Source organism: Oncorhynchus clarkii, chromosome 25 (assembly GCF_045791955.1).
Source record: "Oncorhynchus clarkii lewisi isolate Uvic-CL-2024 chromosome 25, UVic_Ocla_1.0, whole genome shotgun sequence".
Classification (NCBI taxonomy): domain Eukaryota; kingdom Metazoa; phylum Chordata; class Actinopteri; order Salmoniformes; family Salmonidae; genus Oncorhynchus; species Oncorhynchus clarkii.
In genome coordinates, this window is record NC_092171.1 from 36456233 (window position 1) to 36569644 (window position 113412).

The 113412-nt window shown below is 44.1% G+C and overlaps 4 protein-coding genes across 8 annotated transcripts; 2 read left to right on the forward strand and 2 right to left on the reverse strand.

Moving 5' to 3' along the window:
* Positions 1-1933: 1933 nt before the first annotated feature.
* LOC139383417 (forkhead box O3A) lies at positions 1934-20754 on the reverse strand. 2 transcript variants are annotated; one of them, XM_071127956.1, is made up of 3 exons: positions 20103-20754; positions 19404-19984; positions 1934-5369 (listed from the first exon to the last, which is right to left on the reverse strand). In XM_071127956.1, the coding sequence occupies exons 2-3, from the start codon at positions 19944-19946 to the stop codon at positions 3933-3935; spliced, it is 1980 nt and encodes a 659-aa protein (XP_070984057.1). In that variant the 5' UTR covers positions 19947-19984; positions 20103-20754; the 3' UTR covers positions 1934-3932. The 2 variants fall into 2 exon arrangements, 1 of the variants encoding a protein (XP_070984057.1); XR_011628734.1 differs by having other exon boundaries at positions 1942-3676; positions 3776-5369; positions 19404-20744.
* A 14073-nt stretch (positions 20755-34827) lies between these two features.
* LOC139383889 (sex comb on midleg-like protein 4) lies at positions 34828-70086 on the forward strand. 2 transcript variants are annotated; one of them, XM_071128493.1, is made up of 9 exons: positions 34828-35087; positions 43828-44046; positions 44219-44442; positions 46260-46389; positions 64657-64857; positions 65787-65948; positions 66690-66908; positions 67139-67284; positions 68491-70086. In XM_071128493.1, exons 3-9 carry the CDS (start codon positions 44224-44226, stop codon positions 68614-68616), a joined length of 1203 nt encoding a protein of 400 aa, XP_070984594.1. In that variant the 5' UTR covers positions 34828-35087; positions 43828-44046; positions 44219-44223; the 3' UTR covers positions 68617-70086. The 2 variants fall into 2 exon arrangements, with proteins under 2 accessions (XP_070984594.1, XP_070984595.1); XM_071128494.1 differs by lacking the exon at positions 43828-44046 and having other exon boundaries at positions 34841-35087.
* Positions 70087-70797: 711 nt separating this feature from the next.
* Positions 70798-79128, forward strand: LOC139384177 (visinin-like protein 1). Its single transcript, XM_071128883.1, has 4 exons — positions 70798-71003; positions 73430-73596; positions 73880-74095; positions 78411-79128. The coding sequence occupies exons 2-4, from the start codon at positions 73435-73437 to the stop codon at positions 78606-78608; spliced, it is 576 nt and encodes a 191-aa protein (XP_070984984.1). The 5' UTR covers positions 70798-71003; positions 73430-73434; the 3' UTR covers positions 78609-79128.
* A 1740-nt stretch (positions 79129-80868) lies between these two features.
* Positions 80869-113073, reverse strand: LOC139384175 (structural maintenance of chromosomes 6). 3 transcript variants are annotated; one of them, XM_071128881.1, is made up of 27 exons: positions 113032-113073; positions 111729-111882; positions 111521-111638; positions 111147-111252; positions 110862-110998; positions 107706-107767; positions 106575-106655; positions 106291-106392; positions 105331-105450; positions 105104-105199; positions 103072-103218; positions 102701-102789; positions 101868-102038; positions 100588-100766; positions 99605-99806; positions 99161-99275; positions 92938-93098; positions 91470-91605; positions 91081-91161; positions 90770-90940; positions 90433-90570; positions 89105-89250; positions 87174-87299; positions 86785-86890; positions 86305-86457; positions 82335-82432; positions 80869-82145 (listed from the first exon to the last, which is right to left on the reverse strand). In XM_071128881.1, exons 2-27 carry the CDS (start codon positions 111858-111860, stop codon positions 82055-82057), a joined length of 3264 nt encoding a protein of 1087 aa, XP_070984982.1. In that variant the 5' UTR covers positions 111861-111882; positions 113032-113073; the 3' UTR covers positions 80869-82054. The 3 variants fall into 3 exon arrangements, 2 of the variants coding, with proteins under 2 accessions (XP_070984982.1, XP_070984983.1); XM_071128882.1 differs by having other exon boundaries at positions 80915-82145; positions 112573-113052; XR_011628817.1 differs by lacking the exons at positions 80869-82145; positions 82335-82432 and adding an exon at positions 83104-84251 and having other exon boundaries at positions 84314-86457.
* Positions 113074-113412: the final 339 nt, after the last annotated feature.

A 113412-nucleotide genomic window follows, 5' to 3' on the forward strand; every position in this document is an offset into this window, starting at 1 on the left:
AGAGATGTCTCACTGCCTCAATCAATGAGCGTGTCTCTACTGCTGTAATCCAACCAAAACATCTCTGGGGAGAGATATTGTAGTGTATAGTAGTTACATTTCTCAATAAATCTTACAAAACAGAAATAAACTAATTTAAGTGAATCATTGGCTCCTGAAAGCAACTTCAAACTGGTTCCTCTCCCAAGCTTGTTGTTCAGAGTATCCATGAAGAGTCTGATTTGCTTGCGAAGGGAACCTATACATACCTTTGACCTCTCGAGGGCACTATAACTCCAATAACACTGTGATCCAACTGGATTGTTATGCAAATCAGAATTTTCTGATAGACAATCACCATATGCCCCCCCCATCAATCAATTAGTGGTAATATTTGTATGTTCTTTCATTGGTGAATACACTTCATTATCTTTGAATGACTTCAAGGGAACGTCAAGGGAGATAAATGCACTATGCTCTTGTAAAATATTGTAATTGATAATATACACCGAGTGTACAAAACATCAGGATCCCCCCCCCCCTTTGTCCTCAGAACAACCTCAATAGTCGGGACATGGACTCTACACGGTGGTGAAAGCGTTCCACAGGGATGCTGGCCCATGTTGACTCCAATGCTTCCCACAGTTGTGTCAAGTTGGCTGGATATCCTTTGGGTGGTGGACCAGGGGGCGACAGGGTAGCCTAGTGGTTAGAGCGTTGGACTAGTAACCGGAAGGTTGCGAGTTCAAACCCCCGAGCTGACAAGGTACAAATCTGTCGTTCTGCCCCTGAACAGGCAGTTAACCCACTGTTCCCAGGCCGTCATTGAAAATAAGAATTTGTTCTTAACTGACTTGCCTGGTTAAATAAAGGTAAAATAAAAAAAAAAAAAAAAAAAAAATTCTTGATACACACGGGAAACTGTTGAGTGTGAAAAACCCAGCAGCATTTCAGTTCTTGATACAAACCGGTGCACCTGGCACCTACTACCATACCCTGTTCAAAGGCACTTAAATCTTTTGTCTTGCCCATTCACCCTCTGAATGACACACATACACAATCCATGTCTCAAGGCTTAAACATCCTTCTTTCACCTGTCTCCCCTTCATCTACACTGATTGAAGTGGATTTAACAAGTGGCATCAATAAGGAATCATAGCTTTCACCTGGTCAGTAGGTTATGGAAAGAGCAGTGTTCCTAATGTTTTGTATACTCAGTTTATTTAGCAGATCTTATCTTTAAAAAGTTATAATTACAAGTATAAACTTCCGCCGTACAAATCCAAAACCATTATCAGTAATTTTGATAAGTCAGGTGCATTGTGATCTCTCACCTGTAGATATTTACCCTACTGTACCTTTCAAATATTGAATTATTATATCAACTACCCTAGCTGGATTGAAATAGCTCAACATGTTCACTTCTCTTGGATACAGGGAAACTGATTGGCTCCAACAAAGGATGGGCACATCCAATAAGAAATGGTCACAAGGTGCACTTCCACCAATAAGTGCACAAGGACAAGGGATTGTTCTAATTCCTTTGTCACAAGGAGAGGAGACGGCTGTGATCGCCTGGACTGAACTGCACAATGAATCAATGACTGTGGATAGATGATTAACAATAATGAAATATGGTTTGTTGTTGAATTTATGAATCAAGTTGGTCTCCACACACCATTGTATTCCTATCCCAACAAAACAGAACTATAGAAATGCACAGAATCTGGATGCAACCCCCCCCCCCCCATTTTATAGCAGCATGTCTCCTTAGCAACCATTTCCTATAGCAGGATGTCTGAGGACAAATGACATATAGGAAATCTAATAATGATCTAGTGAAAGACTTCCCTTTGTCTCAGAACAGAGCCCTTCAGAGTAAACATTTTTAAATACACATTGAGATTGATATAAATATTCAATACAATAGAAGAATAACATCCATTTAAGACAATTATAGTGCTTCACAAAGCTTTTAATGACATGCACCATTTCTCAGACATACATAACATAATGCAAAGTGGAAAAATACATGAGGAAAAGCCAACCGAAATCAAATATGGTTGTGGTCAATCAATCAAATGTATTTGTAAAGCTCTTTTTACATCAGCAGATGTCACAACTCAAACAGCAAGCAATGTAGATGTAGAAGCAATTGATGGAGGACCAGTGAGGTAAATAAGAACAGGCAGGCAGTGTGTTGATCTACAGTACGTGTAGTACTGTTAATTACTTTAAAGACGCAATCTGCAGTTTGAACAACAACAAAGCGGACACCCCCGCCACTGATTTGGTTTCAACCATGTTGAGGCTATATACTGTTTGTTTACATGTTGGGTTTAATGGGTTACGACAGTTGAGGTAAGCATCTCTTGTTACGTTCAAGAATCAAGGGGTATGCATCATTCATTTAAAAGTCTATAAACAGACATAGCAAGATGCTCCTTCAATCTGCAGATTGCTCCTTTAATGATACAAACAACTTGCTTCAGCATAAAAACAGCCTGTCAAATGGTTAACCACATCCCAAAACCAATCACTGTATTCTAAATATGTTGTATTAGGAGTTTAAATCCATCAAAATTAATTACCAAGACCTCCTTTGGTGTTACTATGAAGTTAGTTAACATCGCTTCACGTAATCCTACTCTGTGGGAAATCTACTCAAAATATTGACTTCATATTTTTTGGGCAATAATTCAGAACATTGAGAGTTTATTGCTTCTGATTCTACATGTAATGTTATTTTCCATATTCATATTTTAGGCCTAGCCTATATGTCAATATTTAGCATGAGTAAATGCTTATTCAATGTAAATGTTTAAAAAAAATAGATTTTTGTAAGCTGTAAAAAAATGTCAGATTTGGAGTGCTGATCTAGGATCAGGTCCCCCCCTTTACAAGCAGAAACTTGTCATCCTTCTGAGGGTTTATCACAGGAGTATTGAATACTAAAATCACTGAAGAAAATTAAACACAAGTTACATACAGTACAATTAACACAATGTGGATTACCTTGGACTTGATATTACTCATTATTATATAGGTGTATGGAATTGTGCACTGATGCAAGGCTTTTTAAAAACAATTGTTTATTTTGTCCTCTTTTCTGCTGAGAACACACCAGTAAAAGCACAAAAAGCTGAATCGAGTATCTACAACAAAAAAAGGTCACATTCGCTGGAGCTTGTTAGATGTAAACAGGCAGTCAACCACTGGACTGACAAATGGTTTGGTAAAAATAGCGTTGGTTCATGTATGGTTAAGAAATATGACATGGGAAAGCAGGGTAAAAAGTGTTTACAATCCACCACATAAGGACAAATCCCTGAGACTTAAAAGCAGTGTCTTTCACATTTACATCTAAAATCCCACTGATAACACTGGTGTTAAAAAGGTTGTTTTTTTATTTAAAAAAATAAAAACTAATTGTCACTGTCCTAACTTCCAACAGACTAGACACAGCTCTACAGTCCAGGTTCTGTATTCACAAAGCACGAGTGCTAATGTAAGATCCGTTTTTGCCTTTCAGATCATTATGAATAAGAGTGAGGACCTGGTCCTAGATCATCCCTTCTACTGGCAGACGGTTTGTGAATACATGCCCTGAAATCAGAATCAAGCCTCCTTGTTTTTGGAACATGATTTAGGGTACAAAGAAGCTCCTCGCCATCTTGTCTTCCAGACACTTGCAGTTCTAGATATGATAATAAAAACAAGAAAATCATTGAATACTTGACACTTAGCCCTGCTATACAATCAAGTTGCACAATATGCATGAGTTATGAAAGCTCACCTGCAATGATCACTCTCTATACTGATCAGGGTTGGGTTCAATTCCATGTCAATTCAGCAAGTACACAAATTCCATTGAATTACCTTAACTGAAATTCAAACTGTCCCCAACCCTGACACTGTTCTGAAACCGGGCACTGGGTAGGACAGTACCTCAGCTAGCTTGGAATCCAGCTTGGGGAAGAAGAGGTTTGTTTGGAGCTGGAGAATCCCCCTGCTGTACTTAAGTTATTAGTGGTCTGAGTGCCAGAGCGCAGGGGAGAGCGGTCAAAACATAAGCCAAGGCAGTCAGCGTCCATCAGCTCATTACGTATGTCACAGTCCAGTCTGCCGTTGAACACCTCCAGATCAGGGTCTGAAGGTATTGGGAAGTGGTCCTGAGCATTCAACTGCAAAAGGCTTCCAGATCTGCCGTTGGTACCAGAGCCACCAAGCTGCATACAATCATTTCTACTGGGAGATGGGAGGTGCTGGAGAATCTGGTTGGCCTGCTGGGCCAATTCATTGCTTGAGCACAAGACTTCATTGTCAGGTGTTGACAAGCCAGCCTGAGCCCACCAACCGGGCACTGGGGGAGTCTGTGAATTTGGACCTGCAGCACAGTCCCGGATTGATGATGACATAGGGTCCTTGAGGAGTAGCATAGCATTCCGCTGGTAATTCAGGGACAAAGTCACAGAGGCGCTGGCTTGTGACATCATCGGGTCAGAGTGTGTGAGCATGACGTCACTGACATGGCTGCCATGGGTCTCCAGGTTCATTTGGTCTTGCAGAGTGTGGTGGTTGTTGAAACGAGAGGACAGGCAGGAGAAGGAAGCTTGGTGGTTCTCCTGGATGGTCTGCATGGGGGACTGACGTAGGGAGGCCACTGAGGGTGGAGGGCTGAGCAGGAAGATGGTGCCGGGAGGGCCGAAGCTGCCGGAGGACGGGACGACCAGACTACTGCTGCTTCCTGGACACGTGTAGGTAAACACTGAGCTCCCCGTCTGATTGGTTCTGCTCTCCACTTCCTGCCCCTGGGGCTGCTGGGACGCCGTCAGGCTGATGTTGTCAAGAAAGTCGCCCATCAGATGGTCAGGGAGCCCGTCGTTGAGGTTCATAGTAAGGGCCATGTCGCCCAGACCGAGGGTGGCGGTGGAGGGGGACAATCTGCTGGGACTGGAGTAGAGGGGCGCGATCGAGTCGTCATCCAGAGGCTCGTCCAGTTCCGGGTTGGCCAGGATAGGGGAGAGGCGGCCACTGACCGTGCTGGCGTTGGAGTTGGTACGTGACCTGAAGTCTGTCCAGGTGTCCAGTTCGTCGCTGCTGCGAGACGTGGGACTTCCTGTCCACTTGGACAGGCTAGAGGACAAAGATAAACTCTCGGAGCTGCCATCTTGGAAGGTCTGTAGGCCTAGAGATGCCTTCTTCGCGGCTCGGCCTCGAGCACCTTTGATCAGCTTGTTGCCGTTGTCCATGGATACGGCCCGTCGTCGTGGAGCTTTGCCACTTTTCCCAACCTCTGGGTTGACCATCCACCAGGAACTCTTCCCCGTTCCTTCATTATGCACCCGCATGAATCGACTGTGGAGAGACAGGTTGTGTCGGATGGAGTTCTGGAGACAGAGGAAAGGGTTGGTTAGAATTAGGTCACTTCAGTTGTGTAATTAGTGTTACTACACAGGTTTAAGAGCAACACTATAACGTGATCATTTTTTTAAATGGAGTGAGCCCAATACACGTGGATTTAGCAGTATTGATTTAATTGCTGATGCAAATTTGTGAATTATCTTTGATGTTAAAGATTATTGGCGGTAAGTGGTAACTTCGCTCCAAAAAGTTGTTATTCATATGGAGACTTATGATATTTTCCACAACCTCTGTACTCAAACAAACTGGGCACTAAGCAGAAAAGCTAAATAAAAGGAGGAAACACTAATATACACTGGTTATTACAGTATTACAATATATGGATACAGTATTCCACTGCAGTTAGTTACACAATGTGTTTGTCTTCTGGGAGATACAGTATTCTACTGCAGCTGTGACCTATTTTCTGTCTTCTGGAAAAGGTCTAATGGCGTTCCCTGGAGATATTCTCAACCATGTAGCGTTTAAATGAAAGTCTGTATTCAGGCTACACTAACAGAGTGCTGCAGAGGAACCAGCGCAGTAAGTCATCTCCAGCACTGCAGCACCGGGGCTCAGAGGGCTGGGCTAATGAGATGTATGGATGGGAGTGGTTCTAGTCTCCCATTTAGGCTAGCGTTAGCTGACCGCTTGATTGGTGGTATACAAATTAGATATGTCCCATATGGTTTTAGGTTTAATTTTTTTCTGCATAATAGCCTATGTAAGCATTCCGCTAGAATCACAATAGTCCACAAAGCTGGGAAGTTCTGTGATGTGAGAGATATGACTGACCAAGTCTCTCCACGATGTACTGTGTGTCATTGGGTCTGACCAAGCCGGTCTAGATTTTACTTTGGGTCAATGGGTTGGTCTTGTGAAATCAAACTTTTAGCAAAGCCCTCGCTTACTCCAAGCCAATTAATTACAGGGTTACACCAACCCGTGAACCTTTTCATCACCCAGTCAGTAAGGAGTTAAACATGCTTCTCTTCTTCTTAACTCTTAATAACTCCGCCTGTCTTTCTTTTATGGACTAGCCTGGCAAGGTGGTCATGACTAAGGTTAGCGGATCAGGGTAACAAACCTACCTCATTAAGATCCAAATGTATTCTTTGTTACATCATTTCGATTATACATTAAGGAAAATACAACCAAACTACAAAGGCTCATTCTTCAGGACCCATGTAGCCCAATCCAGAACTTTTCCTTGTAGGCCAAGTCATAGCATAAACATTTGATTGTTGTGATGCCTCAAAAAAAAAAAAACTATACAAAGCCTTTAGGTGTTTTTTGTTTTAGCTCAGCTGGGACTGACGTCAAAAGGAAGGTAATTATTTGTGGCCGAGACAAAAGCCTAAGCCCCTTTCCACTCCCACATTCTAGGCTTTTCCAAGATCTTGGAACTTCACGTTGACTATTCAGTTAAATGAATGGCTTTGTTGCCAAGCTATGTAGTTGGAACTCAAGCCCGCTATGGAAGAGTAGGAATAACATTTCCCACAACCCTCAGGCAGCGACAAGTCCCAGCCCATGTATATGAAAACCTCCTCAAAGTATTGTGCAGCGTGCAGACTTCGCATTTCTCTCCCAAGTGCTCTTCCGTGTCGAGAAAGAAACAGGGGTACGCATGTTGGCTTTCTCTTCAAACCTGTCACACCAGTAGGCTAGCTGGCTGGCCAGCGTGGCCATATCTATAAAATAAAAAAAAGATGTTGACTGACATGGGGATGGACATGTGCAACACTACCACGAGGCCTGTGAACTGAATACCTTGTAATTAATTCTGCTTTCGTCACTGATATGACATTAAACAAACACATGGTAAACAACCCTCTTCCAGTTGTGGAAAATCTATCAAAATCAAATCAACTAAGCAAGATCCTATGGATCCTCTGATGGAATTGCAGAGTGAAAAGATATGACATCTAAAATGTGATCTCTATACTGTACGTGCTTCCTGTAGAAAGACTGTGCCAAAAGCACCCAGTGTAGTTAGTGCTCCCTTCCCCCACCCTGTCAGCGCACAGCAGCAGCCGGCAGCAGCCTTTAAGCAAAGCCTTGTGAACAGACCGGGCCTCTCCCTCACACTTCTCGCTCTTCCTCCATCCCACATATCTGTCACCCTCTACACCCCCCCCCCCCCTACTTCTCTCAGGCTCTCCTGCTATCTCTCACTGCTGACCAACAGTTTCCAGTCAGCTGATTGATTGTGCTCAGGCCCAGCCAATGAAAAAAAGGAGGTATGGAGCACAACTGCCAATGGCAAGCCTTCTATTGATTTAAAGCTAATCGTAGTAGGTAGGCCCATAACACTGCATCAGAGCATTAGCTAGGGCTGGCACAATTAGCTAGGGCTGGCACAATTAGCTAGGGCTGGCACAATTAGCTAGGGCTGGCACAATTAGCTAGGGCTGGCACAATTAGCTAGGGCTGGCACAATTATGGTATTATCGTGTAAGTAACCAACAATTACAGACAATAAGGTGAACAAAAACGCATAACGGTCTTAAGTAGACAGTTACCCTAATAGCAGTTTATACTTTCTACATGGAGGGTAAAGTTGTTCATTTTTGGACGAGCGCAGTACAATGGTACAGTCGGGAGTAAAAATCTTCGTTTCCAAAAGTTTCAAGTGGTCAAAACCATTTGTTTTTGAGAAGTGGGTTTCACCAAAAATGTGTTGTATTAATTAAGGATTTCATAGCTCATTGTCAAAGACGCATTATGATGGATTACAAGCTCAACATCTCTCAACCAAAATGATTACGGTCAATTGCAAGACAATTCATCGTTACCCAAAACTCCAGAACCGTCACATGCCTACAATAGCTACAGCAAAAGGGTTGGTGATCCATCTAGCAAGCTTCACAATGCATAGAATCAATACTCTAAAAATAAGGTTAGTTACATGTTGAACGAGTTGGGTTGACTGCAAGGTTAAATAAAAACTACATTCAAGGTTGAATACAAGAACTGGTGTATGACAAAACAGCGATATCACAGTGTGAGCTGGATTAACTACTGTACATCAGAGATAATATGTACATGTATTTGTACATGAATTTCACCCCTTATTTGTTTCTAAGTCTCTATATACAGAGCATTCGGAAAGTATTCATCTCCCTTCACTTTCTCAACATTGTTATGTTACAGCCTTATTCTAAAATTGATTTACATTTTTTTTCTCAAACACAAAACCTCATAATAACGAAGTCAATAGGTTAACATTTTTTGCAAATGTACTCAAAAAATAAAACAGAAATACCTTATTTACATAAGTATTCAGACCCTTTGCTATGAATTTTGAAATATAGCTCAGATGCATCCTGTTTCCATTTATCATCCTTGATATGTTCCTACAACGTGATTGGAGTCCACCTGTGGTAAATTCAATTGATTGGACATGGTTTGGAAAGGCACACACTTGTCTATGACGGATGATAAATGTCCCACAGTTTAGTCTTAAATGAAGAAGTTTGTAACCACCAAGACTAGAGCAGGCCGCCCGGCCAAACTGAGCAATTGGGGGAGAAGGACCTTGGTCAGGGAGGTGCCAAATAACATGGTCACTGACAGAGCTCCAGAGTTCCTTTGTGGAGATGGGAGAACCTTCCAGAAGGACAACCATCTCTGCAGCACTCCACCAATCAGGCCTTTACAGTAGTGGCCAGGCTCCACCTGACAGCCTCCTTGGAGTTTGCCAAAAGGCACCTAAAGACTCTCAGACCATGAGAAACAAGAGTCTCTGGCCTGAATGCCATGCGTCACATCTGGAGGAAACCAGGCAGCACTTAGCACCTAGCCAATACCATCCCTATGGTGAAGCATGGTGGCAGCATCATGCTATGGGGAAGTTTTTCAGCGGCAGGGAGACCAGCCAGGATTGAGGGAAAAATGAACGGAGCAAAGTAGAGAGATCCTTGATGAAGTCCTGAGCGCCCTGGAGCAGGTTTTCAGACTGGGGTGAAGATTTACCTTCCAACAGGACTACGACCCTAAGCACACAGCCAAGACAACACAGGAGTGGCTTCGGGACAAGTCTCTGAATGTCTTTGAGTGGTCCAGCCAGAGCCCGGACTTGAACCCGGTCGAACATCCCTGTAGAGACCTGAAAATAGCTGTGCAGTTATGCTCCCCATCCAACCTGACAGAATTTGAGGGGAACTACAGAAGAATGGGAGAAACTTCCCAGATGCCATGATTCTGAAACAGGTCTTTGAAAACCTCTTTAGGAATTGGTTTTTATTGAGGGAAGGGTCTGAATACTTGTGTAAATGTGATATTTTTGCAAATGTATATAAAAACAAATACATTTTTTATTATGGGGTATTGTGTGTAGATTGATGAGGAAAAAAACAATTAAATACATATTTGAAAAAGGCTGTAACGTGACAAAATGTGGAAAAGGTGAAGGGGTCTGAATACCTTCATTAACCAAACGGTACCGGGGGACCTTAAGACAGATGTTGTGAAGCCTGTGTATAACCACCATGAGAGTCTCACCTTTACACAGAGGGGTTATATTATTGTGTAACCCAAACTGTTCAGACGATCGTGAGAAGACCCGTTTTCGGGATGTCTCATGGTCTGACAAACACCGCTCTAGCTCAGTCACATTTCAACGCAGATGCGGAAGTGTTATATAGGCAGATATTGGTTGTGTTCCAATCCACCACAACCTATAAAAAAAACAGATCTCTAGCTTAAAGTGATGGATTTTTAATGGTGATTTTTGTATTATGCTAAATTAGATTTCCACCTGGGTGCAGACAAGGACCTTATTAAAAGCTTTGTTGTACAATAAAAAAAAAGTTAAAGGTCAATACACTATTTAAAACAGTCAGCAATAAATGAATTCAGGGCTTATACCTGGGCTAAAAATAAACCTTCCACAATGATAATTTCATCCAAACGGTTTAACTTTTTTGCAATAATTACTGATGTGGCTTTGAAGTCTTAAGAAAATGCCCTTTCATTCCTCTTGTAAGATTAAAATAAAACAAACTGCGTCGTTGGGAATGCCTCGTAAGCATGCATGTCACGGTAAAGGCTACATCAATTGTATTCGGCGCATGTGACAAATACAATTTGATTGTCAATTTGATTTTACTAACGTGTAGCAGGGCATTACAGAAAATGAACATACGTCTCGTAAACGATCACTCAAGCACACATGCTAGTGAGTAGCCAGCTAATCTTCATATTTAAAGTTGAGCCAAATTGGATCCATTTGCTATCTAACTGGGTTATGAACACACCCTTCTGTCCATCTCAACTTATTGAACAGCATGCTAACCTGTCCACCTTGTTCAGATGTTGAAATCAATTGGCCTACCTTATTTCTCAGATTGAGAACGAGTTGCCAATTCCTTATATAAATTGTGTTTATGCTTATTGCACAGACTAGACTGCTAGTATAACAGTCTTCGGCTAAAATGCTGTTAGTGGTGTGTGGTACCGCAATAAACACGACACACTGAGCAAACGTTTTCTAGAATGAATAAAGGTTCATAGATACTCCTATTTGAGTAGTGTCTGCTCCGCATGTAATTTGAGACATAAGGGTGTCATTAAAAAGTCATCTATTACAGTCAAATCATGTCTTCGTGTGTTTAAGCCCAAATGACCGATCTGGTCGGACCAAATCTCAAATGGCGAGTTCAAACCGCTCGTCAGAGAGGAAGAAGTGATCTCTCATCTTTGTTGTAGTGTGTGGCAGGGGGAGAGGATTGGTGTGTGTAAACAGGAAGAGGTGAAGCGAGAGGTTTCACTCTCGCCTTAATAAGCCCAATGTGTTTCTATGGGCTTATTTTGGACCTAAACTTGTCACCTGCCTTCAGCACAACTCCTATTGTTAGGACGGAGACATGAGCATCTCCTCATTATATCCATCTCTGGTGTAAATGGGAAGGTGCACACAGCACAGGAGTTAAATAGATGAGACCAAAAAGACAACATGAACGAACCAGCAGACAAATGCTCATTAAAAAAATACAAATAATAAAAAAATACACGCATTAGGAATATCGTGCAAAACAAATACAAATTAATTTAATGAGTTTGACATATGACCCAGCCCTGTTATTACTATGATCATTATTTCTTTCCATGGTCTTCTGGAAAACAAGCGTTTCACTACACCCGCAATAACATCTGCTAAATATGTGTATGTAACCAATAAAATTTGATTTAAATGGAGACAAACCTCTATTCCCCATCCAACAGTTGTAACGGATTACAAACCTAGGTTATTTCTATTTCCAGACCCCCCCCCCCCCCCCACCCCCACCCCCCCCTTCAATCCAGCAAAGCTGAAGCTTTCATTAGACTTGATTCCATGACGGATGGATTGGTTTTCCAGGCCAAACTAATCCCTGGAATGAAACCGAGGCAAGAGACGAGAGAGAGCAGAGAGCCTTGCAGACCAACATAGACTAGACTGCGTTTAACCACATAAGGGCACTAGGAGAGGCCTGGGGTGTACTCACTTCGAACCAAGCGGAAGCAAACGGGCCAAAACAGAGACCTACTACCTGAACTAAGGCAGCCTAATCATACCTGGGAAGGGAGTCCCACTAGTCTAAACATACCTGGGAAGGGAGTCCCACTAGTCTAAACATACCTGGGAAGGGAGTCCCACTAGTCCTCAGCAGCCTAATCATACCTGGGAAGGGAGTCCCACTAGTCCTCAGCAGCCTAATCATACAGTGCATTGCGAAAGTATTCGGCCCCCTTGAACTTTGCGACCTTTTGCCATATTTCAGGCTTCAAACATAAATATATAAAACTGTATTTTTTTGTGAAGAATCAACAGCAAGTGGGACACAATCATGAAGTGGAACGACATTTATTGGATATTTCAAACTTTTTTAACAAATCAAAAACTGAAAAATTGGGCGTGCAAAATTATTCAGCCCCTTTACTTTCAGTGCAGCAAACTCTCTCCAGAAGTTCAGTGAGGATCTCTGAATGATCCAATGTTGACCTAAATGACTAATGATGATAAATACAATCCACCTGTGTGTAATCAAGTCTCTGTATAAATGCACCTGCACTGTGATAGTCTCAGAGGTCCGTTAAAAGCGCAGAGAGCATCATGAAGAACAAGGAACACACCAGGCAGGTCCGAGATACTGTTGTGAAGAAGTTTAAAGCCGGATTTGGATACAAAAATATTTCCCAAGCTTTAAACATCCCAAGGAGCACTGTGCAAGCGATATTGAAATGGAAGGAGTATCAGACCACTGCAAATCTACCAAGACCTGGCCGTCCCTCTAAACTTTCAGCTCATACAAGGAGAAGACTGATCAGAGATGCAGCCAAGAGGCCCATGATCACTCTGGATGAACTGCAGAGATCTACAGCTGAGGTGGGAGACTCTGTCCATAGGACAACAATCAGTCGTATATTGCACAAATCTGGCCTTTATGGAAGAGTGGCAAGAAGAAAGCCATTTCTTAAAGATATCCATAAAAAGTGTTGTTTAAAGTTTGCCACAAGCCACCTGGGAGACACACCAAACATGTGGAAGAAGGTGCTCTGGTCAGAAGAAACCAAAATTGAACTTTTTGGCAACAATGCAAAACGTTATGTTTGGTGTAAAAGCAACACAGCTCATCACCCTGAACACACCATACCCACTGTCAAACATGGTGGTGGCAGCATCATGGTTTGGGCCTGCTTTTCTTCAGCAGGGACAGGGAAGATGGTTAAAATTGATGGGAAGATGGATGGAGCCAAATACAGGACCATTCTGGAAGAAAACCTGATGGAGTCTGCAAAAGACCTGAGACTGGGATGGAGATTTGTCTTCCAACAAGACAATGATCCAAAACATAAAGCAAAATCTACAATGGAATGGTTCAAAAATAAAACATATCCAGGTGTTAGAATGGCCAAGTCAAAGTCCAGACCTGAATCCAATCGAGAATCTGTGGAAAGAACTGAAAACTGCTGTTCACAAATGCTCTCCATCCAACCTCACTGAGCTCGAGCTGTTTTGCAAGGAGGAATGGGAAAAAATTTCAGTGTCTCTATGTGCAAAACTGATAGACATACCCCAAGCGACTTACAGCTGTAATCGCAGCAGAAGGTGGCGCTACAAAGTATTAACTTAAGGGGGCTGAATAATTTTGCACGCCCAATTTTTCAGTTTTTGATTTGTTAAAAAAGTGTCGTTCCACTTCATGATTGTGTCCCACTTGTTGTTGATTCTTCACAAAAAAATACAGTTTTATATCTTTATGTTTGAAGCCTGTAATGTGGCAAAAGGTCGCAAAGTTCAAGGGGGCCGAATACTTTCGCAAGGCACTGTACCTGGGAAGGGAGTCCCACTAGTCCTCAGCAGTCTAATCAAACCTGGGAAGGGGGTCCCACTAGTCTAATCATACCTGGGAAGGGAGTCCCACTAGTCTAATCAAACCTGGGAAGGGAGTCCCACTAGTCTAATCAAACCTGGGAAGGTAGTCCCACTAGTCCTCAGCAGCCTAATCATACCTGGGAAGGGAGTCCCACTAGTCCTCAGCAGCCTAATCAAACCTGGGAAGGGAGTCCCACTAGTCCTCAGCAGCCTAATCATACCTGGGAAGGGAGTCCCACTAGTCCTCAGCAGCCTAATCAAACCTGGGAAGGGAGTCCCACTAGTCCTCAGCAGCCTAATCATACCTGGGAAGGGAGTCCCACTAGTCCTCAGCAGCCTAATCATACCTGGGAAGGGGGTCCCACTAGTCCTCAGCAGCCTAATCAAACCTGGGAAGGGAGTCCCACTAGTCCTCAGCAGCCTAATCATACCTGGGAAGGGGGTCCCACTAGTCCTCAGTAGCCTAATCAAACGTAGATCGCTATAAAAGGGACTCATTTGGAACACACTTGTGTTTAACTGCCCCTTGGTTATGATTTTGTAACTGTCAACTGTTCTAATAAATCCACTTAAATCACTAGCAGTTTTGTATTTATTTAAAAAATATATATAAAAAAAAAAGGCAAGTCAGTTAAGGACAAATTCTTATTTACAATGACGGTCTACCCCGACCAAACCCTAACCTGGACGACGCTGGGCCAATTGTACTCCGCCCTAATGGACTCCCAAATATGGCCGGTTGTGATACAGCCTGAAATTGAACCAGGGTCTGTAATGACGCCTCTAGCGCTGTAATGCAGTGCCTTAGACCGCTTCTCCTCTTGGGAGCCCAAAACAATTGGTTAGCCTAAAGTGTTTTAAAAGTTGCAACTAATGACAAAGATTCCGTTACAAGAAGAGTTTGTTGTGATTAGAGATTTGCATGGAGGCCTGCAGGCCTGAAGTCCTTTACTACACGGTTTCCCCGGACTCAGTCCTCGGCACGCCAAGGGGAGCAAGTTTGGGTTTTTGCCCTAGCACTACTCAGTGGATTCAAAATAATCAACAAGCTTTGGTAATTTGAACCAGCCGTGTAGTACTACGGCCAAAAACGTGTAGCCCTTGGGGTCCTGAGGACCGAGTTGGTTTTTTCCCCCCTTTCTCTCAACACTGCTCTACTGCATGCAAATACCCTTAGTCTCAGGTTGACACTAGTTACCACAGCCAAAACGGCTAGATCGTTTTCAGTTCATTTTTACAATGTTATGAATTTAAAGGTTAGGCTACCCCATTCATAGACGCAAACTGTTTTAGCGCCTATTGACAAAAGTATCTTCTGACTGGGAGAGTTTTGTTAAGCACCCTGATGCTTGATGTAAACATTAACACACGTCGCTTGCAGCACTGTTTTGGAAATAAAGAACATATTTGGGATATCAGCAGGAAATACGTTTTTTAAAAAAGAGGTTCAATTACTACACAACTCTTTATAGGGTTAGCGTTCCCACACGGCCAAATCTCCATGTTACAGACCTTATATACAGATTATCGATGTTTCTAAACGTTCAACACACAGCGTCGGGATTGTAGTTCACAAAACAGTCGTGGGCGAAGCTAATGGCTGAAAACTTAGAAGGCAGAATGCCGCCGAAAGTTTAAGAGCTAGGGTTAGACATAAGGTTAGCAGTGTGGTTAGGGTGAAGGTTAAAAATCAAATTAAACGATATCAGGGGTCGTTACCTCAACCAAAACTTCATAAACCCTGCCTATAACTGTGTCAGTCAGAGGAACTCCAGAATCCTAGTAGCCTAGCCTGGATCTAAAATTAAGTAGATCTATTAAGTGGATCTAACAATTAACCTATAACCCAACTCAACCAAACCAGAGAAATAATGTAAAGTATTCAGAACCCTTGACATTTTATTACAGCCTTAATCTAAAACTGATTTTTTTTAAATCCCTCAATCTACACACAATACCTCATAATGAAAACGCAAAAACAGGTTTTACAAATGTATTAAGATTTTTTTTTAACCTTATTTACATTAGAATTCAGACCCTTTGCTATGAAACTCAAAATTGAGTTCAGGTGCATCCTGTTTCCATTGATCATCCTTGAGATGTTTCCACAACTTGATTGGAGTCCGCCTGTGGTAAATTCAATTGATTAGACATGATTTGGAAAGGCACACACCTGTCTATATAAGGTCCCACAGTTGACAGTGCATGTCAGAGCAAAAACCAAGCCAAGGAAAAGGAATTGTCCATAGAGCTCCGAGACAGGATTGTATCGAGGCAAAGATCTGGGGAAGGGTAGCAAAACAATTCAGCAGCATTGAAGTTTCCCCCAAGAACACAGTGGCCTGAATCATTCTTAAATGGCAGTTTGGAATCATCAAGACTGTTCCTAGAGCTGGCTGCCCGGCCAATCGGGGGAGAAGGGCCTTGGTCAGGGACCAAGAACCTGATGGTCACTGACAGAGCTCCAGAGGTCCTCTGTGGAGATGGGAGAACCTTCCAGAAGGACAACCATCTCCGCAGCACTTGCAACACATTTGGCGTTTGTCAAAAGGCACCTAAAGACTCTCAGACTATGAGAAACTATTTTCTCTGGTCTGATGAAACCAAGATACACAGTTGAAGTCAGAAGTTTACATAAACTAGTATTAATGACTCCAACCCAAGTTTTACAACCACTCCACAAATTTCTTGTTAACAAACTATAGTTTTGGCAAGTCGGTTCAGATATCTACTTTGTGCATGACACAAGTATTTTTTCCAACAATTGTTAACAGACGGATGATTTCACTTATAATTCACTGTACCACAATTCCAGTGGGTCAGAAGTTCACATACACTAAGGTGACTGTGCCTTTAAACAGCTTGGAAAATTACATGGCTATAGAAACTTCAGATAAATTATGTCAATTAGCCTGAGTCAATTGGAGGTGTACCTGTGGATATATTTCAAGGTCTACTTTCAAACTCAGTGCCTCTTTGCTTGACATCAAGGGAAAATCTAAAGAAATCAGCCAAGACCTCAGAAAAAAAATTGTAGACCTCCAGAAGACTGGTTCATCCTTGGGAGCAATTTCCAAATGCCTGAAGGTACCACGTTCATCTGTACAAACAATAGTAAGCAAGTATAAACAATATGGGACCATGCAGCCGTCATACCGCTCAGGAAGGAGACGCGTTCTGTTTCCTAGAGATCAACTTACTTTGGTGCGAAAAGTGCAAATCAATCCCAGAACAGCAAAGGACCTTGTGAAGATGCTGGATGAAACAGGTACAAAAGTATAAATACGCACAGTAAAACTAATCCTATATCGACAACCTGAAAGACCGCTCAGCAAGAAAGAAGCCACTGCTCCAAAACCGCCACAAAAAGCCAGACTACGGTTCACAACTGCACATGGAGACAAAGATCACTTCCTAGATAAATGGTCTGGTCTGATGAAACAAAAACAGAACTGTTTGGCCATAATGACCATCGTTATGTTTGGAGGAAAAAGGGGAAGGCTTGCAAGCCGAAGAACACCCATCCCAACTGTGAAGCACGGGGTGGCAGCATCATGTTATGGGGTTGCTTTGCTGCAGGAGGGACTGGTGCACTTCACAAAATAGATGGCTTCATGAGGATGGAAAATTGTGTGGATATATTGAAGCAACATCTCAAGGCATCAGTTAAAGCTTGGTCACAAATGGGTCTTCCAAACGGACAATGACCCCAAGCATACTTCCAAAGTTGTGGCAAAATTGCTTAAGGACAACAAAGTCAAGGTATTGGAGTTGCCATCACAAAGCCCTGACCTCAAGCCTATAGAAATCTTGTAGGCAGAAACGAAAAGGCGTGTGCGAGCAAGGAGGCCTACAAACCTGACTCAGTTACTTCAGCTCTGTCAGGAGGAATGGGCCAAAATTCACCCAACTTACTATGGGAAGCATGTGGAAGGCTACCCAAAATGTTGGACCCAAGTTAAACAATTTAAAGGCAATGCTACCAAATACTAATTGAGTGTATGTAAACTTCTGACCCACTGGGAACGTGATGAAAGAAATAAAAGCTGGGGGGAGGCAGAAGTGGCTTCTGTGCAAGTCTTGATGTCCTTGAGTGGCACAGCCAGAGCCCGGGCTTGAACCCGATCAAACATCTCTGGAGAGACCTGAAAATAGCTGTGCAGCGACACTCCCCATCAAACCCGACAGAGCGTAAAAGCCCCATATACTACCCACTACTGCGACCTGTATGCTCTCGTTGGCGACGAATATGTAGTGAGGGCCAGCCAAACCCACTGGCAAAGGTAAAGCCCCACCTTGTCTCAGCTCACCATAGCAGCACCCACCCGTAGCACGCACTCCAGCAGGTATATTTCACTGGTCATCTCCAAAGCCAACACCTCCTTTGGCCAGCTTTCCTTCCAGTTCTCTGGTGCCAATGACTAGAATGAATTGCAAAAATCACTGAAGTTGGAGACATATCTCCCTCACTAAATTTAAGCATCAGCTGTCAGAGCAGCTTACCGTTCATTACACCTGTACACAGCCCATCTGTAAATAAAACACCCAACTACCTAATCCCCATATTTATTTATTTGCACCCCAGTATCTCTACATCTATCACTCCAGTGTTGCTAAATTGTAATTATTTTGCCACTATGGCCTATTTCTTGCCTTCCCTCCCTAAACGTACTTAATTTTCTCACACTGTATATAGATTTTTCTATTGTGTTATTGACTGTACGTTTGTTTATCCCATGTGTAACTGTGTCGCACTACTTTTCTTTATCTTGGCCAGGTCGCAGTTGTAAATGAGAACTTGTTCTCAACTAGCCTACCCGGTTAAATAGAAGGGGAAATAAAATAACAATTAAAAATAATCTATTTTCTATTTAACAAACTAGCGAAAACGTCCAAAACCTGTTTTTTCTTTGTTATTATGGGGTATTGTGCAGATTGATGAGGAATTTGTTTTTAAATACATTTTAGAATAAGGCTGTAACGTCACAAAACATGGAAAAAGTCCAGGGGTCTGAAAACTTTCCCAATGCACTGTATGTGTCTCTGTGCTAAACGCGAGACAACACCTGATTGTCCTCAATTTCTCCAAATGGTCTTTATCAAGAGGGCTGAATGACAACTGGTGCATCTTTTTCTGCGGGGGGACCGGGCAGTCCCTGGGCAGTGCTTCATGATTGGGTACATTCTGGGATCCCCCCGTTCTTAAATCAGGCAGCCATACACTGTCCAATCTTAGTTGGTTGTCATTAAAAAGAACAGCATCACCTCATGCCATTTAGGGCCTAACCATCTCATCTAATACACGCCGAGAGACATGGTCTAACATACCATACTGTGGTCCGCATGTGATTGAATGCGTCGAATGCACCTTTAAAATGTTGGAATACTTCTTGATGTAATGTGATTCAAATGAAGTATTTAATGTGTGTGTGTGTGTGTGTGTGTGTGTGTACCTGTCCACTACAATATGTATATTATGTACCTAAAAGGTGGATTTTCTCCAAGTGAAAGCAATGTATTTCTTTATCCATTCAGACGCCACCTTCAGATGACAGTGTACCTTAAAAACACATGGGCTCAGTCACACAGCGCTCTGTTAGTGTTCTGACTGAACGCATAATTCCCATATCAGTGATGTCACCCCACTACCACTGCTTACCTTCCAGCCTGCAGAGCTGTTGCTGTCCCCTTTGTCCTTGAAGTAAGTGACAGATCTCACCATCCAATCATAGATCTGGGCTAACGTCAGCCTCTGGTCCGGGGAGCTCTCTATGGCCTGGGCGATGAGGTCCGCATAGGAGTAGTTCCCCCAGGCATTCCTTCGAGTTGAGGACTTCCTAGGTTGGGAGGCCAGGCCATTGAGAGCTGTGATAGCATGCGTCTGTGAAGACCCGGCCTCCTCTTTTGAAGTTGGGGTTAGTACTTCTTTCTTAGTGGTGATGGGGGGGGTTTGGTGTTCAGATAAGTTATTTGTGTTCTGAGGTATAGTTATGCCACCATTCAAATTGTTGACAGGAGTGGAGCTAGAGATGCTGGGCGCTGTGACATAATCCTCCTCGTCCTCCGGGATGATGCCATCGTTCGATTCGGGCTTCCCTGTGTTGGACTCCGGTCGAGGCAGAGGCCAGGTACAAGACCTCGGTCGTTTCTGGGGCTCGAAGTCCGGATCGATGTCAATATCATTGTGCGGTACTTCAGCCATATTCCTCTCCTTGGTTTGTCGCTTGTATTCGGTATACACTGATTAACAAAATTGCATTCCATTAATAAAATGTTATTTGTTTGGTTATCATGCATAATATCAGCATGACATTACCAGACTCATATTAAAACAATGAGTACAATAACTAGTACCCACATTCCACACCTCCAGCTGATGGAACCCCACGTGCGTCCAGTCGACTGTCTTCTCTCTGCTGATCGCAGCAAAATTGATGGCGCGACTTAAAAGCCCCTTTTTTACGTGCATTGAGCTAGTACTGCAGCGTCTGTTTGTACTTTGTAAAAAGAAAAAAATATATCAAATGTGTTAATACATACGTTAGGTGGTGGAATTATATTGAATCCCTTATCTTGGGAATGGCGTGTAGCGCGTCCTCAATGAATAGATAACGTTAGCTACTCAATCAACAGCGTTCCGTTTGCCCGTGTTTCTTTACCATTTCCAATATGCGGGTTACATCAAAATGTAAAACTAGCACCTTCACATTCCGAATGCAGCTGCCATCTTGACCATTTCCTTTCGAAGTCCTTTATTGTTCGTTTAGCTAGGAGCAGAGCACCACCGAGAGCTTTCTTTCCCTGCCTCCAGTGAGCTAGCTACTGGTTACCATCGAGACATTTTCAGCATTTGCACCGAGTCCAATTGTAGAGTTAAGCTACTTACAAAATGTTGCATGTCGAAATTCAAATAAATAAAACATTCGACTCTGTGCTTCCTCTCCTCATCTCGAGTAGTCGTGCACACCACACACTCAACCTCTAACTGGCTACTAGCACTGTAGTACAATACAATTAGCCTAGCAACTAGTAGTCCCAGAGGACAGAACAGACCTGCGCTAAAGAAATCGGCTTTTAAAGAGACACGCTGTATCACATCACATTGACAGGTTGGAACATTTCAAGTGACGTTAAGTGAACGCAACATACTAATGCCGCGTTCATGTGCTAGTCGGAACTCGACAATTTCCGACTTGGTACTGGTTGTAGTTAATCAAGTACTGCGTTCAATGAATTAGCTAATTTGACATTTCCGAGTTTCCTAGTTCAGACTAGCACGTGAATGCAGCACAATAGTATTATTTAAAGGCGCAATATGCAGGACTCTAATTTCCGTTTATGTGACAAAACAAGCACTCAGAATGTAGAGAATCATTGTACCATCTAAACCGCTGTGAAATATATTTTTAATAACCAAAAATGTTGTATTTTCAGCAGGTGGAAGCTAGTGTACAAAACTTTAAGTACAAAAACCAAAAACGAAATGTAAGAACTGAAAGCATAGAAATAGCACACATAGAACATATCTACAGCTTCGTAGACTTGCTTTCAATGGGAATTACAGATCTATAACTCAATTTCTATGCGAAAAAGTTATTGCAGCTTTAATACAGCGACGTGTCATCATAATTCTACAGAATTACAGAGGTATTTACTTGGAATTTAAAATAATAATTATAATACTATTATGATCATGAAATTGCTTCGGAGGGCAAAATTACACAAGGTACTGCACAGTCAAGATATGTCATCTTGTCTAAAATTACAAGGCTATGCCCAGTAATCTATGTTTCCTAGCCTGCTCCCAGATCTGTTGTCTCCTTCTATAGCCTTGGCCCAGATCTGTTGTCTCCATCTGTACCCTGGGCCCAGATCTGTTGTCTCCTTCTATAGCCTGGTCCCAGATCTGTTTGTGTGCTTGCCAACTGCATTGCTTATTGTCAAGCCAATTGTTTGGCATGACAATTAGTGACAAAGCGGTGACATGAAAGCACATCACAACTTCTTGACACAATGCCTGCTTAACCCGGAAGCGTGTCGGAGAAAGCACCGTACACCTGGCGACCATGTCAGCGTGCCCGGACCACCACAGGAGCTGCAATGGGACAGGAACATCCCTGCCAGCCAAACCCTCCACTAACCCGGACGACGCTGGGCCAATTGTGCGCCGCCCCATGGGTCTCCCGGTCACAGCCAGCTGCGACAGAGCAGGACTAGAACCAAGTCCTCTAGTGGCACAGCTAGCACTGCCTTAGACCACTGCACCACTCAGGAGGCCCATATGGTCAATTTGTAAAGTACAATGGCAAAGTAAAATCAAAGGCTTGAATTCATACGGTCTTACCTTCTGATCAAACCAGCTCAGAGCTTGCATCTGCGTGCGACATCGTGCGCATGTTGATTTTTTCTATCCCCACCCGACACGTTCATGACACGCAGGTTAATATACCAAAAACCACTGTGAACCAACTATATTAATTTGGGGACAGGTCGAAACACACATGAAACATTCATGGACATTTAGCTAGCTTGCTGTTGATAGCTAATTTGTCCTGGGAGATAAACGTTTGGTTGTTATTTTATCTGTCTTTTCTTTGTAGAATTTTGGGCCATTCTTTACTCTGGCAATTAATCCACATAGAAAAAGGGGAAACCTAGTCAGTTTTTAGTACATTTTCTTTGATTAATCTCTCCTCATTCATCTTTTTTTCTTCTGTGGATTTTATATGGTGGTTTGCAACCAACTTTAAGGTGCATTACTGCCACCAACTGGACTGGAGTGTAGACCTCATTCATTGTTCTATCACTAATTTGGGTATATGCTCATAAAAAAACATTGAGAAGATAGGAGAGGCGGGACTTGCAGCGAATCAAGCGTCTAAAATAGAACAGATTTCTATTTTAGCGCCTGGCTATGTAGACGCCCATGAGCAGTTGGGAAGAAATTATTGAATGGCAGATATGTGTAAATGTAAACTCAACGTCCCTTTTTCAGGACCATGTCTTTCAAAGATAATTCATTAAAAATCCAAATAACTTCACAGATCTTCATTGTAAAGGGTTTAAACACTGTTTCTCGTGCTTGTTCAATGAACCATAAACAATTAATGAACATGCACCTGTGAAACGGTCTTTAAGACACTAACAGCTTACAGACTGTAGGCAATTAATGTCACAGTTAGGAAAACATAGGACACTAAAGAGGCCTTTCTACTGACTCTGAAAACACCAAAAGAAAGATGCCCAGGGTCCCTGCTCATCTGCGTGAACGTGCCTTAGGCATGCTGCAAGGAGGCATGAGGACTGCTGATGTGGCCAGGGTAATAAATTGCAATGTCCGTACTGTGAGAAGCCTAAGACAGCACTACAGGTAGACAGGACGGACAGCTGATCATCCTCGCAGTGGCAGACCAAGTGTAACAACACCTGCACAGGATCGGTACATCCGAACATCACATCTGCGGGACAGGTACAGGATGACAACAACAACTGCCAGAGTTACACCAGGAACGCATAATCCCTCCATCAGTGCACAGACTGTCCGCAATAGACTGAGAGAGGCTGGACTGAGAGCTTGTAGGCCTGTTGTAAAGGCAGGTCCTCATCAGACATCACCGGCAACAACGTCGACTATGGGCACAAACCCACCGTCACTGGACCAGACAGGAGTGGCAAAAATTACTGTTCACTGACGAGTTCGCGGTTTTGTCTCACAAGGGGTGATGGCCGGATTCGTATTTATCGTTGAAGGAATGAGCATTACACCGAGCCCTGTACTCTGGTGCGGGATCGATTTGGATGTGGAGGGTCCGTCATGGTCTGGGGCAGTGTGTCACAGCATCATCGGACTGAGCTTGTCGTCATTGCAGGCAATCTCAACGCTGTGCGTTACAGGGAAGACATCCTCCTCCCTCATGTGGTACCCTTCCTGCAGGCTCATCCTGACATGAACCTCCAGCATGATAATGCCACCAGCCATACTGCTAGTTCTGTGCGTGATTTCCTGCAAGACAGGAATGTCAGTGTTCTGCCATGGCCAGCGAAGAGCCCGGATCTCAATCCCAATGAGCACGTCGGAGACCTGTTGAATCGGAGGTTGATGGCTAGGACCATTCCCCCCAGAAATGTCCGGGAACTTGCAGGTGCCTTGGTGGAAGAGTGGGGTAACATCTCACAGCAAGAACTGGCAAATCTGGTGCAGTTCATGAGGAGGAGACCCACTGAGGTACTTAATGCAGCTGGTGGCCACACCAGATACTGACTGTTACTTTTGATTTTGACCCCCCCCCCCCCTTTGTTCAGGGACACATTTCTGTTAGTCAAATGTCTGTGGAACTTGTTCAGTTAATGTCTCAGTTGTTGAATCTTGTTATGTTCATACAAATATTTACACATGTAGAAAGAGGAGGAAGGGAAGCGCGACTAAGGTACACAATAGTACATTTTGGTAGATAGAAGGTGCTCTTTGGTAAAAGGGGTAAATTGGTCATCAAAAAGAAAGAAGGACCAAGGCACTCTTCATATAATTGATTAAAATGCCTTTATTAGTATGGCATGTTCAATAGAAACAACTTTTTTTTTTTAAACCTAAGCGTTTATTATTATTATTATTATTTTATAACACTCCTTCCGTGGCCTCCAACTGCTCTTAATTGCTAGTAAAACTAAATGCATGCTCTTCAACCGATTGCTGCCCGCACCCGCCCGCCCGACTAGCATCACTACTCTGGACGGTTCTGACTTAGAATATGTGGACAACTATAAATACCTAGGTGTCTGGCTAGGCTGTAAACTCTCCTTCCAGACTCATATTAAGCATCTGCAATCCAAAATTAAATCTAGAATCGGCTTCCTATTTTGCAACAAAGCCTCCTTCACTCATGCTGCCAAATTTACCCTTGTAAAACTGACTATCCTACCGATCCTTGACTTCAGCGATGTCATTTACAAAATAGCCTCCAACACTCTACTCAGCAATCTGGATGTAGTCTATCACAGTGCCATCTGTTTTGTCACCAAAGCCCCATATATTACCCACCACTCTGACCTGTATGCTCTCATTGGCTGTCCCTCACTACATATTCGTCACCAAACCCACTGGCTCCAGGTCATCTATAAGTCTTTGCTAGGTAAAGCCCTGCCCTTATCTTATCTCACTGGTCACCATAGCAACACCCACCCGTAGCACTCGCTCCAGCAGGTATATTTCACTGGTCATTCCCCAAAGCCAACACTTCCTTTGGCCACGTTTCCTTCCAGTTCTCCGCTGCCAATGACTGGAACGAATTGCAAAAATCACTGAAGCTGGAGTTTTATATCTCCCTCTCTAACTTTAAGCATCAGCTGTCAGAGCGGCTTACCAATCACTGTACCTGTACACAGCCAATCTCTAAATAGCACACCCAACTACCTCATCCCCATTTTGTTATTTATCCTCTTCCTCTTTTGCACCCCAGTATCTCTACTTGCACATCATCATCTGCACATCTATCACTCCAGTGTTAATGCTAAATTGTCATTATTTTGCCTCTATGGCCTATTTATTGCCTTACCTCCCTACTCTTATACATTTGCATACACTGTATATATAATTTTCTATTGTGTTATTGACTGGAAGTTTGTTTATATGTAACTCTGTGTTGTTGTTTTTGTCGCACTGTTTTGCTTTATCTTGGCCAGGTCACAGTTGTAAATGAGAACTTGTTCTCAACTAACCTACCTGGTTAAATAAAGGTGAAATAAATAAAATACAAAAGATCTGTGTACGCAACCAATAAACTTTGATTTCATTTTGATTTGGGAAGAAGTGCTCAACCAACACGAGTCGAGGTGCCACCAGAAAATGTGACAATTTAAAAGGCGAAACACTCGCTCATCATTAAAAACTCATTGTTTTATTTAAGCAAAAATTAAAAGATTTAGATTGAACTTTGCTTAAAGAAAACACTGAGTTTGTAATGGTAAGCGAAAATTGCGCCTTTTCCTTTTCAATGGTTTAGTTAAATGACAAATAATAAAACTCTACATGATGATCACGATGAGTCTCATGGTATTTTTAAGTAAACCATCAATACAGAATTTTATGTTCATATCATAAATCAATAATGTATGGATAGCTCAAACCAATCCCTCTTCATCCACACTCAAGGACAAAATTAGCCTCTTACTGTCGTTCTGTTTGAAGGCCAGTTTGTCAAAAATCTTGTCCAATGTCGCCTTCACACCAGGTTCACTTGAGATGTGTCAAAAAAGGGTCACGTCACAAAATATGATTAACCATATTATTTGAAACAACACAAAACTATACTGATTAAACACAATAGGCTTGAAAGAAAGATGTCCATGTTAAAATAAATACTACCTTACTAAACCCCAATACAGTGAGCGGGGCATTGAAATGCTTCATGATTGTATCCATGGTTTGCACCATGCAGTCATTACAGGAAGTACAGTTATCCATCCGGCGATCTGTTTCTCCTGCGGTAGATTATCCCATAGCAACGATTAAAACATTCCCAAACCAGAAACCGTGGATTGATGGCAGCATTCGTGTGAAACTGAAAGAGCGAACCACTGCTTTTAATCAGGGCAAGGTGACCGGAAACATGACCAAATACAAACAGTGTAGCTATTCCCTCCGCAAGGCAATCAAACAAGCTAACTGTCAGTATAGAGACAAAGTAGAATCTCAATTCAACGGCTCAGACACAAGAGGTATGTGGCAGGGTCTACAGTCAATCACGGATTACAAAAAGAAAACCAGCCCCGTCACGGACCAGGATGTCTTGCTCCCAGGCAGACTAAATAACTTTTTTGACCAGGATGTCTTGCTCCCAGGCAGACTAAATAACTTTTTTGCCCGCTTTGAGGACAATACAGTGCCACTGACACGCCTGCAAACAAAACATGCGGACTCTCCTTCACTGCAGCCGACATGAGGAAAACATTTAAACGTGTTAACCCTCGCAAGGCTGCAGGCCCAGACGGAATCCCCAGCCGCGCCCTCAGAGCATGCGCAGATCAGCTGGCTGGTGTGTTTACGGACATATTCAATCAATCCCTATCCCAGTCTGTTGTTCCCACATGCTTCAAGAGGGCCACCATTGTTCCTGTTCCCAAGAAAGCTAAGGTGAGTGAGCACTCACTTCCGTCATCATGAAGTGCTTTGAGAGACTAGTCAAGGACCATATCACCTCCACCCTACCTGACACCCTAGACCCACTCCAATTTGCTTAACGCTCAAATAGGTCCACAGACGATGCAATTTCAACCACACTGCACACTGCCCTAACCCATTTGGACAAGAGGAATACCTATGTGAGAATGCTGTTCATCGACTACAGCTCGGCATTTAACACCATAGTGCCCTCCAAGCTCGTCATCAAGCTTGAGACCCTGGGTCTCGACCCCGCCCTGTGCAACTGGGTACTGGACTTCCTGACGGGCCACCCCCAGGTGGTGAGGGTAGGCAACAACATCTCCACCCCGCTGATCCTCAACACTGGGGCCCCACAAGGATGCGTTCTGAGCCCTCTCCTGTACTCCCTGTTCACCCACGACTGCGTGGCCACGCACGCCTCCAACTCAATCATCAAGTTTGCGGACGACACAACAGTGGTAGGCTTGATTACAACGACGAGACGGCCTACAGGGAGGAGGTGAGGGCCCTCGGAGTGTGGTGTCAGGAAAATAACCTCACACTCAACGTCAACAAAACTAAGGAGATGATTGTGGACTTCAGGAAACAGCAGAGGGAACACCCCCCTATCCACATCGATGGAACAGTAGTGGAGAGGGTAGTAAGTTTTAAGTTCCTCGGCGTACACATCACAGACAAACTGAATTGGTCCACTCACACAGACAGCATTGTGAAGAAGGCGCAGCAGCGCCTCTTCAACCTCAGGAGGCTGAAGAAATTTGGCTTGTCACCAAAAGCACTCACAAACTTTTACAGATGCACAATCGAGAGCATCCTGTCGGGCTGTATCACTGCCTGGTACGGCAACTGCTCCGCACACAACCGTAAGGCTCTCCAGAGGGTAGTGAGGTCTGCACAACGCATCACCGGGGGCAAACTACCTGCCCTCCAGGACACCTACACCACCCGATGTCACAGGAAGGCCATAAAGATCATCAAGGACAACAACCACCCGAGCCACTGCCTGTTCACCCCGCTATCATCCAGAAGGCGAGGTCAGTACAGGTGCATCAAAGCTGGGACCGAGAGACTGAAAAACAGCTTCTATCTCAAGGCCATCAGACTGTTAAACAGCCACCACTAACATTGAGTGGCTGCTGCCAACACACTGACTCAACTCCAGCCACTTTAATAATGGGAATTGATGGGAAATGATGTAAAATATATCACTAGCCACTTTAAACAATGCTACCTAATATAATGTTTACATACCCTACATTATTCATCTCATATGTATACGTATATACTGTACTCGATACCATCTACTGCATCTTGCCTATGCTGCTCTGTACCATCACTCATTCATATATCTTTATCTACATATATGTACTTTATCCCCTTACACTTGTGTGTAAGGTAGTAAGGTAGTAGTTTTGGAATTGTTAGCTAGATTACTTGTTGGTTATTACTGCATTGTCGGAACTAGAAGCACAAGCATTTCGCCACACTCGCATTAACATCTGCTAACCATGTGTATGTGACAAATATCATTTGATTTGATTTGATTTGAGTCTAGCCGAAGCTCATGGCAATAGTTCTGCATGAGAGAAGAGCGGCAGACTACTATAAGATAACCCTTGTCTGCTGTTTGCTTTGTCTAATATACCAAATAAACAAATCAGAAAATTATTGATTTACCTTCAACACAGTAATGAATGGCACAAAGTTGACACTCTGTATTCCATTCTTGTACAAATCTAGAAAATAGGACTAGACCTGTCTAGATCAGTAAAGAGGAATAGACCTGTCTAGAAAAGTAGAGAGGAATATACCTGTCTAGATCACTAGAGAGGAATAGACCTGTCTAGATCAGTAAAGAGGAATAGACCTGTCTAGATCACTAGAGAGGAATAGACCTGTCTAGATCAGTAAAGAGGAATAGACCTGTCTAGAAAAGTAGAGAGGAATAGACCTGTCTAGATCAGTAAAGAGGAATAGACCTGTCTAGATCACTAGAGAGGAATAGACCTGTCTAGATCACTAGAGAGGAATAGACCTGTCTAGATCACTAGAGAGGAATAGACCTGTCTAGATCACTAGAGAGGAATAGACCTGTCTAGATCAGTAAAGAGGAATAGACCTGTCTAGATCACTAGAGAGGAATAGACCTGTCTAGATCACTAGAGAGGAATAGACCTGTCTAGATCACTAGAGAGGAATAGACCTGTCTAGATCAGTAAAGAGGAATAGACCTGTCTAGATCACTAGAGAGGAATAGACCTGTCTAGATCACTAAAGAGGAATAGACCTGTCTAGATCAGTAAAGAGGAATAGACCTGTCTAGATCACTAGAGAGGAATAGACCTGTCTAGATCACTAGAGAGGAATAGACCTGTCTAGATCAGTAAAGAGGAATAGACCTGTCTAGATCACTAGAGAGGAATAGACCTGTCTAGATCACTAGAGAGGACTAGACCTGTCTAGATCAGTAAAGAGGAATAGACCTGTCTAGATCACTAGAGAGGAATAGACCTGTCTAGATCAGTAAAGAGGAATAGACCTGTCTAGAAAAGTAGAGAGGAATAGACCTGTCTAGATCAGTAAAGAGGAATAGACCTGTCTAGATCACTAGAGAGGAATAGACCTGTCTAGATCACTAGAGAGGAATAGACCTGTCTAGATCACTAGAGAGGAATAGACCTGTCTAGATCAGTAAAGAGGAATAGACCTGTCTAGATCACTAGAGAGGAATAGACCTGTCTAGATCACTAAAGAGGAATAGACCTGTCTAGATCAGTAAAGAGGAATAGACCTGTCTAGATCACTAGAGAGGAATAGACCTGTCTAGATCACTAGAGAGGAATAGACCTGTCTAGATCAGTAAAGAGGAATAGACCTGTCTAGATCACTAGAGAGGAATAGACCTGTCTAGATCACTAGAGAGAACTAGACCTGTCTAGATCAGTAAAGAGGAATATACCTGTCTAGATCACTAGAGAGGAATAGACCTGTCTAGATCAGTAAAGAGGAATAGACCTGTCTAGATCACTAGAGAGGAATAGACCTGTCTAGATCAGTAAAGAGGAATAGACCTATCTAGATCACTAGAGAGGAATAGACCTGTCTAGATCAGTAAAGAGGAATAGACCTGTCTAGATCACTAGAGAGGAATAGACCTGTCTAGATCACTAGAGAGGACTAGACCTGTCTAGATCAGTAAAGAGGAATATACCTGTCTAGATCACTAGAGAGGAATAGACCTGTCTAGATCAGTAAAGAGGAATAGACCTGTCGAGATCACTAGAGAGGAATAGACCTGTCTAGATCACTAGAGAGGAATAGACCTGTCTAGATCACTAGAGAGGAATAGACCTGTCGAGATCACTAGAGAGGAATACACCTGTCTAGATCACTAGAGAGGAATACACCTGGTTGTATCAGTGTAGATTGTCTTCTATGGATTGTACTGAACCCAGCTCAATAAAGCTATTCTACTTACCCTCTGGGGGCCGGTTGGACGTGTCCACTACAACAACCCCATTCCTAAAGAGGTTTTCAAAGACCTGTTTCAGAATCATGGCATCTGGGATATCCGTCACCTGTGAAGTGAAGTAACAACCAATACACTTAGATATTGCTCTATCCTGTGTAGGGCTGTCAAATGATTTAAATAATATAAAATAATAATAATTCAGTTAATGGCATGAGTTAATTGCGATTAATTACAATTTTAGAATTAGCAAAAATGTGCCCCTAAATAAACAATTCTACATTTAAAAAGCTGTGCTTTGAGTTATATTTATTTTACTTCACCTTCTATTTAACCAGGTAGACCAGATGAGAACAAGTTCTCATTTACCACTGCGACCTGGACAAGATAAAGCATAGCAGTGCGACAAAAACAACAACACAGAGTTACACATGGGATAAACAAACGTACAGTCAATAACACAATAGAAAAATCTGTATACAGTGTGTGCAAATGAAGTAAGGAGGTAAGACAATAAATTGGCCAATAGTGGCGAAGTAATTACAATTTAGCAATTTACACCGGAGTGATATATGTGCAGATGAGGATGTGCAAGAAGAAATACTGGTGTGCAAAAGAGCAGAACAACAAAAACAAATAGGGGGATGAGGTAGGTAGTTGGTTGGATGGGCTATTTACAGATGGACTGTGTACAGCTGCAGTGATCGGTAAGCTGCTCTGACAGCAGACGCTTTAAGTTAGTGAGGGAGATACAAGTCTCCAACTTCAGTGATTTTTGCAATTTGTTCCAGTCATTGGCAGCAGAGAACTGGAAGGAAAGGTGGCCAAAGGAGGTGTTGGCTTTGGGGATGATCAGTGAAATATACCTGCTGGAGCGCGTGCTATGGGTGGGTATTGCTATGGTGACCAGTGAGCTGAGATAAGGCGGAGCTTTACCTAGCAAAGACTTATAGATGACCTGGAGCCATTGGTTTTGGCGACGAATATGTAGCGAGGACCAGTCAACGAGAGCATACAGGTCGCAGTGGTGGGTAGTATATGGGGCTTTTCTGACAAAACAGATGGCACTGTGATAGATTGCATCCAATTTTCTGAGTAGAGTGTTGGAGGCTATTTTGTAAATGACATCGCTGAAGTCAAGGATCGGTAGGATAGTCAGTTTTACAAAGGTAAGTTTGGCAGCATGAGTGAAGGAGGCTTTGTTGCAAAATAGGAAGCCGATTCTAGATTTAATTTTGGATTGGAGATGTTTAATGTGAGTCTGGAAGGAGAGTTTACAGCCTAGCCAGACACCTAGGTATTTATAGTTGTCCACATATTCTAAGTCAGAACTGTCCAGAGTAGGGATGCTAGTCGGGTGGGCAGGTGCGAGCAGTGATCGGTTGAAGAGCATGCATTTAGTTTTACTTGCATTTAAGAGCAGTTGGAGGCCACGGAAGGAGAGTTGTTTGGCATTGAAGCTCGTCTGGAGGCTTGATGATTGGTTGACAAGTTGACAATCAGGTGTGCTTGTCCGGGACTACAAAGCTTGAAGAATTTTGAAAAGAGTAACAGGCAAATTTAGCTCAATACAGGTGTGTAAAGCTCTTATGAGACTTACCCAAGAAGACTCACACTTGTAATCGCTGCCAAAGGTGTTTCTAACATGGATTGACTCAGAGGGATGAATACTTATCTAATCAAGGTATATTCGTTTTTTAATTTTCATTAATATTAAAAAAAATAAAATTAAAATATTTCACATTAGAGTATTGTGTGTAGATCATAGACAACAAATGATAATTCATTCCATTTTAATCCCACTTTATAACAAAGTGTGAAGAAATCCAGGGGGGTGTTGACTTTGTATAGGTGCTGTATTTGATGCTGTCAAAAACATTATGGGATGTTATACTATTTTTGTCCAGACAGTATCAGATACATGGTGTACACATAGAAAAGACAGAGGGGCGCTGTTTCGCTTTCTCTGATGCTTTCTTCTGTGAGATAGTTTCAGCCACTTGTGAATTGAAGGACAGTTGGCGGTTGCACAGTGCACTGTTCATATGCTGGAATTATTTTGGATGAACCTGCGAAGCTAAGGACCTTGGGACTAAACACCTCCCTCTGCAACTGGATCCTGGACTTCCTGATGGGCCACCCCCAGGTGGTAAGGGCAGGCAACAACACATCTGCTACGCTGATCCTCAACACTGGGGCCACTCAGGGGTATGTGCTTAGACCCCTCCTGTACTCTCTGTTCACTCACAACTGCATGGACAAACGACTCCAACACCCTCATTAAGTTTGCTGACGACAAAACAGTGGTAGGCCTGATCACCGACAATGATGAGACATCCTATAGGGAGGTCAAAGAACTGGCAGTGTGGTGCCAGGGTAACCTTTCCCTCAATGGGAGCAAGACAAAGGTGCTGATCGTGGACTACAAGAAAAGGATGGCCAAACAGGCCCCCATTAACATCAACAAACTATCATGGTCCAAATACACCAAGACAGTCGTGAAGAGGGCACGACAACACCTTTTCCCACTCAGGAGACTGAGAATACCTGGCATGGTACCCCAGATCCTCAAAAGGTTCTACAGCTGTACCATCGAGAGCATCCTGACCGGTTGCATCACCGCCTGGTGTGGTAACTGCTCGGCATCTGACCATAAGGCGCTTGAGGGTAACGCGTACCGCCCAGTACATCACTGGGGACAAGCTTCCTGCCATCCAGGACCTATATACTATGCGGAGTCAGAGAAAAGCCCCAAAAATTGTCAAAGACTCCAGTCACCCAAGTCATAGACTGTTTTCTCTGCTACCGCACGGCAAGCGGTCTGGGACCAAAATGCTCCTTAACAGCCTCTACCCCCAAGCCATAAGACTGCTGAACAATTAATCAAATGGCCACCAGATTATTTACATTGACACCCCCACTCACTGTTTATTATCTATGTAGTTACTTCACCCCTACCTACATGTACAAATTACCTCGACTAACCTGTACCCCCGCACATTGACTCGGTACCCACTGTATATAGCCTCGTTATTTTACTTTCTATAATTTTTTACTTCATTTGGTAAATATTTTCTTCAACTGCACTGTTGGTTAAGGGCTTGTAAGTAAGCATTTCACAGTAAGGTCTACTACACCTGTTGTATTTGGCACATGTGACTAATAATGATCTGAAGGTGACCTACTTTTTGAACTGATTCGTTTCAAAATCTAGTGAAAACAGCATGGTTGTGTTCATGGCACATTAAAAGGCAATACAATTTTACAGTTAAATTACATATCTTTACAGTAAATCCCATACATTTGTTAAGACATGCCTCTGCCTGGCGCCACTGTACATTATTGAATGTGTTTCGTTAGTGTGCACACCCGTTTCTAAAATCAAAGTGCATGCATAGAAATCCGATTACCTTCTAAAAAGATGGACGTAGGCTGGTTGCTGTATTTATAATTTGATTAAACAGTAACATGCGAAACAGAACAGCCAGAGGAATTACACAAAAGACAGAAGAAAACCAAATACAAATCCACATATCAAATACCGACATGTAGCGAATACATTTTTGTTGACATTTTGTATACGTTTGAATGATTCCAAATAGTTATCCAAATCAGATACAAAAATTAAAACGGGCTTTTTCTTCATAAAATTATTTGTGTATGAAAATAAAGATATTTAAGATATTTATAACATACCGACATGCAATTGCGGAAACACTGTAGTAAAACAATGTCAAACTTAGATATTTCAATGGTTGAATGCATTATGTTTCCAAGACATAGTTTTTCATCAGTCCAGAACACCTCACTATGAAACAATGACAGAATAAGTGTTCAACAGATTCCGTTTCTAGCTCACAAAAACTTTATTCACTGGTAACATCAGGTATATATTTAGAAATCAAGCTATTACACGGGTATAACCTATGGATAATCTGAAAGGAGATCTCCTTTACTTTATTGGTCACCATACCTTTGCGGGAGTGAGCCAAGCACGGTGCCAGTTTACATCAAACGATGAAGTCCAACAAAACATAGCAGAGGGGATATAATTCCTGTAGAAAATATCCCTTAATAAACAATTGTTGAAGTTCTTATCTAGTAACCCTATGCTATTCATCTGGATATCGCTTACAAAAGATGTTCCAAAATATGCATTATTCTGAAGTAAATATTTTATCCCACAAGGTATAGATTTTATAACAGTGTCATATTCCTTGCTTGAAACCTCAAAGTTGTATCTTTCCATTAATTCTCTCAGGGTAAATAGATTCCCACTAATACTAAGTAATTGGTTGACAAGGACAATGTTTTTCGAGAACCGAAGCTGGTTGCTGTAACCTCGTAGGGTTTTGTGCATTTTATCCAAGGTCTGAACCACGGCTTTCTGATGCGGGTCCTCTCGCAGCGCCCAGTCCATGACCAGACTGGTGTAGTGCTCCAGCGGTCCGCTGTACGCTGCGGCGGCATTGCTGTCTTCTGCAGCAGTCTGGAGAGCATCTCCATCTGTCGAGTAGCCTGACCAGTAGACAAGACCACGGAATTAACGTTAACATCCTGATCCTGTGGAAGTAAGATATATAGCTAGACCCCTGTGGAGGTTTAACGTTACGTGTTTAGAGGAGCAAAAACTGTTATCCAGTTAACGTTACGAAGTTAGCAAGAAAGCTGTCCAAAGATTTGTCAGCGATTCGTTATTCCCTCGTCTCAAAAAGGTACGTTTGTCAGCACCGTAACAATGCAGCTAGCTAGCTAGCTATTGATGTCATTATAATAATGGCTGATTTATGTGCTTGTTGCCAGTTAATTAGTTAGCCAGCCTGACTGGACAAGTCTGGAATGAAATGAAGTTTGACAGGTTAAGGTAACTAGCTAACTTGAGCTATACTAACTATTAACTGTCAGTTGATACTCATTTGAAACGACACACCAAAATAATAACAAATTGATACTAAAATAATATTCTCACCTCACCTGGAAATTTCTGTCACACCGTTACATATCGTTGTCGAGGAACAGGACTGCTCTTTCAGTAGAAGTCTAATGATGGGCGACATTTTTGACGACAACATGCACGTCGCCATTTTGGCTTCAAATGCAACTTTATTGAATCAGGAAAAAATTAACAAAATTATTCTTAAGTGAGCCAGGAGAGGGCTGTATTTCTCATTTAGTTAAGGACTGCAGTTCACATTATGCTTATTTTTTTCATGAATAAAGAATAAAGTAGCTTACTAAATATGCAAAACATTTTGCAGTGTTGGTCTATTTGATTTCAATTGGCAATGAATGGCATTGGCAGTAATAGTCTATGGACCCCTAAATTCGTGAAGATGCCTCATAGTGATTTTCTTGGTCTATTATGTCCCTAGTTGGAACATGTGTGATAGCAGTGCAGCAATGGCAGCTTTCTCTGTGTTATCACTCTTTATTTTATCCCTCCATCTCATTAATTTTTCCCATAGGGATGTTACTATGACAAAACAATGTCAGTATACAAGTTATTTCCCACATATACCCATGAATCAGATATAATTGAAAAGCTAAGATTAACAGCTATCCATCAGATACAATTTCGGGAATGTTCACGTCAACAGAACTTTGACATTTGACCTCTAGTGTACATATCAGAATGACCTGTATAAATTGCTTTAAAAAGGAAACCCTGGTTTTGAAAGTTCATGAAATTATGTTTCAACGGATGTACAGTGCCTTCAGAAGGTATTCGTACCCATTGACTTATTTTGCCTGTGCCTAGTTCCATTCCGCTTATTTTTTATCCTGAATAACCATATGTCAGTCATAAGTCCCAAAGAGGGTGTTTTGTCCTGTTGGTGCATTCATCCCAGTCATCAGTCCCAGTCTCCCGAGTGGCACAGCAGTCTAAGGCATTACATCTCAGTGCTTGAGGCGTCACTACAGACACCCTTGTTCGAATCCAGGCTGTATCACAACCGGACGTGATTGGAAGTCCCATAGGGCGGCACACAATTGTCCCGGCGTCGTCCGGGTTTAGCCAGTGTAGGACATCATTGTAAATAAGAATTTGTTCTTAACTGACTTGCCTAGTTAAATAAAGGTTAAATAAAAACATATGCGATATAGTATTGGGTTAGGTACATATTTGTCATCAATGTGTGTACATTTACAATGGTAATGAAATGGTCAATTTTAGGAAATGTTACTTAACATACTATTTATAAGTAGAATGGAATGGTCTGCCTTGTGTGTTAGGATTGTGGGCTTTGACAGTCTTATGTAGGTAGGTGTCATAACCAACCATAAAATATTGCAATATAGTTGTATGTCACAACATATGTGTCATTACAGTGTTATGACAATGCTATGACATGGTTATGACCGTGTTATGACGCTAGGTGTCCAATAAAGTGTTACCAAAAGGGTCAATGCAGATAGTCCTGGTCGCTACAGTATTTGGTTAACTATTAAACTAACTACAGTATTTAGCAGTCTTATGGCTTGGGGGAAGAAGCTGTTCAGGACTCTGTTGGTTCCAGATTTGGTACATCGGTACCGCTTGCGGTGACTTGGGTGGCTGGAGTCTTTGATAATTTTTAGAGCCTTTCTCTGACACCACCTGGTATAGAGGTCCTGGATGGCAGAGAGCTCGATCCTAGTGATGTACTGTGCTGTACGCACTACTCTCTGTAGCACTTTGCGGACGGATGCCAAGCAGTTGCTATACCAAGCGGTGCTATACCAAGCGGTGATACAGCCAGTCAAGATGCTCTCAATGGTGCGTGTCACATTTTTTCAGCCTTCTGAGGGCGAAGAGGCGTTGTTGTGCCCTCTTCACGACTGTGTTGGTGTGTGTGGACCATGATAGATCCTTAGTGATGTGGACACAGAGGAACTTGAAGCTCTCGACACACTCCACTACAGCTCCGTCGATGTGAATAGTGACGTGCTTGGCCCTCCGTTTCCTGTAGTCCACGATCAGCTAATTGTCTTGCTGACGCTGAGCGAGAGGTTGTTATTCTGCCAACACACTACCAGGTCTCTGACCTCCTCCCTATAGGCTGTCTCATCGTCATTGGTGATCAGGCCTACCACCGTTGTGTCATCTGCAAACTTAATGATGGTGTTGGAATTGTTTGTGGCCACGCAGTCGTGGGTGAACAGGGAGTACAGGTTGGAGACGAAGCACGCCCCCTGAGGGGCCCCCGTGTCGAGGGTCAGCGTGGCAGATGCGTTGTTGCCTACCCTCACCACCTGGGGGTGGCCCGTCAGGAAGTTCAGGATCCAGTTGCAGAGGGAGGGGTTCAGTCACAGGGTCCTTAGCTTAGTGATGACCTTGGAGGCCACTATGGTGTTGAATTCTGAGCTGAAGTCAATGAACTGCATTCTCACGTAGGTGTTCTTCTTGTCCAGGTGGGAAAGGGCAGTGTGGAGTGGGAATAGGAGTGGGTCCAGGGTGTCTGGGATGATGGTGTTGATGTGAGCCATGACCAGCCTTTCAAAGCATTTCATAGTTACAGATATGAGTGCTACGTGGTGATAGTCATTTAGACAGGTTACCTTGGAGTTCTTGGGCACAGGGACTATAGTGGTCTGCTTGAAACATGTAGGTATTATAGACTGGATAAGGGAGAGGTTTAAAATGTCAGTGAAGACCCTCGCCAGCTGATCAGCACATGCTCTGATTACACATCCTGGTTATTTGTCTGGTGAATGTTAACCTGTTTCAAGGTCTTACTCACATTGGCTACAGAGAGCGTGATTACACAGTCGTCCGGAACCGCTGGTGCTCTCATGCATGGTTCAGTGTTGCTTGCCTTGAAGTGAGAATAGAAAGCATTTAGCTCATCTGGTAGGCTCGCATCACTGGGTAGCTCGCGGCTGGGTTTCTCTTTGTAAACCGTGATAGTGTGCAAGCCCTGCCATATCTAACGAGCGTCAAAGCCGGTGTAGTAGGAGTTGATCTTAGTCCTGTATTGACACTTTGCCTGTTTGATGGTTTGTCAGAGGGCGTAGCAGGATTTCTTATAAGCGTCCGGATTAGTGTCCCGCTCCTTGAACGGGACAGCTCTAGCCTCTAGCTCTCAGTGCGGATGTCGCCTGTAATCTGTGGCTTCTGGTTGGGATACGTACAGTGTACATACGGTCACTGTGGGGACAACGTTGCCAATGACTGATGTGGTAAACTCCTCAATACCATTGATCGGATGAATCCCGGAACATATTCCAGTCTGTGCTAGTGAAACCGTTCTGTAGCTTAGTATCCACTTCATCAGACCACTTCCATATTGAGCGCGTTAGAATGGTCAGGATGGAATGGTCAGGCAGGCGGGTATGGACTCCAGAAAATAGGCAAGGGTCAAAACCGGGAGGACTAGCAAAAAACGAATAGAAGCAAGTACGGGAAAACACGTTGGTTGACTTGAAAAACATACAAGACGAACTGGCACAAAGAGACAGGAAACACAGGGATAGATACAACAGGGAAAATAAGTGACACCTGGAGGGGGTGGAGACAATCACTAGGACAGATGAAACAGATCAGGGTGTGACACCTCTAGTTGCACACGTGACATGCTGGTAGAAATAAGGTAAGACGGATTTTAGTTTTCCTATAAAATGTAGTGGGAAAGCTACAGTGCATTGCGAAAGTATTCGGCCCCCTTGAACTTTGCGACCTTTCGCCACATTTCAGGCTTCAAACATAAAGATATAAAACTGTATTTTTTTGTGAAGAATCAACAACAAGTGGGACACAAGCATGAAGTGGAACGACATTTATTGGATATTTCAAACTTTTTTAACAAATCAAAAACTGAAAAATTGGGCGTGCAAAATTATTCAGCCCCTTTACTTTCAGTGCAGCAAACTCTCTCCAGAAGTTCAGTGAGGATCTCTGAATGATCCAATGTTGACCTAAATGACTAATGATGATAAATACAATCCACCTGTGTGTAATCAAGTCTCTGTATAAATGCACCTGCACTGTGATAGTCTCAGAGGTCCGTTAAAAGCGCAGAGAGCATCATGAAGAACAAGGAACACACCAGGCAGGTCCGAGATACTGTTGTGAAGAAGTTTAAAGCCGGATTTGGATACAAAAATATTTCCCAAGCTTTAAACATCCCAAGGAGCACTGTGCAAGCGATAATATTGAAATGGAAGGAGTATCAGACCACTGCAAATCTACCAAGACCTGGCCGTCCCTCTACACTTTCAGCTCATACAAGGAGAAGACTGATCAGAGATGCAGCCAAGAGGCCCATGATCACTCTGGATGAACTGCAGAGATCTACAGCTGAGGTGGGAGACTCTGTCCATAGGACAACAATCAGTCGTATATTGCACAAATCTGGCCTTTATGGAAGAGTGGCAAGAAGAAAGCCATTTCTTAATGATATCCATAAAAAGTGTTGTTTAAAGTTTGCCACAAGCCACCTGGGAGACACACCAAACATGTGGAAGAAGGTGCTCTGGTCAGATGAAACCAAAATTGAACTTTTTGGCAACAATGCAAAACATTATGTTTGGCGTAAAAGCAACACAGCTGAACACACCATCCCCACTGTCAAACATGGTGGTGGCAGCATCATGGTTTGGGCCTGCTTTTCTTCAGCAGGGACAGGGAAGATGGTTAAAATTGATGGGAAGATGGATGGAGCCAAATACAGGACCATTCTGGAAGAAAACCTGATGGAGTCTGCAAAAGACCTGAGACTGGGACGGAGATTTGTCTTCCAACAAGACAATGATCCAAAACATAAAGCAAAATCTACAATGGAATGGTTCAAAAATAAACATATCCAGGTGTTAGAATGGCCAAGTCAAAGTCCAGACCTGAATCCAATCGAGAATCTGTGGAAAGAACTGAAAACTGCTGTTCACAAATGCTCTCCATCCAACCTCACTGAGCTCGAGCTGTTTTGCAAGGAGGAATGGGAAAAAAATGTCAGTCTCTCGATGTGCAAAACTGATAGAGACATACCCCAAGCGACTTACAGCTGTAATCGCAGCAAAAGGTGGCGCTACAAAGTATTAACTTAAGGGGGCTGAATAATTTTGCACGCCCAATTTTTCAGTTTTTGATTTGTTAAAAAAGTTTGAAATATCCAATAAATGTTGTTCCACTTCATGATTGTGTCCCACTTGTTGTTGATTCTTCACAAAAAAATACAGTTTTATATCTTTATGTTTGAAGCCTGAAATGTGGCAAAAGGTCGCAAAGTTCAAGGGGGCCGAATACTTTCGCAAGGCACTGTATGTTTTTGGATTGTATGTTTAGTGATAGAAGCACCAAATTGCACACACATAGCTAGAACAGGGTTTTAAAAAGATTTGTGGATACAAGGCCAATATGGCCGCCAAACAACTCAATGGGGTCGTATTGGATCAATTTCACATGACCATACCTGTATGAAATATAATGGTGGTATGCCCAATAATATCTTAAAATGTTCATAGGGATGTAGAATACACAACCAGGTGTGCTAGCTATATTAAGATGTTAAATTATTCACATAATTGTGGTAAGACTGTGCTCAAAAAACTGGACAAATCACTGATTTCTGAAGCCTACCACTCTAGAAATGGACACAAGCAATAGATTGACAATGACTTTAAACACGGGATGGGATGATATTATGTTCCTGGGATGATATCACCTCAGTGACTGCATTCTGAAACACACTCACACCAACACACACTAGTGCTGAGCGATTAACCAGAAAGTATGTTCTTTTTCATTTTTTAAACAACTAATTGACCAATGTCGGTTAAATTATTTGAATTAAAGCCTCCGGATTGCCACAGCGGTCTAAGGCACTGTATCGCAATGCTAGAGGCGTCACTACAGACCCGAGTTCGATCCTGGGCTGTGTCACAGCCGGCCGCTACAGGGAGACCCATGAGGCGTCGTCCGGGTTAGGGGAGGGTTTGGGCGACTCCTTGTGGAGGTCTGGCGCATGCACACTGACTTCAGTCTGCAGCTGTGCGGTGTTTCCTCCAACACATTGGTGCGGCTGGCTTCCGGGTTAAGTGTGCAGTGTGTTAAGAAGCCGTGTGGGTTGTCTACCTTTGCCTCTCTCGAGTCCGTAAGGGAGATGCAGCGATGGGACAAGACTGTAACTACCAATTGTATGTCACAAATTGTAAAAAAAAATGTATGAAAAAATATTTTTCATCTATTTTTTTACATTTGAATTACATTTCGTTCTGTATTTTCCATGAGCTCAATGCAGTTTCTTTACAGATAGGCTAAATCAGATCAAGCCCGAACTGTGCGATGTAGTTGTAGTTTACAACAGGCCAATAGTCTACATAGTTTAGCGCAGAAAAAGTGGAAATGAACTACATTGACCGTAATCCATAGCGCACCTATTGTCCGGTCTGTGTGTTTATTTTATGCCTGCTATGTTAGAGAGAGAGAGAGAGCGACTGAACAATGCGCGATCAAGGGGGATTTAGAGCAGTTGCTCAAGGTACTGTACATGTATCTTTAACAGAAAATACATCTAAGTGATTGATCATTGGTATTCAGCAGTCATAAAAGTAGGCCTTATTTAATTTGAACAACTACTAAAATAGTGATTTTGTCAGACAGCAGCTTTAGAGATGAGATGATGACTTGGAATTAAATAATAAAGTAATCAAATAAAACAAATGTAATATACACAAGTATACCAGACATTAAGGTTAATATTAATTACCTTCCGAATATTGAGTTGCAGCACCCCCTCTTTTGCCCTCAGAACAGCCTCAATTCGTGGGGACATGAACTCGACAAAGTGTTGAAAGCGTTCCACAGGGATGCTGGCCCATGTTGACTCTACAAGGTGTTGAAAGCGTTCCACAGGGATGCTGGCCCATGTTGACTCTACAAGGTGTTGAAAGCGTTCCACAGGGATGCTGGCCCATGTTGACTCTACAAGGTGTTGAAAGCGTTCCACAGGGATGCTGGCCCATGTTGACTCTACAAGGTGTTGAAAGTGTTCACAGGGATGCTGGCCCATGTTGACTCTACAAGGTGTCGAAAGCGTTCCACAGGGATGCTGGTCTATGTTGACTCTACAAGGTGTTGAAAGTGTTCCACAGGGATGCTGGCCCATGTTGACTCCAATGCTTCCCACAGTTGTGTCAAGTTGGCTGGATGTCCTTTGGGTGGTGGACCATTCTTGATGCACACGGGAAACTGTTGAGAGGGAAAAACGCAGCAGGATTGCAGTTCTTGACACAAACCGGTGCGCCTGGTACCTACTATCATACCCCGTTCAAAGGGGCTTAAATATTTTGTCTTGCCCATTCATCCTCTGAATGACACACACACAATCCATGTCTCAGTTGTCTCAAGGCTTAAAAATCCTTATTTAACCTGTCTCCTCCCCTTCATCTACACTGATTGAAGTGCATTTAACAAGTGACCTCAATAAGGGATCATAGCTTTCACCTGGATTCACCTGGTCAGTCTATGTCATGGAAAGAGCAGGTGTTCCTAATGTTTTGTCCACTCAGTATACACAACAACTGAAATATTTGATTAAAGTAATGTGAATAACTGATGGTTAAGAAGTAATAAGCAGTAATGGACAGTCCCTACCATCATGGGACTTTATTCATTATATTATTCTGTGTTGTTACAGCATTCAACCCACATAATGGATAGTGCTTTAAAATTGAAACTGAACCGACCTAAAAAAGCACTAATCGTGGGACACACACACACACACACACACACACACACACACACACACACACACACACACACACACACACACATCTATGTACACTCTCAACACTTTCAAATTAATTCCTATTGTAATTAGCGGTTGGTTTGAGGGTGTCTTCTATACTAATTATACATCCACCCAGTTTTGGGCCTGAGTATCAAGCAGCAAGACATGGGAGATACAGCCGGCAGGGTGTTACAGGCTTGTTGCCATGACAACAGGAGAATGTTTCCCAGCATTGGCAGACACACACACACACACACACACACACCATTACAGTGGAATCCGCCTTGCTTGGAGATTCCGCTCTGCGGTGCAATTGAAGACATTTAGAAGCAGGCAAAGACACATACAGGACAGAGGGTGATTCAATAGGAGAACAACTGAAAAGGGACATACTCTCCAATCCTCATTCATTCTGATGGTGTGTGCATACCGCCTCTGTTTCGTCCCTATATTTTCTGTTGTCTTTGTCTGCACAAAGAAAGGATGAAGCATGCTGCATGCTAATGCTATGTTTTAACCACTGTAATGATTCAGCTTTGCCTGTGTGTCTAGTCTTCTGCGCTCTACATATGAGACATGCATGTTGATGTTGTTTTCATCAGTAGGCTAGGCTGGCTCTTGAGGCTGCTGCTTTTCTAAGATTATGGTGAGCGCTGTCATCGTAATGCTAATTCATAGCTGTGTAGCCATGGTGAAGTCAATCCCCCCCCCCCCCCCCCCCTTCCTCTGCCACTGCTGAATGCATTAGTGTAATGAGGAGTCTGAAGCCAGCCAGCCTGTGTGCCGTGCAGCAGAGACGAGAGGAGCAGAGAGAAAACACAGCACAGCAGCTAAAGGCAAGATGGCTTCAACAGCCTGCTGAGGCAGTGTGCAGGGTTTAGAACCTTCTTCTGCTATTCTGGAATCTAACCGGGATCTAAGAAGGGAAGCGCTTGGTTCTCAAGCGTTCTAGATCAAAGGAGATCAGGTAATGGAAGCTCTGGGAGACAAGCAGACAGAATGTTGGGGTTCATGCACATTGAGGATAGGATGGACTGGATGGTGGAACTGCCACTGTTTTTTATTATGTGCCATGCAGTCTTCAATTAATATAATTATTTCTCGCTTTGTGTTTCCCTCCTTCCTGTGTCTCCCTCCAGCTCCAATGAGTGTACCTGCAGCAGCACAGAAAGCAGACAGCAACAGTGAAATGCAGTCGCCTGCAGTGTCTCCCTCCTTCCTCCCCAGCCAGCCAGGAAAGATTCCAGGCAGGAAGAGGGGGAGACCCCCACTACATCGCAAGATGGATTTTCCAACCCGCTACCCTGAATCCCTCCCTCCCCTCAAAGTGCCCAAGAAGAGGGGAAGAAAACCTGGCTTCAAGGTCAGTGTCAGGGATGGGAGGAGAGAGAAAGAAGAGGGTATTAGAGGAGGGGATGGAAGGAGAGAGAGAGGGGAGGGGATGGGTGGAGAGAGAAAGGGGAGGGGATGGGTGGAGAGAGAAAGGGGAGGGGATGGGATTGGAGGAGAGGGAAAGGGGAGGGGATGGGATTGGAGGAGAGTGAAAGGGGAGGGGATGGGATTGGAGGAGAGGGGAAAGGGGAAAGGGGAGGGGGTGGGATTGGAGGAGAGGGAAGGGGATGGGATTGGAGGAGAGGGAACGGGGAGGGGATGGGATTGGAGGAGAGGGAAAGGGGAGGGGATGGGATTGGAGGAGAGGGAAAGGGGAGGGGATGGGAAGAGAGGGAAAGGGGAGGGGATGGGAAGAGAGGGAAAGGGGAGGGGATGGGATTGGAGGAGAGGGAAAGGGGAGGGGATGGGATTGGAGGAGAGGGGAGGGGATGGGATTGGAGGAGAGGGGAGGGGATGGGAATGGAGGAGAGGGAAAGGGGGGAGAAAAAGGGGCTAGGATGGGATGGGAGAGAAAAAGAGGGGGGGAGGGGATGGGATTGGATTGGAGGAGAGAGAAGGGGGAGGGGATGGGATTGGAGGAGAGGGAACGGGGAGGGGATGGGATTGGAGGAGAGGGAAAGGGGAGGGGATGGGATTGGAGGAGAGGGAATGTGGAGGGGATGGGATTGGAGGAGAGGGAACTGGGAGGGGATGGGATTGGAGGAGAGGGAAAGGGGAGGGGATGGGATTGGAGGAGAGGGAACGGGGAGGGGATGGGATTGGAGGAGAGGGAAGGGGGAGGGGATGGGATTGGAGGAGAGGGAATGGGGAGGGGATGGGATTGGAGGAGAGGGAACGGGGAGGGGATGGGATTGGAGGAGAGGGAAAGGGGAGGTGATGGGAAGAGAGAGAAAGAGGAGGGGATGGGATTGGAGGAGAGGGAAAGAGGAAGGGATGGGATTGGAGGAGAGGGAAAGGGGAGGGGATGAGATTGGAGGATAGGGAAAGGAGAGAGGATGGGTTTGGAGGAGAGGGAAAGGAGAGGGGTGGGATTGGAGGAGAGGGAAAGGAGAGAGGATGGGATTGGACGAGAGGGAAAGGAGAGGGGATGGGATTGGACGAGAGGGAAAGGAGAGGGGATGGGATTGGAAGAGAGGATAGGATTGGAGGAGAGGGAAAGGAGAGAGGATGGGATTGGACGAGAGGGAAAGGAGAGGGGATGGGATTGGACGAGAGGGAAAGGAGAGCGGATGGGATTGGAGGAGAGGGAAAGGAGAGGGGATGGGATTGGAGGAGAGGGGATGGGATTGGAGGAGAGAGAAAGGGGAGGGGCCAGTGGGGATGCAGGATGTTAATAAAATACATATGATGATGTAGCTTGACAGACTTAACTTCATTTATATTTAGTGGGAGTAATATATAACATGAGGTAGCCTTTGTTTGTTTAATTGAAAACAGTTTTAATTGATATTCTGATTGGTCCTGTATATGCCTAGCAAAATGAAATGCTTGGTAAATATTGCAATACGAAGAGGGGAGAAGTTTCTGAGTAAAAATATCAATGTGTAGATTTCTGTTGAGTGTTTATGAATTCCAATTGAGAACCGTCATTTTTTAGTCTATTGTTGCTATCTCAGACTATATGGCATGGCGCTTGCAACAAGAGGGTTGTGGGTTCGATTCCCGTGGGCCACCCATATGTAAAAATGTATGCACGCGTGACTCATTCGCTTTGGACAAACGCGTATGCTAAATTGCATGTATTATTTACAATTAGATACTGAGATCCAACCCCCTGTCTTCCTGCAGCTGAAGCCCAGGATGGTGCTGAATCCCCTGGCCATCTCTCCTCCCAGCAGCACCCCAGAACCAGACATGAGCTCCATCCCCCAGGATGCTGCTACCATCCCCCACTCTGCCACGCCCCAGGTGCTCACAGGTAACTATACCCACTCTGCCACACCCCAGGTGCTCACAGTTAACTATACCCACTCTGCCACGCCCCAGGTGCTCACAGTTAACTATACCCACTCTGCCACGCCCCAGGTGCTCACAGGTAGGCCCCACCCCCACTCTGCCACGCCCCTGGGGCCTCATTTTTCAACCGTGTGTAAATGTTGTACAAATGTCTGGCGTATGTGGAGATTGTAGGATTTGCATGCACAACAAATTATTGGGATTTATCAAACTGTCGTACGCAACATATACACATGTTTTCATTGATAAATCAGAGCCATACTATATTTGTACTACAAACCCGCCTGGAAAACGCCCTCCATTCACCTTTTATGGGAACAAAAACACCCTCTATTCACCTTTTATGGGAACAAAAACACCCTCATTTGCTGTATGATTTGGGAATGTTGGAACTGGGCCATGACAGTTTCTAAAAGAAAGCACAATAGCAAATGTTATCACATTTCTATCCAGTTGTGGGCAGACTGTTTTCATCTTTTGCAGTAACCTTTTTTCAAACTAAGAATGCATGCCGTCAATAGCAAGTGCCCAACACTGACCTCACATTCTGGATGATTGTGTTGTTCAAACAATAAATAAATAAATGCTACACTTCTTTTGTTTGTCAATAGATAATTGTGTTAATATCACCTGTCTTGGTATAGTCTCTGAGATTAAATAGACAATGATGTTGCGTTCCTACGAAGGATGTGATCTTACCGTTAGGCTACGTTTGAATGTTTTTCCTAGCAACGCTTGATTATAATTCCCTTGTGGCAAACACTCAAAACAACAGTATTGACTTGTAATACAATTCTTCAACCACTAGAAGTTGACACTTTCCCGTCAAATTCTAATTTGATAAATACCAACCTTTGCGGGAAAAGTGGTGCACGAAGGTTGTCTTTTTTGTGCTTATCTGATAAACAAGGCCCTAGGCGCCCACAGAGTTTGCCTCACTTTTCCAATGTCTCCCTCCATAATGCTTTGTCTGGTGAAACATCTTGGGTGTTATGAAAAGTCATGTTGGTAATCACATTTCAAATGTAATTTGTATTCTGTTAGTTATAAGCATGTTGTACTCGTTAGTTTAAGGAAAGCAACGTCACCAAAGTAGCCGACCTAAGTATCTTTGTCTCCTCTGTCCCTCCTGCTGTGTGTCCTGCAGTATGTATCTATGTACATCAAACAGGTGGACATGGTTACTAACCTTCGCTCCTACATCATCAAACAGGTGGACATGGTTACTAACCTTCGCTCCTACATCATCAAACAGGTGGACATGGTTACTAACCCTCGCTCCTACATCATCAAACAGGTGGACATGGTTACTAACCCTCGCTCCTACATCATCAAACAGGTGGACATGGTTACTAACCCTCGCTCCTACATCATCAAACAGGTGGACATGGTTACTAACCCTCGCTCCTACATCATCAAACAGGTGGACATGGTTACTAACCCTCGCTCCTACATCATCAAACAGGTGGACATGGTTACTAACCTTCGCTCCTACATCATCAAACAGGTGGACATGGTTACTAACCCTCGCTCCTACATCATCAAACAGGTGGACATGGTTACTAACCCTCGCTCCTACATCATCAAACAGGTGGACATGGTTACTAACCCTCGCTCGTACATCATCAAACAGGGGGACATGGTTACTAACCCTCGCTCCTACATCATCAAACAGGTGGACATGGTTACTAACCCTCGCTCCTACATCATCAAACAGGTGGACATGGTTACTAACCCTCGCTCCTACATCATCAAACAGGTGGACATGGTTACTAACCCTCGCTCCTACATCATCAAACAGGGGGACATGGTTACTAACCCTCGCTCCTACATCATCAAACAGGTGGACATGGTTACTAACCCTCGCTCCTACATCATCAAACAGGTTGACATGGTTACTAACCCTCGCTCCTACATCATCAAACAGGTGGACATGGTTACTAACCCTCGCTCCTACATCATCAAACAGGTTGACATGGTTACTAACCCTCGCTCCTACATCATCAAACAGGTGGACATGGTTACTAACCCTCGCTCCTACATCATCAAACAGGTGGACATGGTTACTAACCCTCGCTCCTACATCATCAAACAGGTGGACATGGTTACTAACCCTCGCTCCTACATCATCAAACAGGTGGACATGGTTACTAACCCTCGCTCCTACATCATCAAACAGGTGGACATGGTTACTAACCCTCGCTCCTACATCATCAAGCAGGTGGACATGGTTACTAACCCTCGCTCCTACATCATCAAACAGGTGGACATGGTTACTAACCCTCGCTCCTACATCATCAAACAGGTTGACATGGTTACTAACCCTCGCTCCTACATCATCAAACAGGTTGACATGGATACTAACCCTCGCTCCTACATCATCAAACAGGTTGACATGGTTACTAACCCTCGCTCCTACATCATCAAACAGGTGGACATGGTTACTAACCCTCGCTCCTACATCATCAAACAGGTGGACATGGTTACTAACCCTCGCTCCTACATCATCAAACAGGTGGACATGGTTACTAACCCTCGCTCCTACATCATCAAACAGGTGGACATGGTTACTAACCCTCGCTCCTACATCATCAAACAGGTGGACATGGTTACTAACCCTCGCTCCTACATCATCAAACAGGTGGACATGGTTACTAACCCTCGCTCCTACATCATCAAACAGGTTGACATGGTTACTAACCCTCGCTCCTACATCATCAAACAGGTGGACATGGTTACTAACCCTCGCTCCTACATCATCAAACAGGTGGACATGGTTACTAACCCTCGCTCCTACATCATCAAACAGGTGGACATGGTTACTAACCCTCGCTCCTACATCATCAAACAGGTGGACATGGTTACTAACCCTCGCTCCTACATCATCAAACAGGTGGACATGGTTACTAACCCTCGCTCCTACATCATGGACATGGTTACTAACCCTCGCTCCTACATCATCAAACAGGTTGACATGGTTACTAACCCTCGCTCCTACATCATCAAACAGGTGGACATGGTTACTAACCCTCGCTCGTACATCATCAAACAGGTGGTTACTAACCCTCGACATGGTTACTAACCCTCGCTCCTACATCATCAAACAGGTGGACATGGTTACTAACCCTCGCTCCTACATCATCAAACAGGTGGACATGGTTACTAACCCTCGCTCCTACATCATCAAGCAGGTGGACATGGTTACTAACCCTCGCTCCTACATCATCAAGCAGGTGGACATGGTTACTAACCCTCGCTCCTACATCATCAAACAGGTGGACATGGTTACTAACCCTCGCTCCTACATCATCAAACAGGTGGACATGGTTACTAACCCTCGCTCCTACATCATCAAACAGGTGGACATGGTTACTAACCCTCGCTCCTACATCATCAAACAGGTGGACATGGTTACTAACCCTCGCTCCTACATCATCAAACAGGTGGACATGGTTACTAACCCTCGCTCCTACATCATCAAACAGGTGGACATGGTTACTAACCCTCGCTCCTACATTATCAAACAGGTGGACATGGTTACTAACCCTCGCTCCTACATCATCAAACAGGTGGACATGGTTACTAACCCTCGCTCGTACATCATCAAACAGGTGGACATGGTTACTAACCCTCGCTCCTACATCATCAAACAGGTGGACATGGTTACTAACCCTCGCTCCTACATCATCAAACAGGTTGACCTGGTTACTAACCCTCGCTCCTACATCATCAAACAGGTGGACATGGTTACTAACCCTCGCTCCTACATCATCAAACAGGTGGACATGGTTACTAACCCTCGCTCCTACATCATCAAACAGGTGGACATGGTTACTAACCCTCGCTCCTACATCATCAAACAGGTGGACATGGTTACTAACCCTCGCTCCTACATCATCAAACAGGTGGACATGGTTACTAACCCTCGCTCCTACATCATCAAGCAGGTGGACATGGTTACTAACCCTCGCTCCTACATCATCAAACAGGTGGACATGGTTACTAACCCTCGCTCCTACATCATCAAACAGGTTGACATGGTTACTAACCCTCGCTCCTACATCATCAAACAGGTTGACATGGTTACTAACCCTCGCTCCTACATCATCAAACAGGTTGACATGGTTACTAACCCTCGCTCCTACATCATCAAACAGGTGGACATGGTTACTAACCCTCGCTCCTACATCATCAAACAGGTGGACATGGTTACTAACCCTCGCTCCTACATCATCAAACAGGTGGACATGGTTACTAACCCTCGCTCCTACATCATCAAACAGGTGGACATGGTTACTAACCCTCGCTCCTACATCATCAAACAGGTGGACATGGTTACTAACCCTCGCTCCTACATCATCAAACAGGTGGACATGGTTACTAACCCTCGCTCCTACATCATCAAACAGGTTGACATGGTTACTAACCCTCGCTCCTACATCATCAAACAGGTGGACATGGTTACTAACCCTCGCTCCTACATCATCAAACAGGTGGACATGGTTACTAACCCTCGCTCCTACATCATCAAACAGGTGGACATGGTTACTAACCCTCGCTCCTACATCATCAAACAGGTGGACATGGTTACTAACCCTCGCTCCTACATCATCAAACAGGTGGACATGGTTACTAACCCTCGCTCCTACATCATCAAACAGGTTGACATGGTTACTAACCCTCGCTCCTACATCATCAAACAGGTGGACATGGTTACTAACCCTCGCTCGTACATCATCAAACAGGTGGACATGGTTACTAACCCTCGCTCCTACATCATCAAACAGGTTGACATGGTTACTAACCCTCGCTCCTACATCATCAAACAGGTGGACATGGTTACTAACCCTCGCTCCTACATCATCAAACAGGTGGACATGGTTACTAACCCTCGCTCCTACATCATCAAGCAGGTGGACATGGTTACTAACCCTCGCTCCTACATCATCAAGCAGGTGGACATGGTTACTAACCCTCGCTCCTACATCATCAAACAGGTGGACATGGTTACTAACCCTCGCTCCTACATCATCAAACAGGTGGACATGGTTACTAACCCTCGCTCCTACATCATCAAACAGGTGGACATGGTTACTAACCCTCGCTCCTACATCATCAAACAGGTGGACATGGTTACTAACCCTCGCTCCTACATCATCAAACAGGTGGACATGGTTACTAACCCTCGCTCCTACATCATCAAACAGGTGGACATGGTTACTAACCCTCGCTCCTACATTATCAAACAGGTGGACATGGTTACTAACCCTCGCTCCTACATCATCAAACAGGTGGACATGGTTACTAACCCTCGCTCGTACATCATCAAACAGGTGGACATGGTTACTAACCCTCGCTCCTACATCATCAAACAGGTGGACATGGTTACTAACCCTCGCTCGTACATCATCAAACAGGTGGACATGGTTACTAACCCTCGCTCCTACATCATCAAACAGGTGGACATGGTTACTAACCCTCGCTCCTACATCATCAAACAGGTGGACATGGTTACTAACCCTCGCTCCTACATCATCAAACAGGTGGACATGGTTACTAACCCTCGCTCGTACATCATCAAACAGGTGGACATGGTTACTAACCCTCGCTCCTACATCATCAAACAGGTGGACATGGTTACTAACCTTCGCTCCTACATCATCAAACAGGTGGACATGGTTACTAACCCTCGCTCGTACATCATCAAACAGGTGGACATGGTTACTAACCCTCGCTCTTACATCATCAAGCAGGTGGACATGGTTACTAACCCTCGCTCGTACATCATCAAACAGGTGGACATGGTTACTAACCCTCGCTCGTACATCATCAAACAGGTGGACATGGTTACTAACCCTCGCTCGTAAATCATCAAACAGGTGGACATGGTTACTAACCCTCGCTCGTACATCATCAAACAGGTGGACATGGTTACTAACCTTCGCTCCTACATCATCAAACAGGTGGACATGGTTACTAACCCTCGCTCGTACATCATCAAACAGGTGGACATGGTTACTAACCCTCGCTCCTACATCATCAAACAGGTGGACATGGTTACTAACCTTCGCTCGTACATCATCAAACAGGGGGACATAGTTACTAACCCTCGCTCCTACATCATTAAACAGGTGGACATGGTTACTAACCCTCGCTCGTACATCATCAAACAGGTGGACATGGTTACTAACCCTTGCTCGTACATCATCAAGCAGGTGGACATGGTTACTAACCCTCGCTCGTACATCATCAAACAGGTGGACATGGTTACTAACCCTCGCTCGTACATCATCAAACAGGTGGACATGGTTACTAACCCTCGCTCGTACATCATCAAGCAGGCGGACATGGTTACTAACCCTCGCTCGTACATCATCAAGCAGGCGGCCATGGTTACTAACCCTCGCTCGTACATCATCAAACAGGTGGACATGGTTACTAACCTTCGCTCCTACATCATCAAACAGGTGGACATGGTTACTAACCCTCGCTCCTACATCATCAAACAGGTGGACATGGTTACTAACCCTCGCTCGTACATCATCAAACAGGTGGACATGGTTACTAACCCTCGCTCGTACATCATCAAGCAGATGGACATGGTTACTAACCCTCGCTCGTACATCATCAAACAGGTGGACATGGTTACTAACCCTCGCTCGTACATCATCAAACAGGTGGACATGGTTACTAACCCTCGCTCGTACATCATCAAGCAGGTGGACATGGTTACTAACCCTCGCTCGTACATCATCAAACAGGTGGACATGGTTACTAACCCTCGCTCCTACATCATCAAACAGGTGGACATGGTTACTAACCCTCGCTCGTACATCATCAAGCAGGCGGACATGGTTACTAACCCTCGCTCGTACATCATCAAACAGGTGGACATGGTTACTAACCCTCGCTCGTACATCATCAAACAGGCGGACATGGTTATTAACCCTCGCTCGTACATCATCAAGCAGGTGGACATGGTTACTAACCCTCGCTCGTACATCATCAAACAGGTGGACATGGTTACTAACCCTCGCTCCTACATCATCAAACAGGTGGACATGGTTACTAACCCTCGCTCCTACATCATCAAACAGGTGGACATGGTTACTAACCCTCGCTCCTACATCATCAAGCAGATGGACATGGTTACTAACCCTCGCTCCTACATCATCAAACAGGTGGACATGGTTACTAACCCTCGCTCCTACATCATCAAACAGGTGGACATGGTTACTAACCCTCGCTCCTACATCATCAAGCAGGTGGACATGGTTACTAACCCTCGCTCGTACATCATCAAACAGGTAGACATGGTTACTAACCCTCGCTCCTACATAATCAAGCAGGTGGACATGGTTACTAACCCTCGCTCCTACATCATCAAACAGGTGGACATGGTTACTAACCCTTGCTCGTACATCATCAAACAGGTGGACATGGTTACTAACCCTCGCTCGTACATCATCAAGCAGATGGACATGGTTACTAACCCTCGCTCCTACATCATCAAACAGGTGGACATGGTTACTAACCCTCGCTCGTACATCATCAAGCAGGCGGCCATGGTTACTAACCCTCGCTCGTACATCATCAAACAGGTGGACATGGTTACTAACCTTCGCTCCTACATCATCAAACAGGTGGACATGGTTACTAACCCTCGCTCCTACATCATCAAACAGGTGGACATGGTTACTAACCCTCGCTCGTACATCATCAAACAGGTGGACATGGTTACTAACCCTCGCTCGTACATCATCAAGCAGATGGACATGGTTACTAACCCTCGCTCGTACATCATCAAACAGGTGGACATGGTTACTAACCCTCGCTCGTACATCATCAAGCAGGTGGACATGGTTACTAACCCTCGCTCGTACATCATCAAACAGGTGGACATGGTTACTAACCCTCGCTCCTACATCATCAAACAGGTGGACATGGTTACTAACCCTCGCTCGTACATCATCAAGCAGGCGGACATGGTTACTAACCCTCGCTCGTACATCATCAAACAGGTGGACATGGTTACTAACCCTCGCTCGTACATCATCAAACAGGCGGACATGGTTACTAACCCTCGCTCGTACATCATCAAGCAGGTGGACATGGTTACTAACCCTCGCTCGTACATCATCAAACAGGTGGACATGGTTACTAACCCTCGCTCCTACATCATCAAACAGGTGGACATGGTTACTAACCCTCGCTCCTACATCATCAAACAGGTGGACATGGTTACTAACCCTCGCTCCTACATCATCAAGCAGATGGACATGGTTACTAACCCTCGCTCCTACATCATCAAACAGGTGGACATGGTTACTAACCCTCGCTCCTACATCATCAACCAGGTGGACATGGTTACTAACCCTCGCTCCTACATCATCAAGCAGGTGGACATGGTTACTAACCCTCGCTCGTACATCATCAAACAGGTAGACATGGTTACTAACCCTCGCTCCTACATCATCAAGCAGGTGGACATGGTTACTAACCCTCGCTCCTACATCATCAAACAGGTGGACATGGTTACTAACCCTCGCTCGTACATCATCAAACAGGTGGACATGGTTACTAACCCTCGCTCGTACATCATCAAGCAGATGGACATGGTTACTAACCCTCGCTCCTACATCATCAAACAGGTGGACATGGTTACTAACCCTCGCTCGTACATCATCAAACAGGTGAACATGGTTACTAACCTTCGCTCCTACATCATCAAACAGGTGTACATGGTTACTAACCCTCGCTCCTACATCATCAAACAGGTGGACATGGTTACTAACCCTCGCTCCTACATCATCAAACAGGTGGACATGGTTACTAACCCTCGCTCCTACATCATCAAACAGGTGGACATGGTTACTAACCCTCGCTCCTACATCATCAAACAGGTGGACATGGTTACTAACCCTCGCTCGTAAATCATCAAACAGGTGGACATGGTTACTAACCCTCGCTCGTACATCATCAAACAGGTGGACATGGTTACTAACCTTCTCTCCTACATCATCAAACAGGTGGACATGGTTACTAACCCTCGCTCGTACATCATCAAACAGGTTGACATGGTTTCTAACCCTCGCTCGTACATCATCAAGCAGGTGGACATGGTTACTAACCCTCGCTCGTACATCATCAAACAGGTGGACATGGTTACTAACCCTCGCTCCTACATCATCAAACAGGTGGACATGGTTACTAACCCTCGCTCGTGCATCATCAAGCAGGCGGACATGGTTACTAACCCTCGCTCGTACATCATCAAACAGGTGGACATGGTTACTAACCCTCGCTCGTACATCATCAAACAGGCGGACATGGTTACTAACCCTCGCTCGTACATCATCAAGCAGGTGGACATGGTTACTAACCCTCGCTCGTACATCATCAAACAGGTGGACATGGTTACTAACCCTCGCTCGTACATCATCAAACAGGTGGACATGGTTACTAACCCTCGCTCCTACATCATCAAACAGGTGGACATGGTTACTAACCCTCGCTCCTACATCATCAAGCAGATGGACATGGTTACTAACCCTCGCTCCTACATCATCAAACAGGTGGACATGGTTACTAACCCTCGCTCCTACATCATCAAACAGGTGGACATGGTTACTAACCCTCGCTCCTACATCATCAAGCAGGTGGACATGGTTACTAACCCTCGCTCGTACATCATCAAACAGGTAGACATGGTTACTAACCCTCGCTCCTACATCATCAAGCAGGTGGACATGGTTACTAACCCTCGCTCCTACATCATCAAACAGGTGGACATGGTTACTAACCCTCGCTCGTACATCATCAAACAGGTGGACATGGTTACTAACCCTCGCTCGTACATCATCAAGCAGATGGACATGGTTACTAACCCTCGCTCCTACATCATCAAACAGGTGGACATGGTTACTAACCCTCGCTCGTACATCATCAAACAGGTGAACATGGTTACTAACCTTCGCTCCTACATCATCAAACAGGTGTACATGGTTACTAACCCTCGCTCCTACATCATCAAACAGGTGGACATGGTTACTAACCCTCGCTCCTACATCATCAAACAGGTGGACATGGTTACTAACCCTCGCTCCTACATCATCAAACAGGTGGACATGGTTACTAACCCTCGCTCCTACATCATCAAACAGGTGGACATGGTTACTAACCCTCGCTCCTACATCATCAAACAGGTGGACATGGTTACTAACCCTCGCTCGTACATCATCAAACAGGTGGACATGGTTACTAACCTTCTCTCCTACATCATCAAACAGGTGGACATGGTTACTAACCCTCGCTCGTACATCATCAAACAGGTTGACATGGTTACTAACCCTCGCTCGTACATCATCAAACAGGTTGACATGGTTACTAACCCTCGCTCCTACATCATCAAACAGGTGGACATGGTTACTAACCCTCGCTCCTACATCATCAAACAGGTGGACATGGTTACTAACCCTCGCTCCTACATCATCAAACAGGTGGACATGGTTACTAACCCTCGCTCGTAAATCATCAAACAGGTGGACATGGTTACTAACCCTCGCTCGTACATCATCAAACAGGTGGACATGGTTACTAACCTTCTCTCCTACATCATCAAACAGGTGGACATGGTTACTAACCCTCGCTCGTACATCATCAAACAGGTGGGCATGGTTACTAACCTTCTCTCCTACATCATCAAACAGGTGGACATGGTTACTAACCCTCGCTCGTACATCATCAAACAGGTGGACATGGTTACTAACCCTCGCTCGTACATCATCAAACAGGTGGACATGGTTACTAACCCTCGCTCCTACATCATCAAACAGGTGGACATGGTTACTAACCTTCGCTCGTACATCATCAAACAGGGGGACATGGTTACTAACCCTCGCTCCTACATCATCAAACAGGTGGACATGGTTACTAACCCTCGCTCGTACATCATCAAGCAGGTGGACATGGTTACTAACCCTCGCTCGTACATCATCAAACAGGTGGACATGGTTACTAACCCTCGCTCCTACATCATCAAACAGGTGGACATGGTTACTAACCCTCGCTCGTACATCATCAAGCAGGCGGACATGGTTACTAACCCTCGATCGTACATCATCAAACAGGTGGACATGGTTACTAACCCTCGCTCGTACATCATCAAACAGGCGGACATGGTTACTAACCCTCGCTCGTACATCATCAAGCAGGTGGACATGGTTACTAACCCTCGCTCGTACATCATCAAACAGGTGGACATGGTTACTAACCCTCGCTCCTACATCATCAAACAGGTGGACATGGTTACTAACCCTCGCTCCTACATCATCAAACAGGTGGACATGGTTACTAACCCTCGCTCCTACATCATCAAGCAGATGGACATGGTTACTAACCCTCGCTCCTACATCATAAAACAGGTGGACATGGTTACTAACCCTCGCTCCTACATCATCAAACAGGTGGACATGGTTACTAACCCTCGCTCCTACATCATCAAGCAGGTGGACATGGTTACTAACCCTCGCTCGTACATCATCAAACAGGTAGACATGGTTACTAACCCTCGCTCCTACATCATCAAGCAGGTGGACATGGTTACTAACCCTCGCTCCTACATCATCAAACAGGTGGACATGGTTACTAACCCTCGATCGTACATCATCAAACAGGTGGACATGGTTACTAACCCTCGCTCGTACATCATCAAGCAGATGGACATGGTTACTAACCCTCGCTCCTACATCATCAAACAGGTGGACATGGTTACTAACCCTCGCTCGTACATCATCAAACAGGTGAACATGGTTACTAACCTTCGCTCCTACATCATCAAACAGGTGTACATGGTTACTAACCCTCGCTCCTACATCATCAAACAGGTGGACATGGTTACTAACCCTCGCTCCTACATCATCAAACAGGTGGACATGGTTACTAACCCTCGCTCCTACATCATCAAACAGGTGGACATGGTTACTAACCCTCGCTCCTACATCATCAAACAGGTGGACATGGTTACTAACCCTCGCTCGTAAATCATCAAACAGGTGAACATGGTTACTAACCTTCGCTCCTACATCATCAAACAGGTGTACATGGTTACTAACCCTCGCTCCTACATCATCAAACAGGTGGACATGGTTACTAACCCTCGCTCCTACATCATCAAACAGGTGGACATGGTTACTAACCCTCGCTCCTACATCATCAAACAGGTGGACATGGTTACTAACCCTCGCTCCTACATCATCAAACAGGTGGACATGGTTACTAACCCTCGCTCCTACATCATCAAACAGGTGGACATGGTTACTAACCCTCGCTCGTACATCATCAAACAGGTGGACATGGTTACTAACCTTCTCTCCTACATCATCAAACAGGTGGACATGGTTACTAACCCTCGCTCGTACATCATCAAACAGGTTGACATGGTTACTAACCCTCGCTCGTACATCATCAAACAGGTTGACATGGTTACTAACCCTCGCTCCTACATCATCAAACAGGTGGACATGGTTACTAACCCTCGCTCCTACATCATCAAACAGGTGGACATGGTTACTAACCCTCGCTCCTACATCATCAAACAGGTGGACATGGTTACTAACCCTCGCTCGTAAATCATCAAACAGGTGGACATGGTTACTAACCCTCGCTCGTACATCATCAAACAGGTGGACATGGTTACTAACCTTCTCTCCTACATCATCAAACAGGTGGACATGGTTACTAACCCTCGCTCGTACATCATCAAACAGGTGGGCATGGTTACTAACCTTCTCTCCTACATCATCAAACAGGTGGACATGGTTACTAACCCTCGCTCGTACATCATCAAACAGGTGGACATGGTTACTAACCCTCGCTCGTACATCATCAAACAGGTGGACATGGTTACTAACCCTCGCTCCTACATCATCAAACAGGTGGACATGGTTACTAACCTTCGCTCGTACATCATCAAACAGGGGGACATGGTTACTAACCCTCGCTCCTACATCATCAAACAGGTGGACATGGTTACTAACCTTCGCTCGTACATCATCAAACAGGGGGACATGGTTACTAACCCTCGCTCCTACATCATCAAACAGGTGGACATGGTTACTAACCCTCGCTCGTACATCATCAAGCAGGTGGACATGGTTACTAACCCTCGCTCGTACATCATCAAACAGGTGGACATGGTTACTAACCCTCGCTCCTACATCATCAAACAGGTGGACATGGTTACTAACCCTCGCTCGTACATCATCAAGCAGGCGGACATGGTTACTAACCCTCGATCGTACATCATCAAACAGGTGGACATGGTTACTAACCCTCGCTCGTACATCATCAAACAGGCGGACATGGTTACTAACCCTCGCTCGTACATCATCAAGCAGGTGGACATGGTTACTAACCCTCGCTCGTACATCATCAAACAGGTGGACATGGTTACTAACCCTCGCTCCTACATCATCAAACAGGTGGACATGGTTACTAACCCTCGCTCCTACATCATCAAACAGGTGGACATGGTTACTAACCCTCGCTCCTACATCATCAAGCAGATGGACATGGTTACTAACCCTCGCTCCTACATCATAAAACAGGTGGACATGGTTACTAACCCTCGCTCCTACATCATCAAACAGGTGGACATGGTTACTAACCCTCGCTCCTACATCATCAAGCAGGTGGACATGGTTACTAACCCTCGCTCGTACATCATCAAACAGGTAGACATGGTTACTAACCCTCGCTCCTACATCATCAAGCAGGTGGACATGGTTACTAACCCTCGCTCCTACATCATCAAACAGGTGGACATGGTTACTAACCCTCGATCGTACATCATCAAACAGGTGGACATGGTTACTAACCCTCGCTCGTACATCATCAAGCAGATGGACATGGTTACTAACCCTCGCTCCTACATCATCAAACAGGTGGACATGGTTACTAACCCTCGCTCGTACATCATCAAACAGGTGAACATGGTTACTAACCTTCGCTCCTACATCATCAAACAGGTGTACATGGTTACTAACCCTCGCTCCTACATCATCAAACAGGTGGACATGGTTACTAACCCTCGCTCCTACATCATCAAACAGGTGGACATGGTTACTAACCCTCGCTCCTACATCATCAAACAGGTGGACATGGTTACTAACCCTCGCTCCTACATCATCAAACAGGTGGACATGGTTACTAACCCTCGCTCGTAAATCATCAAACAGGTGAACATGGTTACTAACCTTCGCTCCTACATCATCAAACAGGTGTACATGGTTACTAACCCTCGCTCCTACATCATCAAACAGGTGGACATGGTTACTAACCCTCGCTCCTACATCATCAAACAGGTGGACATGGTTACTAACCCTCGCTCCTACATCATCAAACAGGTGGACATGGTTACTAACCCTCGCTCCTACATCATCAAACAGGTGGACATGGTTACTAACCCTCGCTCCTACATCATCAAACAGGTGGACATGGTTACTAACCCTCGCTCGTACATCATCAAACAGGTGGACATGGTTACTAACCTTCTCTCCTACATCATCAAACAGGTGGACATGGTTACTAACCCTCGCTCGTACATCATCAAACAGGTTGACATGGTTACTAACCCTCGCTCGTACATCATCAAACAGGTTGACATGGTTACTAACCCTCGCTCCTACATCATCAAACAGGTGGACATGGTTACTAACCCTCGCTCCTACATCATCAAACAGGTGGACATGGTTACTAACCCTCGCTCCTACATCATCAAACAGGTGGACATGGTTACTAACCCTCGCTCGTAAATCATCAAACAGGTGGACATGGTTACTAACCCTCGCTCGTACATCATCAAACAGGTGGACATGGTTACTAACCTTCTCTCCTACATCATCAAACAGGTGGACATGGTTACTAACCCTCGCTCGTACATCATCAAACAGGTGGGCATGGTTACTAACCTTCTCTCCTACATCATCAAACAGGTGGACATGGTTACTAACCCTCGCTCGTACATCATCAAACAGGTGGACATGGTTACTAACCCTCGCTCGTACATCATCAAACAGGTGGACATGGTTACTAACCCTCGCTCCTACATCATCAAACAGGTGGACATGGTTACTAACCTTCGCTCGTACATCATCAAACAGGGGGACATGGTTACTAACCCTCGCTCCTACATCATCAAACAGGTGGACATGGTTACTAACCCTCGCTCGTACATCATCAAGCAGGTGGACATGGTTACTAACCCTCGCTAACCCTCGTACATCATCAAACAGGTGGACATGGTTACTAACCCTCGCTCCTACATCATCAAACAGGTGGACATGGTTACTAACCCTCGCTCGTACATCATCAAGCAGGCGGACATGGTTACTAACCCTCGATCGTACATCATCAAACAGGTGGACATGGTTACTAACCCTCGCTCGTACATCATCAAACAGGCGGACATGGTTACTAACCCTCGCTCGTACATCATCAAGCAGGTGGACATGGTTACTAACCCTCGCTCGTACATCATCAAACAGGTGGACATGGTTACTAACCCTCGCTCCTACATCATCAAACAGGTGGACATGGTTACTAACCCTCGCTCCTACATCATCAAACAGGTGGACATGGTTACTAACCCTCGCTCCTACATCATCAAGCAGATGGACATGGTTACTAACCCTCGCTCCTACATCATAAAACAGGTGGACATGGTTACTAACCCTCGCTCCTACATCATCAAACAGGTGGACATGGTTACTAACCCTCGCTCCTACATCATCAAGCAGGTGGACATGGTTACTAACCCTCGCTCGTACATCATCAAACAGGTAGACATGGTTACTAACCCTCGCTCCTACATCATCAAGCAGGTGGACATGGTTACTAACCCTCGCTCCTACATCATCAAACAGGTGGACATGGTTACTAACCCTCGATCGTACATCATCAAACAGGTGGACATGGTTACTAACCCTCGCTCGTACATCATCAAGCAGATGGACATGGTTACTAACCCTCGCTCCTACATCATCAAACAGGTGGACATGGTTACTAACCCTCGCTCGTACATCATCAAACAGGTGAACATGGTTACTAACCTTCGCTCCTACATCATCAAACAGGTGTACATGGTTACTAACCCTCGCTCCTACATCATCAAACAGGTGGACATGGTTACTAACCCTCGCTCCTACATCATCAAACAGGTGGACATGGTTACTAACCCTCGCTCCTACATCATCAAACAGGTGGACATGGTTACTAACCCTCGCTCCTACATCATCAAACAGGTGGACATGGTTACTAACCCTCGCTCGTAAATCATCAAACAGGTGGACATGGTTACTAACCCTCGCTCGTACATCATCAAACAGGTGGACATGGTTACTAACCTTCTCTCCTACATCATCAAACAGGTGGACATGGTTACTAACCCTCGCTCGTACATCATCAAACAGGTTGACATGGTTACTAACCCTCGCTCGTACATCATCAAACAGGTTGACATGGTTACTAACCCTCGCTCCTACATCATCAAACAGGTGGACATGGTTACTAACCCTCGCTCCTACATCATCAAACAGGTGGACATGGTTACTAACCCTCGCTCCTACATCATCAAACAGGTGGACATGGTTACTAACCCTCGCTCGTAAATCATCAAACAGGTGGACATGGTTACTAACCCTCGCTCGTACATCATCAAACAGGTGGACATGGTTACTAACCTTCTCTCCTACATCATCAAACAGGTGGACATGGTTACTAACCCTCGCTCGTACATCATCAAACAGGTGGACATGGTTACTAACCCTCGCTCGTACATCATCAAACAGGTGGACATGGTTACTAACCCTCGCTCCTACATCATCAAACAGGTGGACATGGTTACTAACCTTCGCTCGTACATCATCAAACAGGGGGACATGGTTACTAACCCTCGCTCCTACATCATCAAACAGGTGGACATGGTTACTAACCCTCGCTCGTACATCATCAAGCAGGTGGACATGGTTACTAACCCTCGCTCGTACATCATCAAACAGGTGGACATGGTTACTAACCCTCGCTCGTACATCATCAAACAGGTGGACATGGTTACTAACCCTCGCTCCTACATCATCAAACAGGTGGACATGGTTACTAACCCTCACTCGTACATCATCAAACAGGCGGACATGGTTACTAACCCTCGCTCGTACATCATCAAACAGGTGGACATGGTTACTAACCCTCGCTCGTACATCATCAAACAGGTGGACATGGTTACTAACCCTCGCTCGTACATCATCAAGCAGGTGGACATGGTTACTAACCCTCGCTCGTACATCATCAAACAGGTGGACATGGTTACTAACCCTCGCTCGTACATCATCAAACAGGTGGACATGGTTACTAACCCTCGCTCCTACATCATCAAACAGGTGGACATGGTTACTAACCCTCACTCGTACATCATCAAACAGGCGGACATGGTTACTAACCCTCGCTCGTACATCATCAAACAGGTGGACATGGTTACTAACCCTCGCTCGTACATCATCAAACAGGTGGACATGGTTACTAACCCTCGCTCGTACATCATCAAACAGGTGGACATGGTTACTAACCCTCGCTCCTACATCATCAAACAGGTGGACATGGTTACTAACCTTCGCTCGTACATCATCAAACAGGGGACATGGTTACTAACCCTCGCTCCTACATCATCAAACAGGTGGACATGGTTACTAACCCTCGCTCGTACATCATCAAGCAGGTGGACATGGTTACTAACCCTCGCTCGTACATCATCAAACAGGTGGACATGGTTACTAACCCTCGCTCGTACATCATCAAACAGGTGGACATGGTTACTAACCCTCGCTCCTACATCATCAAACAGGTGGACATGGTTACTAACCCTCGCTCGTACATCATCAAACAGGCGGACATGGTTACTAACCCTCGCTCGTACATCATCAAACAGGTGGACATGGTTACTAACCCTCGCTCGTACATCATCAAGCAGGTGGACATGGTTACTAACCCTCGCTCGTACATCATCAAACAGGTGGACATGGTTACTAACCCTCGCTCGTACATCATCAAACAGGTGGACATGGTTACTAACCCTCGCTCGTACATCATCAAGCAGGCGGACATGGTTACTAACCTTCGCTCGTACATCATCAAGTAGTACTAACCCACGCTCTCTCCACTCTTGTGTATCCTGCAGTGTGTATCTACATCAACAAGCATGTCAACATGGGTCCTAACCTGGACAGGAAGAAGCTGCAGCAGCTCCCAGATCATTTTGGGCCTGACAGGCCCTCGGTGGTGCTGCAGCAGGCCGTCCAGGGGTGCATCGACAGCGCCTTCCAGCAGAAAGCCGTGTTCACTCTCCTCACACAGGGCTACGGAGGGGAGAAAATATCAGGTATAACTAGGGCCACGTGCTTTGGTTAATCATGTCACATGACCTGGATTTGAACCTTTTATGTTAAGCCTTTTCCAGAAATGAGAATTAGACCAAAAATGAAAGCATTTGTCTGAGAATTGGTGCTTGGACCATCTGACATACAAATAAAAAGAGACAGTTTGATGAAAAAGCTTTGAATAAAGGTTAGAAAATGACATGATTAACCATAACACAGGCCACTAGGAAAATACCACAGACCCACCTATTGTACAGTGTCACTGAGATTTTGGTTTTGTATTTATTCATTTTATTCGTAGCAACTGGCCTGAGGGAAATGATAGAAATTGACATACACTGATTAGATAATCTAGTAACCATGAGAACATCCGGATCTGTTACCCCGGGGTTATTGGCCATTTCCATCTTTTGAATGTCAGTGGATGAAATGCATTGGCCGTCCTAGGTTGTAACTGTGGCTTTGAGACATGGCTGTAGACCTGTGTCCCCTGGAGCAAAGTTAACCGCAACAAGATTTACTGCGTTGGGAAATTAAAATATATTCCAGCGCTGCGTCCCAAATCGCTCCCTATTCACAGAGCAACACATCAAATCAAATGTTATTAGTCACATGAGCCAAATACAACCTTACAGTGAAATGCTTACTTACGAGCCCCAAACCCACAATGCAGTTCCAAAAATACGGACAAGAATAAGAGATAAACGTAACAAGTAATTAAAGAGCAGCAGTAAAACAACAATAGCAAGACTGTATACACAGGGGGGGTACCGGTACAGAGTCAATGTGCGTTGGCACCGGTTAGTTGAAGTAGTAGGTACATGTAGGTAGAGTTATTGAAGTGACTATGCATAGATGCCATTGGCTCTGGAATAGGGTCCCATCTGGGTCGCAACCCAAGGGGTTAATCAAGTATTTATTTGTGTTCCAGCCACTTTCGATGGGAAGCAACACCTTCTGAGTCTTCCTGTGGTCAACAGCATGGGCTACGTTCTACGCTTTCTCAAGAAGCTCTGTCGCAGTTTGCACTGTGAAAACCTCTTCAGCGACCAACCAATCCCCCAGCATAATAATGCCTCCTACCAATCAGAGGGTAATGCACTGTCCTATATTCAATTTAATTCAAAATGCTTTCTTTATCCCACAAGGGAAATGGTATAGGCAGAAGTGCAGATATGATGCATTGATTGTTTACGCAATAAGGCCCGAGGAGGTGTGGTATATTAGCCATATACCAGAAACCCCTGAGGTGCCTTATTGCTATTATACACTGGTTACCAACATAATTAGACCTGTAAAAATGAATGTTTTGTGATACCCGTTGGTATACGGTCTGATATACCACGGCTTTCTGCCAATCAGCATTCAGGGCTCGAACCACCAGGTTTATAATATTTTTTAGAACAATCCTGTGCCTTAACAAGAGCTTTTGAAGATATCGCCCCTCAGACATTTTGTGGGCTCAGTTCCTGAAATATTGTGCTATATTGCGTCAGATTGCACATGAAAGCACAGAATGACATTTTGTCAAATACACATAATTTGGTGTTTTACTTGTGTAATCCCTGGTAATCCTAATCCATTATCCAAATCCCTGTATTCCAACCTAAACAAATGAGACCTCCATGCCAGAACACTACCTAGAACATTCTCTTGTACCTAAACAAGAGCACCAGGGAAACCCTCCAAACAGTGTTTGTTTCTTCCGATTGGACCATAAAAGCACAGAAGGACATTTCATAGACATCTTTAAAGGCTTCAGCTTCTATTGAAAGTTATTCAAAGTATTGCCAATATGTTTTACTTATGTAATCTCTTTCCATTCATATCACAGCTGAAACCTCCATGCCAGAGGAGTATCTTCTGGACCCATCAGACAAACGCTACTCAATGGACCCAGGTGACTCCGCCTTCAGTGCCATAAGCTCCTCCTACTCATCCAAACCATCCTATGGGTTCCGCTCCTCGCAGCAGTTCCCCAATGGCTCCTCCCCCTTGGGCATGTGTAGACAGACGTCCAGCCCTAACACCTTCCTGGAAGGCAACAGGATAGGTGAGAAATTGGAGAGTGGAGACTAGGCTTGCAGAATTCCGGTAAATTTCCCAAAATGCCCAGGTTTTCCGGAATATTCCCTCCCGATTCCGGGAATCTTCCAACCGGGATTTCTGGAAAACCTGGGGATTTGGGGAAAATGTGTTTCTTGCTATAATCACAATGCCCTAACCAGGTAAAATAGACCAGCATAGAAATCCTTCTTGACCTCTTTCTCTTTTCTCATGCAGCGTACAATCCATCTCAGGACTCCCAGGAGTCCAAGCCGCCCCCCAGTAAGGACCCTTCCACCTGGAGTGTAGAGGATGTGGTGTGGTTCATCAGAGACGCTGACCCGCAGTCCCTGGGCCCTCACGTGGACGTCTTCAGGAAGCATGTAGGCTACCCCTGGGCTCACTCATAATTAATATTTCCTTGATACCTCGTATCCTCTCTCCGAACCTTTTCAAAACGCCTTGGAGGAGAAGGTCCTTGGGGAGGGACCTCGGACCTTCTCTTACAATCCAGTTGAGGATGAGACAAGGATGTGAGGAATCGCTGAAAGACAAATTGAGATTGAGGCCTGGATCTGCAACAGTTGGGGGAAATCCCTTTTCTTTTTCAGTTGTTCTGTTTCATGTGATGTTTTGATTTGAGTGGTTGGATTATATCTGGATGTGATGTTTTGATTTGAGTGGTTGGATTATATCTGGATGTGATGTTTTGATTTGAGAGGTTGGATTATATCTGGATGTGATGTTTTGATTTGAGTGGTTGGATTATATCTGGATGTGATGTTTTGATTTGAGTGGTTGGATTATATCTGGATGTGATGTTTTGATTTGAGAGGTTGGATTATATCTGGATGTGATGTTTTGATTTGAGTGGTTGGATTATATCTGGATGTGATGTTTTGATTTGAGAGGTTGGATTATATCTGGATGTGATGTTTTGATTTGAGTGGTTGGATTATATATGGATGTGATGTTTTGATTTGAGTGGTTGGATTATATCTGGAAGTGATGTTTTGATTTGAGTGGTTGGATTATATCTGGAAGTGATGTTTTGATTTGAGAGGTTGGATTATATCTGGATGTGATGTTTTGATTTGAGAGGTTGGATTATATCTGGATGTGATGTTTTGATTTGAGAGGTTGGATTATATCTGGATGTGATGTTTTGATTTGAGTGGTTGGATTATATCTGGATGTGATGTTTTGATTTGAGTGGTTGGATTATATCTGGATGTGATGTTTTGATTTGAGTGGTTGGATTATATCTGGATGTGATGTTTTGATTTGAGTGGTTGGATTATATCTGGATGTGATGTTTTGATTTGAGTGGTTGGATTATATCTGGATGTGATGTTTTGATTTGAGTGGTTGGATTATATCTGGAAGTGATGTTTTGATTTGAGTGGTTGGATTATATCTGGAAGTGATGTTTTGATTTGAGTGGTTGGATTATATCTGGATGTGATGTTTTGTGAAATACTTACCAGGATTGAGGTCACTCCCAGTTCAGTAAACAACCCTGATACATGTGTCCACTTTACTTTTAGTGGAGATTTAATATAACCTGAGCTTCTGTTTCTATCCCACAGGAGATAGATGGCAACGCTCTGTTACTTCTAAAGAGTGACATGATGATGAAGTACCTAGGACTGAAGTTGGGGCCGGCCCTGAAGCTCTGCTATCACATCGACAAACTAAAACAAAACAAGTTCTAAATCGGAACATTTTTTCACGTCATCAATCTGTGGGACCCAACTTTGTGGATGCGTTCCAAATGGTACCCATAACCCACTCGTTTTGACCGTAGCCCTATTGGCCCTAAAACGAGTTCAATATATAGGGAATAGGGTGCCATTTGAGACGCTATATTTCACTGATTATTTTTTTGCATTTTCATACATCATGTATCTAAAGAAAACAATGTGATCGTGACAGAATACGTTTTTGGATATTCTAGTTTTTCTGTTGAAACAAGGTTTTGGTTTATACAGATGACAAAATATGCAAATTGTGGAATGCATAACTGATACACTGGTTGATAATACCTGGAAGCGAGATACAGCTGTCCTATAAATTAGCTTATTAAGGCACCTATACGCCCTGGTAAAACATACCAAGTTACTTTATGATCTGTTGAGAAGTGTGGATTCTTTTAGATAAACCGTTATTTATACTTGGTCTCAAAACTGCGGAATAACTTTGTTTTAATAGATATAGAAAAAGAGGGGTCTCCACAAATGTGACAAACACATCAAAACGGTCCCGTATGGTTTCATTCTATACCTTTACAAAAGTGACTTGAATATGTAGTAGGGTTGGTTTAATGAAGTTCTTAACACATCAATGCATGTGATTTAAAAACAGGAAGCTACAGTGATGTTAAACATTACTATACTTGGTTTTGTTATTTACACAAAGTAATGTAAACTAAAATGGTTTTGCATATTGTTTTACATATTGTTTTGATAAAATTGCCAAAAAGATCATGTTTGTGCTGCAACACATAACGAGACATTTCTATAATTTAATAAAATAATGATCTCCAGCCTCTTTTTTTTATTATTTTTTTATTATTATTTATTTTACCTTTATTTAACTAGGCAAGTCAGTTTCTTATTTTCAATGACGGCGTAGGAACGGTGGGTTAACTGCCTTGTTCAAGGGCAGAATGACAGATTTTTACCTTGTCAGCTTGGGGATTCGATCTTGCCTCCTCACAACGTATTTACTATGGACATTTTTTTACCACATATCATTCTCGAAATGGAGTTGGAGAGCAATGGATGAGAACCCTCACTGCATCCCTTCAATTGACCTACAGTATTGGGTTATTAGGCCATATAGCATTGCTTGTGTGCGCCAGTTTGGCAGTATGTGTACTCTTTAGTAACCTGTGTACGTCAATGCTGCTGGATACAATTACATGTAATTCATGCCAAGTCAAATCAACCTGGGACTAGGTCTTTTATTTTGAAAAGAATATTGGAAAGATCTATACTGTAAATCAGAGAATAACCACTGTATGGATTAATTCATTTGTACTGGTGCTAAAGAAGTTCTCAATGTAATGAATATCTCATGTTTGCTTTTGTGTTGTGAGACTTAAATGGAAATCAATCAATGTGTGTATTTAACCCGGCTGTGTATCCTGTCTAAGTAATAAAATTAAGAAAATATTAAGGAAACAAGGTGTGGTCTAACAAGCATCTTTCTTGTTGATATCAAGCATCTTTCAGAATGAAATCAAGCTTGGGACTCATTTAAAAAATAATAATGAAATGTTACCCAATGTGACACAATCATGTGTCAATTCAGACAGTTATGTTTTCTCCTGATGCAGAATAATGTATTAGCCTACAGGTTTACTTCAGTATATTTGAATTGGTTAAACAGTATGGCCTATCCTTTGTTTGGCTCATGGTCTATCCTTTCAGTCATGTTTGTTTTGGGATTGACCTGGCTATTGTAGGTTAGGCTATATGCAGAAACAGGTGCACGTAGACCTAGGCCTTACTGCAGTAGGCTTTGCAGTTGCATGTACATTTGAATCTGAATGAACATAACTGTTAAAATTGAATTATTTATTGTATATCCCATCAACAAAACAGCATGCAATCCACCAGGTAAAATAATTGTTTAGTTCATCCACGATGTGTTTATTGACTGGTTTTGGTCACCCCTTTCTTAATTTATCCATAAACCTATCCAACAACATCATTGTTTGTGCTGAAAGGGAACAAGACTATTAAGTCATAGACAGCCCTATACTTATTTTATCGATGCAAACGTATAAGATCAAGCAATGGAGCAATGCACGGAGCATGGGCAACAGTCAACTGAAGACTGTTGACTGGTGGGGTGACGCCGTATGTCTAGAGTCGCATAACCAACGACGAGACGAGCGTGGGATCGGTCCCAATACTGCCGCTGCTGCCTGCCTCATTTGGAATAGCACGGAAAACCGTTATTTTTTTCTCTGCGTCCTGAAGAGGCCAATTTCAGGGATAGTCCCATTTGGGCATTCTTGATCATCGGAAGGTTTTTACAGTGTCTAACAGACGACAGTACAGACTGCCATTAGCGGTAGCATCTCCAAAATAAGGTAAGAAGCATTTGTCTGCAGCAGACACAGTGAATGTTGTTTTTATGTTGTCATAGCATGTATTTTTCATTATTTTATATGATTGTCTAGAGACATAGGCTAATCATTTCCATTCACGATGTATCTCATAATGGGGGTATCCTGCCCTTAAAAACATTCGATTCATGAGATTTGGCGTTTTATTTGGGGGAGGAATTGTCACCTGCGCATCCATCATTAAAATTAATGCATAACGTTTTAAAAACATCCTGAGTTAATTCATTATATTTGGAAAATAATATCAAAATCGTGTTTTTCTCCTTGTTCTATTCAAATTTCATGAGAATGACCAGACAAAATCGTGTAATTATATGGGTTGATTGTCAGTTTTTGTCATATTTGAAGATTATGCGCATGGTGAAAAATGACACGTTAAATAGAGTGATGTGATTTCAAGCGGGTTATCACTTACGAGGTTTAATTCCCTCACCACTGCGTCGTTTCTATCGGAATGCACTTGCATACCTCTCTCTCTCTCTCTCTGTCCGAGCAGACTCGTACCATGAACTGGATAACTGAAACGACATGTTCTATCTGAAAATAAATAGCCTATATCTATCCACATCACATGTTAGTTTCGCGCGTACATGTGAGGTGGACACCTATACCTTGTTAAATGTCTAACGACGTTAATCTTAGATGAACAAATAGACCGTAGGAGCCAAACCCATTTTCACCTTGCCCCTGATCATTTCTCTCTCCTATCTTCGCTCAATATGTTTCTCCTCAAGGTCATTCGATGCATAGTAGCCTAATGACTTAGGCTCATTTTATGTTATGTAACATCTAAATTATTTCAACACAAGCCTTTTGGTTGCATCATCTAAATATATGTCATTTTTTAATGAAAAATATAGTTTGCGCAAAATGTTGGGTATGCAACATAGCCTATATTGCAAATAAGCCAAGCCCATGTCAATATACTATGCCTGTGTATCGTGTAATGGTTATGTATGTCAGGGGTGTCAAACTCCTCCCATGGAGGCCCAACTGTATGCTGGTTTTTGTTTTTCCCTTTCAATGAAGCCCTAGACAACCAGGAGAGGGGATTTCCTGAATTCTGACCTTAACACATGGTTGTTGGTTTTTCTTGCACAGTACTCGCTGACCATGACTACATGACAATATACCGTATGCATATCCTACTGCATAGCCTACACCCAGGACCATCAGTTATCCTGATCTCCCTCAATTGTCAATTTATAAATAGTCCCGAGTTAATTTGATTTGGATTATGTTTTCCAGGACAGGTCAGGATAACATCTGACATTTCGCATATAGGCTACAATATGAACACCCAGATAGTTTACATTATATACTGTGGTCAACAGATTTGCAAGACAGGTGTCAGCAGCAGCTAATGTTAATCCAGGCTGTGAGAATTGCACGTTTTTATTATTGAAGAGGATCAGAGAGCAGCTCACCAGATGGGCTGATTCCCTTGTTTATTCATTAGTCAAAAGGCTTTATATGATCACCGAAGTACCAACGATAGCCTGTTGCCCATTCACCCTACGGGCTACACAATGACTTCATCTAATCCCTCCACTATGTGATGGATACCTTATCACTCACTCTGTTTCCATTAATGAATAGATTCCTCTGGAGGTTTCTACATCGAGGTTATTAAACATAAACTGCAATTAAAAGCCCAGGTGTATGTCCCAAATGGCACTCTATTCCCTATATAGTGCACTAATTTTGAGCAGAGCCCTATAAAGGGAATACGGTGTCATTTGTGAAGCATCCCATGTGTCAGGCTACAGGTAATCATGGAGCCAAAATTGGCGTACGACAGTCTGTCACACAAGACTAAAGGCTACAGGTAAAATTCAGACCGGTAACCTGATAGGTGATGATCGAACGCTTGATGAAGTGGTCGTGCTGACGGCAGTGCTCCTGTCCGACACTGTGTGATGTCAGACCAGATGCGATGTGGTGCCAACAGATTTAGAGAACACAAATAGAACACTGGCGTCAGGCAGGGAAAGCATCTGTGCATGTCAAAATCAACCTCAATGAAATCAACCAAGCAATTCATTATTGTCGTTTTTTTGGTGTTGAATTTTTTACAAAAGGACTGTTTGACACAAAACAGGTTTGAGAGCAAAATTGTTGGTAAAACTTCATATGAAAACCCTCCCATCATAATGCATTATAAGCATGTTTATAACATCTTATGCGCTATGCATAACGCACTATAATGCACAGCATACATTTGAATGTGTGATAGGCTTTTTCTATAACCATGATAGAAATAAAATAAAGGCATGTCTTACATACTGTGCTATATGAAGGTTTATTGAGACCGAAACACTGGTCTATGATCTATTAAATGTGTGCTGGAGTTTCCTTTCCATTCAAAATAAATCCTTTCTGCACCACAGGCATCATGGGAAAACAGAACAGCAAGCTGACCCCTGAGGTGATGGAGGACCTGGTGAAGAGCACAGAGTTTAACGAACACGAGCTGAAGCAGTGGTACAAAGGCTTCCTCAAAGACTGCCCCAGTGGTAGACTGAACCTGGACGAGTTTCAACAACTCTATATCAAGGTGTGTATGAGGTGTGGTACACCCGATGCTGGAGAAATTATGTATATGATGTTATAGCTTCTAGCTAGGGAAATTATTGATATCCTGATTATATAATGTGATTGTAAGAAACCTTTGTGAAGCTAGAACAGACAGAATCAGGGTTTGACTTCTCTATATTAGAACTGTACTGTTGTTCATGTTTTCCCCGTCATATTAACCAATCAAAATTGTAGTTAAAAATAAATGTTTTTAAATAGTTGGATATCACAGCTGTCTCTCAATAAATGTTTCAACCCCGCAGTTCTTCCCGTACGGCGATGCGTCAAAGTTTGCACAGCACGCCTTCAGGACCTTCGACAAGAACAGCGACGGCACCATCGACTTCAGAGAGTTCATCTGTGCCCTGTCCATCACATCGCGTGGCAGCTTCGAGCAGAAACTCAACTGGGCCTTCAACATGTACGATCTGGATGGAGACGGCAAGATCACCCGGGTGGAGATGTTAGAGATCATCGAAGTAAGGAATAACACCGATGGCTGGCTTCCCGGACACAGATTACGCTGTTTTAGTCCACTACTAGGTTTTAATCCGTGTCCGGGAACCAGCCCTATATGTTTTTTCATTTACTTGTACCCATGAAGCTTATACTAGCTGTTTAAGTTGTTTATCCAGTTTTAATTAATCAGCAGTGCATGTTATTTGAATGTATGCTACAAAGGCAAACATTGAGACAGAGGACGATCAAGTTTAGCCACCAGATAAATCAGGAGAACGTGTGTCCCTAGGGATAGCAGCAGGTAAGTAACCATTGAGGGGGGTGGGATGTCCCTAGGGGGAGCAACAGGTAAGGTAAGTGACCATTGAGGGAGATTGGATATCCCTAGGGTAACCAGCAGGTAAGGTAAGTGACCTTTGAGGGGGTGGGATGTCCCTAGGGTAACCAGCAGGTAAGGTAAGTGACCTTTGAGAGGGGTGGGATGTCCCTAGGGGGAGCAGCAGGTAAGATAAGTGACCGTTGACAGGGGTGGGATGTCCCTAGGGTGAGCAGCAGGTAAGGTAAGTGACCGATGAGAGGGGTGGGATGTCCCTAGGGTGAGCAGCAGGTAAGATAAGTGACCGTTGACAGGGGTGGGATGTCCCTAGGGTGAGCAGCAGGTAAGATAAGTGACCGTTGAGAGGGGTGGGATGTCCCTAGGGTGAGCAGCAGGTAAGGTAAGTGACCGTTGAGAGGGGTGGGATGTTCCTAGGGGGAGCAGCAGGTAAGGTAAGTGACCTTAGAGGGGGTGGGATGTGCCTAGGGGGAGCAGCAGGTAAGGTAAGTGACCTTTGAGGGGGTGGGATGTCCCTAGGGGGAGCAGCAGGTAAGATAAGTGACCTTTGAGGGGGTGGGATGTCCCTAGGGGGAGCATTAGGTAAGGTAAGTGACCTTTGAAGGGGGTGGGATGTCCCTAGGGGGAGCAGCAGGTAAGGTAAGTGACCGATGAGAGGGGTGGGATGTCCATAGGGGGAGCAGCAGGTAAGGTAAGTGACCTTTGAGGGGGTGGGATGTCCCTAGGGGGAGCAGCAGGTAAGGTAAGTGACTGATGAGAGGGGTGGGATGTCCCTAGGGGGAGCAGCAGGTAAGGTAAGTGACTGATGAGAGGGGTGGGATGTCCCTAGGGGGAGCAGCAGGTAAGGTAAGTGACTGATGAGAGGGGTGGGATGTCCATAGGGGGAGCAGAAGGTAAGGTAAGTGACTGATGAGAGGGGTGGGATGTCCCTAGGGGGAGCAGCAGGTAAGGTAAGTGACTGATGAGAGGGGTGGGATGTCCCTAGGGGGAGCAGCAGATAAGGTAAGTGACTGATGAGAGGGGTGGGATGTCCCTAGGGGGAGCAGCAGGTAAGGTAAGTGACTGATGAGAGGGGTGGGATGTCCCTAGGGGGAGCAGCAGGTAAGGTAAGTGACTGATGAGAGGGGTGGGATGTGCCTAGGGGGAGCAGCAGGTAAGGTAAGTGACCTTTGAGGGGGTGGGATGTCCATAGGGGGAGCAGAAGGTAAGTGACCGTTGAGAGGGTGTGGGGAGAAAATGTCAATTGGGGGAGTAGGTTGCTGACTATTCAACAGTCTGAGGGTAGAAACTATTGGCCAGTCTTCCAGTTTTTGCCATGATGCTCCTGTACTACTCGCATCAGAGTGATTGAAGCAGGGAGAACAGGGCGTGTCTTGGGTGGCTTGGGTCCCTGATGATCATCTTAGCCTTCCTTGGTGGTGTAGGTGTCCTGTAGGGCAGGAAGTGTGCACCCAAATGGTGCGTTCGGCTAAACGTATCAACCTCTGACGTGCATTGCTGTCTGGGGTGGTGGAATTGCCGTACCAGGCTGTGATGCAGACTGACAGTAATGCTCTCGATGCTGCTCCAGTAGAACACTGAGGGGCCTCAGGGATAGCATCCTGAGGTTGAAAAGTTGCTGTCGTTTCTTCTTCCCCATGGTCTCCGAGTGGTTTGACCATTTCAGCTTCTAGATGTGTACGCAGAGGAATTTGAAGTTATTGACTGTCTCCACGGCTGCCCTGTTGATGGGGATGGGAGTGTGTCCAGCCTGGTTCCACCTGAAGTCCACAGTCAGCTCCTTTGTTTTGCTAACGTTGAGGGAGAGGTTGTTTACCTGGTGCCACGCTGTCAGAGTGCCTACCTCCTCCCTGTAGGCCGTATCGTTGTTGTTGGTAATCAGGCCTACTGCTGTCGTGTCATCAGCTAACTTGATGATGGAGTTGGAACTGTGTGAGGCCAGTCAGTCGTGGGTATACAGGGAGTACAGGAGGGGACTGAGGACCCACCCTTGTGGGGCCCACGTGTTGAGAATCAGTGTAGAGGTGGTAATGTTGCCTACTTTCCCCACCTGGGGGCTGCCCATCAGCAAGTCCAGGACACAGTTGAATAGGGAGGAGTTCAGACCCAGGGCTGATTGTAATGAGCTTATAGAGCACTATGGTATTGAAGGTTGAAAGCCATACTCGATAAACAGCATCCTCACATACAGTGCATTTGGAAAGTATTCAGACCCCTTGACTTCTTCCACATTTTGTTCCATTACAGCCTTATTCTAAAATTGATTACATAAATAAAAAATCCTTATCTACACATAATACCCCATAATGACAAAGCGAAAACAGGTTTAGACTTTTTGCAAATGTATAATTTTTTTTTTTTTAAACGTTATTTACATAGGTTTTCAGACCTTTTGCTGAGACTTTAAATTTAGCTCAGGTGCATCCTGTTTCCATTGATCAACCTTGAGATGTTTCTACAATTTGATTGGAGTCCACCTGTGGTAGATTTTATTGATTGGATACGATTTGGAAAGGCACACATCTGTCTATTTAAGGTCCCACAGTTGACAGTACATGTCAGAGCAAAAACCAAGCCATGACGTCAAAGGAATTGTCCGTAGAGCTCCGAGACAGAATTGTGTCGAGGCACAGATCTGGGGAAGGGTACCAAAAAAATGTCTTCAGCATTGAAAGTCCACAAGAACACAGTGGCCTCCCTCATTCTTAAATGGAAGAAGTTTAGAACTAACAAGACTCTTCCTAGAGCTGGACACCCGGCGAAACTGAGCCATCGGGGCAGAAGGGCCTTGTTCAGGGAGGTGACCAAGACGGTCACTCTGTCAGAGCTCCAGCGTTCCTCTGTGGAGATGCAAGAACCTTCCAGACGGACAACCATCTCTGCAGCACTCCGCCAATCAGGCCTTTATGGTAGTGGCCAGACGGAAGCCCCTCCTCAGTAGAAGACACATGACAGCCCACTCGGAGTTTGCCAAAAGGCACCTAAAGGACTCAGACCATGAGAAACAAGATTCTCTGATCTGATCAAACCAAGATTGAACTCTGCCTAAATGTCAAGTGTCACGTCTGGAGGAAACCTGGCACCAACCCTTTGGAAGCACGGTGGTGGCAGCATCATGCTGTGGGGATGTTTTTCAGCAGCAGTGACTGTGAGACAAGTCAGGATCGAGGGAAAGATGAACGGAGCCTAGTACAGAGAGATCCTTGATGAAAACCTGTTCCAGAGTGCTCAGGAACTCAGACTGGACCAAAGGTTTACCTTCCAACAGGACAACAACCCTAAGCACATAGCCAAGACAACGCAGGAGTGGCTTCGGGACAAGTCTCTGAAAGTTCTTGAGTGGCCCAGCCAGAGCCCGGACTTGAACCCGATCGAACATCTATGGAGACCTGAAAGGAGCTGTGCAGCAACGCTCCCCATCCAACCTGACAGGGCTTGAGAGGATCTGCAGAGATAAATGGGAAAAACTCCCCAAATACAGATGTGCCAGGCTTGTAGCGTCATACCCAAGAAGACTTGAGGCTGTAATCGCTGCCAAAGGTGCTTCAACAGAGTACAGAGTAAAGGGTCTGAATACTTATGTAAATGTGATTTCATTTAAAAAAAATAATTTGCACAAATGTCTAAAAACCTGTTTTTGCTTTGTCATTATGGGGTATTGTCTGTAGATTGGTGAGGGGAAAAAAACCAATTGAATACATTTTAGAATAAGACTGTAACGTAACAAAACATGGAAAAAGTCAAAGGGTCTGAATACATTCCCAATGCGCAGTATGCATTCCTTTTGTCCAGGTGGGTAAGGGCAGTGTGTTATGTTATATATATTTATATGTGACAGTGGGGAACATTGGTATATACATTCAGAAGTATCAAGATTAAACTTTGAACATGTTAACAGATTAATAACCAAGACTGTGTGAAAATAGGTCTTTCTTGAATTCATTACACCCCTGTTCCTTTCTGTGGTATCGCCTCACCTAATCAACCCTGGTTGTCTATAGGCCATATACAAAATGGTGGGCACTGTGATCATGATGAAGATGAACGAGGATGGCCTGACACCGGAGCAACGGGTAGACAGGATCTTCAGCAAGATGGATAAGAATAACGATGACCAGATCTCATTGGATGAGTTCAAAGAGGCGGCCAAGAGTGATCCGTCCATCGTGCTCCTCTTGCAGTGTGATATGCAGAAGTGAGGAGGTGCTCGTCTGTATAAAACCAGACGTGCACACACTCTGCGGACAGGCAGCACATGTTTTAAATGTTTCATTAAGTTCTTCTTCTTCTTCTTCTCAGCCTTTTCCACAGGAAAAAAAATTATGCTTGGACTATTTTTCAATGAACTTGCTTCTTGTGGTTGTATGCATGAGAATGTCAAATAGCGGAATCATTTTTAATATATTACATTACACAGTATCATGATACATTTATATTTTATCGAACCTGACCTGCCAATGTGAATTGTGCACAAGTAATCCTATTCCACGGACCCATTCACTTTTAGGCTAGCTTGTATATCAGTGAAGCGCTCGCTATACATTGAATGATTCTGTTCCTGCAGTATTTAGATGATCCATGTCCACTGCTGCAGCTAGCTGCTAATGCTATTGCTAATGCTTAACATGCTGGTAATGAACAATCATTCCTATGATCATTGTAACTTGTCTCTATAATACCCAAACGTCTTGAGCTCTTGGAAAAATAGAGGAGATCCTTGTTCTTTCCAGATAAGGTGTTCTGTTCAGACTGACTGGAACTGATGTGTAGGTTCTAATATTTGCATGCATGTGTTTTGTGTTCAGACTCTATACTCGAACCTCTTGTTAAATTGTTGCATCTGCAAGTGGGATATTCAAGGAGACCCCCCCCCCCCCCACGAAAAGCGTTTGGTATTGTTGCATGGGATGTACAGTAGTGATTCACCGACCATTACATGATTAACCTTCTGTGAGCGGCTGCTGCCCTCATATTTAATAACGTATACATGTGGAATTAATGTGACACTTGAGTTCTTGAAAGACAAATAATATGGGCCCTGGTTGTAACCTCTCACACACACAGAAGATGTATCTGAAAATGTAGTATTGAATTTAAAGCACAGCAGTAATTGAAAAACTAGAGAATAAATCTGCTGCTGATAATATACTACCCACTGGGCAGAAACTGGTTGAATCAATGTTATTTCCACATTTAAAAAAAAGATAATCCTTTTTTTTTTTTTTACCCAACTTTGAACCTAAATCCAATGACATGGTGACATTTGCTGTTGATTTTACGTTAGTTGACAACTCAACCAAATGTAAATCAAAACCAGACGTTGAAATGACGTCTGTGCCCAGTTGTTATCCATTATATTATTCTGTTGCTATCAATCAAAATCAATCAATCAATCAATCACCAGGCCAATAATAATCTATCTTCAATACCGGTCACCCATTTTAGCATTGCTGGATACATTATACGCCAGAACATCCTAATAGGTTGGATTTCTCAGCCTGTACGTTTGCCAACTATTTACAATACAAAGTTAGGTCATACATATCACTATGTTCACCGTAACACAGAGCAGGGCGTCTGGAGCTTGTAAATGAAGCGCTTATTTCCAGAGCAGAAAAGCCTTACATGAGTTTACCGGACATACTGCATTACTACCAACGGTACTTTTATATTAAAATTTTAAAAATTATCAAAAGGTTTCATCTTCTCGCAATCTACGTTTACAATGGTCTTTAAAAGATGCCGAATCCTCCACGAGATACAGGTGCTAGGATGAAAACATAGCTTCTGAAACTAAAGGTTGTAGTCCTGTATCAAATGTACACCTATATGGATTACAGATATTGTGAAAATGTACTTTTTATTGAACATAACCAGACTGATTTACCACTTGGAAGCTATGCAGGCATGTACTGGCAGACAGTCCACTTACTGTACCAATGGAATCTGGCCCTGTTTTCCATAGTTCTGGATACAGCATCATGTGGACTTGAATGCTCATAGCTGTTTATTATCATTAGTCTATATTATTACTACATCAGGGTGATCCTAACTCCATGGCGACAATCTTTGTCAAGTAAATGTTTATACTAAATTTGAAAAATCCAATTAAAATAAAAAAAGATAAGTGTATTTTGTTACCTTTGTTCTTTTTATGCATGTTGCATGTGTTGCACCCAAAATGACACGGTTCCATTCTTTATGTAGTACTAAAGAAACTCAATCAAATAAACATCTATGGGCTTTTACAAAAGGCATGGTCTGGTAAGTGTGATTCTATTTATTATCCAGGCCATCAAGAATGGTACATATTTTCTTGCTTATCCAACATTTTTTTTAAATGATGCTGTTTAGCAACCTGTTAGGTTCCAAACATATGCATTTTGTTGTTGTTGTTCCGAGGTGAATTATTGACCTTTCAAGATTCTCTAATTTAAAGATACAGGTATTTCCATTTGTTTATTTTTCACCAATGTCTGTAATATGATGTATTACAACCAATGACAGTTGGATCAGCTAATATTTGTTAATCCATTTTATTGTAACAATGTAACAAGAATTAACATATAAATTAGGTTAGAAAATATTGGATGCGTAAAACATATTTCAGTTGGCAGTAGTTTAAAGCACATCATCAGCATTCAAATAGTTTTAAAAACAAATACAGTAACCTAAACATATTACAGTTAAATCAATAGCAGGGTCGGGCAAATTGTTTATGAACAAGGAATGAAACAAAACATAATTCCCAATGTATCAAAATTATACAGTGTCTTACTAACTGTAATCAAAGTCAAAAGATATCTACATCTAGTGTACACATACAGTAAGCTGAAAAAAGTAAATCAACAAAATCAGCCAAAAACAAATGTACAGAATTTAAATTACAAGCAATTAAAGATGCACTATGCAAAAATCGCTCTCCATTTCCTGGTTGCTAAAATTTGAATAGTCGACTAATTTCAGTTTATGTGACAAAACAAGCAAGTATAGTGTAGAGAATCATTGTACCATCTAAACCGCTGTGAAATATATTTTCCATAAACAAAAATATAGTATTTTCAGCTGTTTGAAGCTGGTGTACAAAACCCAAAGTAAAAGAGACTAAATTTAAGAACGGGAAGCATAGACATAGCGCACATAGAACAGATCTGCCACTTCTTAGACTTGCTTTCAACGAGAACTATAACACACATTTCTAAGCAAATTTGGTTGGGTCACACTCAAAAAGTTACATATTGCAGCTTTAATATTTAGAAAATGTGAAATATGCATAGAGATATGTGAAAGTAACGGTGTTGACAATACAACAAAGATGTATCCACACAACCACTATGAAAGTATATAGGCCTACATACTGTGTCATAAGGGGAATTCTTCATAATTCAACCGTCTGCATGGCGCACAACAATAAAGCAGAGTCTTAAGTCTCCCAGAGAGGCTTACGTATTCACTCCTAGCAAAAATGTATAGAATGTGTTTAAAAATCCCACACTGTTCGAATGGCTTGTTCGGCATGACGATGGCCTAATCCACCATCTATCAGGGTTGGGGTCAACTCCATTTCAATTCCAGTAAATTCAGGAAGTTCAAATTGGAATTTGGTTTACTAACCAAATTGACCCCAGCACTGACATCTAATCATCTACCCCAGGTCTTCATCTCCTGTATGTCCTCCTGTCCTCTCTGGATCCTGCAGCTGGTGTATCTTGATGTGGTCACTTTTTGGCAAATTGCTGAAAGAAAAAAAGTGAGAGAATCCACCAACAACACACCTTTAATGTTCTGTGTCAGATCAATAAAGGATAAGGGCAATATACACAATATACACAATATAAGGGCAATATACACAATTTAAGGGCAATATACACAATATAAGGGCAATATACACAATATAAGGGCAATATACACTGTCCTCCTCCTACCTGGTAGATAGGGGGGTGATGAAGAAGAACTGACGAAGGTGCTGCCGTTCTGACAGCTCCAGGAGGAGATCCAGTGAGATGCGACGATTGTGCATGTCCTTTGAAAAACAAGTTGGAGACAATTTTTTTACCAGCGTTGATTCAGTAAGACCTACTATTTTACTATTTTGTTGGGATCCCCAATTAGCCGCTGTCAAAACAGAGGCTACTCTTCCTGGGGTCATAAGAGGATATAAAAACAAGTAAAATATACTGAACAAAAATATGAATGCAACATGCAACAATTTCAAAGATTTTACTGAGTTACAGTTCATTCTAGACGATTCTGTGCTTCCAACTTTGTGGCAACCGTTTGAGGAAAGCCCTTTTCAGCTGTCCACAAAGGGAGGTCCATACAGAAATAGCTTGCCGAGATCGGTGTGGAAGAACTTGACTGGCCTGCACAGCGCCCTGACCTCAACTCCATCACCTTTGGGATGAACTGGAATGCAGATTGCGAGCCAGGCCTAATCACCCCATATCAGTGCCCGACCTTACTAATACCTGTGACAGAATAGAAGCTATTCTTCGCAGCAATGTTCCAACATCTAGTGGAAAGCCTTCCCAGAAGACTGGAGGCTGTTTTAGCAGCAAAGGGGGGGGGGACCAACCCCAAATTATTGCCCATGATTTTGGAATAAGACGTTTGACGAGCAGGTGTTCATACACTTTTGGTCATGTAATGTCCCCCCCCCCCCCCCCCCCCCCAAAAAAAAAGAAGGGGCCTCAGGATCTCGTCACGGTATTTTTGTGCATTCAAATTGCGATCAATAAAATGAAAATGTGCTCGTTGTCCGTAGTTTATGCCTGCCCATACCATAACCCTACGGGGCACTCTGTTCACAATGTTGACATCAGCAAACCGCTCACTCACACAACGTCATAGACATGAAATGTGGTTGTGAGGCTGTTTGGACACAAAGCCAAATAGTCTAAAACGACGTCAGAGGCGGCTTAAGGAAGATAAACAAACATTCAATTATCTGACAACAGCTCTCGTGGACATTCCTTCAGTCAGCCTGCCAATTGCACGCTCCCTCAAAACTTCAGACATCTGTGGCATTGTGTTGTGACAAAACTGCACCTTTTATTGTCCCCAGCACAAGGTGCACCCATGTAATGACCATGCTGTTTATTCAGCTTCTTGATATACCACACCTGTCAGGTGGATAAATTATTTTGGTAAAGAAGAAATGCTCACTAACAGGGATGTAAACACATTTGGCATGGTGACTGGAGGAATGCCCACCAGAGCTGTTGCCAGAGAATTTAAATGTTTATTTCTCTACCATAAGCCACCTCCAAAATCGTTTTAGAAAATTTGGCAGTACGGCCAATCGGTCTCACAACTGCAGACCACAAGCAAGTATGCCAGCCCAGGACGACCGATTAATTGGAATGATTTATGATTAATTAGGGCAGATTTCAAGTTTTCATAACAATCGGTTATCGTCATTTTTGGATACCGATTATGGCTGATTACATTGCACTTCACGAGGAGACTGCGTGGCAGGCTGACTACCCGTTACACGAGTACAGCAAGGAGCCAAGGTAAGTTGCTAGCAAGGATTAAACTATCTTATAAAAAACTATCAATATTAACATAATCACTAGTTAACTACACATGGTTGATGATAGTACTAGTTTATCTATCTTGTCCTGCGTTGCATATAATCGATGCAGTGCCTGTTAATTTATCATCAAATCACAGCCTATTTCGCCAAACAGGTGATGATTTAACAAGCGCATTCGCAAAAAAAAGCAGTCGTTGCACCAATGTACCCAACCATAAACACCAATGTGTACCTAACCATAAACACCAATGTGTACCTAACCATAAACACCAATGTGTACCCAACCATAAACACCAATGTGTACCTAACCATAAACACCAATGTGTACCTAACCATAAACATCAATGTGTACCTAACCATGTGTACCTAACCATAAACACCAATGTGTACCTAACCATAAACACCAATGTGTACCCAACCATAAACACCAATGTGTACCTAACCATAAACACCAATGTGTACCTAACCATAAACATCAATGTGTACCTAACCATGTGTACCTAACCATAAACACCAATGTGTACCTAACCATAAACACCAATGTGTACCCAACCATAAACACCAATGTGTACCTAACCATAAACACCAATGTGTACCTAACCATAAACACCAATGTGTACCTAACCATGTGTACCTAACCATAAACACCAATGTGTACCTAACCATAAACACCAATGTGTACCTAACCATAAACACCAATGTGTACCTAACCATAAACACCAATGTGTACCTAACCATAAACACCAATGTGTACCTAACCATAAACACCAATGTGTACCTAACCATAAACACCAATGTGTACCCAACCATAAACACCAATGTGTACCTAACCATAAACATCAATGTGTACCCAACCATAAACACCAATGTGTACCCAACCATAAACACCAATGTGTACCTAACCATGTGTACCTAACCATAAACACCAATGTGTACCTAACCATAAACACCAATGTGTACCTAACCATGTGTACCTAACCATAAACATCAATGTGTACCCAACCATAAACACCAATGTGTACCTAACCATAAACACCAATGTGTACCTAACCATAAACACCAATGTGTACCTAACCATAAACATCAATGTGTACCCAACCATAAACACCAATGTGTACCTAACCATAAACACCAATGCCTTTCTTAAAATCAATACACAAGTATATCTTTTTAAACCTGCATATTTAGTTAATATTGCCTGCTAACCTGAATTTCTTTGAACTAGGAAAATTGTGTCACTTCTCTTGCGTTATGTGCAAGCAGTTTGGGCTGCCTTGCTCGTTGCGAACTGTGTGAAGACCATTTCTTCCTAACAAAGATCGTAATTAATTTGACAGAATTGTACATAATTATGACATAACATTGAAGGTTGTGCAATGTAACAGCAATATTTAGACTTGGTTCTATATTTCACTGAAAGAATAAATTGCATTTTATTGATGACAATTTGAATGCACAGAGATACCGTGACGCGATCCTGAGGCCCATTGTCGTGACATTCATTCGCCACCATCACCACGATAATGCACTGCCCCATGTCGCAAGGATCTGTACACAATACCTGGAAACCGAAAATGTCCCAGTTCTTCCATGGCCTGCATACTCACCAGACACGTTACCCAATGAGAATGCTTGGGATGGTCTGGATCGATGTATACGACAGCATGTTCCAGTTCCCGCCCATAACCAGCAACTTCTCACAGCCATTGAAGAGGATTGTGACAACATTCCACAATTCTCTTCAATGGCTGTGCAAACAGCCTGATCAACTCTATGTGAAGGAGATGTGTCGTGCTGCATGAGGCAAATGGGTGGTCACACCAGATACGGACTGGTTTTCTGATCCACACCCCTACCTTTTTTTTGTTAAGGTATCTGTGACCAACAGATGCATATCTGTATTCTCAGTCATGTGGAATCCATAGATTAGGGCCTAATGAATTTCACTTGACTGATTTCCTTATATGAAATGTAACTCAGTAAAATATTTTAAAATTGTTGCATGTTAAGTTTAGATTTTTGTTCAGTGTATTACATTAAGGTACTTAGTTGTAACCCAGAAATTATTTCATATTAATAAAAAAGATGACTGCGTTGGGTCTTTAAATTAGTCATAGAAGTTGTAATCTTCAACGATTTCAAAATGTCTCATCAGCACGTCAGCTCAAACTAAGGTCTTGGAGATGAGCATTAACTTTGATTAAATACTATTTTACAAACTATGTGAATCCAGGTGTGTAAATAACAAGCATGTAGGTCTGTCTTACCATGTAGGTCTGTCTTACCATGCAGGTCTGTCTTACCATGCAGGTCTGTCTTACCATGCAGGTCTGTCTTACCATGCAGGTCTGTCTTACCATGTAGACGTCAAACTCGTCCAGGCACCTGAAGGGGGACTCAGTGATCTCCCAGAGGGAGAGGATAAAACACACTGTAGAGAAGGATCTCTCTCCTCCAGACAGAGACCGCATGTCACTCATACTGTCGTTCTCGCGGCCTGGCGGCTTCACCTGTACACACAGGCCCAGGAGGTTAGAGAGGACAGACAGACAACAGGACACATTGAGTTGGGGTTCACACCTGTAGCATGAGTGTCTAGTTAGTTTGATCAGGTTGTTGTTATGTGGGTCCTGTTGTCTGTAAATACTGATTATTTAATGCCAACTTAAACTCAGTCCTCTTGAATGCCAAACACATTCCTGTAAAAAGCTAAATAAATGAACTGAACAATTATTATGAAAATGTATTTGTCAAATTGATTCTGACGAATACAGATACTTTATTTTATGTAAAAGCTACGGAGGCCATTTGAAAACTATGAGGATTAGCACACATACCGAGATGGACAGCGTCTCACTGTTGTGATCAAACATCATGGACCCGCAGCAATTCATCTTTATCAGGAAATTATTAAAGTATAACTTGCATCTCACAGAGAGGGACCTAGGTACATAAAAGTCAAGAGTGTGGGAATAGTCAACATACGGTATTCGACAATCAGTATTACTAGGGCGAGTTGTGTACTAAAAGGGACAGTCGTGTTCTAAAAAGCATGCTCAATGGAGATCATCCATTTGTACAGGCTTAAGCTTAATCTGTATCTGGGAAATGAGCCATAGAGTATTATTTTGGGGGGTTTAGAGCGGTTTAAATAAATAACAACAGTCATGAGCATTTTTAAAGTGGAATTGTCCTTTATGAAATGCGTCAAATGATCACGAATTACCTGCGCATTATTTTGTACCGGGTCTGCCTGTCGGACATTATGTTGTCAAGACGATCTATGAACTTCTTCAGATCTCTCACTTGGTTTGATTTGTCCCTGTAGTTAGCCAGGGCCTCTGCATACTCTCTGGTGAGGAGAAAGATAGTTGAAGTCGGAAGTTTACATACTTACTTTGGAGTCATTAAAACTAGTTTTTCAACCTCTCCACAAATTTATTTTTAAGAAACTATAGTTTTGGCAAGTCGGTTAGGACATCTACTTTGTGCATGACACAAGTAATTCTTCCAACAATTGTTTACAGACAGATTTGTTCACTTATAATTCACTGTATCACAATTCCAGTGGGTCAGAAGTTTACATACACTAAGTTGACTGTGCCTTTAAACAGCCTGGAAAATACCAGATAATGTCATGGCTTTAGAAGCTTCTGATAGGCTAATTGACATAATTTGAGTCAATTGGAGGTGTACCTGTTGATGTATTTCAAGGCCTACCTTCGAACTCAGTGCCTCTTAGCTTGACATCATGGGAAAATCAAAAGAAATCAGCCAAGACCTCAGAAAAAAAATTGGAGACCTCCACAAGTCTGGTTCATCCTTGGGAGCAATTTCCAAACGCCTGAAGGTACCACGTTCATCTGTACAAAAGTATAAACACCATGGGACCATGCAGCTGTCATACCACACAGGAAGGAGACGCGTTCTGTCTCCTAGAGATGAACGTACTTTGGTGCGAAAAGTGCAAATCAATCCCAGAACAACAGCAAAGAACCGTGAGAAGATGCTGGAGGAAACAGGTACAAAATTATCTATATCCACAGTAAAACGAGTCCTATAACCTGAAAGGCCGCTCAGCAAGGAAGAAGCCACTGCTCCAAATCCGCCATAGACTGCACATGGGGACAAAGATCTAACTTTTTGGAGAAATGTTCTCTGGTCTGATGAAACAGAAATAGAACTGTTTGTCCATAATGACCATCATTATGTTTGGAGAAAAAAGTGGGAGGCTTGCAAGCCGAAGAACACCATCCCAACCGTGAAGCACAGGGGTGGCAGCATCATGTTGTGGGGGTGCTTTGCTGCAGGAGGGACTGGTGCACTTCAAAAATAGATGGCATCATGAGGCCGGAAAATTATGTGGATATATTGACGCAACATCAAGACATCAGTCAGGAAGTTAAAGCTTGGACGCAAATGGGTCTTCCAAATGGACATTGACCCCAAGCAAAGTTGTGCCAAAATGGCTTAAGGACAACAAATTCAAGGTATTGGAGTGGCCATCACAAAGCCTCAATTCCATAGAAAATGAAGAAGTGTGTGCGAGCAAGGAGGCCGACAAACCTGACTCAGTTACACCAGCTCTGTCAGGAGGAATGAGACAAAATTCACCCAACTTATTGTGGGAAGCTTGTGAAATGCTACCCGAAACATTTTACCCAAGTTAAACAATTTAAAGGCAATGCTACCAAATACTAATTGAATGTATGTAAACTTCTGACCCACTGGGAATATGATGAAAGAAATAAAAGCTGAAATAAATCTCTACTATTATTTCACATTCTTAAAATAAAAGTGGTGATCCTAACTGACCTAAGACAGGGAATTTTTACTAGGATTAAATGTCACGAATTGTGAAAAACTGAGTTTAAATGTATTTGGCTAAGGTGTATGTAAACTTCCCACTTCAATTGTATATACAAAAGCCTTGAAAAGTAATATTTCCAAAATGCATTGACACAGTAGTTATAGCATGTGGGAGCAGGCAGAAATGTCTTCTAACATCACAATCTCCATTACTAAAATCTTGCCTAATTTGGTGTTTACCTAATCTGTCCACGAGAGAGGAAACATTACAAGACGACAGACAGTTAAATGAGCAATGTTTTATGAAATAATCATGCCGTTTGGATATGTACTGATGGAGTACCCTACCTAACCACCTGCTCGTGGTCTCCATGGCTACTCTCCTGAACGCTGATCTTCCTCCGTAACCTCGTGATCTCCACATCAATACTCCTGGCACTGCGATCTACCTGTTGGCGCTCTGGGCTGATCTCTTTGGCTTTGGCCACAAATTCCTGTCAACAGTTTATAAACAGATTAACAACTGCCATTTACAGTATGTTCATTTCACCCAATTTGGCCCCATCATTGTTTTTTTATTTAGCAAAATAACATGCAGGATAACATGCAATTTAAATTCATCTTATATAATTCACCAATAAATATCCATATATGGGTTGATTTGTGTTTTTTGAGGTCGGTTCTGTTTCGGTTAGATTATTTGGGTTGAATGCTGTAACACAGAATAAAACAACAAAAGTCCCATGATGGTAGTGACTGTCCATTACTGCTTATTACTTATTAACCATCATTTATTCACATTACTTTAATTAAATATTTCAGTTGTGTATATTATGCTACATTTGTTTTATGACTATTATTTAATTCCAAGCATAATTTTATGACTGCTGAAGACCAGCTATCAATCACTTAGATAATGTATTTTCAGGTAGTGATATGCTAAGCAACTGCTCTCTAGAACTGCTTTCTAGATCCCCTCACAATCACGAAATGTCGCTAAGCAACAGCTGCTCTCTATGTCCCCCCATGATCACAATACGTCACTAAGCAACAGCTGCTCTCTAGATCCCATTACATCACGATACGTCGCTAAGCAACAGCTGCTCTCTATATCACATACCGATGAGTCGCTAAGCAACAGCTGCTCTCTATATTACCTCACAATCAAAATGCATCGCTAAGCTACAGCTGCTCTCTATATCACCTCACAATCAAAATGCATCGCTAAGCTACAGCTGCTCTCTATATCACCTCACGATCAAAATGCATCGCTAAGCTACAGCTGCTCTCTATATCACCTCACGATCAAAATGCATCGCTAAGCTACAGCTGCTCTCTATATCACCTCACGATCAAAATGCATCGCTAAGCTACAGCTGCTCTCTATATCACCTCACGATCAAAATGCATCGCTAAGCTACAGCTGCTCTCTATATCACCTCACGATCAAAATGCATCGCTAAGCTACAGCTGCTCTCTATATCACCTCACGATCACAATACGTTGCTAAGCTACAGCTGCTCTCTATATCACCTCACGATTACAATACAGTAAAATATACTATATGGAATTCAAATAATTGAACCAACGTTGGTTAATTAGTTGTTTAAAAACATTTTGGTTAATCGCTCAGCACTAGGGTTGATTCCAACATTGGGACAAATATTATCGCTTACTGTGACCTCCTCTTCTTTCAGAGCCAGATCACTCCTCATAGCCTGCATGTTGTCCTGATGATCCTTGAGTTTCTTCTCTAAGATCTTCAGGCTTCGTTCCAGTTTACTGCACTGTGCTTCAGCCTTACCCTGTTCCTCCTGATCAGTCAAGAACAAAACAATAACACACAAAGCACAACGTCATCACAAACAGTTTTGTGTTTGTACCAAATAACTCACATTTCATTAGGTACCATTTCAACTATTAAAGTTACTCTGTATAAAAGTGTCTGTCAAGTGGCATTATTAAGCTCTGTCATTTTTACAGCATCAGGAACTCCAAACATGTCTACAGTACCTTCAGTGGCTCTGTCTCCTCAGCCAGCTGTTCTATCCTGTTTCTCACGTCAACATACTGGCAATCAACTTCCTTGGCAGTTCTCTTATGCTCCTCCAGCTCCTCCTTCGCTTCCTCCACAGTTTTCTTCTCACCGTCGATTCTCTGCTGGTTCTCTTGAGCCACTTCTTCCTGTAGCATTTGATCAAGTTAAACGTTTAAATGAAATGCACCGTGTTAACACTTCAACCAATCCCAACCAACATAGATCATCTCTACAGGAAATCATGGCATCATTTGGAATCATGGATAAATAAAAGTTATTTTTTTACCAAAGTGCTGATGTCATCAGTCTGTTCCTCCTCAACATTCTCCAGCTCGGTCACACCGGCCTTGACCTGATTCACTGTGGCCTGGATGCAAATATACAGGTAGACTGTTACACAGCATGCATGTCCTACGTTACATAGGAGGTGCAACATATTCAACAACAGATCGCACCCTGCATTAATATACAGGACATTTGTCAATATCTTTCAGATACATCTACAGCAATGCTTACGTTTACAACACCACCAGGCTTTTTCAGAGTAGTGATGGTGCAATGCATCGGACTGCTGTCAGTTCAATGTGTCAATGTATTCATTGCTATTCAAATTAACAATTGGGGAAGAAAACTGAGCAGTGACAAACACATTATAAACACAGTTCATCATATTACCAGAGTCTTTTTCAGAGTCATGATTGTGCTGTGTAGTTTGGCCTCCATGCGCTGGATGTCCTCATTGACTGAGCTCAGGTGAAGCTGAAACCGGGAGAGCTGGGCCTTGTAGTTCTCCAGCTCTGACTCCACCATGCTGAGCAATGACAAAGAACAATAAAAGTACAAATCAATACAATGCTCAAGGACAGTACCATCTCATGAGATGAAGGCGGCAGGTAGCCTGGCAGTTTAAGAGGCTTGCCAGTTCAAATCCCGGATCTGACTGGAAAAATCTGAGTGAGTGGGCGGGGGGAGGGGGAACGTGAGCTGGCAACCAAAAGGTTGCTGGTATCAAATCCTTGATGCCATTGCCTGCTATTGTGCCCTCGAGCAAGGCACTTAACCCCCCAAAACAACTGCTCCCCGGGCACCCAGTGTGGCAGCCCCCCATAACTCTCCAAACCCTGTATATGTAAATATTAGGGTTGACACCATTTAGTCGACAGGTCGGTTGTAATAAATTAATTGTGCCCCTTTTTTTATTTTTTACATGGTGCACAAGACACCTGTCTGATTCATGCCTGTCTCAGTGGACTGTTACATGGCGGAGGCCACAGGTATGGCACATTCCATCACTCTAAAACATGCGATAGTGAAATGGTTAAATCATGTCAAAAATAATGGTGGAACACTAACACATTTAATATAATTTAATAACAAATGCGCATTCTACCGCGTTGTATATGGTCACTGTCCAAGGTTCTGAAACATGATAGTCAGTGCACTGTAGAATTGGCACCTTCCCCTATGTTGCTATTGTGCAAAATAGCAAAATTACCCAGCATATTGGGATTGAGAACAATGCTACGGAGGCAGCAGCAGAGATGAGGAAACAGCCCTTGCCTTAGCCTAAATATGCAAGAAAATTGAGGAGAGGAAACCAACTTAATTAGGTCTATAATCAATAGCCTAACTGTTAAATGAGCCTGGCTTTATAAAATCATCCATATATATACACATATGTATTTATGTATGTATGTATGTATGTATGTATGTATGCATGCATGTATGTATGTGTGAATGAATATACACACACACATATATATTATATAAACACACGCACAAACATATATGTATTATAAAGTGTATATATATAAATATATATTATAGTATATATATGTATATGTATATATGTATATGTATATATGTGTGTGTATATGACCCCAAACTTTTGAACGGTAGTGTATGTATGTGTGTGTCTTTCGGAGGGAAAAGGGTAAAAAACTGAAGTCAGATTTCCGTTGGCCCTTGTGTGCAATTGACCAATAATGTGATCTTAATCTGGTACTTCCTGGTTAAATAAAATAAATAAAACAAATATTTACTGCTGATGTGTTTCGGAGCAAGGTACTTTATAAGAGCATACCACATCAACCGTACCAAAATAAATGTAATAAGAGTCCAGATTAATAAAATAGGTACTTGCCGAATTTCTGTTTCCAGATCTCCCCCGAGGTATTTGGCCATGCTGAAGTCTGGAGTGTAGTACCGGTTAGGGTACACCTGGTCTCCCTCCACAGTGAAGGCCTCACGACAGTTCCTCGGGGGTCGGCCTTGTTGCATCACTCTCCTGGCTGCATTCTTCTCCTGCAATCACAACCGGGACAAGAGACATTGGTAGCTGGGAACTTACTCCTGTTTTTTTGTTTTTTTATTTCACCTTTATTTAACCAGGTAGGCCAGTTGAGAACAAGTTCTCATTTACAACTGCGACCTGGCCAAGTTAAAGCATAGCAGTGTGGCAAAAACAACAACACAGAGTTACACATGGAATAAACAAACATACAATCAATAATACAGTAGAAATAATCTGTCTGTAAACAATTGTTGGAAGAATTACTTGTGTCATGCACAAAGTAGATGTCCTAACTGACTTGCCAAAACTATAGTTTGTTAACAAGAAATTTGTGGAGTGGTAGAAAAACAAGTTTTAATGACTCCAACATAAGTGTATGTAAACTTCTAACTTCAACTGTAGATGACAAAGTTACTTTTAGATTTGTATAATTTTTAATTTAGCTAGAATTGTTATTAAATCAGATTACAATGATTTGAGATACGAAGACTTTATGAAACTGTTCCACGAAAATGTGCATATGAAAATCCTAGATCGGTAGAAATGGTAAGATAAATTGACACTCCAAATGGAAAAGGTTGCTGACCCCTGGTGTAGCCTATTACCGGTAACTTCGGGAGCATAACGGCAAAATCTGCGAAGGCCAGCAGCAGTGGGAGGTGGTGGTTCGGGAACAGGGTTTTCAATCCTCTGGTTATGTTATCTTTATCTCTGGCTGCCTAGAGTCATTTGTGTGTCTTAATTATTTAAATCACAGTGTGCTTAAAGCGTCAGACAAGCCCAGTAGCCTACATATAGTTGACTGTCAAAACACATAGGGTGTATCTATATGGAAAAATACACGTTTCAAAATTTCAACCAGTCGATTGGTCGAAAGAACAGGCAACTTTTGGTCAACCAAGATTATTTAAATATATATATATTTTAGTCGGGGACAGCCCTACTATCCAGCAAGGGGAAACATTTGCATGCAGCAAAGTCTACTGCCGATCTTCATAAAGCTTCAGCTGCATACTATTCCCACCAGTGGCGGATTTAGGTATGGGCGACATGGGCAGACACCGAGGGCGGCATCTTGCCGGGGCGCCCGCACCAAAATATGATGACATTTGCGCGATTGGTTTTCTATTGCTAATTTGCACGTCACGTCAATGATATCATGTCACCATGTGGTAATGTAATGTTATGTAATTAACCTTGTCGGAGTGGGGTAGGTTATTTATAAAATGTTGTGGTATCCAATTGTTTTTTTAGTAGCTCATCGCTACAACTCCCCGTACGGGCTCGGGAGAGACAAAGGTCATGCGTCCTCCGATACACACATCCAACCCGGAAGCCAGCCGCACCAATGTGTCGGAAGAAACACCGTGCACCTGGCAACCTTGGTTAGCGCGCACTGCGCCCGGCCCGCCACAGGAGTCGCTGGTGCGCGATGAGACAAGGATTTCCCTACCGGCCAAACCCTCCCTAACCCAGACGATACTAGGCCAATTGTTACGACAGAGCCTGGGCGCGAACCCAGAGTCTCTGGTGGCACAGCTGGCGCTGCAGTACAGCGCCCTTAACCACTGCCACCCGGGAGGCTGGAGTGGGGTAGGTTGACCTCCGGTCTCCCCACTGGAAGCCCGAGGTAGGGGGAGTGGGGGAATCTATCAAATAGCACACTAACTTTGTACAGTACTAATGCAATTAGTAAATTAGAAATTAGAAATGCCTGTAGCAGCATCCCCACCAAACCCTGCTGCTGAGGATGAACCACTGTCTACAGACCCTGCTGCTGAGGATGAACCACTGTCTACAGACCCTGCTGCTGAGGATGAACCACTGTCTACAGACCCTGCTGCTGAGGATGAACCACTGTCTACAGATCCTGCTGCTGAGAATGAACCACTGTCTACAGATCCTGCTGCTGAGGATGGACCACTGTCTACAGACCCTGCTGCTGAGGATGAACCACTGTCTACAGACCCTGCTGCTGAGGATGAACCACTGTCTACAGATCCTGCTGCTGAGAATGAACCACTGTCTACAGATCCTGCTGCTGAGGATGGACCACTGTCTACAGACCCTGCTGCTGAGGATGAACCACTGTCTACAGATCCTGCTGCTGAGGATGGACCACTGTCTACAGACCCTGCTGCTGAGGATGAATCACTGTCTACAGACCCTGTCTACAGACCCTGCTGCTGAGGATGAACCCCTGTCTACAGACCCTGCTGCTGAGGATGAACCACTGTCTACAGACCCTGCTGCTGAGGATGAACCACTGTCTACAGATCCTGCTGCTGAGGATGAACCACTGTCTACAGATCCTGCTGCTGAGGATGAACAACTGTCTACAGACCCTGCTGCTGAGGATGAACCACTGTCTACAGACCCTGCTGCTGAGGATGAATCACTGTCTACAGACTCTGCTGCTGAGGATGAACCACTGTCTACAGACCCTGCTGCTGAGGATGAATCACTGTCTACAGACTCTGCTGCTGAGGATGAACCACTGTCTACAGATCCTGCTGACTGGCCTTCAGTTCTGACTGACAGAATTAAGACACAACTAGTTTGCAGAGGACCAAGTGAAGTACCACCTAACTGTGTTTTCCCAAGGAATGAGAGTGATGGAAGCTGTCACCACCAGAATTTCAGGAAGACCTTGGGAGAGTGGTGAAAAAAATCCCTAGAAGTTGGTTGGTGTATTCTGAAAGAAACAACAGCCTCTTCTGCTCCTGCTGCAAACTCATTTCTTAGAAGAAAATTAATTTGGCAAACTCAGGGCTGACAGACTGGGAACATGCAAGTTCTTTGCTGACTTCACATGACAGCAGTCCAGAACACCAAAACTGCATGGAAACATGGAAAGAACTGGCAATGAGGATCAAAAAAGAGGAAACAATTGATAATAATGAGATGACACTTATGGAGGCTGAGAGGATAAGATGGAGAGAGGTGTTGACACGTCTGACTGCTATTGTGCAGTCTCTGACCATTAGAAACCTGGCACTAAGGGGACACACAGAAACACTGTACTCTCTATCAAAATGGACATTTTGGAGGAGGTTAAACTGATGGCACAATTTGCTGCAGTCATGAAAGAGCACCTTAACCGTGTCCAAAAAGGGATCTCGAGTCACACCATAAGCTACCTCTGCCACCAAATACAGAATGAACTCATTGATTTGTTTTTGACTAGCAAGGTCTTTTCAATAATGGTGAGTGACATCAAGCTGGCAAAATGCTTCTCTATCATTCTAGATTGCACCTCAGATGTCAGCCACACTGAATAATTGTCAGTTGTGATTAGAATTGTGTCACTGAAGGAGGAGCACCACATAAAGGAACGTTTTATGGGGGTTTTGGAGGCAGAGGAGTCCACAGGCCAACATTTGTCATCCCTGATTCTCAAAAGATTAGAGGAGCTAAAAATTCATTTTGAGGACTGCAGAGGACAGTCTTATAATAATGGGTCCAACACGAGAGGCAAAAACAAAGATGTCCAAGCCAGTCTCCTGGAAATGAATCCAAGAGCTCTATCTGTGCCATGTGGGGCTCGCACATTGAACCTGGTTGTGGCTGATGCTGCTAAAAGTTATGTCGATACCACAGGTAACTTTGGCACCTTTCACAAACGGTACACCTTGTTCTCAGCCTCCACACAGCGATGGGCCATCCTGAAAAAACATATGGACATCACTTTGAAGATGTGGACTGAGACAAGGTGGGAGAGTCAAGTTAAGTGTCCAGCCACTGAGGTGTCAGGCAGCAGCAGTGAGAGAGGCACTGAGGTATCAGGCAGCAGCAGTGAGAGAGGCACTGAGGTATGAGGCAGCAGCAGTGAGAGAGGCACTGAGGTATCAGGCAGCAGCAGTGAGAGAGGCACTGAGGTATCAGGCAGCAGCAGTGAGAGAGGCACTGAGGTATCAGGCAGCAGCGGTGAGAGAGGCACTGAGGTATCAGGCAGCAGCGGTGAGAGAGGCACTGAGGTGTCAGGCAGCAGCGGTGAGAGAGGCACTGAGGTGTCAGGCAGCAGCGGTGAGAGAGGCACTGAGGTGTCAGGCAGCAGCGGTGAGAGAGGCACTGAGGTATCAGGCAGCAGCAGTGAGAGAGGCACTGAGGTGTCAGGCAGCAGCAGTGAGAGAGGCACTGAGGTGTCAGGCAGCAGCAGTGAGAGAGGCACTGAGGTGTCAGGCAGCAGCAGTGAGAGAGGCACTGAGGTGTCAGGCAGCAGCAGTGAGAGAGGCACTGAGGTGTCAGGCAGCAGCAGTGAGAGAGGCACTGAGGTGTCAGGCAGCAGCAGTGAGAGAGGCACTGAGGTGTCAGGCAGCAGCAGTGAGAGAGGCACTGAGGTGTCAGGCAGCAGCAGTGAGAGAGGCACTGAAGTGTCAGGCAGCAGCAGTGAGAGAGGCACTGAGGTGTCAGGCAGCAGCAGTGAGAGAGGCACTGAGGTGTCAGGCAGCAGCAGTGAGAGAGGCACTGAGGTGTCAGGCAGCAGCAGTGAGAGAGGCACTGAGGTGTCAGGCAGCAGCAGTGAGAGAGGCACTGAGGTATCAGGCAGCAGCGGTGAGAGAGGCACTGATTGAGGTGAGGGATCAAACCAAAGACCCTGTGATAAAGATTGAGGCCCAGTCCTTGTCAGAGGAGGTGGGATCATACCGCTTCAGCATCTGTACAGTGGTGTGGTATGACATCTTGAGCCAGATCCAACATGTGAGCAAGCTGATACAGTCTCCCAGTATGCATGTGGATGTTGCAGTCAGTGTTCTCAGAAAGACAGAGGTCTCAGCAACTACATGGCAACAGACTTTATGACTGCACAAACGTCAGACAAGGATATTTGCGAGGTTATGAATGTAGAGGACGTTCTACGACAAAAAAGGCTGAGGTCCTTTTCATACGAATCATTTGATGAGGCTTTGAATGATGCCCTGAAGAAGCTGGAGGTGACATTTTTCAATGTCGTTGCTGATGCTGCAACCTCAGCCCTTCAGGGAAGATTTTACACACTGGAAAATGTGGGAGAGAAGTTCGGAGTGCTGTCAACCTTCCTAAGTCTCTCAAATGAGGAGCTGACAGAACAATGCGAGGCCCTTACTATGACACTACACTGTAAAGACACTCAGACTTGGATGGCAGAGAGCTTGCACAGGAACTGAAGAACTAGCCTGACTTGCCATCGAAGACACGAAAGGGAGCCCTCAGAAATGTATCCACATTTGTGGACTGCTCTCAGAATTGGTCTTACTCTTCCAGTGACCGTAGCTAAAGCAGAACGGAGCTCTTCAAAGCTGAAGCTCATCAAATCCTACCTGAGCTCCACCATGTCACAGGAACGCCTTAGTGGCCTTGCTGTCATCAGTATTAACCATACAATTGCTGGGCAGATTTCTTATGATGATGTCATTGATGACTTTGCATCAAGGAAGGCAAGAAAGGTCAGGGTTTAGACGGCAGTTGTGCAATTTAGTTTGTGTGTTTCCTGTTTGAAGTGCAGTAGTGTAATAATCAGGTTATATTCTTTATAAGTGTGTTATTCTATTTGTGTATTTGATGTCGGATGTGTGCAATTTAGTTTGATTTGTGTGTTTTTTGTTATTAATAGGGTAATAGTGTAATAATTAAATTATCTTTTTTATTTGAATTTATATGCTACAATTTGTTTCTATTGGTCTTTGTTACTTCTTTTTGATATTTATGAATATTTTTTTGTATATATTTATATAGTTTTAAGGGGAGGTTTCGCCCAGGGAGCCATGATGATCTGGCGTCTGTTGCCTTTAAAGAAGTAGCGTGACATCAGATCCTGGAGGACGGCCTCGTCCTTGTAGTTGTCACAGCAGAAGGTCTTCATGAAACTCCTCAAGCTGCTCTCCACTGCTACAGCTAAGGCAGGGTCCTTCACCCAGGGAGCCATACAGGCTAGAACCACCACTGGCTCCCAGTGGTGGAAACATGATAGATGCTGTTGTTTCCATCTTTCAATTTACCTTTGTCGTATCGTGCCTCAATGCAAACTCCTTCAAACAAACCGTTTGTTGGACTGCACATTCAACTAGGAGCTTAAATCAGGGAAGACACTAACCTTGATTATGAGAATGGATTCTATGCCTCTCATGTCGATGAGACAGTTTGCGATGACTGGGTTGGCTATGCTCAGAGAGTCCAGTACTGAGGGGTAGTCTGGGTGATTGACTCCACTGAAACACAACCAAATACAAAACCAAATTAGCTTTACTGACAACAACAATAAAAAAGTATAGATACAGTTTGTTATGAACATCTAACAAAACAATTTGGTAACAATGAGACAATGTATTCATAAGTCCATACAGTTTCACTCTAATAATATCTGTAACTAAATATGGTCAAGGATCAAATACGGTCCATAGTAGCTACCGGTATTCAACAACAAAACAATATGTGGTAATGTCCCAAATGGCACCTTATTCCCTACATAGTGCACTACTATTGACAAGGGCCATGTAGGGAATAAGGTGCCATTTCAGAGGGAGCGATTGTGTCTCACCGTCCTTGAACCTTGTAGACGGAGCCAGAGAAGGGGCTGACGATGATCTGGGGTCTGTTGCCTTTAGAGAAGTAGCGTGACATCAGATCCTGGAGGACGGCCTCGTCCTTGTAGTTGTCACAGCAGAAGGTCTTCATGAAGCTCCTCAAGCAGCTCTCCACTGCTACAGCTAAGGCAGGGTCCTTCAGATTTATACATGCCCCTGATGGGAAACCATGGATGGATGGATGGATGGATGGGTAGATGGATGGATGGATGGGTAGATGGATGGATGGATGGATGGATGGGTAGATGGGTAGATGGATGGATGGATGGGTAGATGGATGGATGGATGGATGGGTAGATGGATGGATGGGTAGATGGATGGATGGATGGATGGGTAGATGGATGGGTAGATGGATGGATGGATGGGTAGATGGATGGATGGATGGGTAGATGGATGGATGGATGGGTGGGTAGATGGATGGATGGATGGGTAGATGGATGGATGGATGGGTAGATGGATGGATGGATGGGTAGATGGATGGGTAGATGGATGGATGGATGGGTAGATGGATGGGTAGATGGATGGGTAGATGGATGGGTAGATGGATGGGTAGATGGATGGGTAGATGGATGGGTAGATGGATGGATGGATGGATGGATGGGTAGATGGATGGATGGATGGGTAGATGGATGGATGGATGGATGGATGGATGGGTAGATGGATGGATGGATGGGTAGATGGATGGATGGATGGATGGATGGATGGATGGGTAGATGGATGGATGGGTAGATGGATGGATGGATGGATGGATGGATGGGTGGATGGGTAGATGGATGAATGAACGGAAAGAAAAACAGATGAATTAATGTTAAGTACATCTTTCTGAGGTTTCCCCACAGGGGGTAATTAGGAAGACTGTTGCACATGACCGTGCCATTCGGCCAGATCACTATATGATTGGGCTACACTAAACCAAAGAAGGTGGAGAACCACTGACCTATAGGGCCAAGAGGTTTCTTGGTAAAACGTCCTTGGATGTAAGCCTTGTCTATGTTGTCTAGCAGGTCAGGCATGTTATCTCCAAAGCGCTTCAGTTTGTTGGATCTACTGGCCAGGAGCTGGTTCTTCCTCTTCAGTTTGGCTTCCATCGACACCTGAATATTCTTCTCTTCCAACCTAGAGCATTCAATCAACACATGAGCATTACAGAAGTTTGAGTACTCATACTAAAAGAAGAACGTGAGAGCAAATGGTTGATGCAGAAAGTGGTGGTTATCACGTTGCTGAGGCCTATATGTGAGTCTTCCTGGCCACACCCTATCGGGCCACACCCTACTCCAACACCAAGCTTCTCAGTCTCAACCACGGATGTATAATAAGAACTGGAGACTGTGTCCAAGATGTCCGACCGTGGTTTCTGAGGTAATCTACTCAGGTTCGCATACGCCGTTTCATGGACCGTCCTTATACGGGTTGCATTCCGGTTTATACGGACCAACATCACATGTGCACGAGCACTCAGTGCGCACAGGGTGCAGCGACAACATCATCCAAAAATATGGCACACATTGGATGAATATAAAATGTTAATATCTTCGGCAAAGAGTGATAAAATAAAAAGGCTTCAGCGACAATTATTTGAATAATTTATGGATGTTTTGTGAACAAAGTTGATGACTAAAGTGTCTTATTAGGAATTTCCAAATCTGACTTCTCTATGTGGCTGTGTACGGAAATGGTCATTCTGGACCGGGCATCAGATAAACTGCAATACCGAAGGAAAACTGTAGGAGCAGTGCTTCTAGAACGGAACCATGGCCCCTTAGGTCTCAACAACGTGAGGATGTGTAAAATTGCTAATGGTCCGTAGGTATTTGTTGTAGTACTTATTTCATACTGTAGAAGCATGCTACAGGTGGAAGAATGCTACAGGTGGAAGAATGCTACAGGTGGAAGAATGCTACAGGTGGAAGAATGCTAGAGGTGGAAGAATGCTAGAGGTGGAAGAATGCTACAGGTGAAAGAATGCTACAGGTGAAAGAATGCTACAGGTGAAAGAATGCTACAGGTGAAAGAATGCTACAGGTGGAAGAATGCTACAGGTGGAAGAATGCTACAGGTGGAAGAATGCTACAGGTGGAAGAATGCAAACAGAATTCATCGGACTTAATTATTTAAAAATAACAGGTTTTTATCTGATCTTATCATACTGTACAATATGATAAGACAACATTCTTGGAAGAGAAAGAAAATAGCCTTTGAATCGTTTTCCATTACCGTAGTTTGTCCAACTCCTCCTTCCCTTTGAACAGAGCCTGTTGCCTGTCCTTGATCTCCTGATTCAGAGCAGTGCACTGCGTCTCATGCTTTTCCAACTGCGTCTTCAGACTGGAGATCTTCTGCAGTCTCTTGGTGTGCTCTGCCTCGGCCTTCTTGTTCTGACTCCCACTACAGGGTTACATCAAAAGATAATTTCAACAAAAGCTGAATGTATGCAAGCAAATCAAAACAACAGTAGTTATGTAACTAGAAAATGTGGACCAGACCACAATGCAATGACTATTCATGCTTACGTAGTAAATCAGTGTGCGCAGTTAACAGTGTTGAGGAAGCTACTCTGAAAACATAGTTTGTGAAGCTACCAAGTACTTCACACTGGAAGAAGTTAAGAAAAATGTAGTTTACTTAAGTTACTTTGAAAAAGCAGTTCAGTACATCCAAACTACTTTGTGAAAAATGATTCTATCTAAATCTGAGATGTTATAGACCACAAATTGAAAGAACAGATCGATCTGGAGTCGGATGTTACCAGAACGTGTAATTTAGACTATTAAAACACAAAAACTGTTTCAAGTCAGAATTAGGAAGATGTGATGCCTACTTCACCCATACTTTCAGTTATTTTTGGGGAAAAAAGTTCCAGTAGTTAGCTAGACTGCTACATGGCTAAAAAGTAATGAACTACTGAAAACACTACCTAGATGTGAATTTAGTTTAACTACCACCTAACTACTGCAAAACATAGTTCAATTACTACTATCCAACACTGGCAGTTAATCCTTTCACAGTATATTCTACCAAACATTGACTATCACTCAAAAATCTCTCACATATTTTTCACTTTGTGAATTCTCTCGTGAAGAAGGGACTGTTCCTTCTCTGATTGCTTCAGTTTGTTCACAGCGCGGAAATACACCACCTACAATAGAACAGCATAAAATACAGCTCAGACAAAGGTATTGCATTTCATCAAAGTGCTGCAAACAGAAAAGGTATCGGTAAGCAAGGATATTGGTGAGGAAAATGTACATTTCATGTTAGTCCTAAACAGCACCCTACTCCCTATGAAGTACACTACTTTGAACAGAGCCCTATGGGCCCTGGTCAACAATGGTGCACTACATAGGTAATAGGTGCCATTTGGGACCGTAAGCCTACATTTACTTCCTGGAATGGGACTGACCTCAACCCAGCCTCTTACCTCCTGCTCTTTCTGAGCTTTATTCTTTGACTTGACTTCTTCCTTTATCTTCCGACAGTCCTCTGACAGTGACTCCTCCTCTTCTTTCCGACTGTGAAGCCTGCTCTGGATCTCCTGCAATTTCTTTTCAGCTACTGTCACTTTATTCTGGAGGGAAAAGAGAGGAAAACATTAAAAGCCCAGTGCAGTGAAAAACGAGATTTTCCTGTGTTTTATGTACATTTCCACACTATGTTGAAATAATACTGTGAAATTGTGATTATAATTATATGCCCTTTTAGTGTAAGAGCTGTTTGAAAAGACCACCTGAAATTTCAGCCTGTTTTGGTGGAATGGAGTTTTGGCCTTCCATGGTGACATTACCATGCAATAAATTAGTTAATAGACCAATAATAAGAGTTCTGAACCTCTGTCAATAAGAGTTCCATTTCAGTTCCCCCCCCCCCCCACTCCCAGACAGTCCTAGCAAAATTCCTGCTTGAGAATTGTTTTTAAAGCTAAGAATCTTTTGAAAAAATACAATGTTTTTACATTCACAGTAAGGTACTTAAAATGTTACCCAGATATGATTAAATATGGAGATAAAAATGGCTGCATTGGACCTTTAGGATATAACACAGGCAGGATTTCTAAGAAAATCATAAGAGTTTCTCCAATGGATTTCTCAACAGATCCAACTGGCAAGATATATATATCTCACACACACACACACACACACACACACACACACACACACACACACACACACACACACACACACACACACACACACACACACACACACACACACACACACACACACACACACACACACACACACACACACAAGTATGTGGACACCCCTTCAAATTAGTAGATTCGGCTACTTCAGCCACACCCGTTGCTGACGTATAAAATTGAGCACACATCCATGCAATCTCCATTGACAAACATTGGTAGTAAAATGGACTTACTTGAAGAGCTCAGTGACTTTCAACATGGCATCGTTATAGGATGACACCTATCCAAGAAGTCAGTTTGTCAAATTTCTGCCCTGCTAGGGCTGCCTCGGTCAACTGTAAGTGCTGTTATTGTGAAGTGGAAACGTCTAGGAGTAACAACGGCAGTGGTAGGCTCACAGAACGGGACCGCCGAGGGCTGAAGTGTGTACCGCGTAGGAATTAAAAATCGTCTGTCCTTGGTTGAAACACTCACTACCAAGTTCCAAACTGCCTCGAGAAGAAACGTCAGCACAAGAACTGTTCGGCGAGAGCTTCATGAAATGGGTTTTCATGGCCCACACAAGCCTAAGATCACCATGCGCAATGCCAAGTGTCAGCTGGAGTGGTGTAAATCTCGCCGCCATTTGACTCTGGAGCAGTGGAAACACTTTCTCTGGAGTGATGAATCACGTTTCGCCATCTAGCAGTCCAACGGACAAATATGGGTTTGGCGGACCTGTCCCAATGCATAGTGCCGACTGTAAAGTTTGATGGAGGAGGAATAATAATATGGGGCTGTTTGTCATGGTTCAGGCTAGGCCCCTTAGTTCCAGTGAAAGGAAATCTTAACGCTACAGCACACAATGACATTCTAGACGATTCTGTGCTTCCAACTTTGTGGCCACTGTTTGGGGAAGGCCCTTTCCTGTTTCAGCATGACAATGCCCCCGCTGCACAATGCGAGGTCTATACAGAAATGGTTTGTTGAGATCGGTGTGGAAGAACTTGACTGGCCTGCATAGAGCCCTGACCTCAACCCCATCGAATGCCTTTGGGATGAATTGTAACGCCAACTGCGAGCCAGGCCTAATTGCACAACATCAGTGCCCAATCTCACTAATGCTCTCGTGGCTGAATGGAAGAAAGTCCCCGCAGCAATGTTCCAACATCTAGTGGAAAGCCTTTCCAGAAGAGTAGAGGCTGTTAAAGCAGCAAAAGGGGGACCAACTCCATATTAAAGACCCATGATTTTGGAATGAGATGTTTGACCAACAGGTGTCCACATATGTTTAGTCGTGTAGTGTACTTAGACAAATATACTTCACAAATACCTGACAGAGTTGAAGGTTTTCTTCGTGTTTGTGATTACTTTCTTCTGCGTCTATCTGTTCCTGTAGCTGTTGGACCAACCGCTCCTTTTCCCTCACCTGAAAGTAACAAAACAGAGGTGACATGAATTTATGCAGTTCTTCAAAGAACTTCCAACACTTTTGAATGGCGTTGACTTAGCCCAAACTAAACTAAACGGTGAATGAGAAACAACCAAGTAATGTCCTACCAAGCACCATGCCATCATCTTCTTCAGTTCCTCCAGAGTCTCCTTCATCTTACCAACAGATGACAGGTTTTCGTACCTCTCCTTCTTCTGCAAAAACTCCTGCTTGAGATCCTTTAGACACTGAAAGCAAAAGATAAAACATGGTTAGAGTCTTAACTTACTGTCCTATTTATATACTAATCAAAAATAGAAATGCAACACGTAAAGTGTTGGTGCCATGCATCATGAGCTGAAATAAAAGATCTCAGAAATGTTCCATATGGACAAAAAGCTTATTTCTCTAAAATGTTGTGCACAAATTTGTTTACATCCCTGTTAGTGAGCATTTCTCCTTTGCCAAGATATGCCACACCTGTCAGCTGGATGGATGATCAAGAAGCATGATAATTACACAGGTGCACTTTGTGCTGGGGACAATAAAAGGCCACTCTAAAATGTGAAGTTTTGTCACACAACAATGCCTCAGATGTCTCAAGTTGAGGGAGTGTGCAATTGGCATCCTCACAGCAGGAATGTCCACCAGAGCGGTTACCAGAAAATGTAAGGAAATGTGTCCCGCTACATGAGGCAAATGGTGGTCAAACCAGATACTGACAATTTTTTTTATCCACGCCCCTACGTTTTTTTTAAGGTATCTGTGACCAACAGATGCATATCTGTATTCCCAGTCATGTGAAATCCATAGATTAGGGCCTAATGAATTTATTGTAATTGACTGATTTCCTCATATCAACTGTAACTCAGTAAAATCTTTGAAATGGTTGCATGTTGCGTTTATATTTTTGTACAGGGTAATTTAATTGAAAACCTCTAACAAACTGGGTACATATACAGTGTTACATTATCTTTTTTTAATGTAATAAAAATTTAAAAAAATTTGTTAAGTGTATGTGTGACCATGTATGAAATGCAATATTTTTTGGGCCACCATAAAATGTCATTTCCATGCGATAGCATTACCTCTTCTTGCCTCTCAACCTGTTCTCTGGTCACGGCTTTAGTCTGTTTGATGTGGATGTAGTCTCTCTTCATCTGCTCCAGTAGAGTCGCTTTCATGAAGAACTACAGAAATATTTTAAAAAATGAAATCCCCAGAAGGAACTTTGGTTGCGCATGATGAAGTGGACATAGAATTAGAATTGCATATGGGACAAAAATGGTTGACAAAAAACAAGCATGTAGACAAGAACATGTCAGAGCTTAAATTACAAAACAAGGACAAAGAATTTAAATTACAACTGTACCTTATACTTATCTGCTTCACTTTTTGAATGGAGAAATTGCTTACTCATTTCTTGGTTAAGAATTGAGACTGGGTTATCCACCTGTGATTTACAGTGAACAGCAAAAGAGGCTTTTCAAATACGGACATACACCACCTTTCCAAAGTTTGGGGTCACTTAGAAATGTCTTTGTTTTTGAAAGAAAAGCTCATTTTTTTGTCCATTTAAAATAACATCAAATTGATCAGAAATACAGTGTAGACATTGTTAATGTTGTAAATGACTATTGTAGCTGGAAATGGCTGATTTTTTATGGAATATCTACATAGGCGTACAGAGGCCCGTTATCAGCAACCATCACTCCTGTGTTCCAATGGCACGTTGTGTTAGCTAATCCAATTTGATTCTTTTAAAAAGGATAATTGCTCATTAGAAAACCCTTTTACAATTATGGTAGCACAGCTGAAAACTGTTGTTCTGATTAAAGAAACAATAAAACTGGCCTTCTTTAGACTAGTTGAGTATCTGGAGCATCAACATTTGTGGGTTTGATTAAAGGCTTAAAATGGCCAGAAACAATGACCCTTCTTCTGAAATTTGTCAGTCTATTCTTGTTCTGAGAAATGAAGCCTATTCCATGCGAGAAATTGCCAAGAAACTGAAGATTTGGTACACTGCTGTGTACTACTCCCTTCACAGAACAGCGCAAACTGGCTCCAACCAGAATAGAAAGAAGAGTGGGAGGCCCCGGTGCACAACTGAGCAAGAGGACAAGTACATTAGAGTGTCTAGTTTGAGAAACAGACACCTCACAAGTCCTCAACTGGCAGCTTTATTAAATAGTACCCACAAAACAACATTCTCAACGTCAACAGTGAAGAGGCGACTTCGGGATGCTGGCCTTCTAGGCAGAGTTGCAAAGAAAAAGCCCTATCTCAGACTGACCAATACAAATAAAAGATTAGTATGGGCAAAATAACACACACTGGACAGAGGAACTCTGCCTAGAAGGCCAGCATCCCGGAGTCGCCTCTTCACTGTTGACGTTGCGGGTGACCCCAAACTTTGGAACGGTAGTGTAATTAAAAATAAATAACATGATTCACTTTCAATAAAACACACACGCACTCTATATATACACACACACAATACCTGGATGTTGAAGTGATCCAAAATTGCAGTCAATTCATCCTTTTTATTTGAAACCAAGTGCCCTGGAATAGAAGGTAAAGGTTGATTAAAATAGAGAATAGATAAAGAGAACGGCCAGACAGACCGACCGACCTGACGGCCAGACAGACCGACCGACCTGACGGCCAGACAGACCGACCGACCTGACGGCCAGACAGACCGACTTGACGGCCAGACAGACAAACAGCCAGACAGACCGACCTGACGGCCGGACAGACAGACCGACCGACCTGACGGCCGGACGGACAGACCGACCGACCTGACGGCCGGACGGACAGACCGACCGACCTGACGGCCGGACGGACAGACCGACCTGACGGCCGGACGGACAGACCGACCTGACGGCCGGACGGACAGACAGCCCGACCTGACGGACAGACAGCCCGACCTGACGGACAGACAGCCCGACCTGACGGCCAGACAGACCGACCGACCTGACGGCCAGACAGACCGACCGACCTGACGGCCAGACAGACCGACCGACCTGACGGCCAGACAGACCGACCGACCTGACGGCCAGACAGACCGACCGACCTGACGGCCAGACAGACCGACCGACCTGACGGCCAGACAGACCGACGGACCTGACGGCCAGACAGACCGACGGACCTGACGGCCAGACAGACCGACTGACCTGACGGCCAGACAGACCGACCGACCTGACGGCCAGACAGACCGACCTGACGGCCAGACCTGACGGCCAGACAGACAGACCTGATGGCCAGACAGGACGGCCAGACAGACAGACCTGATGGCCAGACAGACAGACGGACCTGACTGCCAGACAGACAGACTTGACGGCCAGACAGACAGACTTGACGGCCAGACAGACAGACGGACCTGACTGCCAGACAGACAGACGGACCTGACTGCCAGACAGACAGACGGACCTGACTGCCAGACAGACAGACCTGACGGCCAGACAGACAGACGGACCTGACTGCCAGACAGACAGACGGACCTGACTGCCAGACAGACAGACAGACCGACCTGACGGCCAGACAGACCGACCTGACGGCCAGACAGACCGACCTGACGGCCAGACAGACCGACCTGACGGCCAGACAGACCGACCTGACGGCCAGACAGACCGACAGACCGACCGACCTGACGGCCAGACAGACGGACCGACCGACCTGACGGCCAGACCGACCGACCGACCTGACGGCCAGACAGACCAGACGGCTAGACAGACCGACCTGAAGGCCAGACAGACCGACCGACCTGACGGCCAGACAGACAGACCGACCTGACGGCCAGACCGACCTGACGGCCAGACAGACAGACCGACCGACCTGACGGCCAGACAGACGGACCTGACGGCCAGACAGACGGCTAGACAGACAGACAGACCTGAAGGCCAGACAGACCGACCGACCTGACGGCCAGACAGACCGACCTGACGGCCAGACAGACCACAGACCGACCTGACGGCCAGACCGACCGACCGGACGGCCAGACCGACCGACCGGACGGCCAGACCGACCGACCGGACGGCCAGACAGACAGACCGGACGGCCAGACAGACAGACCGGACGGCCAGACAGACCGACCGACCGGACGGCCAGACAGACAGACCGGACGGCCAGACAGACAGACCGACCGGACGGCCAGACAGACCGACCGACCGGACGGCCAGACAGACCGACCGACCGGACGGCCAGACAGACCGACCGACCGGACGGCCAGACAGACCGACCGACCGGACGGCCAGACAGACAGCCCGACCGGACGGCCAGACAGACAGCCCGACCGGACGGCCAGACAGACAGCCCGACCGGACGGCCAGACAGACAGCCCGACCGGACGGCCAGACAGACAGCCCGACCGGACGGCCAGACAGACAGACCTGACGGCCAGACAGACAGACCTGACGGCCAGACAGACAGACCTGACGGCCAGACGGCCAGACAGACCGACCTGACGGCCAGACAGACCAGACAGACCGACCTGACGGCCAGACAGACCGACCTGACGGCCAGACAGACCGACCTGACGGCCAGACAGACCGACCTGACGGCCAGACAGACCGACCTGACTGCCAGACAGACAGACCGGACGGCCAGACAGACAGACAGACCGGACGGCCAGACAGACCGACCGACCGGACGGCCAGACAGACAGACCGACCGGACGGCCAGACAGACAGACCGACCGGACGGCCAGACAGACAGACCGACCGGACGGCCAGACAGACAGACCGGACGGCCAGACAGACAGACCGACCGGACGGCCAGACAGACAGACCGACCGGACGGCCAGACAGACCGACCGACCGGACGGCCAGACAGACCGACCGACCGGACGGCCAGACAGACAGCCCGACCGGACGGCCAGACAGACAGCCCGACCGGACGGCCAGACAGACAGCCCGACCGGACGGCCAGACAGACAGACCTGACGGCCAGACAGACAGACCTGACGGCCAGACAGACCGACCTGACGGCCAGACAGACCAGACAGACCGACCTGACGGCCAGACAGACCGACCTGACGGCCAGACAGACCGACCTGACGGCCAGACAGACCGACCTGACGGCCAGACAGACCGACCTGACGGCCAGACAGACCGACCTGACGGCCAGACAGACCGACCTGACTGCCAGACAGACCGACCTGACTGCCAGACAGACCGACCTGACTGCCAGACAGACCGACCTGACTGCCAGACAGACCGACCTGACTGCCAGACAGACCGACCTGACTGCCAGACAGACCGACCTGACTGCCAGACAGACCAACCTGACTGCCAGACAGACCGGCCAGACCTGACGGCCAGACAGACAGACCTGACGGCCAGACAGACCACAGACCGACCTGACGGCCAGACAGACCACAGACCGACCTGACGGCCAGACAGACCGACCGGACGACCAGACAGACCTGACGGCCAGACAGACCGACCTGACGGCCAGACAGACCGACCTGACGGACAGACAGACCGACCTGACACAGACCGACCTGACAGACAGACCGACCTGACAGACAGACCGACCTGACAGACAGACCGACCTGGCGGCCAGACAGACCTGACGACCAGACAGACCGACCTGGCGGCCAGACAGACCTGACGACCAGACAGACAGACCTGACGGCCAGACGGATTTAAACTATTACCTGTTTTACTCTTCAACCTGCACGTCCGAACACCATCACTAGAAATCCTTTGTTCAATAGAAATGCATTCTCCGTAGACATCCCCTTTGTACGCGTCTGGTCCTCTGTTCCTCAGTTTCACCGTCACATCCGCTGTGCTGGAAATAAGTTCACCCACAGTGTATTGGTCTATTGTTTACATTACATTCAAAATAACTATTTGCAAACTCAGCGGTAATGAGAATTTACACCGTCCATAGAAAAAGAGATATGGAATGGGAGTCAATATAAGTAACTAGAACTGACCTTTCACCATTTTTCACAAAACCTTTCAAAGATGCTCCTCTGTTTGTGATGGTGGCCTTTCCACCAAGGCCCACTATTAGAGCAGTCAGTATGGCACTTTTCCCACCTGCAAAACAAAATCAGGTGAAAATCCCATGGCACAACAACATAGCAGAAATAGGTCCCACTCACAGTACAATGAACAGCAACTAAGCCATTACAGACAGGGGGTGGGGGGGGGGAGGGGGGGGGGAACTGTAACTTGAATTCAGCATTCAAATTCAGTTATAATGACTGTTGGAGAAGGGTTAGAAAGTTAAGGGAAGGCATGGAAAACATGTGTATGGGGAGTCCTTTAACCAATACAAAAGTATCAGTTTAAAAATCTTTCTTACTTCCATTGTTGCCAACAATGAAGTTCACATTGGGCCCGAACTGGAATGGACCGAGCAAATGGTGACACATGAAATTCTTTATGGTGATGCTTTCGATAACTCCAATATCTCCCAAACCCTAAAAATGAACAACAAAAAATAGAAGAAAACTGTAAGCCATTAAAAATCAATCTATCAATCAATCAGATAATTGATGGGAGGCACCGACCGAGGGAGAGGTGGAGTGGTCATTAAATGATGTCCCATGATCCTCTCTGCCATCTTCTTCCTCTTTAACCGCTTCCAATCTACGTTTCTTGGTGAATTTTTCATCATTCAGTACTTTGCTTTTCCGCTTCATTTTAGTAACATCTGGGTCCACGCTGTTGAAACAAAATATAGATATTAGTAAGTATAAATATTAGTAATTACATGCCGAAGTCATGTTAGTTTACTGCCAGAGCACATAGGGAAGATTCTGGAGAGACATATGGGTCTCAAATGGATTGTTGCCAATGTTGCCTGTCTTGCTGTAGGCTACACTACAGATGTGGCTATCGCGTTTGAGTCGCTCTGGATGGCGCCGGAAGGGATGGCTGCCGTTTTACGGGCTCCTAACCAACTGTGCTTCTACCCCCAAGCCATAAGACTGCTGAACAATTAATCAAATGGCCACCCGGACTATTTACATTGACCCCCCCCTCCCCTTGTTTTTACACTGCTGCTACTCACTGTTTATTATCTATGCATAGTCACTTTACAAATGACCTCGACTAACCTGTTACCGGTATCGCTTGTATGTAATCGTTATGTAATTTTCTTGTGTTACTAAATAAACTAAAGTTTTAAAAAATGAACAAGTAAATATTTTCTTAACTCCATTTCTTGAACTGCATTGTTGGTTAAGGGCTTGCAAGTAAGCATTTAACGGTAAGATCTACCTACACCTGTTGTATATATGTAAGTGATTTGACGTCTGGTGACGTCTGGTGTCTTGAAATCGGTGGCTTGAAATTATCCTCAGGGGGAGAAAACAATCATTGTAAATATTACAAAATGTGTACTTGTCTTACAGGTGGAAGGGTAGGCTTCAGTGTAGACCCCTACCACACAGGAAGGCGCCATGAAAGTACAAAGCTTGACATCTTCCATAAGAACGCGCAGGTGCAGACTAACATTGTAACGTTCCAATCCGAACTGATACAATCTAACATTTTTACGTTTCGTATTCAACTATATAAGGGCTGCTGAAGTTCCATATAGAGGGTGATATGACAAATACAACTACAATAGGCCTACTCGATACTTTCTTTTGCGAAGCATAGGCTATCTTTGTTTGTAAGATCAGTGCATTAAAGTTTTAAACTGAAGAGACAAAAGCGTTCAACCCCGTCAGTCACAGGTCCAGACAAGCAGTCTTATTCTACTGCCTTTCGTTCAGGATAGTCTTAAACTTCTAAATGTCCGTTTATGAGGTTGAATTATGCATTATGTGTTCTTCAAGAACAGATAAAAATAGAGCGCGTACGTACCCGACTCTGACTTCCTGGTGTGGAGGACGTGCTGCGAAACGGAGGAGGAGAAATGTGGGGGAGTGTGTTAACTTTGTATCAGGCTGTTTTCAAAGAGGAACACCTATTTTTCTTCGGTTTGCGTCAAATATGTTGCATTACCGCCCCCAACTGGACTATAATATAAATCCATTATACTTTGCAATACAAAATAGGAAAAGGGGAAAATAAAAAACATAATTGACAAATCTAAAATAAAACACACCCTTCAAACTAACCTTACACTCATTCAAAACCCACTAGCCCACTCCAATACTTTGTCCCCATCTACTCATGCACCATGCCAACGGCCTGGGAGGCCGGTACACCACCACTCGACACACCCTGTTGACGTCAAATCTC

Excerpts from the sequence above, each read along its gene's own strand:
- LOC139383889 (XM_071128493.1), top strand. The coding sequence starts at position 44,224 with ATGAGTGTACCTGCAGCAGCACAGAAAGCAGACAGCAACAGTGAAATG. Across the intron at positions 64,858-65,786 it reads CGGAGGGGAGAAAATATCAG|CCACTTTCGATGGGAAGCAA; the intron begins GTATAACTAGGG and ends TTTGTGTTCCAG. Across the intron at positions 65,949-66,689 it reads TGCCTCCTACCAATCAGAGG|CTGAAACCTCCATGCCAGAG; the intron begins GTAATGCACTGT and ends TTCATATCACAG.
- LOC139384175 (XM_071128881.1), bottom strand. The coding sequence starts at position 111,860 with ATGAAGCGGAAAAGCAAAGTACTGAATGATGAAAAATTCACCAAGAAA. Across the intron at positions 91,606-92,937 it reads GATCTGGAAACAGAAATTCG|CATGGTGGAGTCAGAGCTGG; the intron begins GCAAGTACCTAT and ends GTCATTGCTCAG. Across the intron at positions 89,251-90,432 it reads TGAAAGAAGAGGAGGTCACA|GAATTTGTGGCCAAAGCCAA; the intron begins GTAAGCGATAAT and ends AACTGTTGACAG.
- LOC139383417 (XM_071127956.1), bottom strand. The coding sequence starts at position 19,946 with ATGGCTGAAGTACCGCACAATGATATTGACATCGATCCGGACTTCGAG. Across the intron at positions 5,370-19,403 it reads ACAGCTCTGCAGGCTGGAAG|AACTCCATCCGACACAACCT; the intron begins GTAAGCAGTGGT and ends CTCTGTCTCCAG.
- LOC139384177 (XM_071128883.1), top strand. The coding sequence starts at position 73,435 with ATGGGAAAACAGAACAGCAAGCTGACCCCTGAGGTGATGGAGGACCTG. Across the intron at positions 73,597-73,879 it reads TTCAACAACTCTATATCAAG|TTCTTCCCGTACGGCGATGC; the intron begins GTGTGTATGAGG and ends TCAACCCCGCAG. Across the intron at positions 74,096-78,410 it reads AGATGTTAGAGATCATCGAA|GCCATATACAAAATGGTGGG; the intron begins GTAAGGAATAAC and ends GGTTGTCTATAG.